We start from the raw sequence: 105,210 nt of genomic DNA, 5'->3' as shown, positions 1-105,210 counted from the left end.
AGAACAGAAGGTGGGTGTATGAATATCCCGCACACGTATCCCTCTTACCAATCGCTGTGAGCATGCTGTATACTATAATATCAAATACCGCAGTGATGATGGATTGAATGAAATCTACAGTAAAGCACCTTATTTTGATAAAAAAAGAAATTAATCAAAATAAAGGTTTCTTTTATTCTTGTCCCTATAAATTAGAATTGGCAAAAGATTCAAACAAACACAGTAATATGAACCTATGTAAATGAATACAATACAATCTATACATTGGTTGTTTCAAATCCATGTCTTTTGAGAAACCTTCCTATTTAACATACATGTTATGCTTGCTGTCGGTGGATGACATGTGGTCAAAAAGGAGGTGTATGTGGCTCAAATAAATATATAAAACACCAATATCTACAAAAGTAAAAAAAAAACTCAAATTGTGTTACACTGTTTACTAAAAGACTGAATGGAATGTAGGTAAGTATTGCACTCACAAACACATATTGATAGTAGGCAAAATCATACACCATAGATATCTTCACTCCTCTTAGGCTTCCAAATAGCAGCACCACATATGAAGAAATATAAAAAAGGGGACACATAGAGGGATTTTATATGTAAAGATCTACTCTATTTATTAATATGCACAAGATTAAACTTAATGACAGCTTATCACCAAACTCCACTTGACGCACACATCGATCAGTATATCCAGAGGTGAAATGTCGTGAAAAAGCAGCATACAATATAAATATATATAAATCAATATCATAAGGTATAACAAAAAAGAAAAGAATATAAGTCCGCCCTTTGTGTTTTGTCCACACTTTGAACTTCAAAGGGGGAGGGGGAAACGGGATGCTAGGGCAGCACAAAACCAAAATACGCCACTGGGTTTGGTAGAATAAACATGTGGCTATTTCTAACATGTAATTGTAAAAGTTGAGCAGAAACATTTAAGTTGACTCTTGGTGGTGTTTATGATATAGGACAGGCTATTTATCCATACTATCCAAATTAGTCCACACCTTATCAACAATAACTCCTTAACCCCTTAAGGACCAAACTTCTGGAATAAAAGGGAATTATGACGTGTCAGACATGTCATGTGTCCTTAAGGGGTTAATCAGTCTTTAAAGAAACATTCCAAGCACTTGAACCACTACAGCCCCCCCTAGTGGTTACTTTGCCAGGAGTGTCTTGATGCCCTCCCAGTATAAGTAGTTAAATTGTTGTCGGTTTAACAACTTAACCTGGGCCTGCAGGAAGACGGTCACAATCTCCAATGAAGAAGTTCCTGCAAGATGTTTCCATTAGTTTCACTTTGCTAGACTCTGCAGTGCAGAACTGGTTCATTGACTGAGAGGATCAGCTGTGCATTCCCAGCTAATGGCGTAAGCTCTTCGCCACTTGGCTAGCTCAATGCACAGAGCTTGTGGCTGCTACTGGAGCCCCAGGTAAGTTGTCAAACTGTTTACAAATGCTTTGACTACTTAACGTTAAAGACGTCAGGGCACTCCTGGCACCATAACCACTACAGCAGGGTGTAGTGCCTATGGTGCTTGGAATGTGCTTTCAAATACACTATCTCCATAATCACTATAATCTGTTGCACTGGTTATGGTGTTGGCGAACTACTAGAACTCTTTCCCAGTTCTATCAAAAACTGTTTTTGAACAGTTGGACACAAACCAAAGCATCTAAAAATCAGAGTGGTTTTGGTGGTTAGACTGCCCATTTAAGGGGGCAGTAACCCCACTTGTTATACAGAGTAAGGGGAGACAATGTTCCTTCTTAGCTTCCTCCTGAGTAATCAATTGTTCAGTGAATAAAACCAGACAGGGAATAAAGCCAGAGCAATGCACTTGGGTATATAAACAGGATTGCAAGAGTGAGCCAACCTCCCAGAATAACTGGCTTATGTACCAAACCCAAAGTTATCCTACTTATGCCTATAGTGAACACATATTAAATAGGTACCCATATAAGAAAACAGGGAACAGCCAGGGGCTATATAGCCTGTTCTTTAAAAAACAAAAACAAAAAAAAAAACACATGTAGTAGCCTTGAATTAACCCCTTCAGGACGGAGTCAATAGTGCACGTTCTGATCAAAACAAAACGTAAACAAAAACTGGAATTTGCGCTATATGTCTGTTCAACCGTAGTTCCCCTCTTTCAAATTATATGCACCCACACTTATTATATATCATTTTGTTCAGGAGAAACAGGGCTTTAATCTATCATTCACTATTCATATATGGAACATAATTTATTATGAACAAAATTTTAAAAATGTGAGAAAATAAGATTTTTTTAACATTTGCATTTCCGTCTGACATTTTAACTGTGAATGTCATAATAAATGCACATATTTGTAATCAGCGATGTCTCACGAGTACAACAGTATCCCCCATTAACAGGTTTTATGTTGTTTTGGAAAGTTACATGGTCAAATATAGAACATTCCATTTTTAAATTGAAATTTTCCAGATTAGTAATGTTACCTTTGAGACGGTGTGGTAGCCCAGGAATGAGAATTACCCCCATAATGGCATAGCATTTGAAAAAGTAGACAAGCCAAGGTATTGAAAGTGGGGTATGTTTAGTCTTTTTTAGTAGTCACTTAGTCACAAACACTAGCCAAAGTTAGCGTTCATATTTGTTTTTGTGTGAAAAAAGCAAAAAACGAATATTTGGCCAGTGTTTGTGACTAAGTAGCTACTAAGAAAGACTGGACATACCCCACTTGCAATACCATACGCTCTCAAAGGCAACATAACCAATCTGGCAAATTTCAATGTGAAAAAAAAATGAAATGCAAGCCTTAAATGTGACTCTCTAACTTTCCAAAACACCATAAAACCTGTACATGGGGGGGTACTGTTATTCTCGGGAGACTTCACTAAACACAAATATTAGTGTTTTAAAACAGTAAAACATATTACAACAATAATATAGACCATAAAAGTGCAGTTTGCTTGTAAAAAAATGCGAAAAAAAGTCACTTTTACTTAAAATATCATCGTTGTAATACAATTTACCAGTTTGAAACACTAATATTTGAGTTCAGCGAAGTCTCCCGAGTAAAACAGTACCCCCTATGTACAGGTTTTATGTTGTCTTGGAGAGTTACAGGGTCAAATATAGTGCTTGCGAATTAAATTCTCTGCACTTTCTCCCTGTGTTGTCAGGCATGTCAATCAAATTTTAATTAATCAAATCACATAATTACGTTAAAAGATTATTTAAATATACACGTAGAATTTTAATATATATGCATTTAAAGGTATTTAAATTCTACGTGTATACTAATGTAATTTTTTATGTAATTATATGTATTTATCTATATATTTGCGCTTATTTGTATTTTATATATAGATAGATATATATAGAATGTCATTCTAAGTGTATTTTGTTACCGATATATATATATATATTAATAACAAAATACAGTTAAAATGAAATTACATATGCATATATAATTTATATTAAATTTTGTTTCAATATTTTATTTATTTAATTATTTTATTTATTTATTATTTTAATTATACGTATTTATATATAATATATATATGTACATCTATTATATATATATGGTGGAATTACTGAGTATTATATACGACAAACCCAGTGTAAGGTGGAGCGCTATAGAATGAATTAACTTACCCCCCCTGGGGTTTTCAGTATAGCCTAAGGGGGGAGAAAGGTACAATAGTGCAGAAATAACCAAACAGTGGTTCACTCACATGGGTCTGAGCCTAAACAGGACAGGCTCAGATCTCTCGAGCAGACGTGTCCTTAAGGAGACACGGACCCTTCAGATGTTGATTTTCTAAACTTTCTTTCTGTGGGGTACAATAAAAAACCGAGATCTGGTGCAATATATTTCGGGTACCAGTGTGTGCAGATAGATAAAATGTAACTGCTCACCTTTCATAGAGCCTCAGACTTGGCTCTAAGTGTTTCAGCAAATGTGTCTATAAGGGGACACATACCCTTCTTTTGTTGGAGCGGGAACTGCAGAGTGTAGACTAAATCAGAAGCTCAGGTGGACAGATAATAAATAGTAAAAATATATTTATTGGTAAAAATACTTATGTGTATAACACTATAAAAACAATAAAAATATATAAGTATATATAGAAACAATGTCCAAACTTCTGAGGTGGTCCGAGACGCGTTTCGCCTGGTCGGCTTTCTCAATCGGTGTCTTGCTCTCTTGGTTCCCTGTCTTCTTTTAAATGCTGTTTTTGGGTCCCATTGGTGGATGGTTTCGCGCCCTCCGGTTCCGGTTCAGCTGTGGTCCTAATTGCCTTTCTTTCGTTCCGGTTTCGTCGACCGGAAATGACGTTGCGCTGGTTTTCGTCGACCGGAAGTGACGTATCGCTCATGTAAAGTCCTATTTCCTGATAAGTCCATTGTCGCCATTTTGATTACTGGCAGCGATCTAATAGGCAAGTGATACTCCCATAGGGATATAGTGCAGGAGAAATAAGGGCAACATAAAAACTAGTTAAATCCAAGTCTCACACATATTAGATATATCCAAGTGTTTCAAATGGTCTTAAAGGTGCATTCTATTCTTAGGCATACAGATACATATATGTTTATACATATCCTTTAGATTGTGATAGTTCATCTGTATATTTAAAGTGCATAGGGTATTCTAGATTCTATATATTGCAAATGTTTCAAATAAAAACCGTAGTGGGTGAGTAATAAGAATAATAAAAATCTGACACCTTCATGCTTTTAGTGCAAATGGAGATTAAAAATACATATGTAGAAAGAAATCTCTACCATATGTAAAGGCAGTAATAAAAGTGCATAAAAAGTTTATAAGAAGTGGCAAAGTTCGAAGTCATTGTTAAGACCATGAGGTGTCAGTGTGTTCAGATTAAAAATCCACCTCATTTCTAATTGCCCCAAACGTTTAAGGTCCTCCCCTCTCCAATTTGGTACCAGTTTATGTATACCCATAAATTTCATGTTATTTGGGTTTTTATCATGTTTTTCCAGGAAGTGTGCTGATAAACTGTGTTTTGCAAATCCATTTTTAATATTTCTAATATGCTCTTGTATCCGTACGTTAAGATTGCGAATCGTACGTCCCACATAAAATAGGCCGCACGGGCATATAATGACATATATGACTTTTTTTGAGTAGCATGTAATTAGTTCTTTTATTTTAAAACTTTGTTTAGGGTTTTTGGGGTGATTAAAAGTCTGGATGTGTCTTTTTGTATTTTGTGTGTTCTTGCATGCACCGCAAGTGCCACATCCGAAAAAACCTTTTGATTTATTTAAAAAGTGATCATGCTCCTTGGTTCTTATATGATTATGCACTAAAGTGCGATTTAAACTAGGTACTCCTCTATATACTATAGTGGGTTTCTCGGGGAGGATAGAATTTAGTGTATCATCGTTTTTTAAGATGGGCCAGTGTTTGTTCAGGATTCTCTTAAATTGTTTGCTTTTGCAATTGAAATCACAGACAAACACTGGTTCGTTTTTAGCTTCCTTTTTCTCCTTATATCTGATTAGGGAGGATCTCTCTTCTACTTTAATTTTGTCATAAGCTGTATTCAGCAAATCTTCTTGATATCCCTTTTCTTTGAAATTATCTAAGATGATCTGTGCCTGTTCATGGAATATTGTGTCCTCCGTGCAGTTGCGTCTTATTCTAAGTAACTGAGCTCTGGGGGCATTGACTAGCCACGGAGAATAGTGGCAGCTGGTGTCCTTTATATAGCTGTTAACGTCTACGGTCTTGAAGAAAGTCTTAGTCTTAATTGTTTGGTTCTCTACATAGATGTTAAGGTCTAAAAAATTTACACATGATTTGCTGTAGTTGGAGGTTAGTTTTATTCCCCACTCGTTAGAGTTAAGGTGTGTGAGGAAGATTTGTAGAGACTTTTCGTCTCCCCTCCATATAAAGAACAGATCATCTATGTACCTGCGATAGGTCACGAGGCTCGACTCCCATCTAGTGTCCCCATAAATGAACTCTTGTTCCCAATGGGACATAAAAAGGTTCGCATAACTGGGAGCGAACCTCGTGCCCATCGCAGTCCCACATGTTTGGAGATAAAAGTTGTTACCATACCAAAAGTAGTTATTGTTGAGGATCCATGTGATCCCCTCAACTATAAAGTCTACCTGGTCTGGGTGAAAGCTGCGGGATTGTTCTAGAAATGTCCTGGTTGCCAAGCATCCTCTATCGTGTGGAATGATCGTGTATAGTGAGGTTATATCTGATGTAACCAAATAAAAGTTGTCCTCCCATATTGTGTTTTCAAGTATCTGTAATATGCTGATCGTGTCTTTGAGATAACTCGGGCATTCTCGTACTATCCGTTGGAGGTGTTTATCTATGTATAGTGATAGTCTGCTAGAGATTGATCCAATTCCCGATATTATTGGTCTGCCTGGGGGATTGGTGGCATCTTTGTGTATTTTCGTGAGGAAGTAAAATACAGGCACTTTAGGGTGTGAGATATTCAAAAACTCGTTTTCCTTTTTATTGAGTATATTTCTAGACTTTCCTTTTTCTATTAGTTGGTGGTAGCTATCTTTAATCTCATTTGTAACGTCATTCTAAGTGTATTTTAATATTAATATATATACTTATATTAATATTAAAATACACTTTGTAGGACGTTACATATATATAATATGTATATATATAAAAATATATTTAATTTATTTTTAAACATGTTTAATTTATTTTTTTTACTCTTCCTGCCAGAAGGGGGACTGTCTGATATTTCAAACAGTCCCCCTGCTGGCAGATCCATAGCCAGCTATAGGGGGCCATGTGATCGCTCTTTGAGAGCGATCACATGGCCCCCGGGGGCCTCATTTGCCGGAAGGGGGCTGCCTGGGCTGTCAGGCAGCCCCCCAGAAGAGGATCGCGGCGGAGGTAAGTAATTGCTATCTCCTGGGGCTGCAAGCCGTTACGGCGTACCATGCCGTCGCAACGGCTTTAAAGCCCATTTAATGCGTGACGGCATGGCACGTCGTAACGGCGGGAAGGGGTTAATGGATATAAAGTTTGATTCTGATTCCCTATTCTATTAAAACAAAAAAACATTTACGGACCATGACAGTCCATTCTGACATGGTACTGTCATGTGATTATTTGGTGCTCATGCTGTATAGAGTTGTTAGTGCAAAGAGGCCATGATTGGAATGGCCTTCATTTTAAAAAGATTTAATCATTTTTAACATTCTAAAGGTAAATCGCCACCACATTCAGAGTTAAAAGGACACTCCGCACACCAAAACCACTGCACGAAAGCATGCATGCATTTAATTATGATTTTTCATTAGGGTATATCTAAAAACAACTTTCAAAAGCTGTAAATCTATTGTCTGTCGCCTTTGGTAGCCCCTACTTTCTCAGCCCAGACTTTCTGTGGCTGTGTCCAATCACAGACTACCCAATGCAGCTCAATGAGAATCTTTGCAAGGCAGGTGCTCTGAGCAATTTCTGCCTCTTTAGTTTATTTCCACTGAGCTAACCAAACCAGGAAGTAAGAGGACCGGTCATCTGATTGACAGCTGGGGTGGGTGGTGGTGGTGGGGTGTAACAAGGTTAATTTATAAAAGTGACAATTTCTATTTATGCTTTTTGATTATTTTTTTTATAAAATGCAAAAAATAGAAAGCAATCTTCACACATAAAGCACTTCAGCAAGTTAAAGAACTTTAGAGGTCTGGAGTGTGCCTTTAAATAAACCATTGAAATTGATAGCAATGTGTATTTGCTTAGGTTATGGTCACAGCTTGACTAATACATCTCAGAAGGAAAGAGTGCCTTCTTCCTGACCAAGAAAAATTGTGGTTGATACAGATTCATGATCAACCGCACTATATTAAGATTAGGTTTTCAGTAAATTACATATATTTTGCATTGTATATGTTTTACCTAATAGACTAATATATGTTACATAATAGAACTACAATGTACAAAAAAAAAATGTTTTTTAAAAAAAAGTGAAAAAGCTCCATTCTCTGCTGTGGACTGTGCTTCTGAGGTAATCAACTGTGACATGGGACTAACTCAATTCATAGTTGCTATCTATCATTTTGGAGAGGGTTCAATTTTGAGCTTGTTTGAGTTTAGTTAACTCACATTATCGTACAATTAACAAATTCCATCTGGACCCGCCCCCCTTTTTTTCAGTAGGCTCTAAATGTCACATTTACTTGATGCCTCACTAGAGAGATATGTATATTTTTAGTCAAATTGATTAATAAGTTTAAGAGGAACAGTCAGGGCACCATAACAACTTCATCAAAATGGTGGTAACTGGCACTTACAATTAGAGGTTAAACTATTCACGAAAATTTTAACCCAAAAGTCAGCTCTATAGCTCCGTTCTCTATTGTCCTAGTCCAAACCCATTCTCAGAAAATCACGTGCATACCGTTCTCAAGCCGTTTTTTTATAAATGTGCATTTACTGATTGGCTTAGAGAGAGCATCAGCTGTCTGGAGTGTTCCTTTAGTGACCGGACGGGAATCCGAAGACTGCATTCAACCTATAACAGCTCTGAAGTCAATTTGTTTGTGGTACTCTTTGAGGTGGCTTGAGGCATACCAATGTACCACAGCACACTATTTGAATATCACTGGATTAAAGTGATTTATGTTTCCATTATCGATAAGGAACGGAAGAATGTTTCATCATACAATGAGGTTAGCTATGGTACAATATGCTATTTTTCTGAGATGTCAATAAAAGACAGGGAGACTGTGAATCTAATCCTACCAAAGTTTTAATTAACCGTTGCAGTACATGGTGAGATATGGCCCTTCTATGTATGAGAGGTTGTATATTTGAAGCAGATGTCTTTCCGAAAGATGTATAGATTGTGAACCTCTCTAAGTCGCACTCACTACTCAATGACATTTAACCCCTGAAATGAGGATAATGCTGAACGGTCAGAAATTGAACCCTGTCATTTTAGACATGAGGTTTAGAATGCGGCCCCAGCACAGTGACAGCTGTACAGGCTCATTACTGTCACTGTTAGTCTCACCAACTTTCTCCCAACACGGTACATTGTTCAAGAAGTACGAACGAATTAGTTCCTCTGGATTGTATCAACTTCAAGCACTAATTATCACCAAAGCATACAGGTAATGTTCCCAAAATATCACTTCTCTTCAACATGAAATTCAGGTGCAATGCTGATTTTTTTCAGTAGTTTTATTTGAAGGTTCAACGGCTGCTCACTAAATCTTTTTTCACATTTGCAAAGGCAGGTTACTTTATATTTTGTATGTTCGTAAATATAAGACGGGAAGAGGGATACGGGTAGAAAGAGCTAAATCATATCTTTTCATGGCTGGAGAAGTTAATAATAATGGTATCACCTATTACTCGGCTTATCTACAACGATGTGCAATATAAATTAATTCCAGCCAGCTGTATTACAATATTAATTACAGATCCTGCCAAAATATGTAGAATAAGGAACAGTGAAACAGATGTTGGTTTGCTTTGAGTAGAGTTTCTTTATTCTTATTTCAACATGCTGCTTTTTTATTTTTTATAGAATATGTAATTTGTTCCTCTGCAGAACCAGAAAAAAAAAGAAAGAAAGTAATGTGTGTGTTGAGCTTGTTACATTGTTCTTGTTAAAAGTACCCTTTGTCCTTCTTGCCTTATGGCCTCTTTGCACATGAATATTGTGGATAATTGACTGCACATATGCATGAAAAGTTAAAATGTCAGAGCAGTGTGTAATAAGAAGTACGTTATGAAACGCTCAAGATGACAGTGTGACTTTAAATTAATGGAAACAAGTTTGCTGAGCTGGGCAGGAACTGAGTTTAAAAACCCATGTGTCTTACCACCACGCGTCATATGCATGACTCATCCTGGCACAACATATATTGTTTATATAGTGCCAACATATTCTGCAGTGCAGCACTGTTCAATGGAATTATAAAACCCAACCCAAAAAAATCCACACAAGCAAACCAGAAGACAGAAAGTGAAAACTGGTTTCAGGATTTCTAACATTCATTTGACTTATCCTCTATATTTAACAAATATGTATTTGTGCGGTGTGAAAAATAAAACATATAAACCACACCTCTTTATACTGCAACTTGGTGTCTCCTTCGTGGCTCCCTGTAAATCATTGTTATTGGCTTGATTATTTGCACTTGGCAGTCAGCATAGAGTAATCACACAAAGTAGAGGTGAAATTAAACAATTGGCTTGAATCTTTTTTTTGGTGTTGATAGAAAGATTTACTAACTGGTGTAAATTTGCAGTGTTGTCCTTAGTACTTTCGTTTGTCCATATGACAGTCGTCACCATCACTGAAGGCTTAAGATGTCATGATTACTGCATTATGGATGCAGGGTGTGTATTATTTGTTAAATATCTTATGTGTTATTCTGCCCTGCTGATGGCCTCTACAACTGGGTTGATTTGGCTATGGAGCCTGTGCAGTGCAACCTGTTGGTTGTGAAGATCTTGAAACTACCTGAATAGCAAGGAGTTTTTTAAATTTGCATATTCAAGGTAGATTTGCATATTATGGTTTCTGCAGGCAGGAGACATATTTATTGTTTGTCATTATCTTCTCCTCCCCGTTATAAATAAGTTACCGTATGTTATTATGAGATCTTGTATCTTTCCCCATAGGGTTTGGATATATGTATTAGATTCCATGTGTCACCATAAGTTAAATGTAATGTGTATAGGGACTAGTCCTGAGTGAAAATTAAAGCATTGTGTGTAAGTTTTTCAGGAACTGTGTATTTTGTGTGGTTTGCTCAGGGATCCCAGTAGCAAAGTCTTTGGACTTGATTTCTTGTCTAGTTATAAAAGAGCTAGGCCTAAGAGTTGCAAATGCCATTGTAAAGGCAGTACTAGAAAATATAAAAACAGAGAGAGCTGTAGCCTAGTCCAGGGTGGAATAAAGCCTCAGTGACCCCAGTCAAGCTTCATCAACTGGGGCTGAAGCAATCCAGGATCCCTGATAGCAGATAGGAAGCTGACTTGGCAGATTAACCCTTTGATATTTACTAAATGGCAATGTAGGTTAAAGGGACACTCCAGACACCCAGACCACTTCTGCTCATTGGAGTGGTCTGGGTGCCAACTCCCACTACTCTTAACCCTGCAAGTGTAATTATTGCAGTTTTTTATAAACTGCAATAATTACATTGCAGGGTTAACTCCACTTCTAGTGGCTGTCCATAGGAAAGCATTTAAAAACTTTTGCAATGGTTTCCTATGGGGAGACCTAATGCGTGTGCGCGGCATTGCCGCGCATGCGCATTAGGTTTCCTCAGCTGGCGGGCGGGATCAGTCTCGCCCACTGGCTGACGTGATTACAGGGAGGAGCAACGCCGACCCGAAACCACCGCCAAGGGACATCGGCGGGGTCTCAGGTAAGTGACCTGAAGGGGTTTTCACCCCTTCAGCTACTTGGGATGGGAGGTGGGAGGGAGAGGGGACCTGCAGTGCCAGGAAAACAGATTGTTTTCCTGGCACTGGAGTTTCCCTTTAAAAAAAAAAAAAAAAAAAAAAAAGTATTTTGTCAGGTTAAAATGCTATACTGTACAAGACCAGGCAGTACAATTAACCTTTTCAGCAATGCAGTCAAGCATAAAGCAATGTGCTGCTCTCCCCTGCATACATTGTGCTTCATCTACCAAGAGCCGACGTCCACGAGGTACTCTCACTCATGCATGATAGCACAACATTGATATCTATAGAGGATCCAGTTACGGATCCAGAAAGGGGGGATCCGGGCAATAGCTCCACCAAGAAAATAGTACAGCGATCTCTTCTCCCCCCTCCCCCCGGCTCTCCCTAGCAGGACTGGAATTATCCAAGCACCAGCCCTGCTGTGTGCCTTCACAGACTGGAGGGGAGATCAGAGATTTCCCTCACCGACCCGCTGGCACTTTGCTGGGCAGCCGGCAGGTGAGGAAGAGAGGACCCAGGATCTCAGCCTGCAGCTCCGACGGGTTTCCTCTCACGAGGTCTGATCGTTGCCGCAGTTACCATGGCAACGCTCCTGATCTTTCGAGAGTGAACTCTAGCCTCAGGAGCTACAGGCTTGAGTTCACTCCCGCCGGTCCACTAGGGCTTCTCCACTAGGACCACCAGGGACTGCAGGAGCACAAACATGTATTAATGATCCTATTATGTCAAAACCACCATCTAGCCCCCCTGGTACCCTCTTGCCTCCCTAAATATAGTAAAATTTACTTGTATTCAAGTCTGCAGCTCCTGGCTCTGCCTCTGTCTGCCTCTGAACTGCCTCTGTCTGCTGACATCATCAGAAGTGGTGGTCTGAGCCAATCACAATGCTTCCCCATAGGATTGGCTAAGACTGTCAAGGAGGCAGATCAGGGGCAGAGCCAGCACAATTCGAACACAGCCCTGGCCAATCAGCATCTCCTCAAAGAGATGAAACCTATGAGGAAGGTTCAGTGTCTGTGTGCAGAGGGTGGATACACTGAATGGCAGTTCTACACACTGTGCAGCACTGCCCCAGGAAGCACCTCTAGCAGCCATCTAAGGAGTAGCCAGTGGAGTTATCACTAGGCTGTAATGTAAACACTGCATTTTTTCTGAAAAGACAGTGTTTACAGCAAAAAGCCTGAAGGGAATGGTTCTACTCACCAGAAGAAATACATTAAGCTGTAGCTGTTCTATAGTGTCCCTTTAACGCTGTGCACCCAGGGCTCTGTGTGTGGTTTGCCCTGAGTAGGACTGTCTATAGAGACTGTCAGGCAACTTGGCATACATCCATGCCAAGCTTACACACACCTTCTTTGAGTGGCCTTACCCCCATTCTAGGGGATGCAGTAGGTGCATTATTATGTTATGTTATTATTTATATAGCGCCATCTAATTCCGCAGTGCTTTACAATGGGTGCATAAAACAAGGATAATGATATAGAGAGATGATCACCTCTCTCACTGAGACTCAGTTGCGTTTTCCAATCTTAACAAACTTGTTTTCCTGGCACTATAGCTTTCCTCTCCGTCAAGGCTCCCTCTCGCAGCGCTACAGGGGTTAATAACCCCTTCAGTCACTTACCTTGGTCCAGCACCGACTCAGCTGCACCCACGCTCCTCCCCCACCGATGTCCGCCGGCGGGGGAGACCTAATGCGCTTGTGCGGCAATGGCTATGGCTATGCTCACATTAGGACTTCCTCATAGGAAAGTACCTCCCTGGAAATATAAGGAAGGGAGGACATGACTGCTGGCAGGGTTAAGGGGATGGTCCCTAAGAGGATACATTGTGGCACCCTGGGCACATTAAGAAGGGGAAAAAGGGGAGGGTACTCACCAGTTCCCGGGTAAAGGTGTAGTGGTTCTAGCTTCCCCAGGGACTGTATGAAAAAAAAAAAACATACAATAATTACATCTTAATTCGCTACTTTCACTCGATTGCAAATCCTCCATTAACTACTTAGCTGGTATCGGGAAAATGGCGGTGTCCATAGACGCGGTGATAGCCTTGTTATAGGCGTACCTGGAGTCCCATGGAGTCGGATCGTTGGAGGAGGTGATTGCCGGTGTTGAGGCCCGCCCGGCGCCAGCTGCAAGGTCGGAGACGGTGGAGGATGTGCCCGAGGGCGGTAGGAGGGCCCAGCGTTCCAGGCCTCTTACGCGCTTGTCACCGAGTCTGGTATCCAGACGGCGTGGTCAGTGCTTTCCGAGGGGGAAAATCTGACGCTCGAGGTCCTCATGCAGAGCATGAGAACGTCCAGCATCAGGTAACGGACCAAAAGTCAGTTTCAAATCCGGACGTCCCTCTAGTCTGGTAGACAGCCACTCGAGGAGGAGTTAACGTTCAGAGGTAATGTGGTGGAATCTCGGTAAAAATAAATTTAGTAGGCCGAGATTACCACGTGGCATGTGTACGTGCATATGCTGACGTATCGATCAGTTGGTTGCACGAGGCAAGATACGATCAGTAGTGTACGGAGCATGTGCAAGAATACAGGATGTAGTATTCCCCCTCCTCCATTGTGCTGGACAAGCCATGCGGTCAAACAGGAAGTTAATTCTTATTTGTATTGATTGGTTAAGAGAATGTGCGGGTGGAGCTTAATATGGGAGGAGTTATGTGCCTATATAAGGAGCCTGCACTATTGTCCGGGGCTCAGAACTTGCTGTATTTTGGTGACGTTAGTCCCTCTGAGTCCCGATCGGTGATCCAATAAAGAATCTCTTCCTTCCTGAAGAAACCTGTGTCCATCTCTCTGTGCTTCGCTTCCGTCAGTTTCTCCGGTATCAGTAATTGTTGCAGTTTATAAAAACTGCAATAATTACCACTGCAGGGTTAAGGGTGATGGGAGTTTGCACCCACATCACTTCAATGAGCTGAAGTGGTCTGCGTGCCTACAGTGTCCCTTTAAGGTAAAAAAATAATAATAAATTTTTCAGCGGACCCCTCGCTAACCATGTGTGGTGGTGTCAATGTAAAGTCCTATGAGTTTGGGCATCCTTGAGTCCTTACACACACAGTAGGGGTATGGGGTAAAGTTTTATAGATACACACAGCCAGCCATTTATTTCTATTATTATTGAGTACAGGGAGACCAGTGCGCGGGGCCAGTGTATATTTAATGTAGGTTTATACACATTGCCAGCAATTTATTGTTATGTTATACAGGGAGACCTGCAGGCGAGGTCTGTGTAGACATAGTGTATGTTTATACACTCTGCCATCTATTTATTATTATTATTATGGAGTTCAGGCAGGCTCTGTGTATACATAGTGTAGGTTGATACACTCTGTCAACAATTTATTATTATTATGATCAGGGAGTCCTGCAGGCAGGCTCTGTGTATACATAGTGTAGGTTTATATACTCTGCCATCCATTTATTATTATAATTATTATTGAGTTCAGGCAGGGTCTGTGTATACATAGTGTAGGTTTATATACTCTGCCATCCATTTATTATTATTATTATTATTATTATGGAGTTCAGGCAGGGTCTGTGTATACATGGTGTAGGTTTATATACTCTGCCATCCATTTATTATTATTGAGTTCAGGCAGGCTCTGTGTATACCCGGTGTAGGACTATACACATTACAGCCATGTATCATGGAATACAGGGATTCCTGAAGGCGGGCTCTCCCTCAGTCTCCTCCCCGATCCATGTGGCGGTAGCCGGGGGTCCCGCCTTGCTCGAACACCGTGCCCCCTCCCTTGGTATCACAAGGAGCCCCCCTTCGTGCAGTGCCCGCCTGGTGAGTCTGGGGCTCGGTAGGGGGCAGGGCAGCTCTGCTCACAATCAGTAGGGAGTCTCTGTCTGGGAGTACAAGTGTTACTCAGTGAGTGAGTCCGGAGACCCTCGTTATTCCATTGTATTTCTGATAGAACGCCACCAGATTGGGCATCCTCTGGCTGGGATTCCTGGGAGTCCTAGTTCAAAGCATGCCATGCCATGGGGTATCTCTTCCTACGATGGCCACATTACAAATACAAAACTATGAAACGAAATAAATATTTATTGCCAGCGTCTAAGCTGAATTGGTATAATATAGTGCATTAAAAATAAATAATAAAAAAAAATGCAGATAAAAAGAAAACAAGCCACCTTTTAAATGTGCATGTTTTTGGCAGTTTTAGAGCTCCTGCAGAGACCAGGAATTGACTATATCTCATCCAGTCCAGGTCTCACCCATTGTTTCCAAATGTAAGAATGTGCTGGTAACGTCTAACAGGTTTATGGGATATGTAGTTCAATGACATACTTGAAACATCATGCATTGTAATAACCAAGCTATTTATAACTGCATCTGCAGTACTGTACATAGAAGTTCTCTTAACAGAAGTTATAAGCAGGCGTTCCGGAACACTATGGCGTTAGATAAACAATACTGGATTCCTAATGCTATAGTGCCCCTTTTTATTATTACCATTTATATAGCGCCAATGGATTTTGTAGTGCTTTACAATATTATAAGCGGGGGGATTTAACTATAAATAGGACAATTACAAGAATGATAGGTTGAAGAGGACCCTGCTCAAAGGAGCTTACAGTCTATAGGAGGTGGGATGTAAAACACAATAGGACAGGAAATAGCAATCAAATAAGGTGGGAGTGAAGCAGAGCTGGAGGAGAAAGTAAAGTGTTGCCCTAAAGGAGAGAGCAAGAGACAGATATGTGAGGTAGAGGTTAGTCTGGGAGGGCATAGGCCTTCCTAAAGAGATGGGTTTTAAGGCACTTCTTAAACAATTGAAGACTAGGGGAGAGTCTGATGACAGTAGGCAAGCTATTCTATAGGAAGGGATCCGCCCGCGAGAAGTCCTGCAAGCTTAAGTTGGCCGTACGCGTGTGAGCAGCGGTCAGGAGGTGGTCAAGGGTAGAGCGGAGGGAGCGAGGAGGGGCATACCTATTGATCTGTGAAGCGATATAAGAGGGGCTAGAATTGGTCAATGCTTTATAGGTATGGGTTAGTACTTTGAATTGACACCTAAAAGATACAGGAAGCCAATGCAAGGCCTGGCAGAGGGGTGAGGTGGGAGAGGACCGACAAGATGGAAAATCAGTCTGGTGGCAACATTCGTTACAGACTGTAGCGGGCCCTTTTTCCAGTGCAAAGACTCCATTGGCACTGCTTACCACTCTGCCTTCCGCAATGTCATTGAGGAGGCATGAATTCCTCTGGCGATGGCCCAATCCAATGCTCCTCATAGACCTGATGCGTAAGTGCCGTGCACACATCCAATGCTTCTCAAAGGAAGCCAAAGCTCCGCGTCACGTGACCAAATTTGTATTGGTCAGTGCAGAGGAAGTGCCTCGTCAGTACAATTTTATTAAGACACGGAGGCTCCTATTATGCTGCACTCTTTCTTTATTTACCTCAGCAGCAAAGAAAAATAACATTAAATCAGTATAAAAGAAACCAGTAAATAACATGAGGTATATCTTCCTAGCAACAGGAACAGCCAATCAGCATCCTCTTTATAGCATAATAGACAGTGTCCAGTATACTACTTCCTCTTTCTTTGCTGCTACCTCAGTTAAGTGACACTGGGTCCCATGGTTCTTAACTGTGGGATATTTTACTTTATTCATATCATTACTGTGGTTAATATAGTTATAGTTATTACATTTTAATTATAATATTTTCATGTTTATAAATACAATTAGTTACTTCATTTTAACTTAATTTTATTTACTTCATTTGCTTCAGTTATTTGCTTTATTGTATATCCTTTGATAATTTCTACCCCTCTGACCTCCCTCGCCCCAAGATTACCATCAATTGGGGCTCAGGGACATCTTTGAGGATCTTTATCCCCCTGCACAGTGCTATGGTGCTGTTTTTTCCCTTCATTTATCTGTGTGGCTGCTGCTCTGCCACCAACTGCCTGAAATCCAAGTTGAGGTTTAGTGGTAGTGGCAGCCAGGCAGCTCCTGTGTTTTTATATTACAATTGCTATGTTTTCACTATTGTGAGTACTTTCATTTCTTTATCCTGTTTAGTTATATTTATTTATTTTTTACTTGAGGGTTACTCAACCCTTTTCTTTTGGTATTATTTTGCTTTATTCATCCCCTTAGGTTTGTTTGTATATTTATGATGCAGTCTGACAGGATCTTTCTGTGCCTTCTGGGTCTACAGCAAACATGCAGATTAATGTAGAAGCCTCTCCAGGTATCTCTGGAGATGAGGCTGATTTTTCTGCTTTACTGATCCTGCTGACATGTAGGCTTTAATTGACACTTCCATGGCAAAAGCAATGACAAGGCCCTGGTGTCAGGCTGCAATGCCTCATATAAGGCTAAACACTCCTCCAAAACAATAGAGATGGACAGTACCATACCTGTCACAGATGGCGCGATTAATTTACCACCGCGCAAAAGAGCCACTAGTCGGGCAAAATCGACTAGACTTTGGAAAAGGGCAAAAGCCCAATTGAACTCTGAATCCGAGCTCAGTAATATTGAGGAGGAGTTCCCCGAGTTCTATATGGAGGTGGATCTGTACTCACACCTTCTCTGCTTCAGCCTGGCCGCAAGGCCTCATATAAGGCTAAACACTCCTCCAAAACAATAGAGATGGACAGTACCATACCTGTCACGGATGGCGCGATTAATTTACCACCGCGCAAAAGAGCTACTAGTCGGGCAAAATCGACTAGACTTTGGAAAAGGGCAAAAGCCCAACTGAACTCTGAATCTGAGCTCAGTGATATTGAGGAGGAGTTCCCTGAGTCTTATATGGAGGATTCAGAGGGTATTTCTGATCCTGATAATGAAATTACTGATGAAGAGGATGCTAATCCCGTTTGGGATACACGTCCTGTTAAACCTACCAAGATTTAGGTAAATTATGCAGACTCAGGGACACCGATAGGATCTTGGACACTCAATGTGAACCCCTAATCGAACCTGACGACCTATGTCACCCAGTGGTCTCCTCAGACCATGTAGCCAAGTATATTGCATCCAGAGTACGCAAGCCTTTTGTGAAGGCAAAGTGAAATAAATTGCGGACTGAATGGCCACGCTGAACAGTCCCTGATGACTCACGTAAAACGCTATCAGTTGATCCTAAGATCAATCATGTCCTGAGAAAGACAGGATGGAAGCCATCTAAAGGCTTAGATTTTCATTGCAAAACTGTCGGGATAAAATCCTGGGCATCTTGGGCTCAGCAGCCAAGATCTTTGAAGCAGTAGAGAATGATCTAGAATTAGATTGCGCCATCTTATGTGGTTAGATCCAGACGGTGATTTAAGTTGGCAATGCCAACAATGCGGTTGTCACAGAATGCCACAAATCGATCTTGCTCAAACGTTTAACTATGGCTCTGAACGAGCCAGATAACAAAGGAAAAAGGTTTTCTTTTTGGGGACAACTTTGTAAAATAATTTGGCTCCTTTTTCCGGCTAAACAAACAGAAGTTCTTTCAGACAGAACCAAGGCTCTTATACTTGCCGATCCGATTTCTTTGAACAGTGCACTATACCAACCTCCTTCCCACAAAGTGGTCGACCCTGGGTTGTTAGTGGCCTAAGAGGTGCTCCTAAGAAGTCTTCACAATTTCCATTCTTCCTTACTGATAGTGGGGGACAGGCTCACACATTTTTCCCATGTATGGTCCCTCATTTCATCAGATGCTTAGGTTCTTCACACTGTGAAAGTGTATTGCATAGACTTCCTTTCTCTACCTGTTCAATGTTCCCCATCGAGGGAAATTGTTTTTTTCCGAATGAGACGCAGACCTTGTCTCTGTGGACAATCAATTGTAGAGATTCCGGCCCATACCCTGGGTTACGTGAGCAACCTTTTCTTGTTTTCCAAAAAAGGCAAAGGTATCCGTCCAGTGATAAATTTGAGACAGCTCAATAGTTATGAGCATATCAGCACTTCCAAAATGGAAGGAGGGCATTGTTTAAGGGATCTTCTCAAACTAGCAGATTGGATGGCCAAATTGGATCTGCAGGATGGATATCTCACAGTGCCTATCCCAGTACAACATCAAGATGGAGAACTTCCTGCAAATTTACATGGTAGGGCAGTAACTAGAGGTTCAGGTGCCTCCCATTCGGACTGTCTTCGGCTCCATGGTGCTTCACCAAGCTCATGTCTCAGAATATATTTAGACGGCATTTTCATTCTGGCTCAGTCTATTCAATTAATCCGGACATACTTTGCATGGACTTTGACTCTGTTAGAGAACCTAGGCTTCCTGATCAATTGGGAGAAATCCATTATCCCACGCAACAAATCAAATTTCTGGGTCATATTGGATTATTGTAGATTCTACCTTTCAAACTCTACACCTTCCAGTGGCAAAATGAGCCAATATCAAGGAGATAGGCAAACACTAGCAACCTCTCAACTCTCTCTCAAACAACTGTTGAGAATGTTAGGCCTTCTAGCGGCATCTATACAGGCCATTTTTCAGGTCTTCTTGGCTATCGAGCCCTACAACGATTACAAACTTCATCTCAAGGGCAGCACATCATACACGGATATGGTAACTCTGGACTCAGAAGCAGAGGATGAACTTCAATGGTGGCTTCTTCACATGGAAGCTTGGAATGAGCGCACCATATTTTATACAGCTCCAGATTTGATAATAAAATCCAACCCAAGTTTGCACGGTTGGGGTGCTCAATGCAGAAATATTTTCACCAAGGGCAGATAATCAAACCTGGAATCGACACTCCACATCAATTGTTTGGAACATCTGGCCGGTTCCTTTGCAGTCCACAGTTTCTCCCCAACTCAAGCCCAATGCGCTATCCTGCTGAAGATGGACAACGTGTCAGCAGTCCGCTACATCAATCACTTGGAGGCACAAAATACAAAATTCTGACCTACATGCCTCGTGATTTCTGGCAATTTTGCCTGATACACGTCATTTCAGTCATGGCAGAATATATTCAAGGTCTCTCCAACACTACGGCGGACACGCCAACTCAGAGATTCCATCGACTGGCACTTGGATTCCATGGTCTTCCAAGACATCTGGAACCTATGGGGTCTATTGGAAATAGATCTTTTCGCTTCTCGTTTAAATGCTCAACTTCCCCGTTTTTTTTTTCAGTTGGAGACCAGATCCGATAGCACTGGCTATGAATGTTTTCTCCAAGGAATTACGATTTTCTGCCCTTTGCACTGATTCCCTGTTGCCTTTCCATCTACATCGCCAGTCCGGCACATGGTGATCGTGGCTCCTCTATCGCCGTCCCAACCATACTTCTCTCCTCTTCAGGAGATGGTTATCGACCTTCCATCTCTCGAGTGCCTTCTTCAGGATCCAGACGGTGTACCTCATCCCCTTGTTCTCCAAGGTCTCTTGCATCTCATAGTGTAGTCAATTTCAGGGAACCTTGGTCGGTCAAGGGAGTTTCGCAATCAACTCCCCAACTTATCAAGGGTGCACCCAACACGAGACAGGCTTATAAATCTGCTTTGAGCAGATGGCATAGTTGGTGCATGGAATTAAATTTAAATCCCATATCAGCTCCTTTTATGTATGTCCTCCATTTTTCTGACTTCTATGATGAAGGTAAAGCCTATCGCACTGTGGACCTTACCGATCGTCCATTTCTGCTGGCCATCAAAGTTTCGATTGGACGCCTGTCGGTTGACATCCTGTCATATATTGACTTCTCTGAGGAATATGGTTTGCTCATCCACCCTTACCACGATACTCTGTCTTGTGGAACGTCTCTATTGTCTTAAATTATTTTTTTTTTTCTTGCAAGAGGTTTTTCTCACGTACGAGCTCTTGAGGTGGTTGCTCGTTCCTTTACTCCAGAAGGTGTTCTCTTTGACATTTCACGGAGAAAAAAAAAAAAAACCTTCTCTAAAATAAATTTTACCCAGTTTTCCCTGATAGATCTCTCCTTTGCCCTGTTGCACACTAATGGGTGTGTGAACATCATTCCACTACGTTACGGAATCCTTTGAAACAGGAACTCTTTATCTCGTTCCAAAAGTCTTCCGGTGTCTACTCTAGCCTGGTGGGTCAAATATGTTATGTCTCTAGCAGGTATTGATACCCATGTGTTTGTGCCTCGTTCGGTTCGTGGGGCAATGGCTTCCAAGGCTTCCTCGATTGGTTGTCGCTTGGAGGATATTATGAGAGCAGCTGGTTTTCAGAGTCTACATTCCATGATTTCTACTTTAGACCTATTCAACATCTCACAGGAGACATAATTTCACAGCTTTGAACTAGCATAATAGGAGCCTCCGTGTCTTAATAAAATTTACAGATTTTACTATTAACATGACGTAAAGTCATGATTTTATTAATGACACGGAGGCGAGTATTATCCCTCCCTCCCATCCCTGGAGGTTTGGTCTTCTCTGGGTAAGTTGACTTCATGGTAAGTCTTTTTTGATTACTGGGTTTTATCCTTGTTAATGACTGTCAAGAGCTTAAGGTTTGACTAAACTGAATTTCATGTAATGTATATATATATCTGATATTCCAGGTAATGCGAATTTATGCATAAATCCAGTTTTATACTTGGATATTACCATATTCTCCTTTCTCTTCCAGCTTGACTTTGAGATCCAGTTTAAGGCTCGTATACCCTCTAATTGGAGCCCACTTTTTATTTGGATTTGTTGTCCTTGTTCGGGATCGCAAGAAAGAGGAAGTAGTATACTGGACACTGCCTATTATGCTATAAAGAGGATGCTGATTGGCTGTTCCTGTTGCTAGGAAGATATACCTCATGTTATTTACTGGTTTCTTTTATACTGATTTAATGTTATTTTTCTTTGCTGCTGAGGTAAATAAAGAAAGAGTGCAGCATAATACTCGCCTCCGTGTCATTAATAAAATCATGACTTTACGTCATGTTAATAGTAAAATCTGTAAAATCTGTAAATTCATAAACAGTTTGATAGATTACTGTCAGATTTAGCCTTGGAGCTCCTGTCAAGTGCTGTAGTAGTTATAGTGCTTAGAGTGTCCATTTAAGGCTTAAATAGTCAAGATGGGAATTTTGCTGAGTTGGAGAATGATTGCATATATATATAAATATATATCAATTTGTATGTCTATTCTCTACAATTTTTTATCTGGGACTATGTTATATTTTTATTTTATTAAAAAGGTCCTGGGCTGCTTACTCACATGAGAAGTGTGGCAATTGTTTCGCATGAGCTCTGCCTCCCAATGCTTTTCTATGAGAATGCTTTTCAATGCAACTAGACGGGGAGTGGGGGGGAAAGGGGAAGATCAGTAATCCAAATAGCCCATACACCACTCCAGCCTTATAAATAAATGCACTTAGTTATAAAACTGCGTTCCTTTAAGACAAAAAGTGTTATCTTCTGCATAAGAAATTCCATCATATCATCGTGTCCCTCGAGAGTAATACAGCAGGCTTGCTATAACCAGGTGTTAGGTTACATATGCATATGTGTGTGTGTGTGTATATATATCATATGAGATCATCTGCTCTCTCCTTTGTAAGTGCATCAAGTACTACAGAGTAAACGCTTACATCAGCGGAACTGTCCATGGAGAGATAAAATTACCAACCGTCACCCAGCGTCACCCAACGTGTTACTGCAATAGAAAAATGTCACCTAATTCATTACCTCTGTAATCTGCTGAAACATACTCTGTGCACATTACTGTGAATGAAACCAAGCTCTGGCAGACCGTATATTATACAGTATAATATTATTTTTATATGTTTGTCTTTATCTAATAAATATTTTTCTTAAGTCCAGTATTTGCTTTCCCAGCAACCAAAACACTCATTCACTAAACTTCAAATTGTAGTGAATTAAAACAATCCCAGTGGCAAAATTGAAGCTAAAGTAGTTGATTTTGAAAATATTCTGGATGCCTGCTTTAGTCACAATTTGGATATTTTAGGATTAATTTTATCATTCAAATTTCACTTCATTACATTTCAGAATAAACTAAAAAAAACGACATTGCATTTCAGAGTTTAATCTATAGCACTGTATGTTTTAAGATATAAACTGTATATTAATGTATTAAAAATATGTTTATTTTAGTTTCAACTTGCATCATTTTCAATGCTGACTCATAGACCGCTGTTCCTGTTGAAATTATTACATTAGCCTAAAACTGACCCCAATTTGTGTAATACCTTATATACAACAGATTCAGTCAGACATGAGTTGTCAATCATGGCATAGGACCCGGAGACAGGCTGTCACTGCAGTCTTGTGGCGTGTAGCGGCTGTTTCAGGCAATTACTGGGCATCTTCATGGAAATGATGGCTGTAACAAATTAAATGAGTAGCCAGTGGACGTAGAGACAGCATGAGTAAACTCCAGGCACCAATCCCACCACAGTACCCTGTGCTGGTTTTGGTGTTTAAAGTTCCCCTTTAATTTTACCAGGTGATTTCTCTATTACATTTAGAGAATGTGTCTATTAGGGAAACCTCAAATTTAAATTTCAGAGATTATATATTATATTGAGTGTAATTTCTTCTAAGGGAGCTGCCGGTATTTATTTATTTATTCTTTTTTGCATTGTTACGTCTATGACCTGATGTGTTTCTAATAATAAGCTCTTTAAGTCTCTGGGTATGATTTAAATTCAGTTCAGTTATGTTATAGTGGTATATGATTACTGGAATAAAAAGCAGCCAACCTCACGTCTTTTTCATATCTATACAATAATTGTAAGGGATAAGATTGGGACACTATGAGTTTAAACTTGGTCATGAAAGAATACTCTATGCATAGTTTTATCCATGAAGTGGAGTAATTTAGATTATTCATTTTTGTAGAGATTGTAATCTATTTGTGTCAGTTTTTCTTATTAGAATAAATGTTTGCCTAAGAGTATAAGCTAAAGGGAAATATTTGCTCAGAGATGCAGTTATGTAAAATACTGCTCCATCAAGAAAAGCTAAATATAATCATCTCTCTTCCCCTCCTTGCTCATTGTGCAATTGAACCTGTCAGGGATGCCCACTATCCACATTACTTTCTGTTTTGGCAATGGAACCATTTCTGTTGGCTGTTAGAGACAATCCCCAAAAAGAGGAGCATTGGAAAGTATCAACTTTTGAGGATGATTTATTACTAATGATTACCCAATGCAGGACCTAGTTGCCACATATGTTGTTAAAATATTTGTTTAATCTTGGTATTCAATTTTAGGATTAAAGGGTTACTCCAACCATTTTGAATTTTTCTTTTAATTTTAAATGCCCTATTGGTCACTAGTGCCTTGCTCCTCCCCCCCATAGATTTTATAAACAATGTTAAAAAATAAACACAACCATACCTGGAATCCAGCGGCAGGTGAAGCTCTCCTCATTGCTTCCCACTCCCCATCGGTTATCTCTGCTTCACAAGCCTTGGTCAAATCAAATGCTTCCTATATGCGCATTCTGAGCCAGGGAGGGAAAGGAGTGTGGTGGTAGACCAGAGCGTGGACAAAGGTGGGCAATGTTGGAAAATAAAACCAATAAGTTAGAATGCAGGAAGGTATGGAGGGAAGAAGAGGGAGCGCATAAGCAAGGGAAATTACATGCAAGCTTCCCCTTGTAGGTACGCTCATAACGATGCCTGCAAGGGTAGAAGTTATTTACGTTGGTCACTATTGCACAGTGTGTACAGATGTAATTTGTGCACAGACGTAACATTAGATAGCCCAGAACAGAGTTGAAACACTGCACTTAAGATTCCTTGCTCCTTGATCACTTCACAAGAAGTGGTCATGGGGGTTGGAGTAACCCTTTAAATTAGAAAAAAGTGAGATTCTAGGAATTTCAGTTCCTCACACTCTGACATGCTTTATTTCAGGGATATTCTCAGTTTAGTTGGACAGATGATGGGATTAAATACTTTAGCAATAACATTACACCTTCGATTTTCTTTCTAATGCAACTAAGACATTAGAGAAGGAAGGCCGCAGACATTATCTTTCTCTGTATCTTTTCTAGAGAGCATTCACAATTAGTTTTGAAAAGTACTTGTGTCAAAGGACCACAAAGGTCTGATGTTTTGAAATGGGTTAGATCATTTTTTTTATTTAGTTAGTGTCAATCTTTACATTTCAAATTGATTTTTTTTTAATGTCACTCATGTGTAAACAGTGTCTTATCTTTGCCATCGTACAGGGCGCTGTCTAAACAAAGGTCAAAATGAAGGGAGACGATGCCCGGCAGAGAAAAAAAGAGGGGAGAGCCAAGAATGGGGAGCGTTCCAAGCAAAGAGGAAAGAACAGAAGCAAACACAATGAGAGCCGTGCTGCTGCCCGGGAGGTAGTGGAGGAACAGATGCCACTCATCCCAGAAAAGCGCCCACCTGAGAAAAAGGCACCCATGAAAAGGCCAGGGGATGAAGCAGCCACAACCATTGCCTTGCAGGTGATTTTCCCATACCTCCTTGCAGGGCTGGGCATGGTGATGGCAGGAATGGTGTTGGATATGGTTCAGGTAAGAGAAAATTTTACAAACATTTCATGTTATCCAATCCTTTAATTCAGCATCTGCATGTTAATGCCATTGCATAGACAAACTGTTAAATGTTGAATTTGTAAGTAACGTTCTGGAATGTGCTATTTTACTAGTGCTGGAAGCTCAGTTAAAGGGACATTATAGTCACCAGAACAAATACAACTTATTATATTTGTTCTGGTGAGTATAATTATCCCCTTCAGGCATTTTGCAATAAACACTGTATTATCAGGAAAGAAGCAGTGTTTACACTACAGCCTAGGGATACCTCCACTGGCCACTCCTCAAATGGCTACTAGAGGTGATTCCTGGGTGATTCAGTGTCTTCACCCTCTGCATGCAGACACGGAACTTTCCTCATTGATTCAATGCATCTCTATGAGAAGATGCTGGTTGGCAAGAACTGTGTTTGGCCTGTGCTGGCTCTGCCCCTGATCTGCCTCTTTGACAGTTTCAGCCAATCCAATGCTTTCCTATGTGAAAGCATTGTGATTGGTTCAGACCACCACTTCTGATGTTGTCAGCCAAGAAGGCAGATCAGAGGCAGAGCCAGTAGCAGCAGACTGGAATAAAGGTACGATATTACTATATTAAGGAGGGTAGGGGGGGTAGATGGTGTTTTTAACAGGAGTACATGGAAGTGAGTGAAGCTTTTAAGTATGAGAATAGTCTGACTATCATCAAAGCTGGATTCTGGATGAAGGCTTGGTCTTTTCAGCCAATAAAAATGCAGTTAGAATTCAAATCATGGTCAGTGGTTAGGATGTACATGGATGAAAATAAATTAATGGCGGCCTCCAATGTGCTATAAGGCTGGCATAATAATAGATTCTGGATGAAGGCTTGGTCTTTTCAGCCAATAAAAATGCAATTAGAATTCAAATCATGGTCAGTGGTTAGGATGTACATGGATGAAAATAAATTAATGGCGGCCTCCAATGTGCTATAAGGCTGGCATAATAATAGCAGAATTGGGGGGGGCGGAGCCGGGCTCCAACAGTGCTGCGATTCACCCACAACAAAGCCCATTGGACTGGGGAAGCTTGTACGAACCCGGCGACACTACATTCGACACCCGGCTTGACTGGGAACCGCAACAGAAGGTTGAGGCCTACTGGAGGAGGCCAAGGGGAAGGATGTTCGCCTTCCCACCTGATACTAAAAACCTCATGTGAGATCGAAACGCTTACCTCCCCCTCCCCCCACCCCGGCCCTCGTGAACTTTGCCCACGTGGAAGCACTAACTGCTACCTTGCTGCATAGCAGGAATTTGGGGTACCCCAGGCGGGCATCGGCTGAATAAGCTACCTGAGTCTGGAAGATCCCTACTGCCGTGGATGCTTCGCAGATCCCATACGCAGCATAGGGTGCAGACACCGGGCTGAGGTTTTCTCAGGCCTACCACAGAACTGTGCATATGTTACTTTTATGATTCCATATTCTGTGGCATAATCTTTCAGCTGTATGCATTTATCTTCTTTTCCCCTTTTTTTCTTTCTGTTTTATCCTCCTACTTTACGGTGGGAAATGCATGCTACCACTCAAGGGCATAGTGCCCTCAATCCTTTTGTTAATTTCCATAAATGCACGTAGCTAGCATATTATTTACTCCTGCATTGGCACACACCTCATGGTGAGCTGCGAGATCTGTCGCAACACTTCAGGGTTAGTTAAGGAAGCACTCCACAACTCACATAATGACCTAGACAAGGATTACTGATAAGTATAGCCTGTATTATGCCTGTTTAATCCTGTTTAGCATGGGCAGCCAGTTGATATCTCCGTCATTTATTATGTCTGACCTGGAGTGTGGAACAGAGTACACTCACTTACTTAAACCCAGCACCCCTAATGCCATGATAATGCTAAGCCTGTATCATCGTCCAACCTCCCACCTAGTGAGGGCCCACACTGGGTTCCACCCCCACTAAATCTGCTTAGCAGGCCAATCTGCATTCGACGCATCCTATGGCTGACCGGTCACCTAACACAGTCCATACTGGGCACCCAGTGGCATTAATTGCAGGCCATAAGCTTTTTGTTTTCCTATGACTCTGGAGTAATGGCATTATCCTATGTCCTGCTTTGTACCGTAACTAGCCTATGCTAATCTTACTTAACCTCTTCCTAACTATAAAATTGTGCAAGTACTATCGTATACCTCAATGTTACAAGTGATCGATATAAGCTTGAGGATTGCCGTTGGGGTACCTCACACATGTTTGTTATATTCATATGCACTGCAAAAAAAATAAAAATAATAATAATAGCAGAATTGACAATTTACGTAATTTCCCCATACTTAAAGGGACATAGGCCTTGCTTTCATAAGCTTCTTGGCTCCACTGTTACACCTAATACCCAGTATCCTAGCACCATTATCACGTTAATAAGCTGAGATGGTTATGAGTCCTAAAGTGTCTCTTTAACCCCTAAGGACACATGACATGTGTGACATGTCATGATTCCCTTTTATTCCAGAAGTTTGGTCCTTAAGGGGTTAAGGGACATTGCATTTTGTTTCTTTTGCTGTATTTTATTTAACTATCTTTCTTTCATTCCTTTTGGGATTGTATCTAATATGCTAGAGTTGTGAATTTATAAGAGATCTGTTCCACCCTTGTTGGTCTACAAAAGGGGCACTGTGGTATTATAGAAAAAGCAACTGCAGATCTGGCAACCTTACCCAAAGTGCAAGGGCAATTACATAGGGCACCATGAGTGCACGGCTTACCATAGGGCACCATGAGTGCACGGCCTACCATAGGGCACCATGAGAACACTTTTGGGTTGTGGGGCTTGTACTTAGATTTGGAAACTGGGTGGAATTACCGGAACCACAAGGCATTGGAAAGGAGAAGTTACCGTATATACTCGAGTATAAGCCGACCCGAATATTAGCCGAGGCCCCTGGGAAAACGTATTGACTCGAGTATAAGACTAGGGTGGGAATGCAGCAGCTACTTGTAAATTTCTAAATAAAATTAGATCTTAAAAAAATTATAGTAATTGAATATTTATTTACAGTGTGTGTATATAATGAATGCAGTGTGTGTATATGAGTGCAGTGTGTGTGTGTGTGTTGCAGAGCCTTGGTGGGGGGTGGGCATTTTTATTATTATTATTTTTTTTATTATTATTATTTTAATAATTTTTTTGTTGTATTATTATTTTTTATTATATTATTTTTTATTATTTTTTATTTTGTTATTATTTTTTTTATTATTATTTTTTTTTATTTTTTTCGTCCCCCCTCCCTGCTTGATACATGGCAGGGAGGGGGGCTCTCACTCCCTGGTGGTCCAGTGGCATTGGCAGTTCAGTGGAGGGGGCTGGCAGAGAGCGCTTACCTCTCCTGCAGCTCCTGTCAGCTCCCTTCTCCTCAGCGCCGGTCTGGTCAGCTCCCTCTGCAAGCCCCCAGCTATGACCCCACGGCTCTGGCGAGACTTACACTGGGAGCTGACAGGGGAGCTGACCGGACCGGCGCGGAGGAGAAGGGAGCTGACAGGAGCTTCAGGAGAGGTAAGTAAACGCTCTCTGCCACACCCCCTCCTACAGAGCCCCTTGTCTGTATTATGGCAATGTAAATTCCCATAATACAGACATTGACTCGAGTATCAGTCGAGTTGGGGTTTTTCAGCACAACAAAATGTGCTGAAAAACTCGAGTATATACGGTAATTGCAGGACGGTGTGAGAAATTACATTAAATTGGGTAGGCAAGGGGTTAATATAACAAGGGACTGTGGGGATGTAAATTGGAAAGGATAATCAATTGGCAGGTTAATGTCGGCACGTGATTAGAAATGAGGACAACATAATTGTCAGGGGATGTGTAGATGTAAATGGAGATACTTGTTAAAGAGAAACAGTCACTTTACAGATTTTCTAATATTATGTTTACATTTCTCTGTATTTATTAAATATCTATGAGTGTAGAAAATAAAATTAGATATAGAAATCTACACGTTTTTATGCTGGCATTGAACACCTCAATATTTAACTTTCTGTCCGTCATTGTTATAAGCTCTGTCCTTTACACCTAGTAGTAAACACAAAATAAGTACTTGTCTTGTAAGTAGTTGAACCATTTTAAAATGGTTAACTTCTTACCTTCTGTATTGCTGTGCTTCGCTCGGTGGAGAGAACTGTAGTGGACACTGAGAGTAGTGCTGAGCATACCCCCAAAAAAAGGTAAACCCGTTACTAAACAATCTGACTTCTTATAATGGAAGGCCGCCAAAGCACTCCTGGGCCCATAGCCAATAAAGCACGCTGTACTGGTTATTATGCTTGGAGTGCTTAGAGTTCCTATAACTGCTTACATGATGTGTCCTTTTGTATTGTTTTGCTGGGGTATATATTGAATAAAATGCAGTATGAGTGAGTGTTCATAATATGTTATATCTCTCTCTGCGACCACAGAGCTAACAATGAAGTTTATACTGAGCAAAAAGAGGCTAGGTCAGATCAGCTACAGAAAGCAAATTCTGAAACCAATAACATGTAGGATTTTAGGATATTTTTAATATACTTGGTGGTCCTGCACTCACCAATTCTGGTCTGGATGCCCGAGTGTAATCTCCAACCATAGAATATATTTCTTCACATAGAGAGCACTCAAAGGACTTTGTAAAAAAAAAACGTCCTGCCTTTACAAAACGTCCTGCCTTTACAAAATGTGTCTTTTTTTTAAAATAAAGAGGTGAAGTTTTGAAAACATAGCAGAACGGCAATGTTTTCATTTGTAGAGTTGAAACTAGAGAGACATGGCACGAAGACCACTTTATTGAGTTGAAGTGGTCTATGACCCTTTAGAGCCCCTTTAACCCCTTAAGGACCAAACTTCTGGAATAAAAGGGAATCATGACATGTCACACATAACCCTTAAGGGGTTATCCACTAAAATTTGAATTGTTGAGAATTCAAAAGTAAAAATCACATTTTGGCTAAAATTGTTGAATTGAAAATATAGTTGAGGATGTTTTCAGTTTGGCTATTTTGGCCCAAAAGTTTAAATTCACTTTGGAATTATTACCAGTTCAGAATTTATTGAATAACTGTGATTTTTATTTAGCAAATTCAGTTTTCACTGTTTAGTAAATAACAATGTGTACCATGGCAGTTGGCTGACCTTAGCCATCAATCACATTACACTGCTGGGGCAGCCAGTGTTCCGATAGAGCTGTCAGAAAGATATGAACATGTTTTCAAATTCCCCTAACAACAATAACTTTAAAACAAGACCCATAAGAAAAGAAAAAAAACATACAGTGGATAATCTGAACTTGGACGGACTCCAATTGTAATACATAATATGGATATTGCATTGGAAAAAATAGAAAAGATGCCTTTGAGGCTTCTGCATTTAAATGGACATCATAGGCACCAGAACTACTACAGCTTAAAGTAGTGGTTTTGGGGTAAATAGACTGTCCCTGCGGCCTCAGCAGTGTAACACTGCTTTTTTCTCCTATGGGAATGCATTGGATTGGCTGAGATCATCAAATGATCTTGGCCAATACAAGGGGTGACCGTGGCAAGACCAGGGGCTGAACCTAAACCCATATTATAATACTATCATGTTTGTATTACTAACACTATAGTATACATTTAAACCAAGACAACAAGATCCCAAATAAGTCCAGTGGATCTAACACAGTTGGGAGGTTATAGGAAACTGTAGTCTAAGCCATCAGATTTCCGATAGCTCATTCCTGATCTTCACAAGCAAAGCTATGTTGGAGCCATTTATAGAGGTGAGGACTTGCATGGCACACCAGTGCCCTGTGTGTACAATGCCATTGGACTTAAAGTGACACTAGGTACCCCTAAAGCATGTTTGCCTGCTGAAAAGCTATATGTGTGAAAAGTGTGTCCTCTTTTTTTCAATTTTGAAAAAAATTGCCGAAAATTTCAGTAGAAATGTAAATTTTTATAAATTAACCTGTTACACCACCTGGCTTTCAAGTAGACAACAGGTCCTGTTACTGGTTTGGTTAGCTCAGTGGAACTAAACTCCAGAGGCAGCAATTTCCCAGAGCACCTGCCTGCAAAGACTTCTCATTGAGTTGCATTGGGAAGTCTCTGACTGGGCAGCCAGAGATAGTCTGGGCCGAGTTAGAAGGAGAGGGTTTGCAAAGCCAGCAGGCAAGAGGACTGCAGGTTCAGCAGGTGGTTTTAAATATAACCCTAATGAAAAAAATGCATAATTAAAAGCATATGTGCCGTCATTTGGGGGTATATCAACTAAACTGAGATTTTTATTTATTTTGTATTTGGGCAGTGGAGTGTCCCTTTAAAAGGACGCAATAGTCACCAAAACCTATTTAACTTAATGCAATAGTTTTTGTATAAAGATCATGCCTCTGAAATCTCATTGCACATTTCTCTGCCATTTAAGAATTATAAAAAATATGAAATAATAAAGGCATTATACAAATCATAACAATAATTACCAAGATATAGTATTGGGAGTGTGCATACCTCATAGAGCATCTCCCTCAATGAAAAACAAAATAGCTCTGGTGCTCAGTGTGAGCTATAGCTAACTTTTCAGGTGATGACAGCTGATAAGGGCTTTGGATGGGTGTAAAAATGTTCAGCCATGCTGGTCAGAAGAGGACTGATATCCATCATATCACCTTGTGACTTTTTTCCCAGTCAAAGAGGCCAGCCGTGGGAGAGGGAGACAGTGAGCACAGAAGCCTTCTAATTTGCTATATATCTCGTGCAGAATGCATGCCTGGAATCCAGCTGATACTCCCTTAGTGACAAAGGAGTTTGTCATTGACTTATAGTGGCCTGAGCACAGATATGCTGCACTTTGCATATATTTTATCTAATGCAGCCACATGGTAAGTCTTTCCAGGAAGAATGGTGGCAATGTGCTTCCAAAGAACTTGAATATACGGTCTATCTCTTCATTTGCCTCATTTGTGGAGTTTTGGTAATGAGCACCTAGTCTTGTTATGGTCAAGTGTGGTGTAGGTTTGTGATTTCTATACATTAGCTCTGGTTTATCCTATGGAAGGCTGTTTGTTCCTTGGGAAAGAAGACTACATGCCGATGACATCTTTCACCACTCTGGATGAAGATTTGATTAGTGGGTATTGTTTCCCACCGAAGCTGGCGCTTGCAAGGGTTGAATTAAGTCTCCATCGGGTTGTATCTGGATAGTTATGAATTAAGAGAGAAAACATGGTGGTCACACAGTTAGAATTAGAGTGGTGCTTCCATGACAAGAAGCTCAGAGGCTTTAAATGTAAGCTTACCAGGTTACCCAAAGACTTTATCCCCGAGACCCACTTCTCCATAGTGACTCAAGTGGTTTTGCCTTACCTGCTGGCTGGCCTGGCAATGGTGGGAGCTGGACTGCTCATGGACCTTTTTCAGGTACGTGCTCTATGACAGGGGCTCATAAACTTGTTTGAATATTATATACTCCAAATGCGGACACAAAAATCCTGTATATAAATTAAAAAGACAATACATGTATTTGGGGCTTATTTTAAAGATTAGCAAATATACATATTTTCCTAAAACACAATGCTAGCACATTCTACAGTTCTGCACTGCAACAAGTCTGTGAGAGATTATTGTAGACAATGTATTTTAGTGAAATTTATAACTATGTCTGTCTGTTCATTGCACCAAATTGTAAAATGTACACACTCAGATTCAGAAGTGGCACAATTTTAATGTATACCTTTTAAATACTTTTTAAAGTTTGTGTCTCAGTTTACAAACACACTCCCTCTCTTTCTAATATACGTAATTCAAAATTTCCACTATTTACTAGCTATTGGCAAATTAAAATTCAGCCCGGGTGTGTGTCCTATACAGTACTTGAAAAAAAGTTTACTTTTATACATAGGATTCGTGTTGGTGGTTGATGTCTAGAAAAAAAAAGTATATTTTTTAAATGCGTCCTTTGTGTTTTGCTACTGACGTTGTTCCCCTACCTGACTTGCACAGTGCATTATATCAGTTTGTTATATATGGGAGCCCCATCTTGTGATTAACAAAATAGAATGTAAGCAAATATATATTATAAATGCCAATATGCATGCTTAGACTCAACATTCTCACCCTGTCATAAACTCCTAATCCTCACCTGATGTAGCTGTCTGCCTTCGGGCAGCTTCACCTGCCCATGTTTTGGGCTGGAAATGGGAGATTTTTTATTTTTATTTATATATTTCTGCCTTTTTTTGAATTTGACTATTTTAGCTTGAAGGGACACTATAACTGCCAGGAATACAAAGCTGTATTCCTGGCACTATTGCTCCCTCTGCTTTTCCCCCCACCGATTTATATAAAGGGTAAATACCCTTTAATTACTTGCTTTTCCCAGCGTTGGTGGATCGCACTCTGCCTCCTCCGAAGGCAGACTTCGTGCTGCAATGTAAACAGTGCAGTTTCTCTGGAATTAATTGCAATAGGGACACTGCATCCACACCACTTCAATGAGCTGAAGTGGTGTGAGTGCCTATAGTTTTTATATTTGTTGACTTTTGGGATTTGCTTTGAACGGTATGTGAAGTCCTACTCCGAATCTTTGTTCCAAGAATGAGTGCGTATTGCAGGGCTCGACAAATCCCAGGCGCCACGTAGGGAGGCTATTGTGCATGCTCCTCCTATAGAATCAATGCATCTCTATGAGGAACATTCAGCACCTCCATGCAGAGACTAGGAACCAACTATAGTGGCTGTCTGAGTGATGGCAGTGAAATGGCAGTGTTTACATTGAAAAGCTTACAGAGACAGAATATAGACACCAGAATCACTACATTAAGCTGTAATGTCCCTTTAGGAATTGTATTTTAGCTGCCTCCTAGATTCCAAGCAAATTTGTCAAGCCTTGGCATATCAGAGATATTGCTTTCCATGGAGATTTCTCCACTGCCTGACATTAGTACGCTCAAAAAATGATTCTGAAACAGAGGAATCCGCATTTATTTTGCAAGCTGGCTTCTTCATTTGCCAAACTTTACTTTTACCATTCCACTGGTCCTCCACTTGTTATCCTTCTCATAATTTCAATATATATTGTAAAAAAGCTAGGTTTTTCACACAATATACGTAAGATTCATTTCCTGGCACACTAGTCATTGTCCTGATGCTCCCTTCCTGGTGGAAGAGTGTATGTTACTGTTGAAATCTGGATTTAGCTGGTTAATATATAAAATAAACTATCCTTTACCGAGAAAATGAAATGTAATTCTCTGTATCTTTTTCAGCATTGGGATGTCTTTAAAACAATCACAGAAATCTTTATTCTGGTGCCGGCATTGGTGGGTCTTAAAGGTAACCTGGAAATGACACTGGCATCCCGACTCTCTACAGCAGTAAGTTACTATGTTATTGTCGTTATTTTTTATTGTTAATTGAGAGGACTGGAATGAGTGAATGATTTGTGTTTAAGCCTGTCCAAAAAAAAACAATTTCGTAGTCTTCTTCATTCTAAAAAGCCTGCTTATATCCTAAATATTTGTCTTTCTTTAAAAAAGGTAGTTATTGAATGCATTAGATTTATTGCTCAAGCTGTACACTTGCCTTCCAGGCATTAGCAAATTATTATTATTACAGTATTATTATTGGTATTTATATAGCACCAATTAATTCCGCAGCTCTTTACAATATTATGCTCAGGTGAGTGGAATTTCAGCCCTGTAGTGTGATCCATTTCACATCTCTCCCCACTAGTTCTTGGTGCTGTTTAAAAGAGTTTTTTTTTTAGTTGTGAAGTATATTATATAACAGAGAGAGAGCTTTTATGAAACTGGTAGGGCTAACTTTTGGCAACCCACAAGGCTTTAGAGAAAATTTAGATCTATTTCACTGTTTAGTGAAGGGTGTCAATCTCACTGTATTGGAGAGCTAACTTGTTTACTGAAATAGTTATGGAGTACTAAATGCATAAAATTTTATATACACAAGCGCATACAAGAAAAAAAAGCCAGCACATAGAACGACTTCACATAATGTAATTAATGTAATTTATGTGTAGTGTTGGTGCTTGAATGCAGTTGCGTGTTTGTGTTTTGCAATTTAAATACAGTGTTGTATTTGTATGTAGTGTTGGTGTTTGAATGCAGGGGTGTGTGAGTAGTGTTCACATTGGAGTGCATGTGTGTATGTGTGCTCAGTATTCACAGATGCATTTTGTGTTTGTGTGTAGTGTTTGTTTTGAATGCAGGGGTGTATTTGTATGTAGTGTTGGTGTTTCACTGCATGGGTGTGTTTATGTGCATTGTTAGTGTTTGAATGCAGGGACATATTTGTGTGCAGCTTTGTGTTTGAATGCAGGGGTGTGTATATTTGTGCAGTTATGGCATTTGAATGCTGGGACGTATGCCCTGCCACACACTGAAACAGACATGTACAAACAGACACATGTACACACATACAGATGAATACACTGACACAGATATGCACACACACTCATATACAAGTACACAGACAGACAGCTGCACATGCACACAGACACATAGATATAAGTAACAATTACCGTATATACTCGAGTATAAGACGAGTTTTTCAGCACATTTTTTGCAACTTACATTGCCATAATACAGACAGGTCCGCCGGGCTCATTACAAACCCGGCGGTCCTGGTGGGGGCTGGCAGGAAGCTGTTACTTACCTTTACAGCAGCTCCTGTCAGCTCCCTTCTCTCTCCTCCGGTCAGCTCCCACTGTAAATCTCGCGAGAGCCGCGGAGTCAGAGCGTTGCCACGGGTTACCGTGGCAATGCTCCGTGCGGCCGCGAGGCTTACAGTGGGAGCTGACCGGAGGAGAGAGAAGGGAGCTGACAGGAGCTGCTGTGAAGGTAAGTTACAGATTCCTGCCAGCCCCCCTCCTACAGCCCATCCACTGGACCACCAGGGAATGAGAGCTCCCTCCCTGGCCATGTATCAAGCAGGGAGGGGGGACGAATAAAATATAAATAAAAAATTAAATTAAATAATAATAATTTAAAATAATTATATAATAATAATAATAGTAAAAATAATAATAATATAGAAATAAAATATAATATATAAAAAAATAATATTTTAATAATAAAAATAATTAAGAACAATAATAAAAATGCCCACCCCCCCACCAAGGCTCTGCATCAGACACACAAACACTCTCTGCATCACACATGCACACACACATGCACACTACATTCATACACACCCACACTGCATTCATACACACCCACATTCAAACACACACACACTGCATTCATACCACACCACACACACTGCATTATATACACACACACTACGCGCACTGCATTCATACACACACACACTGCATTCATACACACACCACACACACTGCATTCATACACACACTGCATTATATACACACACACTACGCACACTGCATTCATACATACACACACTGCACTCATACACACACACACCGCGCATTCATTATATACACACACTGTAAATAAATATTCAATTAATATAATTTTGGGGGGATATAATTTTATTTAGAAATTTACCAGTAGCTGCTGCATTTCCCACCCTAGTCTTATACTCGAGTCAATAAGTTTTTCCCAGTTTTTTGGGGTAAAATTAGGGGTCTCGACTTATATTCGGGTCGACTTATACTCAAGTATATACGGTAACATAGTTTTAGCCATTATCTTGTTTCCTCGGGTGTAGGAAGGTATATGGCCATAGAGTGAATAAAGAATGAAGTCTAACAACTTTAATGCCATCAGTTTCATACTTGTATTAGTGTTTTTATTAAGGGCTGCATATGAAGAATGTGGCACTCACTTCTAGCGTGGTAGAAGGAGAGGTCATGAAAGGTGGGGTCAAATCATGACCCCAAATAATGTTCCTCGGTTAACTAGTGGATGGGTTTAGACCTTATCTTCTGATACCAGAACCCCTCAGCACAGACTTCCATTAGGAAGTTGGCCAGGTGGCTTGAACGAGGTGAAGATGAACTCAATGTCCTTAACATGATGGGCAACCTGAAAGGCAATAGGAGCCAAGAGAGATAACAGTATCTCACGGGATCAGAAAGGGACAATAAGTTAATGGCACAAACTTCCCTGAAGAGAAAAGAATAAGGTCACTTATCAGAAATTGTTATATAATGTTTATATATCCCCTATGTATGACAAATATGTATTTTTGAGGTGTGAAAAATAAAATTAAATGTAGGAATCCACAATTATTTATCCTGGAACTGGGCTCTTCCATCTATACAGCTCTCTGACAATTATGGTTATAAGCTCTTCCAGGTCCTTGGCATCTGGCAGTAAACATAAAGAAAACATACTAAGAAGAAAAGAAACAAACCAATGTTTCTACTCCCCCTCCTCTTCATTTGCAACACGTGCCATTGCTGTGCCTAGTCTAAGCAGAATTATGATATCCTTGCTAAATCTTTAATATAATTTTTTTTTTAAATGTACTGCATGAAAAAGATTTCCAATGGGGGGGCGGGGCCAAGCCAGCAAGCGGAGCAGATGCATGGAGGCTGAGCTCCTGCTGGATTCCTCGACTAGCACCGTTAACTCGCTAAAAACAGAGACATAAAACTCCCGGGATACCCTACCTATATAGAGAAGGTCCCGCTGATACGCCTGACGCTTTCCACGAGCGATTCGGTGATCGGGAACCCACGATGGCTGGCTGGGACCTACACGCGACGGAGACAGGGAGAGACGGCCGCTCTCCCAGTCCACGAACCGGAGGAACTGACCTGCCAGCAACCTGTCCCCCCCCCTGACCGGCAGGGGTTATCCCGGTCCAAGCGGACACACACCTACCCGGAGAGAAGGGGAGGTGAAACAAGCCAATGACTGTCTCAGCAGCCGACGCGCCAAACATGGCGGAAACCACGTGCCTCCCCCTCCATCAGTCCGAGCTTCAGACTAAGCTGGAGGCTATCTTCAACGCCTTTTGGCTTAAACTGGCAAACCGGGCACTCCAACAAGCCTCCCTGCAAACAAGCAGGCACTCACCTGATCGGCTCCCATCTCACGCTGAGCACCAAACCTGGGATCGCACAGCAAAGATGGTCACAAGGGGAAACCGGAAAAGGCCACACACTCCAACCAAGCTCCAGAGACTAAACAGAAAGCAGCCGGCGGGACGCAACATGGAACCCTGCCAAAGGCCCACAGCATTCCTGGGACCTCCCACCCAAGGGACTAAATTGGCTTACATAACCACATCGGCACCCAGAGGCCCGAAACCATTCCGGCGCCAAAGAACCCGCCCGGCAAAGTTCCGCAGCCGACCTGACACACGGCCCCAGCTGAGAAAATCACCTGGACACAGCTCTTTACCTCGAAAGACCCACACTACCCGGGCACACAAGCAGCCCGTCACAGGGCTAGCCACTGCTTGGCGACCTGTAGCCGCCCAGGAGGCAATGGCACAAAGCTACACACAAGCTCACACAGCCGGGGGGTTCACAAACGAGATGGCTAATGGCAGCGGAAAAAACGACCTACCGCCCCTGGGCATAGGCTGACTGGACAGTATAGGTTGCAATCGGGCAGACTACCTCCTGATCGCTGCCTGTGATGCCTCCACTGCTATAACTGTTCATGACTCCCCAAATGCCCTCTTATGATAGTTAAAATTGTGATCTCTCTTCTCCTGTTGTGCGTATTAGTACCTCGCCAGGTATTTACTCTATTGTTATAAAGCCTTATGATTATTAAAAAAATAAAAAAAATAAACGTAATACCTAACGTAAAGTACCACGTATAGCGTGGAAATGTTCTGCATTGTACTTTCAGTTACACTCTGTTTAGGATATTCCTTTCTGTCAATTTTGTCATTTATTATGCTGAGTTCTCATCTTTATATCTGCAACAGAAACCTTTAGTGTTCCATGGGTGTCCAAGCCTAATGCAACTAATCTTAATTTCTTGTTGTATCGGAATTACACAGAGCTGGACTCACTGTTGTGTTTATCCTACCAGCGGCAACTTACAGCATGCCTTTAAATCCCATGACCCAGTTTTGTGTCCCACTATATTTTGGTGAAGGGAACTGTCTGAATTAACGGAAGTCACACACTGCCTTCCTCTTATTATTTAGTTCTAGTTAGAAATAAAACGTTAACTGCCTGTAAAATGGAATGATGTGACCACTAACCTTATAGACAAATTGCATCTAAACTGTGTAAAACTAGACGACTGGTGACCAGTATTTTTCTTTTTGTTGTTTTTTTGTCTTACATCTAATAGAGTTATGTTGTTTAATTACGCAACTCATGTCCTGAATGGCAGTCAGACCTGTCCAGATAGCACCCACCTCTCTTACTGATATAATCTTTGTCGATCATAAGCATTATCTAGTTTAATATAGAAAAGTGTAACCTTATATGTCACGTAATGTCTAATCTACACTGTTATCCATTAAGTGTTCCCACTTGTTTTATATACTTTTACTCTAACAATATAATTGTCTAAGCTAGTTAAAATTATAAAAAATGTGCAAATTCTCATGCCACTACCTAACGTATGTCAATACTGTAACACGCTGTTGTGGCGTCTGTTAATATCTTGTACCCACCTGCACAACACAAAATAAAGAATTAAAAAAAAAAAAAAAAAAAGATTTCCAATGTTTTATTCAGCGCAATTTTGTAACCCACAGGATTTGGTGATGCTAATTCATACGGAGATTAGAGTAAATCCCTATGGGATTGGATTAATGTAAAACAATAAAAAATGTAATTCAATTAGTTTTACTTTTATTGCAATATAATCATAAAATGAGATATTATTGTCTGCATTATTATTAGCGTTGACATATTCCACGCTTTATAATTATAGAATTATAAGAATGAGCTTACAATCTATGAGAATTTGTGATGTGTAGGCAAATGTATATCATTAGGAGTCTTGCCCAAGGACAATAACTGGTAAGGTGGTCTGACTGGGATACCAACTTGAGTTTCTTGGCTCTAAATATGTTATCACTACCTACATACCGGTAGTGAGATTGATTGTCATGTTAATTATTTTTGAGAGTGTAGAATTATTCCTACCGACTTCTTAGGTGGAAACAACTGGCTTACTGTCTGCTAGCAAAGCAGTGTACACAGCATTCGGTGTTTGCCTTTTTAATGTAGTACAGGCAAGTTTATATTAGTGATTTGATTTCCCTGTGGCACATACAGTTCGGAAAGCTAGCCTAATCCCTACAGCAGCAGAATGTGTCCTGCACATGTAGTCCGTATATGCCAAGAATGTGCACTTTGTATTCTGTTCATCTATGTATGCATGAAATAAAAAGAAAAAACAACAGAAGGGGTAGCGCCACAGAGTAGAAATACCTAAGGTACAGTGGGAAACAACTTGGATAGGAAAAAATATATATAAATAAATAAAAAATAAATGGTTATATATACGAAAATGTCCTGATTAAAGAGTCCATAGGTAGGAAAAGTCCAAAACTAGTATTCCAATATGGTTGCAAATGTACATTGGCCAGGGGTGGTATCCGGAGGTTTGAGAAGGATTCTTCGATGGGGATGTCAAAGATGATCAGCAGTGGATCTGTATATGGGAAAAGAAAGGAGATGATGGTACAGTATGTACTGGCAGGGAGAGTATAAAATATATAATAGATAGAGTCCTACTCACGTTTTATGGAGCTAGAAGTAGCTCCAGTATAGATAGCGTGCAGTGGTACAATCCCCACTTTAAATAATATGTGAATATAGCTTCTCAGTTGGGTGAGGACCATAAAATATAAAAAGAAACAATAAATAGTGCTCACAGTTTAAGAAACCAGGAATACTATTCCTGGTATTTTAAAATGTGAGCACTATTTGTCGTTTCTTTTTATATTTTATGGTCCTCACACAACTGAGAAGCTATATTCACATATCCAGAGTACCTACTGAGGATCACTGAAATTATTATATATGATTTATTTCCTTATATGGAGTATGAGACACACTGTTTATATATAAAAGAAAGCATGGTTACTTGGAAGTGTGCCCCTTATACAGTGTTAATAATTTATTTTTCTCACATTGTTCAATAAAAATTTTTTTGAAAAGAAATGTGTCCCTCACAGGATAGTCATCATTGAAATGGTAATTGCTTTACAGGGCTGAAGTGATGGAGATGGAGCACAGTCACTGTTTCAGCAAGGGATCCTTTTTGTTTGTATACACTTGTGTTTGTTTCAGTCTGAATTAGACAGTAACTGGCAAATTACTAAAAAGTACCAAATCATATTTACGTTCATCGTTCATGCATTTGTGTGTATATATATATATATATATATATATATATATATATCATCTGTTATTTGGTGATTTTTGTTTTGTGTTGGTGAAGTGTTACATCTTATTTTGCTTTGTCTCTTCTTTCAGGCAAATACCGGGCAGTTGGATGACCAGAAAGAGAGGTGGAAGTTAGCCATTAGTAACTTGGCGTTAATTCAGGTCAGTCCTATGGAGATTCCCAGGACGTTTTGATTGGAGGGCTCACTATGCTGGTGACAGCTGCTAAAAAATCATCTGGCCAATATGGAGCTCTCCTGCAGTGGTGGATTTTTCTTTCCCATCGTGCCTTGCAAACCAAAGGCATAGCTCCTTGGATATACAATCCACAACAGCTAGAGAGAGTCAGCTGTCCATCTATGTTCTAAAAAGGAATCTTAAATGAGTTTCCCTGTTTACTATGCATTGTGCTTGTTGACCATGCAGAACTATAGAATAGGTCTTTCATCTCTTTGTGTAGTATTTATCAGTACTAGGATGCTGGTTGAATATATTGCAAAATTGTCTATCAGACATGATCACATCTATTCTAAAAAATATTGCTTATCCAAGGGACAATTATCTTTTTGTGATACATTGTATGAAAAGCAAAAATCCAGAAAACCACAATGTATGTATATTTGTCTTATGTTATCATATCCCATCTGAGATACATATTTTCTAAAGTAACAGGTTTACATTTTATAGCCTTTCTAAATAACTAGAATCTTCCATTATCCTAATACATTTTGTTACACATTTTTAGTTCTGTAAAATTCTTTGAAACAGGTCCCCAAAATTGCATCACAATTCACATGTGTGGTCTTAATATTGATTTATCAAGAGGCAAAATTATATTTTTGTCCTTTTTATGCATTATTATACTTTAGTAGTCCTACTCATTTATGTATTTCCCTAAGCCAGTACCATTTAGAATATAGTTTCTTATGTCTTCCTCACATAAAAATACATAAGTTTGCATATAGCTATATCGACAGAGATATTTACTATAGAGAGCATTGTCAGGAATTCAGAGTGAATTCCAAATTGAAGGCCAAAGTAGTCGAACTGGAAATATTCTCCAATTCCCCTGTGTGTCCAGTTCAGATACTTTGGCCTAAAACTTTTTCGAATTCCTGAAAATTCTCACTTTAACCCTTGTACTGTAAATCTCATTTGTAAGTTTTCTGCCCAGTTCTCTAATTTTTTAAAATCCCACAATAGTTAGGTAATATGTTCACAGGGTATTATCTTACCTAGTTTTGTATCATTTGCAGAAACAGACACATGCTTTTAAATGCCATTGTAAGATTATTAATAAACAATTTGAAGGCTATTCAAAATTAACCAAGAACAGAATCTTGAGGGGCACCACTTTTGTCTCACTTAAAAATGTTCCATTATACACTACTATCTGCTCTTAAAGGAACACTATAGGGTCAGAAACACAAACATGTATCCCTGACCCTATAGTGTTTAACCCACCATTTAGGTGGCTTGCTCCCCCTTAGCCCCCCTCTAAAAGTTTAAAACTCACATTATTTCCAGTGTTGCACGGGTCTGCCGGCACTGGCCTTTTGTGACACCATCAGAATTCTTAACTCATTGGCTTAAATAGGCACGGGGGCGGGGCCAAGTGCCATTTTGGCCAATCAGACCTCCTTATAGAGATGCATCTCTATGAGGAAAATTCAGCGTCTCCATGCAGAGGGTGGGGACGCTGAACGTCAGTGCTGCTTTTTCGGCAGCACTGACCCAGGAAGCACTTCCAGTGGCCACTTGGAGGTGTCCCTAGAGGCAATGTAAACACTGCCTTTTCTCTAAAAAGGCAGTGTTTGCATGAAAAAAAGCCTGAAGGGAACTATTGTACTCATCAGAACAACTACATTAAGCCATAGTTGTTCTGGTGACTATAGTGTCCCTTTAATCTTTAAACCAATGTGCAATCCAAGAAGAAGAAGAATTGCTTTTAACTAGTACAGTATCTTTTGAGTGAAATTATATTAATGTCTTGGCAAAATCCATGTAGATCACGTTGCAACACCCTGATCTATACATTTACTGATTTTATTTTTAGAATTAGATGGTTAGTTTGACAAGATCTCTTCATAAAACCATGTGGATTGCTACTAATGATGCTGTTGTTACTGTTGTTCACTGTGATTCATATTGATTTCCTGAATATAATTGCTTAATAACCCTTCATATAATTTCCAACATAGAAGTAAGGTTCATGGGTCTGTAATTTCCCTACAGAAATGTGGATCCATTTTAAAATATGGGTACTACATCTGCTATTCTCCGATAATTTGATATGATTTATTAAATATTTGGTTATTAGAACAATTGCATCTAGGTGCATTAGCTCATGTTGGGCCAGGTCCTCAAGGAGTTAAAATCTACAGAGGTCAGTCTGACCCTCTGTGTGTGTTATGTAACTGCTCTGTGTATCTTTGTTGCAGGTTCAGGCCACAGTGGTCGGGCTTCTGGCTGCTATTGCTGCTGTCATCTTGGGTGCCATGTCTAAAGGTTACGTGGAGATGGACCAAGTTTTTGTACTCTGTGCCAGTAGCGTCACCACAGCATTCATAGCGGCTCTGTCCTTGGGTAAGTTCTCATTCTTTTTGGGAAAATGCCGAATCTTAATCAGGAACAGTATTTCATTAACCATAGGCATGTGCCATGATTTCATACACTCCTGCAAGCTATCCTAATCTTTTGCATTACATTGTTAGGGTTCTAATCCTATTTACCTCAGGCAGGAATAATTCTTAGGGTATCACATAGACACCCACAGTGGCTTGCCTATTAGTAACTGTTAAAATCATTCTGACATTTTTAGAATGATATACAGTGATCAACCACAACAGTAAAACCACCTGCCTAATATTGTGTAGGACCCCTCATGCTGCCAAAACAGCTCTAATGCGTTGAGACATGGACGCCACAAGATCTTTAAACGTGTCCTGTTGTATCTGGCACCAAGACATTAGCAGCAGATCCTTTAAGTCCTGCAGGTTGTGAGGTGGACTTCTATGGATCAGATTTGTTGTTCCAGCACTTCCCACAGATGCCCAATCAGACTGAGATCTTGGGAATTTGAAGGCTAAGGCAACACCTTGAACTCTTTGTCATGTTCCTTAAACCATTCCTGAACAATTTTTGCAGTGTGTCAGAGTGCATTATCCTACTGAAGGAGGCCACTGCCATCAAGTAACACTATTTCCATGAAGGGTTATACATGGTCTGCAAAAATCTATAGGTAGGTGGTACGTGTCAAAGTAACATCCACATGAATGCCAGGACCCAAGGTTTCCCAGCAGAACATTGCCCAGCAGAGCATAACACTGCTTTCGATGGATTGCCTTCTTCCCATAGTGCATCTTGCTGCCATCTCTTCTCCAGTTAAAGGACGCACATGCCCATGGCCACCCACCTTATCTAAAATAAAATGTGATTCATCAGACCAGGCGGTCTTCTTTTATTGCTCCATGGTCCAATTCTTATGCTCATGTTATCATTGAATCAGCTTTTGGTGGTGGAAAGGGGTCATCACGGGAACTCTGACTAGTCTGGGGCTACGCAGCCCCATAAACAGAAAACTGCAATGCATTGTGTGTTCTGACACCTTTCTATCATGGCCAGCATTAAGTCTTTCAGCAATGTGGCTTGCAGTACCTCTTATGTATGATCGGACCAAGCTAGTCTTCCTTCCTCACGTGAGTCAATGAGCCTTAGGTGTCTATGAACCAGACACCGGTTCACTGGTTTTCCTTCCTTGCACCACTTTTGATAAGTACTAACCACTGCATATCAGGAACACCGCACAAGACCTGGCGTTTTGGAGATGCTCTGACCCAGTTGTCTAGTCATCACTATTTGGTCCTTGTCAAAGTCACTCGGATCTTTTCGCTTGCCCATATTTCCTGCTTCCAACACAAAATTCAAGTGCTGACTGTTTACTTACTGCCTAAAATGTCCCACCCCTTGACAGGTGCCATTGTAACAATATAATCAATGTTATTCACTTCACTTGTCAGTGGTTTTAATCTTGTGGCTGATCAGTGTAATTTTATTAAAGACACGGAGGCTCATATTATGCATAACTCTTTCTTTATTCCCTCAGCAGCAAAGATAGAGGAATATAAATACTATCAAAAATGAAAGAAAAAACTGTATAGGTACACAGGCAACCAATCACATAACAGAGGAAGTGACTATGAAAGGCCTGTGTCTCCCACAATCCCCCTCTTTCTTTGCTGCTCCCTCAGACCAGCTAAGTATTCTGCTCCTCTTGTGATTTTATATTTGCATTTATTGTTGTTATTTAACTGCATTTTCTATGTGCAGTTTCTTTGTCTACTGTTATATTGTTTAACTCCTGCTGGTGTGCCTGGGTTATCCCCACCTTTTCCCTGCTTCTTCCCGCCGGGTGTGCCTTCTCTGCCTCTGTCCCCGCGCTGCCCTGCTTCTGTGGGGAGCACGCGGGACTTCTGTGCTGTTTTGCCGCGGCTGTATTTCACTGCTGCGGCTGTCCCATAGCGATCGCGGCTTCCACGCGCGGGTAGGGTGCACGCGCCCCTTCCCCCGCCGGTGGGCTGACCGCGATCGTTAACGGCATTCTTGCACGTGCGGCGGCCATTTTGGGGCTGATTTTCCTCGCGGCCGGTCTCACTTGTTCTCCCGCCCTGCGGTCTGACTTTCTCTCGGTCTTGCAGGCCACTGGGTCCCCTGGGCACACCAGCACTCAGGTTATCTTGTTCTTTTCTCCTGTGGGTTACTGTCAGGGTACCTGGAGTCTCTACCTTTGAGAGAGGTAGAGACTTAGAAGTTTATCCGTCCGGACGCCATGTCTCCTCGGTCTCCCGCGGTTCACTCGGTCTTGCTAACGCCGGCCGCGAGGGAGTCACTTCCTTTTATAACAGGAGGACCGGAGGTAGACGTCATGACGCCAACCCGAAACATCCTGCCACTCAAATCTCGGGAGACGAATCAGGACTCGCCGGAGGCGTGTCCTCTCTCCCTAGCCAGGATACTTAACGGTGGTTCTCTCATTCACTCATTGCCCTGTCGTGGTTCTAGTCCGCCTAGTCACACAGTGCTTTATGATTCACTTGTCTTTTGGTTCTGACCCGGCTTTGTTGTTTACTCTCCTGCCTTTCTGTTATCCTTGACCCGGCTTGTCTCTCGCTTACCTGTCCTCTGTTATCCTCGACCTCGGCTTGTCTCTGACCATTCTATTGTAGTTATACGTTAGTCCGGCCATTCTAAGGACCGGTATACGTATCTGCTACTCTTTGTACTCTGCGTGTTGGATCCCTGACCCGATCCTGACATTACGACAGGGCCATGGATCCTGCAGGTACAAATTGTCAGCTTGGTTCTCCTGATCCTAGGTTTGACGCCATGGATCATAGGATGGATCAGATGGCTCTAGCACTACAGGCGCTGCTGTCTCGCCCTATTAATCCACCTGAGGAGAGGCGTAATACTTCTGCTTCTTCTGTGGGTTCGGGGTTAGAGGTAGCTACTGTAGGTGCTTCTTCCCGAGTTACCCCACCTGTACGTTATGCTGGTACCCCTGAGAGGTGTCGTGGCTTTTTGAACCAGATCAGTATTCATTTCGAGCTACAGCCTCGGTCATACCCTACTGATAGGGCAAAGGTGGGATTTATTATTACCTTACTCATTGAGAAGGCTCTGAGATGGGCTAATCCGTTGTGGGAGAATGATAATCCATTAGTCTATAACTATAATTCCTTTGTAGCTGCTTTTAAAAGAACTTTTGACCCTCCTGGCAGGAAGGCCAATGCAGCTAGATTACTGTTGCGCCTTAGACAAGACAACCAAACACTTGTGGATTATGCACTAGAGTTCAGGTCTTTGGCGGCAGAGGTAAAATGGAATGAACAAGCCTATATAGACGTATTCTTAAATGGTTTATCTGATGTAATACTTGATGAGATAGCGACAAGAGAGCTTCCCGAGAACCTGGAGGATTTAATTTCCTTTATCTCTCGTATTGACGAACGTCTAAGGGAGAGACAGAATACTCGAGATAGAACCGCTAAATCTTCTCCTAGATTAGTACCTTCGTTTCAAATTTCTGAAACCAAAGATCCACAGGTTTCAGAACCTATGCAGTTAGGCCTTACTCGTCTCTCAGAGGAGGAGAGACAGTACAGGAGAAGAGAGGGACTGTGTATGTATTGTGGGTCCAGAGGTCATGTACGTTTGAGCTGTCCCAGCCGTCCGGGAAACGCTCGCACCTAAGTTTCTCTAGAGGACAGACCTTGGGTGTTTCGATTTTGTCCTCTACTCATAACTACCAAGAACATAGACTCCTATTACCGGTCTCTTTAACTTGGGAGAAGGGAACTTTAGAAACTATGGCATTGATTGACTCCGGCGCTGCTGAGAATTTTATCGACCAAAAGTTTCTCATCAAACACACTATCCCATCTCAGTTAAGGAAGACACCCTTGGCTGTTGAAGCCATTGATGGTAGACCTTTAGTTGAGCCTGTGATTTTCCGGGAGACCACACCTCTTTACTTAACTACTGGTATTCTACACAAGGAGGAAATATCCCTACTACTCATTTCATCTCCTTCTGTTCCCATAGTCCTGGGATACTCCTGGCTTAAGAGACATAACCCCGTTATAGATTGGAAATCAGGGGAAATAGTTTCATGGGGCCAGAATTGTCAAGTGAATTGTTTAAAGAAAGTGTCACCTCTTTGTAGTGTCAACTCACTTAATAACGCTACTGACTCTACCAAAGTACAGATACCGTCCTTGTATCAAGATTTAAAGGCAGTATTTGACAAAAGAAAGGCTGATACCTTACCGCCACATAGGCCTTTTGAGTGCAAAATTAATTTACTTTCTGGTACCATGCCCCCCAGGGGTCATGTATACCCTTTGTCCACGAATGAAAACTTAGTTCTAGAAGAGTATATTCGTGAAAACCTAGACAAGGGGTTCATTAGAAGATCCTCCTCTCCTGCTGGGGCTGGATTCTTTTTTGTTAAAAAGAAGGATGGTTCTTTGAGACCTTGCATTGACTACCGAGGCCTTAACAAGATAACCATCAGAAATGTTTATCCGATTCCCTTGATCACCGAGCTTTTTGATCGATTAAAAAATTCTAAAATTTTCACTAAGTTAGACCTTAGAGGTGCTTATAATTTGGTGAGAATCCACGACGGTGACGAGTGGAAAACTGCATTCAATACTCGATATGGGCACTATGAGTATACTGTAATGCCTTTTGGTCTCTGCAATGCTCCGGCAGTATTTCAGGACCTTATTAATGAGGTTCTTAGGGAGTTTCAAGATGACTGTGTAATTGTATACCTTGATGATATTCTTATACATTCCAGGGATATTGAGACTCACCACAGACAAGTCAGGAGGGTTTTACACAAACTTCTTCAGCATGGCTTGTACTACAAACTAGAGAAATGCAGCTTTGACCAATCCCAAACTACGTTTCTTGGTTATGTGATTTCTGGGGAAGGGTTTGAAATGGATCCGGAGAAGCTCCAATCCATATTGGAGTGGCCTTTACCTCAGGGTCTCAAGGCTATCCAGAGATTCATTGGTTTCTCCAATTACTACAGACGTTTCATTAAGGGATACTCCTCTATCATTGCTCCCATCACCAACATGACCAAACAAGGGGCTGAGACTAAGAATTGGTCTACTGAAGCTCTTCGGGCTTTTAAGACACTCAAAGAGCTGTTTGCTTCCGCACCAATTTTAGTCCACCCTGATACTACTCTACCTTTCCTACTCGAAGTTGACGCTTCTGAGACAGGTATAGGTGCTGTTCTGTCCCAAAGGTTGGGTGTAGATAAACCATTACATCCTTGTGGATACTTTTCCAAAAAATTGTCCGGTACTGAAAGCAGATATGACATTGGTGACAGGGAACTACTAGCGGTTATAATGGCCTTGAAGGAGTGGAGACATTTATTGGAGGGTACTTTGCATCCTGTTACTATTTTGACAGATCATAAAAACTTATCCTATATTGGGGAGGCTAAACGACTATCATCTAGACAGGTTCGTTGGTCCATATTTCTCACTCACTTCAACTACGTACTCACATATAGGCCAGGTTCTAAGAATTCTAAAGCCGACGCCTTATCTCGCCAATATGAACCTGCTGCCGTATCTGAGCCGGTTTTGTCCTCTATAGTACCCAAGTGTAACATTATCGCTAACACTACTCTCAAAGTTCATTCCCCGCTACTTGATCAGATAAGGAACTTGCAGCATCTGGCACCTAGACTGACTCCGGCTTCCAGACTTTTCGTTCCCCCTGAACTTCAATTGGAGCTCTTACAGTGTCTTCACGAGAGTAAGGTGGCTGGTCATCCGGGTGTTCGCAAGACGTATTCTTTGATCTCCAAGGATTTCTGGTGGCCGTCGTTACGGAAGGATATTAAGGATTTTATCGGGGTTTGTGTGGTCTGTACTAAAACCAAACTACCGCATACGCTTCCTTGTGGTCTTCTACAACCGCTGGAAATTCCTGACAAACCTTGGTCCTGTGTGGCAATGGACTTTATTGTGGATCTGCCGGTTTCTAAGAAGCACACTGTTATCCTCACCGTAGTCGATAGGTTTACCAAGATGGCACATTTCGTACCTTTGCCTAAACTCCCGACTTCTCCTGAATTGGCGGAGGTCTTTGCTAAAGAGATTTTTCGTTTGCATGGGATTCCTTCGGAGATCACTTCTGATAGAGGCTCCCAATTTGTTTCACGTTTTTGGAGGTCGTTCTGTTCTCAATTAGGCATCAAATTGAATTTTTCGTCCGCCTATCATCCTCAGTCTAACGGAGCTGCTGAACGAACTAACCAGAAGATTGAGCAATACTTACGTTGTTTTGTTTCCGAACACCAGGACGATTGGGTCGGTTTGATTCCTTGGGCAGAGTTTGCGCACAACAATCTCGTTTGTGACTCCACGCATTCAAGTCCCTTCTTCATGAACTATGGCTTTCATCCATCCATTCTTCCCCCGGTTTCTCCTTCCCAAGGAGTGCCGTCGGTTGATGTCCATGTGGCCAATTTGAGGAAGTTGTGGGATCAGACTCGACAGATTCTTCTACACAATTCTGTACTGGTAAAGAAACATGCTGACAAACGTAGAAGGGCGGCTCCGAATTTTGTTCCGGGCGATAGAGTGTGGTTGAGCACTAGGAATATTCGTCTTAAAGTTCCTTCCATGAAATTCGCTCCTCGTTATATTGGTCCCTACAGGATCTTGACTCGAATTAACCCAGTGGCATATCGTCTAGCTCTTCCAGCTACTTTACGCATCCCGAACTCCTTTCACGTGTCATTGTTGAAACCTCTAATCTGTAACAGATTCTCCTCCACAATCGCCCCTCCGCGCCCTGTTCAGGTGGAGGGTCAGGAGGAATATGAGGTTAACTCCATTATTGATTCTCGTGTCTCCCGGGGACGAGTACAATATTTAGTTGACTGGAAGGGATATGGTCCTGAGGAGAGGAGTTGGGTACCACAAGAAGATGTTCATGCTCCTCGTCTTCGCAGGGCATTTCACTCCCGCTTTCCATCTCGCCCCGGCTCCTTCCGCCCGGTGGGCGTATCTGAGGGGGGGGGTACTGTCAGGGTACCTGGAGTCTCTACCTTTGAGAGAGGTAGAGACTTAGAAGTTTATCCGTCCGGACGCCATGTCTCCTCGGTCTCCCGCGGTTCACTCGGTCTTGCTAACGCCGGCCGCGAGGGAGTCACTTCCTTTTATAACAGGAGGACCGGAGGTAGACGTCATGACGCCAACCCGAAACATCCTGCCACTCAAATCTCGGGAGACGAATCAGGACTCGCCGGAGGCGTGTCCTCTCTCCCTAGCCAGGATACTTAACGGTGGTTCTCTCATTCACTCATTGCCCTGTCGTGGTTCTAGTCCGCCTAGTCACACAGTGCTTTATGATTCACTTGTCTTTTGGTTCTGACCCGGCTTTGTTGTTTACTCTCCTGCCTTTCTGTTATCCTTGACCCGGCTTGTCTCTCGCTTACCTGTCCTCTGTTATCCTCGACCTCGGCTTGTCTCTGACCATTCTATTGTAGTTATACGTCAGTCCGGCCATTCTAAGGACCGGTATACGTATCTGCTACTCTTTGTACTCTGCGTGTTGGATCCCTGACCCGATCCTGACAGTTACTCAACCCTGTATTTTTAGTTTAATAATTTTAAAATAAGTTTTAGAGTTTTCTGTACATTTGTAGCTTGCTTTTACTAATATGCAGGACAGGGATGAGGAGCCAGAAGGCCTTGCTGGGGACTTTACCCAGGACAATCCTGAGGGTAATGTGGCTTCCCAGGAATTCCAGGCCCTTCTGGACGCCACTATGGCATCTTCATTACAAAAGGCTTTTGCATCTGTTATGGGTGCTGTATCCTCCTCATTCTCCCATTCCCTGCAAACCATGCTTTTGCCTTCCCTGGCGGCCCCCGCCCTCCTAGGTGTCGGGACCCCCCGCCTGCCCCAGCCATGCCTGAAGCCCGTAAGGCTAAGGCTAGACACGTCGACTCCCACTCCTCGATGCAGGTTCTACCTGCCATGATAGACACAGAAGGCGCGCCTCCCACGCGCAAAAGAGCCCCTGGCCGGGCTAAAAAGGCTAGACTGTGGAAACGGGCTAGAGCCCTGGATGACGGGTCGGATACCTACCGAAGTGTGGAAAATGACTCAGACGTGATGGAGTATGACTCCTATGATGAGGGTGAGTCGGGCGAGGATCTACCCCTTACGGGTGTAACCCCTTCTGGGACCTCAACCGCTACCCAGGGTCCTTTACAGGGCTCCACTGGCGATAGTAAGGCGCTGTTCGATCCGCAGGGCAACCCCCTGTTCGATCCAGACGACCTTCGCCACTCCCGTTTAGCGGATTGGGTTCCCCCTGAGCATATCGCCCAGTATGTGGCTCGGCGCATGCGTACTCCCCTTTCCAAAGAGGGCCGCAATAAGTTATGCGCTGAATGCCCCAGGCCTTCCCTCCCGGGTGCGGCCTGCAAGACTCCTGAGATTGACCCTCAGATCGCACAATTTCTGAACAAGTCAGGCGGGAAACCGAAAAAGGGCCTGGACTACTCCCTGAAAGTGTGCCAAGACAAGATATTAGATACCCTGGGTCCTTTGTCGAAGTTATATGAACTTCTGGATGCCGCTAGAGCTGGCGACGCGGCCCTAGATGTTGATGTAGCTGTTGGTTGGGTCCAGCGGGCTATTTGCCTTTTGGGAAATGCAAATACCGTTATGTCCACGGAAAGACGTAAGGCGATCCTGCTTAAAATCGACCCCAAGTTGGCTGCCATGACGGTGGTGGAACCGAGCTCATCCGATGAAGGGATGTTATTTGGTACTACCTTTGTGAAAGACCTTGGGTCGTATGTCAAGACCTTTACGGCCATTGATAAGGCTCAGGCCAACATGAAACGCATGTTTGCGCCTAAGGTCTTCGGAGGGGCCGGGCGTAGCAGGAACCGTCCACCCGGCCGTGATTTCCGAGGTTCGTTCCGGGCCAGCAGAGGTTCCTTTTTCCCGGGGCTTCCAGGATCAGAGGGCTCCCCCCTTCTTCCCAGCTAGAGGAAGATCTTGGGGATCCAGATACCCCCGTGGTGCCGCTTCGGGCAGACGTCCTTATGGTGAGTACCCATTCTTCCCCTCTTGCTCATGTACGGGTGGCGGGAAGGTTGGCCTTATTCTACCGGGGGTGGGCAGCTGTGACTTCGGATGCTTGGGTGCTGCAATCAGTACAAGGTTTTCACCTCGAGTTCGTTTCCCTGCCTTTCCAAGTTTCTGTACCCAGGGAGTTGTCCCTCCCTTCGGAACAGGACGAAATGATTTCCGCGCAGCTCGGAGAGATGTTGTCAAATGGCGCCATAGAGGAGTTGCCGTTCACAACCCAGGGCTTTACGAGCAACCTATTCCTAGTGCCAAAGAAAGGAGGTGGCATCCGCCCTGTGATAAATCTCCGACTCCTCAACCAGCATTTTCAGATGGAGGGCATTCATTGCCTCAGAGACCTCCTCTGCCTGTCGGATTGGTTGGCCAAGCTAGATCTGAAGGATGCGTATTTTACAATACCCATCGCGGTGGAGCACAGGGACTACCTCCACTTCACCTGGCACGGGAGGCGGTGGCGTTTTACATGCCTACCGTTCGGTCTCTCCTCAGCTCCTTGGTGCTTCACCAAGATCATGAGACCGGTGGTGACCTTCCTGCGTACATGTGGAGTACGCCTGATTATTTACTTGGACGACATTCTAATCATGTCCCAGTCCAGGAAACAACTACAGCTCCATGTGGAATGGACGATCAACCTGCTCCAAAACCTGGGATTCATGATCAACTGGGACAAGTCAGTCCTGACCCCAGCCCAATCAATGAAATTCTTGGGTTTCAAAGTGGATTCCGTTCAACAATTCCTATACCTACCAGAATCCAAGATGAAAGTCATCCAGAAGAGTCTCGGATTTGTCCGTCAGACAATTAGCAAGGATTATCGGTCTACTGGCAGCCTCCATTCAAGCGATCTTTCCGGGTCCATTGCACTACCGAGCCCTCCAACGGCTAAAGGGATCGCACCTCAGATCAGGTCATTCCTACGAATCCCGGATACGCGTGGACGAGGAATCCGGGGACGAACTGGTGTGGTGGTTGGCACACATGGAGGCTTGGAATGGAAGGGCCATTTTCGTCTCCGTTCCGGACGTGGTGATAGAGTCCGATGCCAGCTTACACGGCTGGGGGGCTCGTTGTGGCAACGTTTCCACAGGAGGCAGATGATAGAGAGATCCTTGCACATCAACTGTCTAGAACTCTTAGCAGGGGCCTTCGCGAATCGCAGCCTTACCCCAGGTCGGGCGAATTGCTGCGTTCTCCTCAAGATGGACAATGTGTCGGCAGTCCGTTATATAAATCACCTAGGGGGAACCAAATCCAGAATGCTGGCTCTATTGGCGAAAGACTTTTGGCAATTTTGTCTATACAACAACGTCTCAGTGATGGCAGAGCACATCCCGGGTCTGGACAACTCGGGGGCGGATTGGAATTCGAGACATTTGAGAGACTCGGGAGATTGGCACTTGCACGCTTCAGTGTTTCACAGCCTGGACGGGTTGAGGGGACGGTTCGTTATGGACCTGGAGTTCCTCACTCTCCTGTTCGATTCGGGTAAGGCGTACCGCACTATCAACCTTTTCCGCTCAGCTATCTCAGCTGGACATGGTGGTTTGGATGGTTCACCCGTCGGTAGACATCCTTTCGTATGTCGCCTTCTCAAGGGTATTCTCCTCGCTCGACCGCCTAGGACTCGTTACTCTGCCTTCTGGGATGTCAATGTGATGTTACAGTTTCTATCGTCCTGGTACCCTAACCAGGAACTGACACTTAAACATTTGTCCTCTAAGCTAGTGATGTTACTCTGTTTGATTTTGTGTAAGAGAGTGTCTGACGTCAGAGCCCTTGATTGGGACGCCATTACTTTTACTCCCGAAGGGGTTTCTTTCAACATATCCAGGAGGACTAAGTCGGCATCCAAGTCGTTTGTGTACCCTAGATTCTCGGAGAGTCCGGCACTCTGTCCAGTGGATTGTCTAAAGGCTTATTTGGAGGCTACGCAGTCTCTTCGTTTGTTAGATTTACATCCATTATTCATTTCTTTTCGATCGCCTTATCGACCTGTATCGACCCCGACTCTGGCACGTTGGGTACGCTGGCTCTTATCTTCGGCGGGAATAGACACTTCTATTTTCACGCCTCATTCTGTACGTGGTGCTATGGCTTCAAAGGCTTCTGCAGTCGGCTGTCGTCTAGAGGACATTATGCGAGCGGCGGATTGGTCTCGGGAATCGACCTTCCACAACTTCTATTTCAGACCAATTGAACACATCACATCTCATGTAGTAGCGCAGCTTTAAACTTGCATAATATGAGCCTCCGTGTCTTTAATAAAATTCCCAGATTTTACTATTAACATGACGTAAAGTCATGATTTTATTAAAGACACGGAGGCGAGTATTATTCCCACCCAACCTCCCGGTGTGGGGTTACGGGGTGAGATGCTATTGGATTTGTCAGGTATGTTGCAATCTGGTCTATTTAATGTGTAATGTGTAATGTGTATGGTAGCTATGCTTACTCATTGATGTTTGTTGGTTGGATACGATTTATATTAATCATACTTTTTTTTATATATTACAGGCTTCAATTTTCCTGATTAGCAACCGACAGTCTGTTTGGTAAGTCTTCAGTTTGGAGTTTGATTATTACCATATTTCTCTCTCTCTTTTTAGCTTGAAGTTGCCGATTTGTTCCTGTTTCCTGTTCTTGCCAAGTGGGATATCGTTCATGTTCCCTGGTCTTCAGTGTTCGCAAGAAAGAGGGGGATTGTGGGAGACACAGGCCTTTTATAGTCACTTCCTCTGTTATGTGATTGGTTGCCTGTGTACCTATACAGTTTTTTCTTTCATTTTTGATAATATTTATATTCCTCTATCTTTGCTGCTGAGGGAATAAAGAAAGAGTTATGCATAATACTCGCCTAAGTGTCTTTAATAAAATCATGACTTTATGTCAAGTTAGTAGTAAAATCTGGGAATTGTTTATCATAATGTTTCTTTGTGTTGCTTTTTTATGTCAAAATATTTCCTTCCTATTTAACAATATTATTGTTTAAATGTATGTATTATATTATCTCTACTCTTTAATGGTTATAGACAACTTGTAGTGGGTATATTTTGTTTTTCCAAACGTATAAAAGGAGCAAAACCAATTTAAAAAGAAGATATTATGATTCCCTTAGAGATTAGGTAGTCCTCCATCATATGATTCTTATTTGATCATTTTGTTATCAGTCCTTCCCTCTGTATTTTATTTATAATGTTTATGTTTTATTAATCCTGTTTTTATTTTTTTCTCCATTGTTCATGTATTTACTTCCCCTCGCTATATTTTTTTTGTAATTTCCCAGCTCCCTTCAATTTCCCCTTCTCCATTCTTTCCCCTTTATTTTGTTTTATTTGTCACTGTGTTAGATACATATAGCTACTGACATAAAAGCTCCGTGACATACAGCACACAGACAGGCATACTCACTGATGTCAAAAAGTGACCTACACTATTTTGTACATGATGACATACAGATAAAAACACTTACCAAAATCAGCATCTGATCAATTATTGGCCAGGGTAATAGGACGACACATTAATCCTTAATATCTTTTCCTCCCCTCTTTTAGGAATAGTTATGATTTGTGTCATCATTGTATCAAGAAAGGTTGGGGTAAACCCAGACAACGTTGCAACTCCAATAGCAGCCAGTCTCGGAGATTTGATCACTCTTTCACTGCTGGCAGGAATTAGCAGCACTCTGTATTCCTATAGAGGTATGTTGCATATATATTGAACAGATTTAACACTGCACCAAACCAGTTATACTTTTTAAATATCATGAGACTCCATGCATTAAAAAATAAATAAATAAGGGAATTGGGGGTAGACCCGGAACATGCATTTCTCAGAAGTGGTGTTGCTGTAGAGACCAAAATGTATACAAAATACAGATCAAGGAACAGTGCACACACACAAATACAGTTTTCAGTTTTACAGAAGAACATCTAAGTAAACAAATTTGGGGTATCAGTTCGATCATATGGCCATATAGTGTTAAGTTCACCACTACGCCACTGTACCCCAATATCGGTGAGTCCTACATTAATTTTAATGTGGGAGTCCGATTAAATAATAACAAAAGTGTATTTAATGAATTGTATGTGTGTGTGCATATATAATGCAAAAGAGGCTTCATGCATCAGACAGAATCTGTTCTAAAATGTGCTAGTTTTACATCAGTGACACTGAACATACCTATTGCTACAGAATAATCTATCCAAGTGGAAGTCCCTGCAGAAAGAAAGGTATTTGCTGGCCCTTTAAAGAAGGTGTACATGTCCAAAATCCACAAGGAGGCAGTGATATTGTTCTGGGAAAAATCCTAGGAATAAATGTGCCTTTTCTCAGAAGGTTTCTTGTCAAACGCTTTTTTTATGCTCTGGTGTTGGTTTCTGTATGACAGTAGTTTTCAAGTGCATACATGGTTACCACTTGAGTAATTTGAAAATTAATGTGACATGGACATTCCTCTAATATTCTATTTTTCTTTTCTTTAATTTTTCTGTAGTAAATATTTATTTGTGTTTGGGTTTAAATAGCAAAACATTTGGGGAATTTCAGTTGGGAGGAACCAAATGTAGGCCCAAGTGTCAAAAAGAGAAACCCATATGCGATTAAGGCTTATTTATATGCACTTAACAAATTTAGCAAAACTCTTTTTTTATATTTGCTTTATGTTAAACATGCACATTTATTTTAAAATTTTGATTTACTGAAATACCATGCTCCAAAGGTAAAAAAAATTGCAAATCTGTGCTGATTCTTTAATATTCCATAATTTCCTGCTGCCACAATTCTTGGAAATATGGAAGCATGATGTCAAGATGGCAGCCCCCACGACTATACTATTATACTTGATATAAATGTGTTTGTTCAGTTTTTTTTTTTTTTGTTTTTTTAAATATACTGGCACATTTATTTACACACATTTATTTATTTTCACTAAAACATGTAAACAGTGTTTATTGAGGTAAATAAATAATATAATGTCATAAACATGACAGTTGTCGATAATGAGCATAGTTTTTAAGAGCATAAGAAGAATGTAAATGGTGCCCTAGAAGTAGAACTGGTGCCTACTGAGTAACTCTGGCTACAAGACTCTCTCCGGCAAGAACAAGCAATTTTGGGTTCCTAGCTGGGCTTGGGCTCTAATCATTGTACTAAAGACAATACTAGCCAAATGGGACATCACCAAGGTCTAAATTTTCATTCCACTCCTGCTATGATTAGTCTTGTTAATCGCCAGGAAAAGTATTAATGCCACTCTCTGTTTTATTTTTTTTGTGTGTGTGTTTTTTAGATTATCAGTACTTATCCCCTGCTATCTGTGCCATCTTCATTATCTTGATCCCACTGTGGGTGATAATAGCCAAACAAAGCCCATCCATTGCCGAGGTTCTGAAATCTGGCTGGCAGCCTGTAATTGTGGCCATGTCTATAAGCAGGTAATGAGAACTGTGGTGTTAGAGCACCTCCTTCAGGAAAAATATCTGTACACTATTGGACAGTACCCCAGTCTCATTGATTGTGGAACAGTCATAATGTTTTTTGTTATATATAATTCCGTGTTTTGCATATTTCCTTTAACATCATTTTCATTTTGACCACCTTCTGAAGCGGTATGATGGGTAGTTTTTATGCAAAGAAAAAAACACATATATACTTGCTAGGCTCTTGTGCTAGAGGTACACCATAACAACCGTAGCAGTCACTATTTGAATTTTTAATGCAAATCGCCTTATATTTTACAAGATTCTTACCTCAATGGCAAAGTCCATATTATGAGTCCTTATTGTAGTAAATGTGGACACTTGACATAGCAGTTAGGTGTGTGTTTTGTGTTGACCTACAAATGTAATTCATTAGGGTTTGGTGGATGTTATTGATCTGAAACTCCTATAATTATTGGAGCCTCCTAGTGTTAATTATGTTTTGCTTCTATAAGTATTAGAACTCGCTTAGTAATATTAATCTTTTATAATCATTTGATTAATTTTGACCTGCAGCTCCTTTAATTACTGGAACGGATTGAGGACAAAGATATTTCTAAATGAACTGAATTTCTACTGGGCTTTTGCTCAGTTAGCTTTTTATCTTGTACTCTCTAGTCTCTCTTGTACTCTGTATTTTATGCACATTATATTTACATATCATATATTTTATTTTATTTATGTTTAGCACTGGTGGCCTGATTCTGGACAAGACTGTTACAGACCCCAAATTTGAAGGAATGGCTGTATTTACACCGGTTATTAATGGTGCGCCTTTGTATCTTTATATATCTTTGTATCCTCACTTTATCTTTACATAATAACTTTTAAATATTAAGGCAGAATTAGAATTTTAGTTGAAAAATAAGCTAACTAGATAAAAAAAAAACTCAATTGAATGCAATGTTTTCTGCACTGGTTGATCCTGAGGAGAAAACACCAGCATACCCAAAATACAATACAATTTTCATCTCATCCCAAAATCATAAATGGCAAAATTAAATTGACTCAATCAGATTTCCTCATTTCACATCATCATAGCCATGTTTGTAAAGAATGCCTTATCTTTCCTTCTTCTGCCTATTTATATTGGCTGATCCCCAACATGCATTACACAGAGAGCTAGAAGTAACTTCTCTGATGAATTTTAGGGTGAGCTTAAAGGACCACTCTAGGCACCCAGACCACTTCAGCTTAATGAGGTGGTCTGGGTGCCAGGTCCTTCTAGGGTTAACCCATTTTTTCATAAACATAGCAGTTTCAGAGAAACTTCTATGTTTATGAATGGGTTAAGCCTTCCCCCTATGTCCTCTAGTGGCTGTCTCATTGACAGCCGCTAGAGGCGCTTGCGTGCTTCTCACTGTGATTTTCACAGTGAGAGCACGCCAGCGTCCATAGGAAAGCATTATGAATGCTTTCCTATGTGACCGTCTGAATGCGCGCGCAGCTCTTGCCGCGCGTGCGCATTCAGCCGACGGGGAGGAGAAGAGGAGGATCGGAGGAGGAGAGCAGGAGGAGATCTCTCCGCCCAGCGCTGGAAAAAGGTAAGATTTAACCCCTTTCCCCTTTCCAGAGCCGGGCGGGAGGGGGTCCCTGAGGGTGGGGGCACCCTCAGGGCACTCTAGTGCCAGGAAAACGAGTATGCTTTCCTGGCACTAGAGTGGTCCTTTAATCAGTCTTAGTCTTAATAGAGGCTGTGAAGCATTGTCTAAAAGTATGCAATTCATAAATCCTAACCGCAAAGCATGTACTTTGTCTCCACCTATAGGTTGTGGGAAATAATAATTCCCTTTTTTTTTCTTTTGTTGAAATTAAAGGGACATGAATCACTATGAGACAACCCTCTCATTCAAAAGCTTTAGCTTAAAAAAGCAGGTATATATGATCTTATTTCATGTTTACCTGCTAGTTCTTTCGTATGCTTTCCACACACACTCCAGGTGGGACACTGATCTTACCAATAAGTGTCCTATCCCTTGGAATGCTTTGAATTGGGTATGTCTGACAGATTTACACATGTGCAGTTTAAAGATATGCTCACCTTGCAACATCCTGACAGGGGGAGAAGTGAGAGAGTCTTATTAGTGTAATCATGCAGAGTAGGCTCCAGTGTCAGGCTTATCTCTCCTGCTGCTGTACAATGATGCCCTGAGTCTGTCATTAGTGAACTGGTCTGAAACTGAGAAGGGGGTGAAGAAACCTCCCTAGCTGAGAGGTGTGTCCAATAATGCAATCTGACAAGTTTATAAATGTTTGTTACATACTTTTAAACATGTTCCATCCTTTATTTTGGTTTGTATATTTGTTTAAAAGTGTGCTTGCTGGTTAACCCTAATTTAAATAGTGTTTTGTAGGCATAGAACAAACTCATTTTGTTTTAATCCAGCTTTAGTTTTTGTAAATTTACTGATGTGAGAATTCAAAGTGATGTGTAAGTGAATCTCTAACTTAAGGTCAAAGTAGCCTAGCTAGAAAAATTATGCAAGTCAACTATGCTTCCAGTGTGTCTACTTTGGCCTTAATGTGTACATTCACTTTGAATTCTCACTTAAATAAATATCCTGCAAGTTTATTTTTTTTTATTTTTATACATATAACCTTGTCTAATGAGAAGACTGCACACATGCGTGTGTATTGATGTGAAGAGAAGGAGACATGTATTTTGCTCACGCCCACACATGTAGAAAACCAATTATTTATTTTATTTCTGGTATAGAGGATGAATATTTTACTAATCTCTTCTGCTAAATAGTATGCATATATAAACTGATCAGCCACAACATTAAAACCACCTGCCTAATGCCCTGTAGATTCCCTTTGTGCTGCCATAACAGCTCTGATGCGTCGAGGCATGGACTCCACAAGACCTCTGAATAGGTCCTTTGGTATCTGGCAGGACCTTAGCAGCAGAACCTTTAAAGGGACACTCCAGGCACCCAGACCACTTCTGCCCATTGGAGTGGTCTGGGTGCCAACTCCCACCACCCTTAACCCTGCAAGTGTAATTATTGCAATTTTTACAAACTGCAATAATTCCCTTGCAGGGTTAAGTCCTCCTCTAGTGGCTGTCTATCAGATAGCCATTAGAGGGACTTCCATGTTCTTAGAACTCGAAAAGTGTGTTATACGACGCTGGACGTCCTCACGCCAGGGGCGTATTAGCCGCGAGGCAAACAAGGCATTTGCCTTGGGCGGCATTTTCCAGGGGGCGGCAAAAAACGCCGCCCCCAAATGCCCAGGGCAAATGCCTTGTTAGCCTCGCGGCTAACAGACATGCTGGGCTGGTTGCAGGGCGGGCGGCGCAGCCGGCGAGGGAGCACTTCCTCTGAGCTGTCTGCTCAGCTCCCTCGCGCGCCGCAGAGTGAGGCTGGGAGCCGGAATATGACATCATATTCCGGCTCCGCCTTCCAGTCTCACTCTGCGGGCGGCGCGCGAGGGAGCTGAGCAGAGAGCTCAGAGGAAGTGCTCCCTCGCCGGCTGTGCCGCCCGCCCTGCAACCAGCCCAGCATGTCTGTTAGCCGCGAGGCTAACAAGGCATTTGCCCTGGGCATTTGGGGGTGGCGTTTTTTGCCGCCCCCTGGAAAATGCCTTGTTTGCCTTGCGGCTAATACGGCCCTGCAACCAGCCCAGCAGCCACTGGACCACCAGGGAAACACACCTCTGCAGAAACCCCCCCCCCCCTCCCCAGCATTCCCAAAGGTAAGGAGGCTGGGGGGGGTTGCTTAAATAAATTTTAAAAAATGTGTTAATGTGTGTGTCTGTTAGTGTGTGTGTCTGTGTCTGTTAGTGTGTGTGTCTGTTAGTCTGTCTGTTAGTGTGTGTGTCTGTTAGTGTGAGTGTCTGTTAGTGTGAGTGTCTGTTAGTGTGAGTGTCTGTTAGTGTGAGTGTCTGTTAGTGTGTGTGTGTCTGTTAGTGTGTGTGTCTGTGTCTGTTAGTGTGTGTGTCTGTGTCTGTTAGTGTGTGTGTCTGTCTGTTAGTGGGTGTGTCTGTTAGTCTGTCTGTTAGTGTGTGTCTGTGTCTGTTAGTGTGAGTGTCTGTTAGTGTGAGTGTCTGTTAGTGTGAGTGTCTGTTAGTCTGTCTGTTAGTGTGTGTCTGTGTCTGTTAGTGTGTGTGTCTGTTAGTCTGTCTGTTAGTGTGTGTGTCTGTTAGTGTGAGTGTCTGTTAGTGTGTGTGTCTGTTAGTGTGTGTGTCTGTTAGTGTGTGTGTCTGTTAGTGTGTGTCTGTCTGTTAGTGTGAGTGTCTGCTAGTGTGAGTGTCTGTTAGTGTGAGTGTCTGTTAGTGTGAGTGTCTGTTAGTGTGAGTGTCTGTTAGTGTGAGTGTCTGTTAGTCTGTGTGTCTGTTAGTGTGTGTGTCTGTTAGTCTGTGTGTCTGTTAATGTGTGTGTGTGTGTGTCTGTTAGTGTGTTTCTGTGAGTGTGTGTGTCTGTTAGTGTGTGTGTCTGAGTGTGTGTGTTTGCCTGTGAGTGTGTGTGTATGTTAGTGAGTGTGTGTGTCTGCTAGTTTGTGTCTGCTAGTGAGTGAGTGTGTGTCTGTTAGTGAGTGTGTTTGTCTGTTAGTGAGTGTGTTTGTCTGTTACTGAGTGTGAGTGTGTCTGTTAGTGTGTGTGTTTCTGTATGCTAGTGTATGCGTATCTGTTTGTGAATGTGTGTGTGTATTTAGAATGCGGGGCGGGGGGAAGGGTTGGGTGGGGGTGGCGCGGGGGGAAGGGTTGGGTGGGGGTTGCACGGGGGGGGGGGGGGCGCCTGAATTTTGTCCTGCCTAGGGCAGCACAAAACCAGGATACACCACTGCCTCACGCTATGTGAGGACCTCCAGCGTCGCCTAAATGCCCATAGGAAAGCATGAAATAATGCTTTCCTATGTGGAGGTCTAATGCGTGTGCGCGGCCATTTCCGCACATGCGCATTAGGTCTCCCCCGCCAGCTGACATCGGCGGGGGAGGAGAGTAGGCGGAGCCTTACCCAGCGCCGAGGAACATCGGCGCTGGACTCCGGTAAGTCACTGAAGGGTTGTTTTAACCCCTTCAACAACTTGGGATGGGGGATGGGAGGGAGAGTAACACTGTAGGGCCAGGAAAACGAATATGTTTTCCTGGCACTGGAGAGTCCCTTTAAGTCCTGTAAGTTGGGAGGTGGGGCCTTCATGGATCGAATTTGTTGTTCCAGCACATCTCACAGATGCTCAGTTGGATAGAGATCTAGGAAATTTGGAGGCCAAGGCCACACCTTGAACTCTCTCATGTTCCTCAAACCATTCCTAAACGATTTTTGCAGTGTGGCAGGCTGCATTATCCTGCTGAAGGCCACTGTCAGTGTGAATAAGGGGTGTATACAACGTGCAACAATCTCTAGGTAGAAGGTATGTGTCGAAGTAACATCCATATGATTGGCTAGCCCCAAGGTTTTCCTGCAGAACATAGCCCAGAGCGTATCACCACATACGCTGGCCAGCATTCTTCCCATAGTGCCTCCTGTTGCTATCTCCTACCTAGGTAAATGACACACAAGCACTGGGCCATCCACCTTATCTAAAAGATAACGTAATTCAGCAGTGAAAGCAACCACCTTGCATTGCTCCACGGTCCAGTTCTGAAACCCATGCCCCCATTGAAGGCACTGAACAAGGGTCATCATGGACAATTGGTTGTGTATGTGGCTGCTTAGCTGTTATGCACAATAACTCTTCTTTGTGATCGGACCAGACAGGCTAGCCTTTGCTCCCCGCGTGCATCAAAGAGCCTTGGGCACCCATGACCCTGATGGCAGTTCACCAGTTGTTGCACTGTATTTTTGGTAGGTATTAACCACTGCATGCCGGGAACTCCCCACAAAGCTTGACGTTTTGGAGACACTATGACCCAGTCCTAGCCATCATTAGTTGGCCCTTGTCAAATAACTTTGTACTTGCCCATTTTACCTACTTCCTACACATGAAATTCAAGAACTTACTGTTCACTTCCTGCCTATAATATATCCCACCCTTTGACAGGTGGTTGCAATAATATAATACATGTTATTCACTTCACATGTCAGTGCTTTTAATGTTGTGGTTGGTCAGTGTAACAGTGTTCTTTACCACAATAAGCCAACCCCTTCTGAGAGCATAGTATAAAATATGCAGCATTGCAAAATATATGGGCACTTTATGAATGTTAATATATGTATTTTTTTTATAAATATTTAGATTTGTGTGTGTGTCCCTTTCAGTTCAAAATGATGTGATATGTGTGTTGATTTATCGAAGATTATGATTTTGGTAGTACAGTGAACAGTGTTTCTTTCTTTTTTTTAAAATCTAGTTTCATCGTGAGGCTAAGTCAGTAATTGTGGAACACTGAATATGGAGTTGCACATTTGAATCAAAATAGCCCTGTTAGGAAAATAATAAATTCCCCTTTAAGTGAATATGCTCCTTTTTTGTTACCTCCATATGCTTAATCTGAGATTAACACTCTTTCTGGTTTCTGGGTGGTCAGGTGTTGCTGGTAACCTGGTTGCCATACAGGCTAGCCGAATCTCAACCTTCCTTCACTTCTGGAGTGTGCCTGGTGTGTTACCGCACCGAATGAAGCAACACTGGCCGGACCCGTATACCACCTTTTTCTCTGCAGGTAAAACACTTCCTGAAGCAGTGTAAACTGTGTCAAAAAGAATTCCACTTGCATTGCAGAGCTGTTTGTATGTTTTTTAACAGAACGTCTAATGCAGTCCTCAAATCCTGATGTCAGAGTCATGACTTTTGCAGTAGTGCGTGTTGGGTTGGATTGTGTCCTTTTCAAACTTTAATAATTTAATAAGTAGTGGATAAGCTTATCAGTTATTTTATCAAGCTTGAGATAATTTTGTTCCAACCTCTTCTAGTAAGTAACATCATGGAAAGTTGTGCCTTATTAGCACTTGTTGGATAAGCTATGTCATTACAGTTTTGCCGTGTTTGTAATTACATGTACAATGAGCAGTTACTTTTTGATTCTTAATTTTAAGACACTGTATCTGCAAGTATTGAACAAAAAGTTAAAATCCCACCAACCCTAAAGAACATGCTAACTCTGAGCAGGAATCTTGTGTTCCAGAACAAGGTTGTTAATCTTAGGCCATTAAAGGACAAATGTCTTAATCTAATAATCCTTTCATTAAGTATTGATAGGAAATATTTTTTAATGAAGTGCATGTAAAGAAAATATGAAAAACTCGTCCCTTTATAACTGACAGTTTGTCTCTATCGTCTTCCCTGCTTCACTTCCTGCACAGAAACAGGGAAGACCACAGAGACTGTTCGTTTTCAAACACTGCCGACCAACGGGGCATGTACATGGCTGAAGGATCCTATAGGGATGAGTTTGTCCCATATTTTTTTCTTAATGAAGTATACCTCCTTTAACCCTTGCAGAGCTGGCTGACGGTGACTAGGGCACTATACCATTAGTAATACAGGTTTGTATTCCTAACACTATAGTGTCCTTTAACTGGCAGTAAAATTCTGAGTATATAATCTGACAAATGGAGGCCAAGCTTTAGGACTTGTGATTTAAAACATGTAATTTACAGACAGATTGTAAATATTCATCCAGGCCCCACCACCTAACGCCTGGCTGTGATTTATAGCAGATTTGTTGCTGGTCAATTTTTCAGATTTTTTTTCTGAAATTCTGTCTGCAGGAAACGTTGGAATTTCCCTGAAATTCCAGCACAATCAAGAGAAATGCAACACAAAGTTGCATGATACAACATAGAGTCTCCTTTTTTAAGTGTGCAGCACATCATGAAATAATTGGAATAATAACTTTAGGCTGTTTCCAACTGTATTCTGTGTAATGCACACCTGGCTAAGAATTGTGGGAGTTACAGTTGTTAGCATCTTGTAGGCGGTTTCCTCTGACCACAATTAACCCCAGATCAACTTACTCTAGTTGATCTGTTTTAAAGGCCGATATTGTTTCTGTATTGTTTTGTACACTGAAAGAATTGAACATTACTGTAACAATATCTGCATTTAAGCAAAGTTTTAAGTATACAGAGTGAATTAAGCATTGTGATATTTTTTCCCCATTATTATTCTTTTTACAGGTGTCAATTCGAAATCTGCTAGAGTATTATTCTTGTTGGTGGTCCCTGGGCACCTGCTCTTCCTCTACACAATCTACTTCTTACAGGGAGGGCACATCTCTCTCACTCCACTGTTTGTGACACTATATTTGGCTGCTGCCCTGCTGCAGGTAACACTATTTAAACGAAGGACTGCACACATTTTTATATGATAATTCATGGCCGCGGAACCTCTCTCCTATCTAAAGTTCTCGTGGTTAGAATGTGCTTGTGTCTACAGTTGTTGCAGAGTTTGCACATGCATCTTCCTATTTTGGAGCAGATCACTCTTTGGCAAAACAATATTGTGTATTCTGTAAGGGTTATATACTGAACTGTGCATAGCAAATAACCTAATTGTACCCCCCCCAAAAAAAATCCAGCTCTGCTATTTTGGCCTAAATGTTGCAGTGCCTTGTAATTCTCCACTAAGTCTAGTTCAGTGAGTAAACATCATTTTGGGAGAGGAAACCACACCAAAACCAAATACGTGTCCACAAACCTTGTTTAGTAATATAAGAAAGAGAGAGTGGATGCATAAATTAAAACCACACTAGTTGTCACTGTGAACTTGAGAAAGGTAGTGCTGAAATAGTGATTTCAGCATAAAAGTGGCAATTTCAGCTGCAAACAACCCCAAGTTATAAATACATTATCTAATGCATAAAAGTTAGGGGGGGAGGGGGACACACTACTCTTAGGTTTGCCACCTGACTGGTATTTGAGGCTGCCTGGCCGTGACGGTATTGCAGTAATACCGGCAATACAAATATGTTTCTCAGTATAAACGGAGATTACTCTGCAATACCAGCACCAGCCATTAGGGGTCGCTGTGTATGGAGAGAGGCAGGGATAGGAAGTTACAGCATATCCCTGCCTCTCTCTACTCACTGATCCGCAGGGGAGCAGCTACACAGCACAGAGAGTCCAGACAGCAGCTCCCAGTCTGCGGAGACAGACTACAGCTCAGGTAAGTGAAGGATACACTTACACTAGGGGACACATGGGGTGCACAGACACATGGGGTGCACAGACACTAGGGGACACATGGGGTGCACAGACACTAGGGGACACATGGGGGCACAGACACTAGGGGATACATGGGGGCACAGACACATGGGGTGCACAGACACTAGGGGACACATGGGGGCACAGACACTAGGGGATACATGGGGGCACAGACACTAGGGGACACATAAGGGACACTGGGAAACATGGGGACACTGTGAGACAGAGAGACACATTGGGACACGGAGACACTAGAGACACATTGTCCCCATGTCTCACAGTGTCCCCATGTCTCTCAGTGTCCCCATGTCTCTCAGTGTCCCCAAGTATCTCTGTGTCCCCAAATGACTCCCATAGTCCCCATGTCTATGTCCACAAGTGCCAACATGTCTCCCAGTGTTCCCAAGTGTCTGTGTCCCCATGCCTCTGAGCCAGTGTCTCAGTGTCCCCTAGTGTCTGTGTCCCCTAGTCTCCCAGTGTTCCCTAGTCTCCCAGTGTTCCCTAGTCTCACAGTGTCTGTGTTCCCATGTCTCTGTGTCCCTAGTGTCTTAGTTTCCCCAGTGTCTGTGTCCCCATGTCTCCCAGTGTCTGTGTCCCTAGTGTCTGTGACCCCATGTCTCCCGGTGTCCCCAAATGTCTGTGTCCCCATGTCTCCCAGTGCCCCCATGTCTCCCGGTGCCCCATGTCTGTATCCACAAGTGCCCCCCATCCAGCACCAACTCCATCAGATACATGACGCTTGAAAGGTATGACTGTTTTTAGTGTTTTTGGTCGATAAGATTCTGTAATTAGGCCCCATCATAATTGTCAGCACCAGGCCCACTGGGCTCTTAATCTGGCCCTGGCTGTATATATTCCTTAAAGGAACACTATAGTCACCTAAATTACTTTAGCTAAATAAAGCAGTTTTAGTGTATAGATCATTTCCCTGCAATTTCACTGCTCAATTCACTGTCATTTAGGAGTTAAATCACTTTGTTTCTGTTTATGCAGCCCTAGCCACACCTCCCCTGGCTATGATTGACAGAGCCTGCATGAAAAAAAAACTGGTTTCACTTTCAAACAGATGTAATTTACCTTAAATAATTGTATCTCGATCTCTAAATTGAACTTTAATCACATACAGGAGGCTCTTGCAGGGTCTAGCAAGCTATTAACATAGCAGGGGATAAGACAATCTTAATTAAACAGAACTTGTAATAAAGAAAGCCTAAATAGGGCTCTCTTTACAGGAAGTGTTTATGGAAGGCTGTGCAAGTCACATGCAGGGAGGTGTGACTAGGGTTCATAAACAAAGGGATTTAACTCCTAAATGGCAGAGGATTGAGCAGTGAGGCTGCAGGGGCATGTTCTATACACCAAAATTAATTCATTAAGCTAAAGTTGTTCAGGTGACTATAGTGTCCATTTAAACTCATGCTCAGTTACCTCATTTCAAGGGATACTCTAAGCACCAAAATAACCGCTTAATAAAACTGTTTTGGTGTTTAGATAATGCCCCTGCGGTCTCACTGCTCTGTTTTCTTCCATTTAAGAGTTGAGTCACTGCTGTTTCTGTAGCCCTTATCACACCTCCCCTTGCTTGAACTTACACAGCCTCCATGGTAAAAAAAAAAAAAAAAGATTAGTTTTTAATCAAATCTTACAGCACAATATGTTTATTTTAGAATTTTTTGCCTCCTGCTGTTAATTGAACTTTAGTCACACACACACACACACACTAAGGAGACTACACTAGGCTCTAGCAATCTTTTCAAGGAAACCTATTGGTTCCCTTCTGTCCACCCCCCCTCTGCTAAAAAAATAAATAAGTTAAATAAAGATGACTTTCCTTGTTTCCAGTGCTGGCACCCCTCTGCTGCAGCCACCGAATGCATCAGCATGCCTGCTGACATCTTCCACGGTCTCCTCCAATCCGGTGCTTTTCATAGAGAAGCAATGGATTGAAGATACGCACGTGCAACATTTCTTAATTGACTCCAGGACAGAGCTTCACCTGTTCTGGAAGAGAAAGCACTTCTAGTGGCTGTCAGGAAGAAGGTGTATTAAACCATGCAATGTGAACATTGAGATTTCTATAAAACTGCAATGTTTTACTTTAGTGGTCCCTTAACAGAGCAAGAGATAAGAAATTCGACATTTAAAACACTGTGCAAAAAATAGAATTATTTTCTATATTATTCCAATAGATTATTTTCAAGCCTGTATAGAAAGGATACAGGGTTCCCCGTAATCTTACATTTAGTTAAGACTCATATGCTGCCTTTTCTCTGGCAATTTAAGCATTGTTATTTCGGAGAAATTTACTAGAGAATATGTCTCTAGTGGCTGTCTTCAGCATCATCATGCACAGTATGAAAAACCACAAATGATGATTTACCAGAAGGTGGAGCAGCTGCAGTCTTGGCATTGGATAATAGGTAAAATGTAAAGGGGAGAGGCTGGAAAATTATTTTTATAGCACTACTAAAGTCTCCTAGACCACTTCATCTCAATACAGTGGACATGTACTTTTAACCCTCCAAGTTAAAATATTGCCATTTTACAAAAACCTTAAAGTCTAGCTTGATGGGTTAGGCACACTATTTGTGGCAGTCAAACTGACAGCCACTAGAGGCACTACCACTGCACTGACTGAGTAAAATGCAGTCACTTGGCATTGCAGTTCACAGGAAAGCAGTGGATTCAATGTTTTTCCATGAGAGGCATTGGGTGTGTGCAGTACTCGCCAGTGCTCCTCTATGACAATTTTTGGATTGGAAGATGTCACAGGAGGTAGACAGGTCAGCAGTGGAAGTCTCGGCTCTGGAAAAAGGCAAGAAACCATATATGTGTATTTAATTATTTATAGTGCAAAAGGCAGAGGCCCACTAACCAAACTATGGGATAGAGGACTAAATTTTTAAATAAAATTATAGAAAGCTATCAGTAGTGTACATTGGAGTATGTTTTGAAACACTAAAATACACACATATTTAAATGTATAAAAGGAGGCGCTTGCTTTTTCAAGAGAATAGCATTTTTAGTGATCTACCTCTGAAATGTATTTTCTGAAATTATCCAGTACATGCTAATATTTTATTTTTTTGTTGTTGCAGCTATGTTTCCATGATACAAAACATGTTGAGAGTTTGTTTAAATAAATAATGTCTTACCTGGTATTATACTAAGCTGTTCTACTATAGATGGAAGTTTTAAAAAGTTAACTCCACCTTTATATTGGTTAGCTTAAAGGGATTCTCTAGTACCAGGAAAACAAACCAGTTTTCCCTTGCACTGTAAAATCCTGGAGTGTCCCCCTCCCCCCTCCCTCCTGCGTCGCTGAAGGGGTTAAAACCCCGTCAGTCACTTACCTGAATCCAACGCCGATGTCCCTCGGCGCTGGGTCAGGCTCCGCTCATGCTCCTCCCCCGCCGACGTCTGCCGGCAGGGGAGACCTAATGCGCATGTGCGGCAATGGCCACGCGCGCATTAGACCCTTCCGCATAGAAGAGCATTATTCAATGCTTTCCTATGGGGTTTCCGGTGGCGCTGGAGGTCCTCATGCATAGCGTGAGGACATCCAGCGTCGTTTAGACGACCAAAAGTAATCTAAGAACGCGTAAGTCCCTCTAGTGGCTGTCTAGTAGAAAGCCACTAGAGGAGGACTTAACCCTGAAAGGTAATTATTACCATTTATAAAAACTTCAATAATTACACTTGCAGGGTCAATAAGCTGAAGTGGTCTGGGCGCCTACAGTGTCCCTTTAATTCTGCATTGCAATAGAAAGTGAAATAGTTAAGGGATGGATAGACTGTAAATTATCCTCTTCATTGCAGAAAATACAAGGACTAATTGGAACACAACTTAAGACAAAATGCTCTTTACATGGATTCATATAAGTTGTACACAAAGGGGTTTATTCATTAAATCAGGAATGAGAATTAACACAGGATCTGAACATACTATAAAACCAGTAGAGTTAAAGTGTTTCCAATTCAACTATGCTTGTTTATAATGTGCAGCTCCCTTGTCAATGCACTAAATTCCAAGAACGTTCAACAACACTAACTTTTTTTTACCTGGCAAAATGCTAGTTAATGAAACCATAAACGTATCATTATATTTTTCCTGTTCCATCTAAATATATTCTGTTAAGTATACTCCTAAATGAAATGGCTAATTCACTTTAACAAACCAAAAAAACACAACAGACCATAAACCCGCCAGGAAACCAGTATATGAAATATTAAGTACAGACAGTATTAGCCATAGGTTGGCTTTGTAGACAATACTGATAATGGCTCATTTCACATTGTATGTTGCTTATTCATTTTACAGGTTGCCATTCTGCTGTATATTGCTGACCTCATTGTGCGGTTCGTATGGAGAAAAGAACTCGATCCTGACAACTTCTCAATCCCTTACCTCACAGCCCTCGGGGACCTCCTTGGGACAGGGTTCCTGGCACTGTGCTTCCGGATAGTTTACCTTATCACAGGATGATAGAACAATATGTTTTTAGCACCAGAATGACACTATAGAGGTGTGTTTCAACCCCCCCATCCCCCTCTATTTAACAACCCGCCATGATTTTAAGAAAGAAAAAAGGTATTCTATAAAACAACTACATTTCTCTAACCATTTGGTTAAAAATACCTATGATTAATATTTAAAAACCTGCACCACATTTATTTAAGAATTATTATAATTTTTTTTTTTAAGTATATGTTAATCAGACTTTGTTGGTTTAAAATGAAGTATTGGAATGAGAAAATTACTCCAAAAGACCCTGAAATAAGGCTTTAGTGTTTACAGTGCACAGGAATAGAAACACAGTTTGAGCCAGGATTGTTTCATTATTTTGAAAAAACTATTTTGTGGTTTGTTTGTTTTAAACATTTGTAATGCATTCTCTGCTCAGGAAAGCTATATGTAGTGAAGGAGTTAATGGGTTTGATAAAACCTCACAGTGCCTGCCAGCAGGTAAATATGGGATAAACCACAGAGCACACAGAACAAGGGGGGGGACTGTTCCCACCTCAATAGAGACTTATTCACACACTGGCCTCCTGTTTACCGACTCACTGGCCATTCCGTTACATGGCACACCACTCTAACTGTTCACCCCAAACCTAGTGAAGAAAGAACCACAGAAGTGGAACGGGGAGCACATTTTAAAATCGCAAAAACGTTCACACTTTGCAAAAAGGAGTCGTGTTGAGATGGGCAAAAATAGACAATATGGATTGGAGGGGGAAATAAATCCATCCTGCAGTAAAATGTGTTACTCTATACGTAGAGACCCATCTTGTTTTGGATCCAAGTACAAATTCTAAGCAGAAAAGTAAAGCAAGTTGTGTATTTATTTTTATATTTGGATGAATTGTGTTTTAATAAAATCATACTTCCAATATGGAGATCTGTACCATTACCAACACAATGCAGTTTATTTTAAGTGTGATTGTCAAGATTGAGTGGACTACTTTATACTATGCACTTTTTTAAAGGGTCACTCTGGACTCCTAAATAACTTTAGCATGCTGAAATGAAAAGTATGTCCACCGTTTTTCATTTTACAAAAAGTAAAGATCTCAATAATTTGGCACACCATGGCAAACCACTTTAGAGGCATACAATCGGCAAACTATAGCAATCCGCTTTAGAAACATAGAAACATAGAATGTGACGGCAGATAAGAACCATTCGACCCATCTAGTCTGCCCAATTTTCTAAATACTTTCATTAGTCCCTGGCCTTATCTTATAGTTAGGATAGCCTTATGCCTATCCCACGCATGCTTAAACTCCTTTACTGTGTTAACCTCTACCACTTCAGCTGGAAGGCTATTCCATGCATTCACTACCCTCTCAGTAAAGTAATACTTCCTGATATTATTTTTAAACCTTTGTCCCTCTAATTTAAGTCTATGTCCTCTTGTTGTGGTAGTTTTTCTTCTTTTAAATATAGTCTCCTCCTTTACTGTGTTGATTCCCTTTATGTATTTAAATGTTTCTTTCATATCCCCCTGTCTCGTCTTTCCTCCAAGCTATACATGTTAAGAACCTTTAACCTTTCCTGGTAAGTTTTATCCTGCAATCCATGAACCAGTTTAGTAGCCCTTCTCTGAACGCTCTCTAAGGTATCAATGTCCTACTGAAGATACGGTCTCCAGTACTGCGTACAATACAACAAGTGAGGTCTCACCAGTGTTCTGTACAATGGCATGAGCACTTCCCTCTTTCTTCTGCTAATACCTCTCCATATACAACCAAGCATTCTGCTAGCATTTCCTGCTGCTCTATTACCTTGTCTGCCTACCTTTAAGTCATCAGAAATAATCACCCCTCAATCCCTTTCCTCAGATGTTGAGGTAAGGACTCTATCAAATATTCTGTACTCTGCCCTTGGGTTTTTACGTCCAAGATGCATTATCTTGCACTTATCCACATTAAATGTCAGTTGCCACAACTCTGACCATTTTTCTAGTTTACCTAAATCATTAGCCATTTGGCTTATCCCTCCTGGAACATCAACCCTGTTACATATCTTAGTATCATCAGCAAAAAGACATACCTTACCATCAAGACCTTCTGCAATATCACTAATAAAAATATTAAAGAGAATGGGTCCAAGTACAGATCCCTGAGGTACCCCACTGGTGACAAGCCCAAGCTTCGAATATACTCCATTGACTACAACCCTCTGTTGCCTGTCACTCAGCCACTGCCTCACCCATTCAACAATATTTGAATCCAAACTTAAAGATTGCAGTTTATTGATAAGCCTTCTATGTGCAACAGTGTCAAAAGCCTTACTGAAATCTAGGTAAGCAATGTCTACTGCACCACCCTGATCTATAATTTTAGTTACCCAATCAAAAAAATCAATAAGATTAGTTTGGCATGATCTCCCTGAAGTAAACCCATGTTGTCTCTGATCTTGAAATCCATGTGTTTTTAGATGTTCAACAATCCTATCCTTTAACATGGTTTCCATCACTTTCCCCACTACTGAAGTAAGGCTTACTGGCCTATAGTTGCCCGACTTTTCCCTATTACCTTTCTTGTGAATGGGCACAACATTCGCCAACTTCCAATCTTCTGGGACTACTCCTGTTATCAATGATTGGTTAAATAAATCTGTTAATGGTTTTGCTAGTACACCACTAAGCTCTTTTAATAGCTTTAGGTGTATTCCATCAGGTCCCATTGACTTATTTGTCTTTACTTTTGACAGTTGAAATAGAACCTCTTCCTCTGTAAACTCACGTGTAATAAATAACTCATTTATCCTTTTTCTTAACTGAGGTCCCTCTCCTTCATTTTCATCTGTAAATACCGAACAAAAATATTAATTGAGGCAGTCAGCTAAACCTTTATCCTCTTCTACATACCTTCCTTCTTTTTTTTTTTTTTTTTTTTTTTTTAATTCTTTATTTTATTGTGCAAGAAAAGTACAAAGCAACAAGCAATGCCACAACAGCGATTGCAAGCATAATGGTCAACATATTTAGAGACATTTCTGTGGTTTATTATAACGTTGCACATTTTATATGTTATTGTAAATTAGTCAAGAGTGGAACAGATATGTCAGCTAAGAGATAAAGGAGGCAGGTTATTCATTTAGCATAAACCAGCTGGCATTATTGAAGTATATTATGAGGTCGCATGCTTAGCTGATGCACATCTTGTCTGTGTGCTGTTTAAAATCACAAGCTGAACGATTCGCTGAATCAGCACTAATTCTAAAATAAATTATTAATATTGAACATATAGGGAACAGGCTTGTTCAACGTATCTAGGGATGTAATAGAGGATAACCTGATGGTTAGTGCCCTAACAAGCAAGGCTAAAAATCTTAGCAGTGCACTGGCTTGGGTAGATCAGTGCTTGCAGTCTATGCTAGGCACATTATTAGAGCTCAATATAAACTGTAAGTAACAAAAAGGAAATCATAGTTAGCACTTGCAAGGCACAGAACATGGCTTTAGCTGTACTCCATCAGTAGATGGTGGGTAGTGTATGGTATGAAAACACAAAATACATGAGTAGGTTAGTAGTCCTGGGTAAAGTGTAAGCATGTCAGTCCTACTATGTCTATTCGGCAGCCGCGTTTTCCAGCCAGTCATAACACGGTGTGTGGGTCATCCGATCCCTGTGCGCTGCTGGGTAAGGGAGCGTTCAGTGGGTCTGCTGTGCAGCTCCTTGCAGGCATGGTGCCTCCTCGGCCCTGGGTCAGTGTGAGGGCTGGTACTTTCAGGTCATGAGCCTGGGGTCCTTTCAGGTCCAGGATCTTTTCCGACGGACGGGTGCGTTGGGCCTTATATCGGTCGGGCCTCCGCTTATGTGGCCGGTACCTGTGGGTTTGTCCCCTTTGTGCCCTCTGTCCTGGCGGGCGTTTCATGGGAGTTGCAGAGGTATAGGTCACCTTCGAGCTCTTCAGAGGTTTCCCAAGCCTCCTGGTGCTGCAGGCTTGCGCTTTATTTGGGTCGGGGGTGTATATGACCCTGACTGGTCGCATGCAGGCCATTAACTTAGCCCAGAACCGGTCAAAGATTTCCTCCAGGGAGTCTCTCGCTTTAAGGATGTGAATGGGTGTTACAGACTGTTGCTGCATGCCACGAGTTTTGCAGTCGCTTGTGTCCGCCATTTTGGAGGCCCTCACCTCCAGTCTGTTGGTGTCGGCTGTCAGCTTCCGACTGCAGGTGTGTAGCAGGGCCAGCTCCGTGTGGCGGGGACCGGGATATCCCCCCCGGTCCATAGGGGGGGGGATGCTTGGTGCCTGCGGCCCGGTGTGGCGAGCGGGAAGCGGACGTCTTCCCAGCCCGTCCGTCCCGTAGGCCCCAGTCCGCCGTCTCGGTTCCCAGGCATTCTGGGTGGCAAGTAGGGTGTCTGCGGGTGTGTGCTGGGTTCCCCAAGCTATACAGACGCAGTATGTGGGTCCTTCTGCGTTTCACCCCCAGATTTTAGGCTGTGAGTGTTCCGATCGGCGGAAGCTCAAGCAGAGCACGTCTTACTCGCTTGCTTGTCAGGCTCCGCCCCTTCTTTTGTTTTTAATCTGACTAATCCTTGTTTTACTTTTCTTTTCTCATTTATGTATCTAAAAAAAGTTTTGTCCTCCTTTTTTACTGACTGCGCTATTTTCTCTTCTGTGTGTGATTTGGAAGCTCTTCTAACTTGCTTAGCCTCTTTCTGCCTAATCTTATAGATCATTCTGTCTTCCTCACTCTGGGTTTTTTTATAATTACTAAATGCTAACTTTTAGTTTTTTACTATTTTGGCCACATCTGCGGAGTACCACAGTGGTTTCTTGAATTTTTTGCTTTTACTGACAAGCCTAATGCAATTTTCTGTTGCCTTCAGTAGTGCAACTTTTAAATAATCCCATTTCTCTTGGACGCCATTTAAATTGCTCCAGTCTGATAATGACTCCTTTACACATATTCTAATTTTAGAAAAGTCTGTTTTTCTAAAGTCTAAAACTTTTGTTTTTGTGTGGTGTGACTCAGTCACTGTTCTTATATTAAACCACACTGATTGATGATCACTGGATCCTAAACTTTCACCTACAGTAATATCGGATACCAAATCTCCATTTGTTAACACTAAATCTAGTATGGCCTCTTTAGATGCATACAATTGGCACACCGTGGAAATCCGCTTTAGATGCATAAAATTGGCATACCATGGCAATCAGCTTTAGATGCATAAAATTGGTACATCATGGCAATCAGTTTTAGAGGCATACAATTGGAACATCATGGCAGCTTTAAATACATAAACTTGGCACACTATGGCAATCAGCTTTAGATGCATAAACTTTTTTCAGTGTTTTCTCAGACACTGGATATCTACTAGACCAGGGCTTCACAACCTTTTATGGGCCGAGACCCACTTTTCAAAACTGTATTTTTCGACACGCACTTGCTTTTAATGCGCATTTTAAAAAGTGAACACCATGGCAATCAGCTTCAGAGGCATACAATTGGCAAACTATAGCAATCCGCTTTAGATGCATACAATTGGCACACCGTGGAAATCCGCTTTAGATGCATACAATTGATACATCATGGCAATCCGTTTTAGAGGCATACAATTTGAACATTATGGCAGCTTTAAATACATAAACTTGGCACACTATGGCAATCACTTTTAGATGCACAAACTTGGCATATCATGGCAATCAGCTTCAGAAGCATTCAATTGGCACACCATGGCAAACAGTCAGATGCATAAAATTGGCACACCATGGCAATCAGCTTTAGATGCATACACTTGGCATATCATGGCAATCACTTCTAGATGCATAAACTTGGCACATCATGGCAATCAGCTTCAGAAGCATACAATTGGCACACCATGGCAAACAGTCAGATGCATAAAATTGGCACACCATGGTAATCAGCTTTAGATGCATAAAATTGGCATAACATGGCAGTTTTAGAGGCATAGTTTTGATATATCATGGCAGTTTTAGAGGCAGAAAAGAAGGGGTTACAGTGGGGGTAGGCAGAGAAGGGGTTACGGAGGGGGGCAGGCAGAGAAGGGGTTACAGTGGGGGAGGGAGGCAGGCAGAGATGGGGTTACAGTGGTGAGGGGAGGCAGAGAAGGGGTTACAGTGGGGGGAGGGAGGCAGGCAGAGATGGGGTTACAGTGGTGAGGGGAGGCAGAGAAGGGGTTACAGTGGGGAGGGGAGGCAGAGAAGGGGTTACCGTGGGGGGGAGGCAGAGAAGAGGTTACAGTTGGGAGGGTAGGCAAAGAAGGGGTTACAGTGGGGGGAAGGGAGGCAGGCAGAGAAGGGTTTACAGTGGGGAGGGTAGGCAGAGAAGGGGTTACAGTGGGGGGAGGGGGGCAGGCAGAGAAGGGGTTACAGTGGGGGGAGGGGGGCAGGCAGAGAAGGGGTTACATTGGGGTGAGGGGGGCATTGTTTGCACTCTGTGCCCTACCTTCTTTAAACATCCCTGGTAGTCCAGTGGGTTAACGCTCCGGTCTGAGCTCCGCCGGGTGCAGAGCTGCAGACAGTGTAATAAAAGTCTCGCGAACGCCCAGAGTGTTGCCATGGTGACGCTCTGGGTGCTCGCGAGACTTCAATCACGCTGCTGGGCAGACTGATTGGAGGGAGTCCGGCGGCATCCAGGGAAAGCCGCCGGGCCCCCTCCTGGTGTCGGGCCCGCGGTCACAGACCGAGAAAAGAAAAAGTCCTAGGCATCAAAGGTTAAAGTGCAATACACTTTGTTTTTATAATAAAAACACATATTGTATGCTTCTGCACCTTCAACAAAATCTGAATCAGAAATAGTTAATATATTTACATTTGTTTTAAGAAGGCAATCCAATGTCCTTACAATATGGAATGATGTAAAACACTAAAGCAGGGTAGAATTGAACCAAATTGAAAGAAGGAAAACAAAAAACAGATGAATAATGCAGCTACCTCCTTCAATATAGTATAATTACATTCTTCCTTTCCACAGTGTAGCTTGAAATAATACCGGGTGCCCCGGTATAGACTATCCGATGTCCACAAAAATTCTGTTCACTATCCGTTACTTTAAAAAAATATTTATTAAGTGATTATCTTCTATTGGAAATTACACTGCCCATACAGTGAAAAGCTCCCTCGCGCAGGATAGATCTGGGTAATCACACGTTTCGTCACTTTATCAAGTTCACCTTGAACTTGATAAAGTGTTGTAAAACACGTAATGCATATCAAGGTAAACTTGATAAAGTGACGAAACGCGTAGATTACCCAGATCTATCCTGCGGGAAGGAACTTTTCATTGTATGTCCAGTGTAATTTCCATTGAAAGATTATCGCTTAACAAATATTTTTTAAAGGAATGGGCAGTGAACAGAATCTTTGTGCACATCACTTGTTATGGCTTCTGTGAAGAATTAAACTAGAGACATATTTCCAGAAGTCTTGGAAGGACAACACATATTTTGTTATTTAAAAAAAAAAAAAAAGAATATATATATATATATATAGATAGATATAAAACTGCCTTTCAGGCTAAATTTTATGCCATATGCAGGCGATTCTGGGCAAGTCTAGAGGACAGACACCAGCCTCTAAAGCCACCAATGGTCAGCATTACGGCAAAAGCACCCACAGTACGACAGCCAGACAGAGCTTCACAATCTAACTGGCACCAGACCAGGATGCAGATGGTGAGGCCCCAACCGGGCTAAGCACTCAACAAATCTCAAAAACATCATATTGTCAGCCCACCTGGGGCAAGAGACACACGCGGTGCGACCTCTACACGCCACCCACGTCGGCGGAGGAGAACAAAGCACCAGCGAAAACCCCTATGGAGCCACAGGCCAACCCACAAGCATCAGCCACACATGCGGAGGACTAAAGAAATTAAATGGAGTACCCCACTGGCAACAAGCAGCGCCCATCACGCCATCCCCTCCGGGAAGACCCTGGACCCCACAGGACCTCAAGCATGCGGAAACAGAGCACCGGCTCTCCAGCAACCCTAAGGCTGGAGGGGCTCCCCGCCATCCACAACGCTACGCTGCACCTAAAAACAGTCTGTGTACATAAGCAAACATCGACCACTGCAGGGGCATCTCACTGTGATTTTCAGTGAGAAGACGCCAGCGTCCATTGGAAAGCATTGAGAATGCTTTCCTATGGACTGACTGAATGCGCGTGCAGCTCTTGCCGCGTATGCGAATTCATTGGAAGAGGGAGGAGCGTCTGTATGTGAGACAGCCACTAGAGGCTGGATTAACCCTCAGTGAAACAGCAGTTTCTCTGAAACTGCTATGTTTTCAGCTGCAGGGTTAAAACTAGAGGAACCTGGCACCCAGACCACTTCATAGAGCTGAAGTGGTCTGGGTGCCTATAGTGGTCTTTTAAGTGTATGTGTATCTGCATGGACTGGTGTACATATCGCGGTCGCAGGGGTTAGCTATTTTTGAGCCTCTCAGCCTACTCTTTTAAACATCACAATTTCATCATTAAGAATCTGAGGACTCGCAAGTGATATCCTTGGTGGAGATTATTCCACCTTAGCCTCCTATACTGAGCAATATTCCTTTTGCTCCCCCCTTGTGAGTATACCTCCACTTTTTATCCTAGTTTTATTCCAGACTATACAGAGAGCACTATATTGTGTTTTTGTTTCTCCTCCTATTCACTGAGAAAACCGTTTTTTGGCACTGACACCAGAACACCCTGACCCCGAAGAAGCCTCTGAGAGTACACCAGGACCATCATCATATCCTTATACCGTCCAGGCGCATATATCTGGAGCTGAATAGAAGCTCCAGGAAATTGTAAGTGCAATTTTTTCTTAATTTATCACTATCAAGCAATTTAACATACTACACTATATCCGTGTCTTCTCCTCTCTCCCCATTATACAAAGTGAATCTCTCACAATACCATATGTCCTGATGTATTTAGGATGTCTTTCCATTTCATAGAAATCTGTCTCTTCCCCATATTAGATTATATCTAGTATGTTGGTACTCTCCACACTGTATCCTAAAACTGCACTATATTGATATATATCCGTTGTCACAAAAACATATTTGGCTTCTTATTATTACAGACATACCACTGTTCCTGTGTTTAGCTTGGACTTTATATTTATTTACTTATCATATGAGCGCTCTTAACGTATTACAATATTTGACATTAAGGAGGAGCTTCCACGGTAAACGTGGACATGTTGAAATTGAACCAATAGGAAGTACTTACCTTAAACCAATCAGAACCTTCCTCCTTTTTAAACGCTGTGCAGCATATTGACCGGTTCCCCTCTGACGAGCCAGGTCGGGCGAAACACACGCGTCTCGGGTCCATGTGATGCTGTCTCTGATCACTATCGACAGCATTAGGTTTTAACTACTATGTTTTGCTATTAGCGATGCACTCTATGAAGGATCCTGGATAGTATAGCTGCCACGGAAATAGCTTGAGGTGCCCTCGAAGGCACAGGGGGGGGGGGGGGGGGGGATAATGTAGCACAACTATTTATCTCTGTAGCATTACTCGTTTATAATTCTCTATTACCTGCAGGAAAACTTTCTGATTTATTAGCTTTCAGAGATTGCATCTCCTAGCACCATTTCCCTCCCTCTCATCTCGGCACCATTTTAGCCTAAGGCACTGTGATACATGGCAGCAATCTACTAGCTATTGTATTTTTTAGATCTCTTACTTATGAATGCTACTATAAGAGTGTACGCATAGTTTCCATGGTCACAATTGCAGGCGTTCTCGTAGCAAGAGGGGTAATATACAACACGGTTATATGCTAATGCAGCGTTACCCGTATAGAGATTTATTTAACCAACAGACAGGTGACTGAGGTCTTATTTGGGATTGCAAGTGATCCTGCATTGATAGCTATCTAGAGTCTTGGATTTCATGCTGCCACTTCTCTCCCTCTGCTCTTGGCACTAGTCAAGCCCCTGGCACTACTATACAGGCAGCTATCGACAGCCATCTAGTATTGTTTTCTGTGATGAATAGGATTGGCAGTCCTAATTCAGCATTACTATATGTTTAAAACGGACATGGATGCTAGGCTTAGCCATTATCTACCTTGGTTCTCCTTTTATTTTACAGACCGTATGCATCGTTCAGGTAGAGGTATGTGGTATTCATACACTATTACAGCTATTTCAGACCATACTTATAGGAGTGTCAGATGTAGCTCAACAGTACTGTATGTCTTACGGACACATCAGTTAGGCTGAGCCACGATGCTATAACTTTGGCTACCCTTACTCTGATTTGGCTCTTTTATTATAGACAGCACGTATTGCACCTGTCTACGGTCTGTATGGTGTTGATGCTGATCTTGTTTAGCACTTGCCATTCCTAGTCACATCTTTCTGACTAGTATATTTAATCACAGACGTGTATGTATGTATGTGTGTGTGTGTGTATATATATATATATATATATATATATATATATATACACATATACACACACAGAGTTTAATCACGCTACATTCCATTGATCCTTCTTGATATATCAATCTATTAGGTGTTGATATTTATTTTGGAATATACTGTTCCTTTATTATTTTTCTTTTTTGGTTTTCCACTATTCTGTTTGTATACAGCATATTGGGTTATTGCCATTGGCAATTTTTTATGTTCTTATAACAAAGTATTTTTTATTTTAATTTTTTGCTTCTATATCAGATAATTGAGATTATTCTTTATCTGTAGTAATTTTGATTACAATTTGCTATTCATCCCAGTTTCCCCATCTGGTACACTACTTTTCACTCTAAATACATATTACACTTGGGGTTACCCCCTTAAATCTGTGTACCATTTATTGGCTTATTTCAGTGTACTTTCAATATAAAAACTATGCAATCTAGGATAGTGTCAGATCTTCACATTGTGCATAGTCTTATATGAGTAATGCCTATGACCAAAGGAAAGACAGCTGTCCCCACCCACCCCAGCAAGGCAGAGATAGGAGACACACTAAAAGGTATTGGTCATGAATTAATTCATAATGCACACAGATGCTATTTTAAATGTAGGTGTTTGTTATTTTCAGTAATAATAAAACGTTTTCCTTTAAGTGTTCCAAAAGGAATTTTTTTTTTCCTCTGGCTATTACTTTAAGTTCCAAATGTTAAATGTCACACAAAGGAAGGCTTTGTTTAATAGAGGTTATTGTATGCCAGTAACTCACATCAAGCGTTTATGGACGTGCAGGAAGTTCCATGTCTAAGGCCAGTTTGCTGTGACACTGACGTCTTGCCTCTGGAACTGCACTGATTAACTTTTCTCCCAAGATTCTCGGCCAGGTGTCTGGATAAGCATTTTATGAAACCTCTCATGGGCCACTGGGTAAATAAACAAAGCTACTTACAACACACAAAAGGACTAGATTCTAAGATAAGCATAAATCTTAAGTGAATAGCAATTTATCCAATGTTAATGGAAGAACCAATATTCTGTTACCACTGTATGAATTTTAACTCTTGTGCAAATGCCTATTGTGACACAGTTGCATTCACTTTCCCCATGAGCTCTAGAATGTAAGCTTGTTTAAGCAGAGGCCTCAACACCCTCTGTTCCTGTGCGTCCAAGTCGTCTTGTTGCGCACACACACCTTTCTGTTTGTCCACCTATTGTACAGTGCTGCACAATCTGTTGGCGCTTTATAAATAATAATTAGGTAAATGTGATTGGCTTAGAGACAGAAGGATGGTGGAGACACTTTGCAAGAAAGTCATTCAATGCACAATGTTTAATTGCAAAAGAATTAGAATTCTTAGAAACCTCAAGTGAACTGAACAAAAAAAAGCTGTGGGTGCAGACCTGCTATCCAGTAGTGATCTGTACTCACGCCCTTTATTTACAGGCTTCAACCAGTGAAGATTCTACAAAGTTATCCACAGTTCGCAAGTACCCACATAGATTAACACAAGAAGAAGCTGGTCACATTAATAGTACTGCTCTACCAATTTCAGTGATCCATTTGTTTTCAGTAATAAATTGGAGACATTTATCTGCACAAATCTAAAGCTTGGAAAAAAAGGCAAAACGTCAGATCATTTTATAGATTCTTAATCTCCATAATTTTCCTTTAAATCTAAATGCTTTGATAGCATTTGTTATTTATGTAGATGTTTGGTTTCCAGTTTCCAGAAAAAACCTTCATGTGGCTTATCGGAGTTTATGGTGTTATTACATAAAATGATCAACCCATTCAGCATCTTTAACCTGAATAACACTTGTTACAAACAGAATATGTGAACACAACCCCAGTGAAAAAAGTATATAAACTAAACCGGAACTTCCCTGTAATCGGTAAAGTATCCAGATAGGTCCCCAAAGACTTCCTCCTGTCTTCAGCAAATGTATATAGATAAAATAGGGGATAATCTGCTAAATACTGATAAAATGGAAAAACATAGCGTTTAACTGTGTGAAGGTGAGTGACACTTAGTGAATTACAATTGGCCACTCACAAATTTTCAGATGGAAAACAGCCTTGAATGAAATCCTTTCTTCAATGGTCACTGTACTTTCCCATTTTCACACTCCTATCATAGGGTTGGAATATGTAGCTCAGAAAGAGAAATATACAAAAGATGTAGTGCACTTCCAGAATGTAGTACAAAAAATGTAATAACTTGCATATAAGTTTAAAACAAATCACCACTGGGCGTCCTACGCGTTTCGTCCTAAAACCGGACTTCCTCAGGGGCTTGGTACATCAATGACAACAAGATATATAAAATACATTTCCCTCCCACAGTGCTTTTATATCCCCTGTAGCGTCTATTATTCAATAATTCCCGGCCTTGTTCTGTTTCTGTCTGAGCGGCACTTCCTGCTTGTTCGAACCACGTGACTTCATCACGTGCGCCGTATGCGTTTCATCTTGCGTTCCAGGAACCCGGAAGTAAGAAACGATCGTTCGTTTCACAATCTTAATTACTCTCAGGGTATATGAATAAATAAAAGAAATAGGGAGCAATTAAAAAACACTCTGGATGGCACGACATAGATGTATTTAGAGTAAAAATCACAATATAATATGCACAAATGAAAACATTCATTTCTAACTTTCTTTTCATTCTCTTAAAGAAAAAGCTACAAAAATATATTTAAAAAATTATATATATATATAGATAATACATGAAAAAATAATCAATGAAAAGAATTAAAGTAAATATATAAAAAAAATATAAAAACATGAAAAATAAAATTTAAAAAATAAATGAAAATTAAATTAAAAAATAATAAACATGAAAAAAAGTAAAAAATGCAAAATAAAAAAATGAAATAATAAGATTTTAAAATATACATAAAGATATACATTAAATATATATATAGAAAAATACATATATTGAATACAAGAAATGCAAAAAAGTTTACACAATGGATATGTATATCAATTCTCGTCTCCAGGTTTGACAATGCATGTTTTTAGAATGATATCAAAAATATATATACAACAAAAAAATCTTAACATGCTCTTTAAAATACATGGGTGACTAGGTGAAACCCCCCATCAATACTGAACATTTTCTTCTCTCTCTTTATTTTTTACATTCTAATAATTTCATTGGAGATAAATTATAAAGAACCAAAATACAAAATAAAAATTGAAAAATGAAAAATAAACCAATAAAAAAATAAATAAAAATATAATATGAAAATATAAGAAATTATTATTTGAAATCTTTTTTTTAGTAATTAATTTATTTCTAGTTCAAATTATTTAGAGATGAAGAAAAAGTGCAATATTTATACAAGAAAAACACTTATGAGACAAAAAGTTAATCTTCAAAAAAACTCCACAAATTGATATCCAAATTTAAACCAATATTTATTTTTTATCTTTTATTTTTTATTTTGTATTTTGTTTCTTTATAATTTATCTCCAATGAAATTATTAGAATGTAAAAAATAAAGAGAAGAAAATTTTCAGTATTGAACACCTAGTCACCCATGTATTTTAAAGAGGATGTTAAGATATTTTGTTATTTTTTGTTGTGTATATATTTTTGGTATCATTCTAAAAACATGCATTGTAAAACCTGGAGACAAGAATTGATATACATATCCATTGTGTAAACTTTTTTGCATTTCTTGTATTATATATATATATATTTTAATGTATATTTTAAGATCTTATTCTTTCATTTTTTTATTTTATTTTGCATTTTTTTACTTTTTTCATGTTTATTATTTTTTTTATCTTTATTTATTCATTTAATTTTCATTGTTATTTTTATTTTATTTTACTATTATTTTTCATATATTTTATATTTTTATAGTATATATTTTTATATATTATTTACTTTCATTCTTTTCATTGATTATTTTTTTAATTTATTATTATCTTTATATTTTTGTAGCTTTTTCTTTAAGAGAATGAAAAGAAAGTTAGAAAAGGATGTTTTCATATGTGCATATTATATTGTGATTTTTACTCTAAATACATCTATGTCGTGCCATCCAGAGTGTTTTTTAAATGCTCCCCTATTTCTTTTATTTATTCATATACCCTGAGAGTAATTAAGATTGTGAAACGAACGATCGTTTCTTACTTCCGGGTTCCTGGAACGCAAGATGAAACGCGTACGGCGCACGTGGTTTGAAGAAGCAGGAAGTGCCACCCAGACAGAAACAGAACAACGGCCGGGAATTATTGAATAATAGACGCTACAGGGGATATAAAAGAACTGTGGGAGGGAAATGTATTTTATATATCTTGTTGTCATTGATGTACCAAGCCCCTACGGAAGTCCGGTTTTAGGACGAAACGTGTAGGACGCCCAGTGGTGATTTGTTTTAAACTTATATGCAAGTTATTAAATTTTTTGTACTACATTCTGGAAGTGCACTACATCTTTTGTATATTTCTCTTTCTGAGCTACATATTCCAACCCTATGATGGGAGTGTGAAGATGGGAAAGTACAGTGACCATTGAAGAAAGGATTTCATTCAAGGCCGTTTTCCCATCTGAAAATTTGTGAGTGGCCAATTGTAATTCACTAAGTGTCACTCACCTTCACACAGTTAAACGCTATGTTTTTCCATTTAATCTGTATTTAGCAGATTATCCCCTATTTTATCTATATAACACTTGTTGCAACCTGTGCATATATTTGTTAGTTACTTACCAACAGGAAGAAGAGTGAAAAAAGTACTTATGTATATGTGGATGACATTACATTTAACTCAACCATTCTTGAAAAAGGGTTATAACATTTATAAAACAAACAAGCAATGGTGGCTTTTCTCGCTGTGGGTTCAGTTTCCCAGTCCCCAGTGTTATAGGGTGCTAAAGCATTTTCAGTGTTTTTTTTTGTTGTTTTTTTTTAAAATCTGATTTCATAGGCAATGTGTAGAAACTAGAAGTCATGTTCACAGTAAGGGGTGGGGGAAGTGTGCTCAACAATAAATAACAGCATACGGTATAAGAATGTTGGAGAGGCTCCATTTTCCAGCCCATGTGAATTATTAAAGTGTTAATAAAGGCACCGGGCCCTACACACACAAAATAGGGTTCAGCGTATCTGCAGGTAATTTGGAATACTGTAATTAAAGAGCAGGAAGTCCATCTTGTACAAGTTAAAGAGCCGCCTTTGATAAAAGCGATTCACGTCTTTGAAAAACTCAGCAGCCATGCCACCTGTGGTCCGTGGAGATTTGGACGATGGAAATTTGATGGAATCTCCAACACCAATGAGCTGCAGCACATATTGTGCATCTTCTTCTAGAGTCTCATACTTCCCTACCACATCATAGTGAACAATGCAGGGATGACACAGAGAATGTACCCTCTCCCAGTGCTCATTAAATGGCTCCTCTCTCTGAGTCATGGGGTCCACTAGATAGTAAACAAACTCTTCAAAGGTGACATCGTCGCCCCTCTCCAACGCTTCCAGAGAGGGGTTCGTGCGGTGTCGCTCTACAATCTTTGTCCCGTAACGTTTGTGAAAGGCAGTGTTATAGGTACGAGTAAACTTGTTCCTGTAGGCGGACACAAGCCTCTCAAAGGGCTCCCTTACAAAAATGAACTTGAGGTAGTTCCGGAGACGATAGTTTATTTCCGATGTGGTAAACTCAGAAAGGGAGCGAAGGTTGGTGGAAATGTGAGCCTCATTTGCTGGGATCTGCGCCGGATCCTTGTATTTGCTTTGACCGGTAAGAATCATCATGACCCTTTTCCAGTTGGTACAAGCCACTTTGGGGACATAACAGTACAACAAGCCATGGGTGTCATCTACAAGCAAGTGCTTGAGGTCATCAGATGTCAAGACCCGGCGTTTCCTAGTGTAGGTCTTGCAAGTGCTGGCCAGCAGCTCCCGGCGCTCTTGGTGTTTTGCCTGGACTGAAGAAAGTTCCAGCTGGTGGGATAGAAAAATACCAAACTTAACAATGATCTATATAATACTATGAAAAACTAAAAATGTGTATAATAAGTATCAAAAATTTTTTTTTAATTATATTTATTATAAACAGGGATGAAACTAGCCACTGGTCATTGAAAATTGAGCATTGGTAAACAGAAATTTACCCCTGGTGCATATATTATGGCTTGCAATGGTGGAGTAACATTTAAGGCCCAGTACTAGCAGAGTTTGGCTTTGCCTTGATCAAGAAAGCCAAAAAACGTTCTCCACAGACACACCTTAACCACCAACCAACAATAACTGGAGTCAAGACTAAAAGGGATGACATATGCTATTCTGTGCTACGGTCATGGATACATATATATGTTAGTCACCAGTAGCAGCCATTAGAGAGGGGTGTTTCTCAGCCTGTTTATAGAATTAGCAAGGTTTTACACATTAGGAAGTATGGTAAGTGACAGCACAGCATTTCCATTAAGATGTAATGGTTTTAAATAATAAAAGGATTCACTGTCCTAACCTGGTTGCTGTCATACAGAGCCTGCAGGGGAGTCCTCCTTTGTTTTCCATTCCAGTGGCTACCCAAGAACTCTTCCTCAGCTATAAAAGAAGAAATAAAAAGGTGGTTATTTTTGAAACTACCACTGTAATAAGGTTGTTTTTTTTGTTTTTTTACCAGACAGTCTTGAATAACGGATTGAATGGACAATACTAAAATCATAAATTAAATTAAAGGGATTCTATAGTGTAAGGAATAAAACTTTTATTTCTTAAAATATAGTTCCCTCTGCCACCTCCCTTCGGTATTAGAAGGGTTAAAAAAAAATAAAAATAAACAAGACAACAACTTTGTTTACTCACCCGAATCCATCACGGATCTCCCTTGGCGCCTTAGGCCCTCCACATAAGAAAGTATATTGCTTAAATGCTTTCCTATGGAGATCACTCTGAAGCTGCATGTCATCATGCAGAGCGTGAGGATGTCTATCGTCAGTCAGCTAGGCGACCAAAAGTCGCATGGCCACCAGGAAGTGCATCTAGTGGCTCTAAAAGGGGGACAGGGACATGCAACCTAGACCACTTCAATGAGCTAATGTAGTCTGGGTGCCTACAGTGTCCCTTTAAAATCAGATCAGGACAACTAGAAACTTTCATTCAGTTTGTGAAATAGACAGTTTGATAGCCAAGAGGAGGTACACTTTACCAGCTGTTTAGGATATTTATTTTAATAGTGAGTCCTACACCTGGTAGCCATGTGCTCACACAAAAGGTCTGCTATTGTACAAGAATATTTGAGACATGCAAAGACTACAAAAGATGAAAAAACCTAAAATGGGAGTCTATTGCATGTAACAGGGTCTTTTGTCATTTGTCTCCTCTCCTAGAGGTGAATGACACCAGATGTAACCCTCCCCCACCTTCAGATTAAGAGAGAAGAGATTTAATGCAATAAGATGAGACTTTCCTCTAAATAAGCATTTATTTATTTTTTTGTAGATGTTGACTTTTCTCAAGCCAGTCTGCCTTGAAGGCAGCACACTGTACAGATGAAAGAACATTATTAATCTATAGTGGCCCATGTACACAACTGCCAGATGTTTCAAAGAATTGCAATGCTAAGACTTATAAAACACAGCAAGGTCTGGAGGCTGGGAACGACTCCCCACTTCCTTCAGGACTCCATATTGCTATTGCATGTGAACTTTAAACCTTGTGGGGAGATGTGAAATCCGATTGCTGACTGCATTCGATTAGATTTCTCATCTGCTTCCGATTCCCGAAAAAAAACAAATGGCAGATACAAAATGGGGAGAGAGTGAATGCATAAAGAATAGGAAGTATTTCATTTGTTCTGCGTTAGAAAGTAGGAAATCATACCTCTGATGTCATTTTTTTGTATTACATTACTATTAAAAGAGGCTGCAAGTCAAAGTTTGCTTTCCAACCCGGTTTAAAAGATATACATACATTTCACATATATGACATTTATTGGGGTGTTTGATAAATCCTCCATTAGATTCCAATAAGAGGGGTGGAGGTGGCCAAAGCATTCGGAGGTCCAAGACAGAAATTCCCCCGAGGGCAGGAAAGTCTGATATGTATCCAGATAGAAGGGTCTTAACATGGGACATCCTGGCATGTACACATGTGACCTACTCTTAATACAAAGGGTATAGAAGTAGCAATTGGTGCCTGTCTTTAGAAATCTTCCATGCACTGCATGTGGTCAGTATTGATCAAGATAAACAGTTAACATGTTGTGTAAATCTGTGGTTGTAATCTACAATAAACTTCCTCAAATTAATATCAGCTCAGAACTCATGACGCTACAAAGAGCTTCCATCTAATCAAGAGTACAAACCAAACGGAAAAATGTGTACACTTTCTTTAGAACAACGTCAGGAGAGATTAAAGATATAGATTAAACATGAAGAAGTTTATTCTCTAAACTCTGCATTGTATCAAACTTAAATACAAAACGGAGGATAAAAATGGTCATGCTGTGGGAATGGCACCGCAATTTGTGCCTCAATTTTGCCAGACTTTAAGGGGGACTGTGACTTTCCCAGGATTTTTGATATTAGGTTTACTTATGCCCTACATTTTTTTTTTTTTTAAGTATTCTTTGTTTTACAATAAACATACATAAGAGAAGTACATTAAATACAAACATGTATCTTACAACAAATACATTCATACTACAAAAGGGAGTGTTTATCATATTATAAATACAGAAAATTGTTATCTTTAGCTGTACCTTTAAATTAGACGTCAAGGCTGTGGCAACACCAATCCTTCTTTATTATGTGATACACCAATGCTTATGGATCTAAATTTAATCCGGTAGGTAGTCTGTTATGGTAGTTCTTAACAAAATGTATATATTATTTATATTTCACTGTCTGTTTACGGTTTGTTCTTGGGTTTAATATATTGATCCCTTTCTCCATACCGAGTTGATCCCATTGTACAGCGCTACGGAATCTGATGACGCTATATAAATAATAAAATAATAATAAAGTTGATTTATAAAATGATCTTTAGATGGGACTTCTATTAGTTTCCAGTGTCTGGCAATAAGGACTTTAGTATTATTAAAGTACTATGGGGGTTAGACTGTTGCTGCCAATTTTACCACATGACAGGAGGCTTCATATTTGCATATCTTTCTTTACTGAAAACTCCAGCAGCATAGAAACAGTAACAACCAATCAGAGAAAAGATATGCTGCCCATAAAAGGCCCTGTCTATGACATCACTTCCTCTTTCTTTGCTGCTCCAGCCATCAACAGGTCAGAGTAATTTTACCTCTCTGGTTTATGTACTTATATTGTCTTTTCATGGCACTATTCCTGTTTTCTTACCTTTATTATTGTATTATTACAGTTTTTTCTTATTTTTCTTAATGTATTATTACTGGTTTTTCTTATTTTTCTTAATGTATTATTACTGGTTTTTCTCATTTTTCTCAATGTATTATGACAGTTTTTTTCCTTATTCACCCCTATCTACCTATACCTGTCCCCCTCCTGTTTTCACTTACTCAGTCGCCCTGCTTGTTTCTGTGCCTCTGTTACCTCGCTTCTTTCGGGCTGACGGTCCGCGGGCGTCACGGCTGTCCGTGCCGCGTTCGCCGTGCGGACCGGCCCTTACTGGCACAGGGGGCTGGGTAGGGACGGGTGGAGGGTAGCCGGGGTTAGATTTGTCTCTTGCCGCTCTTTTTCCCTTCCCGCTCGCAGCTGCGAGCGGGTAGCTCTCACCCACTCACGCGGCCAGCGGCCATCTTGGTTCTCGCGGCTCGCGAGACCCGCGACGGCCCCTCTCTCTCTTCACTCGGCGCTTCGGGAATCACCCGATCGCCGCAACGGAGTTGGGGGACCCCCCTCAGGGACCCCCCAACCCCCGCTTTACTTCCAGAGGAACTAAACTACTTAGTTCCTTTTAGTAAGTTAACCATTTAATAAATATATGACCACCACCTAAAATAGTAAGCTAGTAAAAATATATGGACTATTTCACATTTTTCAACCCTTGTCACATGCTATGTATAGATCGGTTAAAAATCCATATTTGCAAGATGGCTTTAAACACTCACTGCTATTGACTTAAAGCTACCACACACAGTTTAGGTGTCATGCTGTTTGCCTGCAAACAAACAGACTGCTATTCTAGCTATATGCATGTTTGAGCCCCAATATGGGCACCTATGAAAAACTCAATGATTTTCATTAAAATGTTTTACATGGGATTAAGTGAAACAATTTTTATATATCACCTGTTCCCATAACCAACAAGGTCTTTTTACTGGCACTAAAAGCAGGATATATATAAGGACCTTTTATCAAATGTTAGTATATAACATTCATTATATATGTTAAAATTTAATCAATTAGTTTTATAATGCTGTACAAGATAGTCTATGCAGGCACAATTGAGTTTTCTTGGTATGAAGGCTGTACTATATATGATATACATACCTTAACTGACATACTGCCTCACTGGTCCCTGCAGGGACGGATGCAACGTTATTTCCCCTCAGGGGTTCAAATACTGCTATACCCTTCAAAAGGGAATATTATACTGATTACCTGGCACAGGGTTATATTACATTACTGTACCCAAGGGTGCAAAATTTATGTGGGTGTCCTCTGGGTATTTTTTCATGGCACACCACCTGGGGTGACCCCCCAGATATGCATGCAAGGGCGCTGACGGCCCATTTCAATTGATGTGGGTGTCCTCTGATTGCCACGGCACACCACCCGGGGTGAACCCCGATGATATGCACAAGGGCCTGTATTTTCAAGAGATAAACACATACAGCCCTGATTTCACTGACTACGTGCATATACAGCCCTCTCACGGCCTGTCAGTTACTTTAAAGCAACAGTACCATGCAGGATACGGTTTGACGGCAGGACCACTAAGGAAACTGAGTGTTCTGCGTAGTACCCTTCACAGGGATACATATATGTATATTTACGGTGCCTAGTGTACATATTGAACGTGGGTGTCCTCTGGGTTATTCTTACATGGCACACCACCTGGGGTGACCCCCAGATATGCATGCAATATTTGCAAGGTACCAATAATTATAATGTGGGTGTCCTCTGGGTACTTTTCATGGCACACCACCTGGGGTGACCCCCCAGACATGCATGCGAGGTCACTGACAGACCATTACCTTTGCTGTGGGTGTCCTCTGGGTTACCATGGCACACCACCTGGGATGAACCCAACCAAACAGACGTGGGTCCTGCGGTTGCAGACCTTATGGAGACAGGCCCCACGCGCCTCTATAATCAGCCTGTATAATTTAATACCATACATACAGCTCTGGCGTACATTTGTGGTGGACCCGGCTAGCCTGACCAGACACCACTACCGGTCAGTCGTGCCTGCACCGCGGCTCTCAGTAGCCAGATTAAACTAATAGAGGTGACCCCTCTACACCTGGCACAGGTATTCATACTCTCAAACAAACTAAACAGGCAATTCAAACCATTTTACCCGGGTGATCCCCAGTTCTGCCAGGAGTCTAGCACTCCTACGTGCTGATCCTCAACCACTACTCCCACTGACTACCACTGTCTCCAAACAGGATGGGAATGAGTCATGGTGGACACTCAACCTTCCCAAGATTTCTAGGCAATGACAAACGCCGCTGTAGCGGCCTCAGTGGAGAAGGTTCTGTTATGGGCTCTGCCCCACACCGCTTGATGGAGGACACTTCCTCGAAGTACGTTGGGGAAACCTGACTCGGTGACAGCGGCCGAGGCAGAGGTAGCAATAGCGGCACTAAACCAGAGTGACCGAAGACGGACCGTTCCTGGATGAACGCTATTGGCTGCGCAACCCTCTGGGGATGGAAGTATGCGCACGCCTCAAGGCCAAACGCACAGACAAAGTGGTAGTTGCGCCCGAGCCCAATAGCTGGCGTACTATGCGCCGACAGACGCAATTCTGTTCTGGTGCACATCAACAACACATTATGGGACTTAGGAACGACAAGAATTCGGCCCAAAAGCACAAGGCCTACTATTTGACGTAGTGTTCATGGCAGAACTCAAGGAGCACGTAAATCTATTCAAGTCTCCCCTACGGGGAAGGATGTTTTTGGGAGGACTGGTCGGTAGCGGAACCGAGCCGCCAGCCGCTTCTGGGCGACAGGTTCCAGGTCGTATACACAGTCCTCATATATTTTCTTACTCGCTTCTCTACTAGTGAGTCGACCTACATAGCTAACTGTTTCCAATTTTTCGACCGGCAGCCTCTCTCTGTTTTACGGAATTGGGAGACGATTACCTAAGTCACCGGGGTTCTCCAGACACTACAAGGCTATGTCACAAACACTTCAAGATAGAGGAAATTCATCTTCTACAAGACCTCCTAAGCGATAACGACTGGTTTACTCATTTGGTAGTACACAAACCATGATCGCTTCTCCATCTGAGTTGGGCCGATTCCTCGGTTTTTTCGACATCGGCTTGGAGAACCACGTTCCGCGTCGGTCTAGGGCAAAGATCGCCTCTATAAGGATAGAGGTCAGACACACCCTAAGGTTGGATACGATTCCTCTCAGGATACTCGCCGGATTGCGGGATTCCTCTCCTCCTCTCCTCCTCCATACAAGCGATATTCCCTGGCCCACTACACTTCAGGGCCATGCAACATCTGATGGCGAGATACGTACGCACCGGACACTCTTACAACCACTGGATCTCACTGTCCGCAGAAATGAGGACGGAATTTCGATAGTGATTACTTCACATACAAACTTGAATTGGCTGAACGATCCTTGACTCTTCCTCCGGATGCGAAACTGTGGATGTATCCTACAAACGTGCCCCAGCCGTTCTCCACAATAGCAAGGGTGCTTCGATACACACGTACCCACAAGATATCGCTCCTGCTCATGACACCCCTCGGACAGATCAACCGCGGTTTCCCGGATCGCCTGGAGATGTCGCGCGAAGACCCTCTACTACTCCCTGACTTTCCTCTTCTTCCGACGGGACCGCGAGGGGAAGCTCACTCCCTTGTCAGGGAAGGACTACTGGCACTAGTGACCTGGACGGTTTCAGGGGCTCCTGATCAGTCCACGACCTATTGCATCACCTAAGTCCTTCTATGGGACTCGTAGACTCCCGGCACCAGGAAATGCTATATTTCTGCCTGGTCGGCCTGGAGTGATTGGTGGGTGGAAAGGGATTCCGACCCCTTTACCGCACCTGTCACGCTGATCCTTACTATCTGTCACACCTGGTCTCGTGGGTCGGTCATATCGATCCCTCAACGTGATCTGACCCACCATATCGGCGGCGCACGTTCCGGTACAGGGCAGGTCAGTAGATCAATATTCACTGGTTTTGTCGACTACTACGGGGTGCCGAATTATCGAGACCCCTGGCACCCAAGTACTCACACCTCTGACAGGTGGATGTGGTGCTGAGATCCCTTAGGGAATGATCGGACAATCCTTGTTTGTCACTGAAACAACCTTCAGCCAAACTAGCCCTCCTATTATGCCTCGAATCCTTTAGATGTGTGGCGAACGTTAGGGCTTGCGATATGGATGGTTTCTCTCTCACACCAGACGGGGTTGCCTTTACCATGTCGAGACGAACTAAGTCCGATTCGTCTTCAGTGTCAGACACCACACTATGCATGGTCAGAACGCTACTGGGTATGCCGATATCAATATCCCCCTTCGAACTCATTCGACGGGTCACCTCCTGACGTCTTACGTGAACCCTCATGGACCGGTGACTACCGCAACACTGGCCAGATGGGTCAGTTGGCTATTGTCTTTCGCTGGCGTCGAACCTGGTTTCGGAGCCCACTCGGTCAGGGGAGCGGCGGCCTCACAAGCCTTTTCAGGCTGACGCTCCCCTAGCCGGCATTATACGCTGTGCGGTCTGGGCGCGAGAAAGTATGTTTAGAACGTTCTATTCCGACAACATCTCATGCTTCCTTCACATTGGTCAATTCAAAGCTTTAAAAATGCAAATATGAAGCCTCCTGTCATGTGGTAAAATTGAAGATTATATTAGCTTTAGTGTACTAATAATCTTAATTTTAGTAATGACAGGAGGCGAATATTTCCCACCCTATAGGATCCCTCCCATGTTTCTCGTGTGGAACAGAATATGCCCTTTATGTTCAGGAAGGTAAGTACGTTATGGTTTGTATGTTTGTTAATTAGACCCGTATCTTGAGGGTCTTGTATAGGTTGAATATTAGACATGAACCTGGAATTATGTGGTGTTTATAGATTCTTAAATACCATTGCTTTAGTATTAATATATGTTGATATGTTTTCACACTCTAATGTTCGTTGGTATGTCAGATGCTTAATGCTTATTGTATGCGGACAAGTTATCACGCCAGAAACCTTTCACCTTTTTCTTCTTCTTGCAGCGTGAACGTCTTCTCATCGAGACAAAGATTCACCTTCCATACCTCTGCATCACGGAACTACTGGAGTTGGATATTCTAATATGTTTTGAACTGTTGACGTAATATGATTATGTTTATTGTTGCTGTTTATTGTTTCGCTTCAAAGAAAGAGGAAGTGATGTCATTCTCTGATTGGTTGTTACTGTTTCTATGCTGCTGGAGTTTTCAGTAAAGAAAGATATGCAAATATTCGCCTCCTGTCATTACTAAAATTAAGATTATTAGTACACTAAAGCTAATATAATCTTCAATTTAAATGTAACAATGCTACTCCCGGTTTCTTATCTAATGCTATACCAGTTAAATTTGGAACTGTATCAAAAGCATAGTTCCATAATGTTATAATCCTAAAGCAACTCCAAATATGTTCCATATTACCCTCTGATTGTATACATCTCCAACATGTAGCGTGATTAGTCTGAGAGATCCTGATTAATCTAGTAGGAACTAGATACCATCTATATACAATTATGCCCTACATTTAATAAATGTGTATCTGTAAGGTGTAAAAAAAAAAAAGAAATGTAGAAATCAATACCTCTTTATCCTGCAACTGGGTGCCTCCGTAATGGCTCCCTGTCAATCAATGTTATAGGCTCAATCCTTTACATCTAGCAATCGGCGTAGAAAAGGCATAAAGAGAGAAGGATAAATGAAACAATGGGGGAGATTTATCAAAGTGTTCAGAAAAGGCTGTTTTTGGTCTCTAATCTGTTTATATGTTGAAATAGTTCTATAAAAATGGTCTAAAAAAATGTTGGCTTTTCCCTACCAACTCCCCTCCCCCTACCCCTCGGGAAAAAAAAACCCTACACACAAAACAATCAAACTCCCCCAATGTTTCCAATTCTACTCATTTGCAATGTATGTTCTTAGTGTCTTTTGTGAAGTATTTTCAGTTCCTCTTTAGAGAGTGTTCTAGTTCATAGTTTACTGAATACACCTGCTTATCAGAAACAATATGTGAAAACACATTTGTTAAGAGATTTGTCCTCATAAAAACAATAGAAACCAGCTAGGATAAATCAAATTAAATATATTCTCCCAATATCACACAAACATCGCAATATGATCTGGTGTGGTGAACCACTGCAGTCAAAATACATCCTGCATCCTTAATTGCAGGTATCAATGTTAAATTACCCAAGCACAGCAGTGCCCTCTAACTTCATTAGAAGTGCCGCACTCTTTAAAGGGTTACAACAGCCACTATGACTACTTCAGTGATTTGAAATGGTCATGCTCGTAGAAGTATTTATGTGCAGTGATTTCACTTGAAACTTTGCACTTTGCAGAGTAATCTACATTTTTGTGCTGGGGGCTACTTGCACCATCAACATATATAACTTTGCTCGATGCTGCCTATTGTCAATTCTGTGAATATTTCACTTCTATCAACAGTGTGCATTGCATGCTGGCGATAGATGAAGATATTTTCTCTTGCAGGAAGATCACCTGCAAGCGGAAGTTGGTTCTCCCCGCCCTCCTTCTATGATAAGACTTGTGATTGGACCTTATGCATCTGCCCTGACATGAAAAATAAGGGGTGGAAAGCAGTTTTGCCCAGCACTGTATTCCAGGGAAGTAATAATTAAATTTTAAAGTTATTTTTTACTTGAAGGGACACTATAGTCACCAAAACATCTTTAGTTTAATTAAGCCGTTTTAGTGTATAGATCATGCCCTGCAGTCTCACTGCTGAGTTCTCTGCCATTTAGGAGTTTAAATCACTTGTTTCTGTAGCCCTAGCCATACCTCCCTTTGATGATGTGACTCACCCAGTCTGCATGGAAACAGAATGGTTCATTTTCAAACAGATAGTAGCTTACTATAAAAAAAAAAAAAAAAATCTCCTGCTCTGTAAATTGAACTTTAATTGCATACAGGAGGCTCCTGCGGGGTCTAGCAAGCTATTAACTGTGCAGAAGATAAGACATTCTAAATTAAACAGAATTTGCAATAAAGGAAATATAAACGTATAAAAAGTAAAACGTATAAAAGGAAATATAAAAAAAAGTTGACAATTTACACTAAGTAGTTAGGAAGCTTGTGTAAGTCACATGCAAGGAGGTGTGCCCAGGGCTGCATAAACAAAGTGATTCACTGCTCAATTCTCTGCCATTTAGTCATTAATCTAAAGTTGTTTTGGTGACTATAGTCCTCAAAAACAATGCCCAATAGGACATTATACTTAAAAAAATAAAAACAAAATAAAAAAGGGAAATATTTTTAACCCCCATCAAAGACAAACAATCTGATTTTATACACTCAATTTCATTACAGTAGTATCCCAACACAGCACCCTCCATCACCCCACAATATTATCATAGATATGTCCAGTCATCTGGAAACTTCATGGATATGCTTTTTGGGGCCCAAGAATTAAAGGGCCACCATAGGCACCCAGACCACTTCAGCTCAATGAAGTGGTCTGGGTGCCAGGTCCCCCTGGTTTTAACCCAGAAGCTGAAAACATAGCCGATTCTGAGAGGCCGCTTCCACGATTCTTAGTGTGAAATGTGAAAATCACATTGAGATGACGCTGATGTCCATAGGAAAGCATTGAGTAATGCTTTCCTATGAGTGGTTTGAATGCGTGTGGCTCTGGCCGTGCATGCACATTCGCATCCGACGTCGGCAGGGGGAGGAGAGGTCACCAGCGCCAAGGGAGCCCGGCTCTGGATTAAGATAAGTGGCTAAAGGGGTTTTAACACCTTCAGCCCAGCGGGAGGACCTAATAACCCCCATAGTGCCACAAAAACTAGTTTGTTTTCTATGCACTATAGTGCTCCTTTAAACACAGAATGTGTCATTACAGCTGGTGCAAAATAAATACATACAAATGCCACATACATAACTGCTAAATATATATGAATATATTGTAAATACATTGAGATGCTACTCTTTAAAGACCTTCATGATAATACATTAGACAATATCACATAGCATGACAGTACTAGCAAGTCAGTGTTAACCTTACTGTACAAAATCCAATATGGTCACATCATATGAGGGCCCCCACTCCCATCTCCATGTATAATGTAAGCATAATATAAGGGCAGGAGGCTCCCCACAATCCATGGGCCACCAAAAAGCAGCACAATTATAGGTAACATAGTTCCTTTAATAGAGACCTTTAGGTTATCAGAGGGTTGAAGTGAAGACAATACAACCAGACATTTGCCTGCAGGAAAGACAAGTCAAAGCAAAGAGGAAGCTTTAGGAATGCATTACCACAGGGGAACTATCAAAGAATACCAGACATGTCACCAGTGAAAGGTCCATCAACCAAGCAGCCTCAAGCCCTAGACTGACAGCTTGAGCTTTTGGAGCCCTCTGCTTCAGGCTGGTCCCTTCAAATGCACCTACATCCTTTAAGAATTCAATTGACAGAATACCTAAATAAACAGAGCACAAACATGTTCAGCAGGGATGTACAATGAAAAAAAAAAACAAGACACTAGTAAGTTAGACTCTGGTTCAACATTTTGCTGCATGTAATGAATAATAAATACAAATTATTAAAAGCACACAATAGCCATACCTCCTACGTGTCCCTATTTAGGATTGTCAGTCCCTATTTTTGGGTCAAATCCCTTTATCCCTCTTTTCTATCCTAATGTTCCTCTTTTCTAGGAGCTCCCTTTTGTTGGGGTGTACGAGAGTATAACAAAGCTCTATAGCAATAAAACAAGCTATATTGAGTCGTTAAACTACATAAATGTCGTTAGAAATCAGTCTGTGTAAATACGATACATTGTTCTTGTTCTGAAAATTAAGTTTTAGTTGCATTAATTGTTACTAGTAAGTCACCTAAAATTTCTCAGAACAGCCCCACTCAAAGGCCTAAAATTAAAATTTGTCCATTTGACATGTGAGTTAAGCAAAATCTCATTGCAAAGCCAAAATTATTTAATGCATGCTTTGCATTTAACACCTTCAACTATTATGCAATAACTTGTGTCTGTGTTGCATAGTAATTTAAAGTACATTTGATTTGAGACACTGAGATGCTTAGCTAGCACATGAAGGGCAGGAGCAGGTGAATCTGCACCTTAGTTTGGGAATGTAGACTCCCAAACTGTCAGCACACTGTAAATAAATATGTGGCTAGAATACTACATTCAGTGTATATGTGATATGTAGAAAGCAAAACAAGTGAAATACAGTCAGTTTTCAGTCTGCACAAATGTTCTGTTGCTTGGCACAACCTCCTTCCCTTCACCCCAGAAGCCGGTACAGTAAAGCCTACATGCATGAAGCAGTGTACCAGCCTATGGTGACATCATCCTGGCAGGGCTCTAAAAGCAGCAAGCTAGACTGGGCACTCAGATTATGACTGAGGACAGTTTTGTTGGCACAGCAGTATTATTAGCTGTTTGGGAGGGGTGGGGATAGAGTGTGTGGGGGGGGTTAGGGGAGGAGGTGTTATGGCTAGAATAAAAAAGAAAAAAAAAAAAAAAGCTGTCCACAACAACATGAGGCAAGATTGCCACAACAGAATATAATAGGACCATTTTATTCATCTGTACACTGCCCCAGCCAGACCTAGATGTAAAGTACAATACCAAGTGAGCATACACCACCATCATATAGAGCCTTAGAAACCTGGCTCAAAGTAAGATGGCAGTGTGTTATATAGGGGTAACATTTCCTACATCAAGCAGCAATCTAAATCTGTGTTTCCAAATAAGTACTTTAATACGGTCAAAACACAAGAAAAACTGACACTACACCTCAATTAAAAAAAATAATAAATAAATAATATATATATATATCATAGTACGGTTTTTGTTTATTTTTATGATGTACTTTGTTACACTTCTGTCAAGACCTGCAAGTCCCATTTTGTTTTGTTTTTTTTAAAAACAATATAAGTGAGCACAGTCTCACATTTTGCTGTGCACCCCATGGTTTCAAACCAACCACAAACTTAGTATAAAAATAAGCCACTTCAACCACAATGAGCAGGTGTGTGACCCCACAGATATACAACATGACCAACAGGTCCATTACTTCATCCTTCCTAATGTTTGCATTATTAGAATGTACAAACTGCACACACAAAAAAAAAATGCAATCCCAATTCTGGAATTCAAAACCTTGAACTGCTGAAGGGGTTAAGTTGGATCTGAGCTTGTCCCCTGCTTGGAGATGGGACTCTGTTAGAGGATGGGATCCAGATGCCAGCCACACATCTGGAGTGTATTATCCACAAAGTAAAGCCCTGTCTAGAGCTTTTTAAATTGAAATTCTGGAGCAAAAGCATCAAACTTTTTTCTACTCCTGCTCCCGGGTACATACAGTGGTGTATCCTGGTTTTGTGCTGCCCTAGGCTCCCAGGCGAGTTTAGACCAAAAGTCTGCAAACAATTTGTCCAACCTGTCCAGGTGACAAGGTCCCTGAGCTCAGGGAGTGATTTAATACACGGCGTCCGCCATTATGCAAAGGAAGATGGCTGCGACCAATGGAGTTCTGCTTGAAGGCTTTCTCCGAAGCACGGATAATGAATACTGGAAAATCCCTCACCGGTGGTGCGGTAGGGTGGAGACCTGCTAAAATGTGTTAGGCAGTAGATAGAGGAATCGTCCGCAAGTAGGCCTCAGGTAGGTCGCAAGCCTGCCCCCAAAAGAGATTTGACAGGTTCTGCTCCCACCCCTCAAATGAAAGCGTCCCTATTTGTCCATTTGAAATGGTGGGAGGTATGCAACTGCCCTGGTCTTAGTGTACAGTTTCAATTATGGGAGTCTCTAATAACTTTAAATGTGCAACGGTGTTAAAGGAACACTCCACACAAAAAATAAAGCTGCAGTTCTTATGCACCCTGCACGTCAATCTTTAGCGTGGACGGGTCTTTTAAAGGAAAACCTGTTGTGTGAAAATTAACTTACCTCAACTTGCTCCCATATATCACAAATATACATGATGTTTTCAATGTAAAATATAGAGATTTATTCACCTTTCCAGCACTGCCTGTGATGTCATATCACTCCATTCCTAAAATCCCTAGCCAGTGCTAGAAGCTGAGACTAGGAAGTTTCCATGGCAACCACAGTGCATACGCTGTGGTTGCTATGTGTGGTTGCTATGCTCAAGACAGTAAAAGGACCTCCTGTGGTAGCTCATTTCTGCTCTCCCTTGTCCGTCAATGTCTTGTGTGATGCTCGGTTTTCTTTGAAAAGCAGTTAAAGATTTAGCAATGGACATGGCAATCCAATTCAATGTAGGAAGAGCAAGGGCACACCATGCATCCGAGGACGATAAACAACAATTATTTCTGTTTCTTTGCCTCGGTTTGCTATGTTCAATGACAGAAGAGTGCGGAGCTTATAAGTATGTAAGGGAGCCAAGATGGAGATACTTGGGTTTAGACTAGAAGCACATACAACAGTGTGGATTTCTACATTTAACATAAAATTTCCAGTCCCTTCCAGACAGTATTTATATGATACGCTTAATATTGTGCTTATAATAAAATAAGCTTAAAGGAACACTCCACTGCCCAAATTCAAATTACTGTTTAGTGGATATACCCAAAACAAAAACTTGCATGCATTTAATTATGCATCATTTCATTGGGGATGAATCTAAATAGTTTGCAAAATCTGCAGTTCTCGTCTGCAGCCTTTGCAAGCCCTCAACATTTAACCCCGCCCAGACTTTCTGTGGCTGCCCAATGCTCCGTGAGAAGTCTTTTTGCAAAGTAGATGCTCTGAGCAACTAGCTCCTTCTGAAGTTAAGTTCCATTTAGCTAACCAAACCAGGAAGTAACAAGACTGTCAGTTTGAAAGACAAGGGGGTGTAACCAGGTTAATAAATATTGAAATCTGCATTTTTTTGCAGAATGGAAAAAAATAAAAATAACGCACATTCTTCACACGGAAAGCTTTTCAGAAAGCAAAAGTGCTTTAGAAGTCTGAAATGTCCCTTTAATGGACACTGTAGTCCACTTCATATTTTAGATAAACTGCAATGATTACCTTCAGGACTATGACTCTAGTGGCGGTCAGACAGCCACTAGAGGCACTTCCTGGATGCCAACAGACTCTAGGACCCCTAAATGACGCTGGACAGCCTCACACTCTGCAGGAGGACATCCAGCATAAGTAAAATCCCCATAGCAAAGCAAAGGGCCTAATGAGCTTGCAGTGCTCACTGCGCATGAGCAGGGCCGGATTAAGAGCACAGTGGGCCTGGAGCTGACAATTATGATAGGCCTAATTACGGACTCTTATCGACCAAAATCACTAAAACAATCATACCTCCCAAGCGTGATGTATCTGATGGAGATGGTGCCCGAGGGAAACTCATAGGATGCAGCTATAAGAAAACATATACTCTATGCTAATCTCTCTCTAATTTATGCTTTCATCTTTCAAGTAAATCCATAACCCCTA

General features: G+C 41.3%; 2 protein-coding genes across 4 annotated transcripts in view; one reads left to right on the top strand and one right to left on the bottom strand.

Annotated features, from left to right (window-relative positions):
• Positions 1-8,767: 8,767 nt before the first annotated feature.
• SLC41A3 (solute carrier family 41 member 3) lies at positions 8,768-73,905 on the top strand. Of its 3 annotated transcripts, none has more exons than XM_063426273.1 (11): positions 8,768-9,134; positions 25,601-25,918; positions 35,181-35,288; positions 42,302-42,373; positions 44,653-44,797; positions 57,475-57,621; positions 59,211-59,355; positions 60,089-60,168; positions 65,875-66,009; positions 67,466-67,614; positions 72,813-73,905. In XM_063426273.1, the coding sequence occupies exons 2-11, from the start codon at positions 25,625-25,627 to the stop codon at positions 72,975-72,977; spliced, it is 1,440 nt and encodes a 479-aa protein (XP_063282343.1). In that variant the 5' UTR covers positions 8,768-9,134; positions 25,601-25,624; the 3' UTR covers positions 72,978-73,905. The 3 variants fall into 3 exon arrangements, with proteins under 3 accessions (XP_063282343.1, XP_063282344.1, XP_063282345.1); XM_063426274.1 differs by lacking the exon at positions 8,768-9,134 and adding an exon at positions 15,162-15,245; XM_063426275.1 differs by lacking the exons at positions 8,768-9,134; positions 25,601-25,918 and adding an exon at positions 32,668-33,333.
• A 14,159-nt stretch (positions 73,906-88,064) lies between these two features.
• The window catches only part of CHST13 (carbohydrate sulfotransferase 13), a 38,532-nt gene continuing 21,386 nt past the window's right edge, over positions 88,065-105,210 (bottom strand). The window contains exons 2-3 of the mRNA XM_063427388.1: positions 89,874-89,953; positions 88,065-89,347 (exon numbers count right to left, since the gene is read on the bottom strand). Coding sequence (XP_063283458.1) covers positions 88,505-89,347; positions 89,874-89,953 — 923 coding nt within the window. The 3' untranslated portion in view covers positions 88,065-88,504. The remainder of the gene's footprint in view (positions 89,348-89,873; positions 89,954-105,210) is intronic.

The sequence above is a fragment of the Pelobates fuscus genome, chromosome 7 (assembly GCF_036172605.1).
Source record: "Pelobates fuscus isolate aPelFus1 chromosome 7, aPelFus1.pri, whole genome shotgun sequence".
NCBI lineage: Eukaryota > Metazoa > Chordata > Amphibia > Anura > Pelobatidae > Pelobates > Pelobates fuscus.
Note: the sequence above shows the minus strand (reverse complement) of the source record. Positions and strands in the feature narration are given on the sequence as shown.

Bases quoted from the DNA above. Each gene is read 5' to 3' on its own strand.
- SLC41A3 (XM_063426273.1), top strand. From the start codon at position 25,625: ATGAAGGGAGACGATGCCCGGCAGAGAAAAAAAGAGGGGAGAGCCAAG. The intron at 44,798-57,474 runs GTAAGTTCTCAT...CCCCTCTTTTAG, and splicing joins CATAGCGGCTCTGTCCTTGG to GAATAGTTATGATTTGTGTC. The intron at 57,622-59,210 runs GTATGTTGCATA...TGTGTTTTTTAG, and splicing joins CACTCTGTATTCCTATAGAG to ATTATCAGTACTTATCCCCT.